This window comes from Schistocerca serialis, chromosome 7 (assembly GCF_023864345.2).
Source record: "Schistocerca serialis cubense isolate TAMUIC-IGC-003099 chromosome 7, iqSchSeri2.2, whole genome shotgun sequence".
NCBI lineage: Eukaryota > Metazoa > Arthropoda > Insecta > Orthoptera > Acrididae > Schistocerca > Schistocerca serialis.
Window position 1 is genome coordinate 181,605,392 of NC_064644.1, and position 144,179 is coordinate 181,749,570.

The following is a 144,179-nucleotide window of genomic DNA, read 5'->3' on the forward strand; positions in this document are numbered from 1 at the left end:
TAAGCTGCAACCCTCGTTCACCTTTGGTGTATCTAGAAGAGACACTAACCAACGCTCAGTACATGCAGAATTTCTGACATCCGTGCTTTTGCCGTACTTGTAACTGTAAGGCGATGTATTGAGCCAACAGGATAATGCTCGCCCGCACACTGCCCGTGAAACTAAACGCGCTCTGAAAGACGTGAAGCAATGTTCGTGGCCAGCAGGCTCTCTGGACTTGTCCCCAAACGAGCATGTGTGGTACATGATGGAACGAGAAGTAACTCGTACCTCTCGTCTACCAATAACTCCTACATAACTAAGTGAACAGGTCGAGCAGGCTTAGCATAACTTATCCCAGGATAGTATTCGCCGTGTGTGCGATTGACTGGATGCCAGAGTTAGCACCTACATTGCCGCTCATCGAGGCTACACCACGAACTAATACGGGTGTTTCAACATGGGTGGATACCTGGTACCTCAGAACGGCTTCTGCCATTATCGGCCGGCCGGGGAGACCGAGCGGTTCTAGGCGCTACAGTCTGGAACCGCGCGACCGCTATGGTCGCAGGTTCGAATCCTGCCTCGGGCATGGATGTGTGTGATGCCCTTAGGTTAGTTAGGTTTAAGTAGTTCTAAGTTCACTAAAATCAGTGAATCTCCCCACTGACGTCGGAGCCTTGCGAGACCGGCTGAAGAAAGTATTCGAAAGACGAGGTGAGAAATTTGATCTTGACGACATTTACCAAGAATCAGTACTAGCACACGGACGAATTGCGTTCGACTGGAGCAAGACTTGGCCAAATGACCGAATACATACGTACTTTCCTTAATGACAAAAATAAATATTGGACAACTTAATACTCATAACAGCCGACTTGGGATGCAGGAGCTCCGAAGGGAGGTGGAGGAGTGGAGACTAGATGAACTCTGTCTACAGGAGCCGTACTCCCAAACTGGGAAAATTGCATTTGCTGCCGCCACCTGGCAAATAGTCAGCAGAGAGGATGACCCGAGAGCGGCAATCATAATTACGAACAAACTTTTGAGGGTCACTACACTCTCGCAGTTCACAAATAGCCACTGTCACGTCGTGGAGCTGCAATCCCCTGTGGGAATTATCACTCTCATACACATGTATTTTCAATACGGAGATAACATAGAACAGCATCTAGATCATTTAACGAGAGTAACCACCGCGTTACAGGGAAGAAAGGTTGTGATAACAGCTGACATCAACGCTAAATGCCCCCTGTGGTACAGTGGCACAAGAGATGCAAAAGGTGAAAAAGTACAAGAGTTTATTATGGCATCGCAACTTGTGGTGGTCAACAGGCCTGGCAATCCTCCTACCTACGCTGCAGGAGGAGGACAAGGAACAAATATAGACGTTACTCTCGTAACACCAAACACAGCAAATATCATTCAGCACTAGAGGGTTATAGGAAACGCCACCACAAGCGACCACAATTTAATAACTTTCACCTTAGGCGAAAGAGAGTGCCGCTAGGCCATGGGGTGGGAGATACAATTAAATTACAAAAGAACTGACTGGGAACGCCTAGCAAGGGAGTGCGACATTCCTCCATTACCGGAAGGTGACACGCATCAGGACATAGACGTGGACGAAAGAGCGGAGGAACTGGTGAGTGCAGTAACCAGAGCGGTGAGGGCTGCTGTATCAACTAGGAGGAAGGCCATGGCGGCCTCTCCGTCACCATGGTCTGCCGAACTAGGAGAACTGCGTCAATCTGTCAGAAGGCTGAGGAGGCACTACCAGCGCAGTGTCGTCTGGCAGGAACGACAAAGGTGGCAGTTGCTATATATGAAGGCAAAGCAGAGGTTCCAAAAGGAACTGCGTGAGGTAAGGACGCGAAGTTGGGAAAACTACGTGCTAAACCAGCTAGTCTTGGACCCATGGGGGCTCCCCTATAAGCTGGTAAGAGAGAAAATCCATTCTTCTGTGGAGTTATCGACAGTCAGGCACGGGGACAGGATGACGGAGTCTTGGCAGGAGACTGCGAAGGTCCTCCTCCGGTCCCTACTGCCTGACGACAATGCGGATAAGGAGACTGAAAGGCAACAGGAACTGCGAAATGAAGACCAAGAAATATGCACAAATGAGACGGCTGTCTACCCCTTCTCTGAGGAGGAGGTTGCAGCCCATATAAGATCACTACAAAGAGGGAAAGCACCTGGGTCAGACGGCACTGTGGCGGAGGTGGTGCAGTTCCTGCCCCCCCCCCCCCCTCCGGCTGACTGCGCCACTTACTCATCTTTACAACGAATGCCTCAGGCAAAGGAAGTTTCCGATGAATTGGAAAACAGCAAACGTAGTCATAATAAAGAAAGGACATGATAAGGACCCTACAGAAGTGAAGTCATACAGGCCGATTTGCTTGTTAGATCTGTTCGGAAAGATACTGGAGAAATTCCAGAATGAGATTTTCACTCTGCAGCGGAGTGTGCGCTGATATGAAACTTCCTGGCAGATTAAAACTGTGTGCCGTAGCGAGACTCGAACTCGGGACCTTTGCCTTTCGCGGGCAAGCTGGCAGATTGGCAGCACACTGAGTGTTGTGCGGGATGAGCAGCAGGCAGTTCGGCTTCAGGCTGGGGAGATCGGCATCTGATGCAATCGCCCTGGCGGCCGAGGTCTGTGGCTCGACCCCGCACAAGTACGTGGTTGGCATCTTGGTGGATATCAGTGGCACCTTCGACAACCTATGGTGGCCTTCGGTCTTCTCCTGCTTGCGGGAGAAAGAGTGTCCAGGGCCGCTATACGGTTGCCTGAGGAGCTATTGTAAGGATCGGGAGGTCTGGCTATCATCCCCTAGCGAGGGAGTTGGAAAAACAATCACTAAAGGATGCCCCCAAGGACCCGCTTTAGGACCCCTCTTCCGGGACATCCACATGGAGCCATTACTAGACAGTTTACAACGAAGTGAAGAAGTGCTAGAGGTGATAGCCTACACGGATGACCTCCTCCTGTTGGTCGGAGCCGTAGCCGGGAAGACGTAGAACAGAAAATTGAGAGAGCCATAGAGAAACTCCAACAATGGTGCCACATGACTAAAATGACAATCTCACCCAGCAAATCCACATACCTGCTCTTAAAAGGACATCTAATCAGAAATCTCACTGTCAAAGTTAACGGCTCACCAGTTCTCCGGCAACGTGAGACACGCTACCTAGGAGACATCATTGATGAGAGGTGGAACTTCGGGAAACACATTGACACCGTAACCCAGAGAGCTCTCCAGATATTAAACAACCTCATCTCGATAGGTCACAAAAGATTCCATCTCCCACCACACTTTATCAAACTTTGCCATAATAGCATCCCAACTTCAGTAGTGGGTTTCAGCTCGTGAGTCTGGGCGCACAGGCTCATGAGGGTTGTGCCCGCCATGACAGTGAGAAGGGTCCAGAGAAGCATGATATTGAGATCCGTGGGGGCCTACAGAACATCTCCAAGGGGGGCCCTATTAGTCAAATGGGGCTCTGACCTCTGGACATCAAAATAAGGAAACAAGCGGCTTGGTACTGGGTAAAAAAGGGAAATTATGAGAAGATTGTAGACATCATGGGTGTAAGGGTGGGGGACAAAAGGGAAATAAGGAAAAGAGGGGAGGACCTTTGGCAGGAGTCTTGGGAGGTAGAAGAAACTGGACGTAGAACTCTCCAGTTCATACCAGATGTGAGGGAGTGCTTGGACATGAAATATTTTGAGCCTACACGAGGACTGATGCATTTTCTCACTGGCCATGGACCCTACCCGACATACTTATGTCGATTTGGGAAGAGGGCTACGCCAGCGTGTGACTGTGGCGTGTCAGAGCGTACTCTCGACCCTGTAGTTTACGAGTGCCCCCTCTTCAATGATGTTGCGACTACGCTTCGAGACAGAATTCCTAACCACGACACATATCAATTGCTTAGACGTGAGGACACTTTCCAAATGTTAAACACATTGGCCAACGAGGTATCACGGAAAGTTTTAACAGAATACTTGAGGGACATAAACTAAATAACAAAGACAGCCAACATTGATTGCGTCCAATGCCCTATTCCCATACCGCCTGTGCGTGGACTGGCCGACTTTCCATCATAGTTGGAATCTGCCAAGTGCAGGATTAGGGGGAGGGGGGGTCAATGCTACTGATAAGGACATGCACCGGAAATGACGTAGGATAAGTTAGTTTGTAGGACTTAGTTTTAGGAAAATTATGCTAGGGAACTGCAGCAAATCAACACCGAGACCTGCCCAGTGCCAGGGGCATAATCTTCGCGTTTAGCTCGATGAGTAAGGCTATGAAAAGTAGGTTTATATCTCTCACTGGCACACATGTGACGCTGCAAGCGACAGGAATTAGTTATAAGAAATAGATATAAGCCGTAGATATTAGAAATTAAATGCCCATTGTATGAAAAACTAACTGTAGCTCACTTGAAAATTGTAACTAGCTGCAATATAAGTATTAGTTGTATAATTATTATGACCCACTAATGAGATAAGGAAGTGGGATAATTTTGTATAATTATTATGGCTTTGTAAATAAAGATTTTTTTTAAAAAACCTCAGAAGTTAAGTCCCATAGTGCTCAGAGCCATTTGAACCATTTGCCATTATCGATAAATCTAATCATTTCATGTACTCCATATGAACAGTTGCAACAATAAATCTTTAGTGAATTGGAAACCTCTAGAAGGGTGTAGTAATTTTTTTCGGGAGTATGTCTAAGTTTCTTCTCCTGTTAAAATATTGTATTTGGCATAAGTCTGTGTATGAGCTTCAGTCAAACCGTGCGGAACTCACAAACAACAGGTCACTCTCACAGCTAAGCGCTCATCAAAAAGCAATCACTCTGTTTATATAAAATCGACGTACGACGAGGGAATTATCCGAGTGGGACAGAAATCGGTGTATGTGATGTGCATGTACAGAGAAACAATTGATTACAATTTCAGAAAATTTCAAGAGAGGTAGTTTCATAAATTGAGCAAGTCAATAAGGTGTTGGTCTTCCTCTCGTCCTTCTGGGCACTGGTATTTGGCTTGACATTCCCTGATAGACTTGTTGCATGTTCTGCTGGGGGATATTGTGCCAAATTCTTCCAACTGGTGTGTTAGATCGTCAAAATTACGAGAGGGATGGTAGCCCTGCCCAAAATGCTCAAAACGTTTTCAGTATCTTAAGAGACCTGGCGACCTTCCGTGTCAAGGTAGGGTCTGGCAAGCACGAAGAAAAGCAGTAGGAAATCTTGCCCTTCATGGAAAGACATCCGGGGCTTACCTTTTAGCAAGATAATGCCCACCTGCCTGCCCGCATACTCGTCGAACACAGAATAAAGCTGAGAAGACAGGCTGTGTTTTGTAGAGGAGCCAAACAGTAAATACTGTAGCTTTTCTGCAGGCATTATATGCTGCGGTGTCGTTTTAACGGGGCAAGAGTCTGCAAGTATTGCTATTTAACTGTCAAAAGCTAGCCAAAGATGCACAGTGACGACACATTGGAATCTATTTTCTCGGAGTCCAACTGCTATTTGGCGCAGTCACTGTCCTCTGTCCTATGTCGGATAGGTCTCTAGCTGTCCGCCCTCCCCGTGGTGCGTCCATGGGCCGGAGGTGCACCGATGCGCTACCAATTCTCTTTCAACTAAAAAAAAAAAAATGGCTTTGAGCACTATGGGACTTAACTTCTGAGGTCATCAGTCCCCTAGAACTTAGAACTAATTAAACCTAAATAACCTAAGGACATCACACACATCCATGCCCGAGGCAGGATTCGAACCTGTGACCGTAGCGGTCGCGCAGTTCCACACTGAAGCGCCTAGAGCCCCTCGGCCACATCGGCTGGCTCTCTTTCATTGCAGAGCCTTATTCGCGAACTCTCCTCTTTATGAAATTGTTTACTTTTGTTTTATACATGTCCAAATCGATATTTACTTTGTATTCTTTTGGTTAGTTTGCGTATCTTATTCTTACAATAGTTGTTCCATTATTTCTGAAGCTGAGTAATCTCAGCGAGCTTCTACCTATGCATGGCTCAATTACCATATGAATTAGCTGACTACGAAAAAAATCTTTTGTCGACAGCTACTTTGCATTTCCGTTAATTTCATTAAAAAGCTGTACCTATCACATTTACATTTCTGAACAATCTCCGTTCCTTAACCAATTTATCTGTCCATACTATTGTCCGTTTTTTCTCATGGTTATATTTTAATTGACCACTTGCCTGAAGTTTTTAAAATGCTTTTTGAGTTGGGAGGTGAATAAATAACACTCCTCTCCATTTCCGTTTCCGCATTAATTAAGTCAGTCTACTCTCATTTCCATGCTGAATCAGCCATCATAATGACCACTTTTCCATTTCCATTATGGTGTGATCATCATACCACGTCCTCATTTCACCTTAAAATCATAGCAAACACGATTTTGCTTGCCCCAATATGGTAACAGATTATTAAACTCTGTCAGCTGCAGAGAACATAATATAAGTTCGTAGCGTTATCCCCTAAGTTTAATAACGAAACAGTTACACATAACATACACTTTAGTCATGAGTAATATATTCTCCTTCGCTATTTACAATAGTCTGCCAACGCGTAGGTAACTTTTCGATCCCACAACTGTATAAATCATGTGGTTTTGAGGCAAAGAACTCGTCGAGCAATGTCTGGAGTGCATTTTCTTCTGGGGAAGTTCTAATATTTGTGAGACTGGTTCTGATCTATCATCCTACTACAGTTGCGCACGGACACTCTGTGAGTGTTGAACACACGGCCTGCAAGGTAGGAAAATACCATCTCACACACGCAGAGTTCACAAGGATGCAGCAGTATGGAAAGTGATGTAATCAGACAATGATTTCATTATCGGTTCCACTGCGCTCCCTGTAAAGGAAACGATATCGCAAACGGAAATTAGTGGATGAGTTCAGGATTTAACTACATATTTCAAAAAACGAAACTCTTTGATTTTCGTTATTAAGGTTTGGTTCAAATGGCTCTGAGCACTATGGGACTTAACATCTGAGGTTATCAGTCCCCTAGAACTTAGAACTACTTAAACCTAACTAACCTAAGGACATCACACACATCCATGCCCGAGGCAGGATTCGAACCTGCGACCGTAGCGGTCAGGCGGTTCCAGACAAGCGCCTAGAACCGCTCGGCCACAAGAGGTGGCTATTAAGGTTTATTTTTACTTGAAGTATGACTTCATGACGTAGCAATGTTAGCAAAATTACGCACAAAATGGTAAAATATTGCTAATGGGTTTTCACAAATGTGAAGCGAAAATCCTATCTATTATAAGGTTATTTAATGGTAAGATGGTTGATGAGCATGTCTGGGGGTCGATGAAAGTACAAACAAATTAAATATAATTGAGGCCAGAGATACCATTTAAGCTAACGTGCACAATGAAAAACCCAAAATTGGATCGAGGTCGCTAAAGAGCAATCACAATGAATTACACAATTACAACAATTCATAACTCTTCAGTGGCTGATCAATCCTTCTCGTTACATCGGACATCTCGCGTTTCTGCTTCAATTAGCCCCGACAATCGTGAATATGTTTAACTACAGGTCATCGTCGAATGTACAAAAAAAGGGATCGGAGACGACGGCAGTTCTGAGTGTCAATTGAATATCACTTGCTCGGATGGCACGAGCGTGCGTGTGTTTACCTTGCGTCGGCGGCGGCAGAGTCGGCTGTCGGCGCGAGCTGTGAGCCTGAGAATCTATTCTAAATCTCTCTCGACTGTTAAACACCAGTTGGATACATTACCTACGTCTTCGGTGAAGCCAAGACTCCTAATTATTCCCTAGCTAAGTTAGTTGGCATGGTACATGCTATTTGGCTGTAATAGCGTGTACGTTGTTGCCGTCAAACCGCTCACAAGCGTTGACTGTCCGTGCTTGGTGCTAGTTAAGACGAGCCCGTGAACAAGTGTTCACATAATGACTCTCGCAATTGCCTCAGCACAGCGTGAGTCGCCTTGCTCAAACACTCGATGATTTTGTGCAAGAGAAGAGCCCATTACTCTGTCTGCAATTTGCCTATATCACAGCTCGTGGCCACGCGTTTTCTTTATGGCCAATCAGAGCGTTTGTACTTGTTATAAGTCCACCCACTACAGTTTTTTTAGCCTATCACAGGCGTCGTTTCTTCTGTAGGGCAGAGTTTAACTTCTACTACGTAATACTGAGATAAAGAGCTTTTTCTTTCATGCAAGTCTTAACGCAGTGTAACATCATAGATTAAGGGTCGACCTGCGACAGCAATCGCACAACTTGCGTACGGGCCGCTAGACGCCGCCGCGAGCGCTAAGAGTGCATTGCTATCGCAGGCGGGCGTGTTGCGTACGGGCCGCGAGGTGCCGCCACGAGCGCAACCGTATATAAGTGCCGACGGAGTTCGGCCAGCTCTCATTTGGTTGGCATCTCATTTTTATCTATTTTATTATTTGCTTAGCTCTTATTCGTTTATGGCTGATGTTATTTTGCTCTCTTTCAGCCATTCCGATTGTTTTGATTTACTCCCAATTGAGAAGTGCTCATTTTGACAATCCACTTTTGCATATTTCTCATCTTGCTAATAATATGCTCCTTGGCTTTTTACAGTTGAATTGATTAACACAGTCTCATGTAGTGTTCGTTCATTTCAGCCTGTTCATATTTTGATGTTCTTTAAATACTGTAATAATTATCGGAAGCATTTCTTCCCTTAAACTTGTGTAAAGTATTCTCGATGTAGGATTTGTTCTGTGACACAGGTGTAAGATTTTGAAAATAATTTAAAAGGAATTTATTTTTCAGTTTGCACTACATCAGACGACAATTTTGTGATATGAGGGGGACTTTGAGGGGCGAACCCATGGAAATAGTCTTAAGTGATCCGCTTTAAAAATTAAAATTTGTGTGACACTGAAAGACGTGACACTGTAGGCACCGAAAATGTATATATATATATATATATATATATATATATATATATATAAAATTATAGGTCACAGCAGGTGGCTGCAACAAGGCACCAATGATTTGAGTTGGGTTTCTCTGGACTCTTTATCTGGGATCTCCTGCCATGTTGCAGTAGAAAGGCTTTCCGCAGGGTCGTCGTTAAAAGCTGGGACAAGGGCTGCTTTTACCGACGGGCTGCACAGTGGCTGTGGCGTCCTATTTTTGTACGTAGTCTCCATCACGTTCTATGGCCGTACGCCAACGTTGTGGAAGAGCATGTATTCCCTGCTGGTAAAAGCTCTAGTTCTGTAGGCGTAGCCATGTTTTCACTGCATGACTGACACTCTCCTCATCTTCAAAGTGTGTTCCCCGTAGAGAATCTTTAAGCGGCCCAAAGAGGTGGAAGTCGAGGGTGCCAGGTCTGGACTGTAGGCTGGCTGAGGCAGTGATGTCCAGTCTAACTTGGCGATATGTTTCCGGGTTCTCAGACTTGTGTGTGGGCGTGCATTATCGTGTTGGAGCAAGATTTCTGTTGGATTCTTGTTCGATCGAACACATCGGCAACGGTTCTTGAGTTTATTTACAATCTTCACGTATGCCTCTGAATTGATTATTGAACCTCTTGGCATCACATCCACGAGAATGACGCCATCACAGTGCCAGAAGACTGTCACCATGACTTTTCCAACAGAGGGGGTTGTCTTGAGTTCCTTCTTTTGTGGTGAATGAGGATAATGCCACTCCATGGACTGCCTTTCTACTTCCGGCGCAGAAAGGTGCACCCAGCTTTCGGCCTCCGTAACGATCCGTAACAGAAAGGCCTCTCCGTTGGTCTCAAAACACTCCAACAATTCAGATGAAATAGACTTTCTTTCGATGTCATGGTCAGCTGCGAGCACTCGTGGAATACATCGTGAGCACCTCTTTGAATACCCGAGAGTCTCGATCATTGCAGACGGACTTCCACTGCTGACCGACAACTTAGAGCCAATTGTCGAGTTGGAATCCGCACGATTCAGCGTGTCTGTAGCAGTGGCTGTGACAGGACGTCCCGAGCCTGGCCTATCATGGAGCTCTGTTTCTGCCATGGAGCTCAGTTTCTGCATTTCCTGAGGCTGAACTACCTTTACCCACCGCCCAAACGTACTCCTATCAGTTGCAGCATCGCCATACACTGCACACAAACGTTTGTGGATGTTCACCATGGATTCTTTATCTGCACACAAGAATTCAGTACCAGCACGCTGCTTGTAACATGAGTCGTATGTAGACGCCATTTTGAAGCTGTACTACGGCTCTGCCATCTGCCAGAACGGTTCTTAACTTTACCGGCGCACGGAACAAACGTCAAATGTGAAGCACCAACAAGGATGTTTGTCTATGTGTATTAATGGCCTTTTAAAAAAGTGTGGGGCATTACTTATTGAACGACCCTCGTTCATCTGCGACAGACTTACAGCACAGCGGTACCTCAGTGATGTTCTACGCTCTGTCACGTTGCCCTATGCGGTAAGCAGTCTTGGACCCACATTTCAGCAAGATAATGCCCGTTCGCACACGGCGAGGGTTCCTGTTGTTTGTCTTCATTCTTTCAAAACGCTACTTTGGCCAACAAGGTCGCCGGAGTTTTCCCCAATTGAGAACTCTTAGAGCATTGTTGGCAGGGCCCTCAAACCAACTAGGGATTTGGACAATCTAGCGTGCCAGTTGGACAGAATTTGGCACGATATCCCTCAGGCGGACGTCTAAAAACTCTATCAATACATGCCGAATAATTGCTTGCACAAGAACCAGAGGTGGACCAACATGTCACTGACGTGTAGCTTTCTCTTCTGAATAAATCAACCAATTGTTCTAAAATTGTAATCATCTGCTTGTCTGTACATGTACATCACATCTACTGATTTACGTCCCATTCACATAATTCGTTTCTGGTGCTTCGTTTCCTTGTCTTAGAGAGTATTCAGCCCCTTGTGAAAATCACTAATGTTACTGGATTCCCCGTTTTTGGCACCTATCGTCACTACAATTATTCTGTATTAGTCTCCACTCCACTTATGTACTATCCTTACCACGTCGGGGTGGCCGAGCGGCTCTAGGCGCTACAGTCTGGAATCCTGCCTCGGGCATGGATGTGTGTGATGTCCTTAGGTTAGTTAGGTTTACGTAGTTCTAAGTTCTAGGGTGCTGATGACCTCAGATGTTAAGTCACATAGTGCTCAGAGCCATTTTGGACTTTACCATGTCATACGCCTGGAGCGCTATTCAGTTGCTGAGTGGTCATAATGTTTGAGCCCCTCATTCATCAGTAATATATAAATGTCTGGTTAGATGCAAGAGTAGTGTTATACATACACAAAAGGCACTTTCAAATGGTTCAAATGGCTCTGAGCACTATGAGACTTAACATCTGAGGTCATCAGTCCCCAGAACTTAGAACTACTTAAACCTAACTAACCTAAGGACATCACACACTTCCATGCTCGAGGCAGGATTCGAACCTGCGACCGTAGCGGTCGTGCGGTTCCAGACTGACACGCATGGAAACACTCGGCCACACCGGCCGGCAAAGGCACTTTCATCTTATTGCGCCCTCGCACCTCTGAGAGTGGAAGTTTGGTGACATGGCCTTAGTAGATTCCCATTATTAAACGACCATTCTCCTGGCCTCACATCAGATCTTGATATTTTATGCCAGTAATTCTATTCCCTTTCTTAGGCTATCTCATATTCAATGGACATCGGGTAAATGCTCACTGATGCGTTTCATATGCGCAGCAGCCGTTGGAGCATGAAACGCCGTGTTGAACCTCGCAGCTTGTCGAGTCAGAGCTCAGACCAGGAGACAGTGCTGGGCCACTCCGCCATTCTGGTGCGGCTGCTGGGCCTCCGGTATCCACAAGGAGGCAGCCGTTGCATTGCCAGTACCATTGCTGCCGGTGTCTCGCTGGCATTCCCATGCGGGGAACTGACTTTGTCTGTCCTCAAGCTACTAATATCGTCCACAAGATCTCGAGGAACTAGTCATGTGTATATTCATCATAGTAATATAGAGCTAAATTTTTATTAAGATAAGCAGTTCCAGTCCTTTTTTAATTAGAAGATTTTTAAGATACTCTACTGGCCATTAAAATTGCTACACCAAGAAGAAATGCAGATGATAAACTGGTATTCATTGGACAAATATATTATACTAGAACTGACATGTGATTACATTTTCACACAATTTTGGTGCATAGATCCTGAGAAATCAATACCCGGAACAACCACCTCTGGCCGTAATAACGGCCTGGGCATTGAGTCAAACAGAGCTTGGATGGCGTGTACAGGTACAGCTGCCCATGCAGCTTCAACACGATACCACAGTTCATCAAGAGTAACGACTGGCGTATTGTGACGAGCCAGCTGCTCGGGCACCATTGACCAGACAGTTTCAGTTGGTGAGAGACCTGGAGAATGTGCTGGCCAGGTCTGCAGTCGAACATTTTCTGTATCCAGAAAGGCTCGTACAGGACCTGCAACATGCAGTCGTGCATTATCCTGCTGAAATGAAGGGTTTCGCAGGGATCGAATGAAGGGTACAGCCATGGGTCATAACACATCTGAAATGTAACGTCCACTGTTCAAAGTGCCGTCAATGCGAACAAGAGGTGACCGAGACGTGTAACCAATGGCACCCCATACCATTACGCCGGGTAATACTCCAGTATGGCGATGACGAATAAACGCATCCAATGTGCGTTCACCGCGATGTCGCCAAACACAGATGCTACCATCATGATGCTGTAAACAGAACCTGGATTCATCCGAAAAAATGACTTCTGCCATTCGTGCCCCCAGGTTCGTCGTTGAGTACACGTACACCATCGCAGGCGCTCCTGTATGTGATGCAGCGTCAAGGGTAACAACAACCATGGTCTCCGAGCTGATAGTCCATGCTGCTGCAAACGTCGTCGAACTGTTCGTGCATATGGTTGTTGTCTTGCAAACGTCCCCATCTGTTGACTCAGGGATCCAGACGTGACTGCACGATCCGTTACAGCCATGCGGATAAGATGCCTGTCATCTCGACTACTAGTGATACGAGGCCATTGGGATCCAGCACGGCGTTCCGTATTACCCTCCTGAACCCACCGATTCCATATTCTGGTAGCAGTCATTGGATCTCGACCAACGCGAGCAGCAATGTCGTGATACGATAAACAGCAATCGCGATAGGCTACAATCCGACCTTTATGAAAGTCGGAAAAGTGATGGTACGCATTTCTCCTCCTCACACGGGACATCACAACAACGTTTCACCAGGCACCGCCGGTCAACTGATGTTTGTGTATGACAAATCGGTTGGATACTTTCCTCATGTAAGCACGTTGTAGGGGTTGCCACCGGCGCCAACCTTGTATGAATGCTCTGAAAAGCTAATCATTTGCATATTACAGCATCTTCTTCCTGTCGGTTAAATTTGGCGTCTGTAGCACGTCATCGTCGTGGTGTAGCAATTTTAATGGCCAACAGTGTAGTTTCCCCATGAGGTTTTCTTGTGTACAGTGTTGAAGCGAAACAAGCGCTGTATCGTGGGTGAGATAAAGAGGCGAGCGAGTGTGCTGGAACTTACCCCAGTTCACTGCTAGTAGCGCCACGTCACCTTAACGCTTGTGTGTTTAGAGCACAAGTATTTCACCATGATTAAGTATAAAATTAAAAGTCTAAATTTCCGTTTAAAACTTTGTTAACATTTATTTTATTGTAACAACTTTATCAAGTCTTAATGTAATTAAACTAATAGTTTCGGTAAAAATGCAGTTATAAGAAAAAAATAAGCGTCGCTAAATAATAAAGCTAGAAAGCCAGAGTTCGGTCAGAATGTGCCTATGGAGGTCAGAAATAAGTGGAGCAAGTTTCAAAGTAAAAGAATGAAAATTACTACCGGGATCCACGTTTTTAAGAAAAATAAGTGGCGCTAGAAACGCAAAAATTTGTTTTATGTTTCAGTTCATTCTAAAAATGATAACTAAGAGAGTAATTTAATGACAACCAGATTTGTGACTAAAATATACCCATTTGTAGTAGATTAAGTACCTGTAATTTTAATGATAGAAAATTTTGGTTACAGCACATCATAAAACCTTTTGAATAATATAGCTATACTAACTTTTAGAACCATAATAGTAACAACATCTAATACAAGTTCTAGTAAAGCCTTCGTTCAGAGGTAATGATTTACCGTTAGTTCCACTATAAAAATTTTAGAAGGTAAAGTTTTTATTCAAGCGAGCTGAAACTTTTTCTGTGCTTTCAAACAACTTACCTAAATACATGTAAAAATGAAAAAGATTCTGAATTAATTCATAACTATGTTATTAAAGATTATGTGTCGGAGAAAGCGGTCGTTCTGAAGCTGCTGCTGTGTACATTGGCAGAAAACAAAAGACGTTCTCTCGGCCGTCCGCTGCGGAACATGCGTAAATACAGTCCAAGAGGTAAGAAAACTCAGCCACTGTAAGATCCACGTCTGTTAAACGTCGGATCGCGCTCTGCCTCGGATGACGTCAGAGACGAACTATGACAAAACGTATCTTCTCTGTAATAACGGATAGTGAACTCGCGAGGACTGTACACCGTCCGGGATCGCTTAGATATTCCCTGAAGTAACTGTTACTGTGCCGTCCGTGACAATTACAAATCCGCGTGGCAAGTGGTGATTATTATTTCCACTTTTGTGGCGATCATTTATTTTGAACATTTTTTTGAGTGTAAGTAGTCAGGGCGATAGACAATTGGTAGGAATGTACTGTAGAGGCCGCCTCTCAACTGATAATAGCGCTGTTTAAGATAAAAAGATTTACTAACAACTGAACATAGTGACTTTCAAATTGTTGTGCGTAATACACTTTGTTCAATATATGTTTGAACTAGAACTTTATACCTTCGTTTATAAGCATAATTCTGATCTCGCTAAGTAGAAAGAGAATAGAAACATTTCTTTCAATGGGCTGGACCAGAATGTGGTTGTGCAGACTGGAAACTAAGGCCAGTATGTTCTCCACCTCCTTCTGGCTGACCACAAAAATAAATACCAGGCTCGTGTGAGAAAGACGGCGAACGAAGACAACAAATTAACCACCACCATTATCACATTAACCCGCCGTCCCACAGTGTCTTCTCAGATACTGAGGGGGAACTTAATGATCACCATTAAAAAATAAAATTACATAATTATTTTTTTCTTTAATATGGGGCTCTTAGTCTGCCGCCAGACCACACTGTATGTTTTCCACAATCCTTACTTGTGCAAGGGTACAACATCGTTACTTGTTACTGCTGGCCACTTACCACTTACCAGCGTCCACACTGGTCTGCACAAAGAAGTTCCGTACGATGACCTCCATTGAAAGTCGCACATGTGCCATCAAGTTACTTACTCGTGGATGACGATTCAAAATGGCTCTGAGCACTATGGGACTAAACATCTGAGGTCATCAGTCCCCTAGAACTTAGAACTACTTAAACCTAACTAACCTAAGGACATCACACACATCCATGCCCGAGGCAGGATTCGAACCTGCGACCGTAGCGGTCGCTCGGTTCCAGACTGTAGTGCCTAGAACCGCTCGGCCATTTCGGCCGGCGGATGACGATTCAGAATCTTCTACGCACCCATCAAGTGTTTGATGCTGCTACCGAATATCGTTGTGGCCAGATGCAAAAAATAAATTGTTGCTAGACGAAACCTCCATTGTACTCCATTGTATCTTCTTCCTTGTTAATTCCAATGTTTTTCAAATTGAGGGTGACTCACCTGATTTAATTGTAGTTATAATTTTATCGAACGTGGCTACGCACTCTTCCCATCAAGTTACCAAGTGGAAGCAATCAAACTGTGATCTACGAAAAATATCACGTTCTGCAAAGGCTGCTCTCCAAGAATCAAAGGTCGGACGAATGCAGCAGATGAAATTTTTTAACCAAATGACATCCGCCTGAAGTGACAGCAGTATCCGTTATACAAGAACAAAGTGAATTTTTGGCTTCTTTCCTTCAACTCCATCTGGAAGTAATTATTTGTCATATCTTATCTATTAAGATAATAAGGGCCACTAAATTGTTTCAAAAGCTCTTCTAAGTTTTCTGGCTGATCTTGCTGAGGTAGCATGACATGGCTCATAACTAGGGAATGTAAAACTAGTCTAACGGAGCCGCCATTCTTTTTAATTAGCATTTTTATTGGATTGTAATATTCACTGCCCGATGTCTCACTTATATCATTCTCTATCATACACTTAATTTTCTTTTCTACAGCTTCTCTGGCTAGTAGTACTGAATACAATTTCATCTTGAATGTTTCTTTTGGACGTACCTTAATTTAAAATTGACGTCCTTCCATCAGTCCATGGTTTCCGATAATTCTTCTCTATTGGTTGTGGGAAAGTTACTCAAAACGACGATATTTTCCGAATTTTAGGTATAACCCTCAGATTGTCTTCTTTTCTCGTTGTGGACACATTATCTTTCCTATAAACTGGCGCTTATATCCCATCATCAATCTCCTAAATCCGCAGAAACTTTTTGTTCTTATTCTACTTTGATAAAGCTGATGAAATTTATTTCCAACATCTTCATTACAATGCTTAAACATCCTCTTCTGAAATCAATTGTACATTTTATTGGCGTCAGCCAATCATTACCCCAAAATTCAATCCGTTCTATCTCATGAGTGCTTGCAAACTAACAGCACGAGTTCCCCTGAGCAGCTGCTGTGATCATATGCATAATGTTTACCAGAGGTAAAGGTATCACTTGTGTTTCACAAAGTTTTTCACACAAATTCATGGATACGAGGTGCATTCAAGTTCTAAGGCCTCCGATTTTTTTTCTAATTAACTACTCACCCGAAATCGATGAAACTGGCGTTACTTCTCGACGTAATCGCCCTGCAGACGCACACATTTTTCACAATGCTGACGCCATGATTCCATGGCAGCGGCTAAGGCTTCTTTAGGAGTATGTTTTGACCACTGGAAAATCGCTGAGGCAATTGCAGTACGGCTGGTGAAAGTGCAGCCACGGAGAGTGTCTTTCATTGTTGGAAAAAGCCAAAAGTCACTAGGAGCCAGGTCAGGTGAGTAGGGAGCATGAGGAATGACTTCAAAGTTGTTATCAGGAAGAAACTGTTGTGTAACGTTAGCTCGATGTTCGGGTGCGTTGTCTTGGAGAAACAGCACATGCACAGCCCTTCCCGGACGTTTTTGTTGCAATGCAGGAAGGAATTTGTTCTTCAAAACATTTTCGTAGGATGCACCTGTTACCGTAGTGCCCTTTGGCACGCAATGGGTAAGGATTACGCCCTCGCTGTCCCAGAACATGGACACCACCATTTTTTCAGCACTGGCGGATACCCGAAATTTTTTAGGTGGCAGTGAATCTGTGTGCTTCCATTGAGCTGACTGGCGCTTTGTTTCTGGATTGAAAAATGGCATCCACGTCTCATCCATTGTCACAACCGACGAAAAGAAAGTCCCATTCATGCTGTCGTTGCGCGTCAACATTGCTTGGCAACATGCCACACGGGCAGCCATGTGGTCGTCAGTCAGCATTCGTGGCACCCACCTGGATGACACTTTTCGCATTTTCAGGTCGTCATGCAGGATTGTGTGCACAGAACCCACAGAAATGCCAACTCTGGGGGCGGTCTGTTCAACAGTCATTCGGCGATCCCCCAAAACAATTCTCTCTACTTTCTCGATCATGTCGTCAGACCGGCTTGTGTGAGCCCGAGGTTGTTTCGGTTTGTTGTCACAAGATGTTCTGCCTTCATTAAACTGTCGCACCCACGAATGCACTTTCGACACATCCATAACTCCATCACCACATGTATCCTTCAGCTGTCGATGAATTTCAATTGGTTTCACACCACGCAAATTCAGAAAACGAATGATTGCACCATGTTCAAGTAAGGAAAACGTCACCATTTTAAGTATTTAAAACAGTTCTCATTCTCGCCGCTGGCGGTAAAATTCCATCTGCCGTACGGTGCTGCCATCTCTGGGACGTATTGACAATGAACGTGGCCTCATTTTAAAACAATGTGCATGTTTTTATCTCTATCCAGTCCGGAGAAAAAAAATTGGAGGCCTTAGAACTTGAATCCACCTCGTATAATGGCTGCAATTTTCTGGCCATGTACACCAGTTTCAGTCACTGCAATTAGAGTTTCATTTGTAGTTTGTACTTCTTCCATTAGATATTCAGCCTTGATGTTTCCCGTATCATACTTCAACATTTGTATCTTTTCAGATAACCCACTATGTTGATTGCATGATCGAAACGGGTCTCACTCGAATCTGTATTTAGTTTATCAAGATAACTCGTAATAAATGCGAACATTTTAGTTTACGTTTCACCGCGACGTTATTGACATTAAATGAAACAACAAGTTTACTGTTATCAGTCAATGTTTATTTATCTCCACGACGCGTTTCAAAGTTTTAACACTCCATCACCAGGTAGATGCACCAGATGATGGAGGTTGAAACCTTTGAAATGCGTCGCGGAGGTAAATAAACAGTGACTAGTAACATAAACTTTTGTTTCATTTAATTTACACTTGTTTTGCCGTTAACTGATGCCTGTTTCTTGTGTTTATTTTCGAGGCGAAAGATCCTGAAATATGTCTTGCACTACCTGTTGGTGGCCACTTCACCGCGCTTTATTGTCTCTTGCCTTAGTGTTTCGCGTCATTAAGAATATTGTGCACTCTTTCAGCACATCTCGTGTACTGTAAATCTTTTCTAACGGTCAGGAAAGCATAAGAGCTCACTGAAATCATTTAACGTTTGCGAACCTTGCTGTCTTCATACTTCCCATGACAAATGTTTTATCAAAAAGTAATCAAATCACCGTCGCTGATGGGGTCATACGGATAGCTATTTCGGTCCCAAAAGTTTTGAAGCAAGTTGCACATTAGTCATTCGCGGCATTCGTAGTTATAAACTGATGATAATTTTTCGTTGATATTTCGCTGTTTTTCTCGTAACCAGTACCTATGATAGAACACATTTTCGAAGACTGCGATGTTCGTATATTGATCAACCATACGGTCTGCCCATGTTCCAGCACCTGCAGTCATGTGTCGAAAATAAAAATATCTGTTTTATGAATTCATGTAAGCATAGCTCTAAATTGTTTCATGAAATCTACTGGGAGTTACTGTATATGTGGGTCGAATTTCCTGAACTGTCTTAGACTGATCATGTTATCGGTGATCATGTTCGTGCAACGGCTCACGTTATGATTTTCTTGCATTTGCTTTTCTACTTCTCCTCAGTTTAATAACGGAATGTTTCTTTTGTTCACAGATATCTTATGCATGAGCTATTTCGTTATTCCTTTCTGTAGTGTCACTATAGTTTGTTTTATAATTTATGTGATCCTGAATTTTGGTAACATCCACATCTATCTCGCAAAAATGCATATTTATCTTACACTTGAACTCAGATGGTGATGCGTTGCGCTATTTGTTACATTCTTTTTTAAATTTATTGAACTGATATGTATGTCATTACGGATAGCTATCACTTTTTGGTCCAACATTTTATGAATTTAATGCTTGAAAAGTTTTATCTCTGCCTGCAGTTCTTGATGATTAGCATTTGACTTCTGTTCACATCTGATCTCAACTCCTGATTGCTACTGTATAGCTTTTGAGTACCTATCCTTATTTCTTGTACCAACTCGATTATCATATTTTCCTTTGATACTTTATGAATACAAATGTTGCCTGTTCCCGCGTCTCTTGATTCAGTGTTACGTTCAAATACGAATTTGCACATTCAATTTCTTCCATAGTTTGACTTCTGGCAACTAGTTATCATTTGTTAATGGCATTCCTGTTATTAGTATCCTGATCAAATCCGTGTCTGCCCCTCGAGATTTAGGTTTTCAGTAATTTCCCTAAACTTCGTGCAAACGACAGAATGAATCCTTTAAAAGGGCGTGCCAATTTCCTTTCTCTTCTTTCCCAGTCCTAGCTTGTGCTCCGTCTCTGATGGCCTCTTTGCCAACAGGACATAAAACGCTGACCTACCTTCCTTGCCTCTCCTCATTAATTACGTCACTGTTCTCGGTTTGTCTAACCATAGTAAATGAAACACGCACACTGCACATGCATTTTACACAGACGAAAAGAAATTAACAGCCTATAGCTTTTCCTGTTCAATGTTGCTTGAAAAATCAACATACATAGAGTGCCCAGTGGCAATACAGTGCTCCGTCACTGCAGATTTCTAGGTACGTACAGTCAGGTGAGGTCCACAGAACACTGCAGGTACACCCGTCTCTTAAAACCTAACAAATCTGCGGTGGCTGAGCACTGTACTGACACTGATGTACGATAATGTCGAAATTTTAGCATCTACTTTATCTTTCTGCGATTCAGTAGTAAAAGAAGCAATTGAAATTCGATTGGCGACGAATTTAATTAATGGAGATAGCGGTTTCAACTTGGAAAAATCATGTAATCCGGCAAATTCTGTAATTAAATCACAAAGATGTCGGTAGGGTACAGCTCTCAGTGACACATCGATATCACTGTGTGGATCGACTGTGCAGCCATAGATTTAATTCTCATGCACATGTTTCACCTCTTTGCCACCTATCAACATCTCTGGTGCCTGATGTATCTTTGGCCTCATACGCAGTGGTTCGGTCCTCTGGTTTAAAAGGACGGAGCAGGAGCTGGGGCGTTAGTCACCTCGGCTCACTCTGAAGATGCCTGGACGGTATTCAGCCGAAATATTAGAAGAAGAAGCTGAATTTATGCGGCTGCACGGCCGAAGATTTATGGAAAAGTATTTACGCCGCGAAAACATGAAGATCAAAATCTGTTAAACTAGAACGTTGGTGAGATTTTGTCAATTTCATAAAGAAATATTCACGTATACACGGTGAATCAAGTGCTGAAATTTCTTCAGCAGATTATCTGTGCAGTCGAGGACATTGCTCTTGAGATAACATTATATAAAAGTCTTGCAAGACCTTGTATTGAACAAACAGGTCGTTGAGCTGGGTACGTCTATTGCCTCATGTTGGAAGTGATGATCTGCATTATCAGCCTAAATCTAGAATGATCTGACGAATGCATCGAAGTCCTTTTTATTTGATAGCATCCATTTCGTCTGTCATATCTCTTACCAAATGATACTCCTCTCGAATTAAGACACTTAATGAAGTCAAATAATTGGTAATGTCGGCTATAAAAGATTTTGTCAACACTCTGCTTACCATAAACTCATGTTTTTCCCTAATGGCGGCCTTTAGTTCAGCCAGCATTCACTGTTTTTCATCAGAACACAAGTCCGTCATACTGTCTTTCTGGCTGGTGTCATAATAATGTTCCAATAAGCGTTTCCCCAGCTCACAATCGTGTGATGGCTTATGAAGCCATATGAAAAGTAAGATAATTCCCTTTCGGCATAGAACAAAATGGTTTCTCCTTTTTTCTTTTTATCGCCCCTCAGCCCCACCTGCGCTGTGCTCAGAACGCTAGGCAGGGGCGCAGGCAAAGCACTCAAGCTCGTGGAACGCTGTTTGGCCAGGGCTGCCAACATTGATACAGGCGCTCGAATTCCGCATCCAAGATTGTCCAGATGCAGTGTTGACACCATTCTACATGTGTAAGGTGTCTGCTCCTTTCGCCGCGCGCGGTAGCTGCGCAGTCTAGGGCGCCATGTCACGGTCCGTGCTGCTCCCGCCTTCGGACGTTCGAGGCCTCCCTCAGGCATGGGTGTGTGTGTTGTCCATAGCTTAAGTTAGATTAAGTAGTATGTAGGCTTAGGGACCGATGACCTCAGCAGTTTGGTGCCATAAGACCTTACCACAAATTTCCAATTTTCTGCTCCTTTACTTTCAAGTACCATACTGCTACCCGGTCTGGTCTGTTATTCCCTTATCTGTAGCGTTATAGGCTATCCTTCAACTAATGATCGAGTTTAAACTGGACTCATCGGCAGAGGTTGCAAATACCGCTGCAGTTGTAAGGTTCAAATCGTTCAAATGGCTATAAGCACTATGGGACTTAACATCTGAGGTCATTAGTCCACTAGAACTTAGAACTACTTAAGCCTAATTAACCTAAGGACATTATACACATCCATGCCCGAGGCAGGATTCGAATCTGCGACCATAGCAGCAGCGCGGTTCCGGCCTGAAGCGTCTAGAAGCGCTCGACCACAGCAGCCGGCTCAGTTGTAAGATTCTTATTATTTTTCAGTAGTTAAAACACGACCGGCTTCGGGCTCTTATATGCCCATCATCAGGTCTTATAACTTTGCTCTGTGACTCAGAGCGCAGCGGTGGACGGAGTACACGACGTGGCGTCCGTTCGCTGGTGATCCACCGCGTCCTGTGCTCGCTCTGGGTCACAGCGCAAAGTTATAAGACCTGGTGATGGGCATGTAAGAGCCCGAAGCCGGTCGTGTTTTAACTACTGAAAAATAAAAACAATCTTACAACTGAAGCGGTATTTGCAACCTCTGCTATAATGCTCAGTTGCGGATGTTCCATCGGCAGGATTGTCTGTGGATTGATTCCAGCTTGGATATCGTTATACTGACCGTTACCCATAGGTATGAGATATCGTCACTCGGATTTACTTGTATTTGTTTCCTTCTGGTTGGTTAAACAGGGAAATCATTCACAAAAGATTCTGTTTGATAACTGTGAAATATATTTGAAGTAAAAATAGTGATTATTTATTGTTTCAAGATAGATTACACTAAAATTATCACACACAACTTTCTCTTAAACGCCACAGATATTGCCCGAACTTTTATACTGAAACTTTATATTTAATTACGATAAATAAATGCGTTTCTTTCCGTTTTGCCAACGTCGTTAATCTTTTAGACACTTTTGTCTCCATGAGCATCAGGAAACTGCTAACTAGCACTATCCTCGAATACTATGGTGTACAAAATACTTCCACGCTCTACGAGCGACTGACAATGATGACCTTTGTATACCGACTGCAAACTACTCGCAGCTTAAAAGCTGCAGCAACGTATCTACACTCGTGTGCAGGGACGATTATTTATTGTTCCACTGGCATTGAGTCCGGTACGGTCTAGTCGTGACGTGAAATAAATACAAAATAAACACTATACTATTGTGCTATGTGAGTATGCAGGCTCCTCACAGTGCTTTCCTATAAAAGCCATTGTTTTCGTTTCCTGAACTGAAATTTATGCCTCATTTTCGTAAAACATTTTATTCAAGTCAAGAAAATTTACCTGCAGGACATCTTTTCTTGAAAGCACTGTAAATCAGTCAGCACAAAGAAGATCTAATGGAACATCGCTCAGGTGTATCCCAGTGTTAAATTTAAAACTTCATCTGCAATTAGCGTAATCGATGTAAATATTAAACAGAATAGGAGATAAATCATATTCACTGGTAATTCATCGCGAACGATGGGACAGAAGCTGGCTATGAAGTACTTGAATAATGATGGTTGAAATCAGCAGCTGTATTGTAATCCACCGTCGTGAATTCAAAACATGCTACCAGTCTCGACACATTTTTGGGTTTGAAACTACAGCATATTTTGAGTAAACAGCGTTGGATTACAACACAGCTGTTGGTTTCAACTAGCATTGTTCAAGTAAATCACATTAATTCTCATTCCTTTGCTCGTCGGGAGTGAGTTTGTCAGTTTTAGACCTAGATCTAACACAAATAATATGTTTTCGTCCATGCTCTGATTTCAGTTATCACATCTATTACCTACTATGACTTCATTATTTTTCATAGTCCTTCTTACCACGTTGTCAAAGGTTTTCTCGAAATTTAAGACATTTACTGTTTATCTTGGTTAGCTCCCGTTGTTTTTCAATATAAAGTAAAAATAGTAGTACACTTGTATCATCTGTGAAAAGTATAAAATTGTCATCTTTTAACAATACTACTGGAAAGTCATTGATGTATATCACAAGCAGACAAACCAAAATAGAAGCATGTGGTACACATGTAATCAGGAAATTCCTGTGAAATCCGAGAACAGAATCACGTAAATACTAGCCAAAGAATACCGCTCATTCTGAAAAGAGATATTGTTACCGTTGTAACTTAGTGTCTTGTAGTTACACACTACCCCATGTAAACTGTTTCCACTCACATTATTTTAGGACGTTTGCAGTTCAGATGATATCTTGTGTCAGTTATGACGAACATTTCTCGCTTATACCAACGAGTAGCTGATATCTTTGTTACTACTAAAATTCACAGGAGAAGCGCCGTCCACTATCGCTGGCGTTCGTACCCGTCGTGGAAGCGCCATCTGACTCTGCGGTGATCGTCGAGCCTCCAGCAGACATTCTGAGGAACGGCAGTTACAACCAGGTCCCCATAATTGTGGGCGTCACTTCCGCTGAAGGCACCGTCGTACCCACCTGTAAGTAACACGATCTGTGTTCATTCCCCTCGTCCACTTGGGTCATATGTGATTCGCATGCCACATTTGTAATACTTACAATACGAATCTATATCTATATAGTATACTGTGGGGGGAAAAGAGTTCAATTGTCCTTTCAGTATTCAGATTACGAGTTCTGCTAAGGTCACCATGTTTTGATTCAGGTCCAGACGGAATCCCAGTTCTGTTTCACAGAAAATGTTCTGCGGCATTGGCTCCTTACTTATCTTGCATTTATCGTTAATCTCTCTCCCAGAAGAATGTCCCGAGCGACTGGAAAAAAAACGCAGGTGACTCCTGTGTATAACAAAGGTAAAACAAAGGACTCGCATAATCACAGACCAGTATCCTTCGGTTTGCTGCAAAATTGGTGAACACATTGTGAGTTTGGATACAATAAAGCTCCTTGAGACGTAAAAAGCTCCTGTCCAAATTTCAGCACTGACTGAGAAAGCATAGCTCGTGCGAAACTCAGCTTGCCCTTTTCTCACAGCCTACAAATCAAGGATGGAGAGCAACAGGCAGATTCCATGTTCCCAGATTTCTGGAAAGCGTTTGACACGGTGCCCCACTGCAGACTGTTGACGGAGGCCAGAGCATACGGAACAGGTTCCGGGATTTGTGAGTGGCTCGAAGCCTTTTTAAGTAATACAACCCAGTACGTTGTCATCGACAGCGTGTGTTCATCAGATACAAGGTTATCGTCAAGAGCGTCCCAGGGCACTCTGACAGACAGGGTGAACAGCAAATTACGGCTGTTTACCGATGACATTGCAGTCTACAGGAAGGTGTCGCTGTTAAGTGACTGTAGAAGGATACCGTGACTTAGACAGAATTTCTAGTTGATGTGCTGAATGGCAGTTTGCTCTAAATATAGAAGAATGTAAGCTAATGCCGATGAGTAGGATCAACAATCCTATAAAGTCCTAGCACAGCATTACCAGTGTGCTGCTTAACAATCATATCGACTAAATATCTAGGCGTAACGTTGCAAAGCGATGTGAAATGGAATGAGCACATGATGTTAGTAGTAGGGAAGAATGCTCGGCTTCGTTTTGTGCGGAGAATTTTGGGAAAGGACAGTGCATTGCTGCGCTAGTGTCAGTCCTAGTCGACGGAAAGGAAAATTTTACCATTCAATGAAGGCCCGGTTGGGCGATGAAATCTGGGGCAGAGTGTGGTAACAGACGACAGCCAGCAGGCCAGGCAAGGTAAACATGACACTCGCAAGCGCGGAGCTGCGACAGTGGCATTGTACGCACGATTTGTTCTGAGTGGAGCAACAATGAGGCAGGAAACAGCATTGTTGCCTTAAGTTATTGCGATGTATGAGGCGGGGCACTAGGCCAGAGCCAGGAGGACGATTTGTAAGTGGGTGACTTGTGGGAATTTATACCTGCCATAGTTTCTGTCTCTCCCTGACACTATTTCAGAAGTGAGGGAAAAACCAGTATAAATAGACGGGCAGTTTTAGCTTGGGACGGAGTGTGCCAGGTCATTCACGCGTCGGCACGGACATGTGCTGGTCTACGATTATAGGGGCCAGTCTGTCAGCAATGTTATAAGTGTTTGGTATAAACTTGTACTTTCTTTCTATGTACTTGTTCGGTCTATATCCTGCGTCTGGGGACACAACACCGGGTTGGGACGGAACCACAGCCTGCAACTTGGAGATTGCACAGTCTGCCTGAAAGAGGGCAGTGACAGAGGTCTGCAGTGGATCCAGGAGGGGCTCGGTTCCACTCCAGTCTATGGGCCACGTTCGCTTCCCACCTGGCGTAACGGGGTCTGGGCGAGGCGTACGCTCCGCAGGAGGCGCAGCAGCACTGAGACAGCGCCAGAGACGACGGTGGGTGTTGCCATCCAGCAAACACCACTAGTAGCAAGTTGTGGCACAGCGTGCAGGAATGCGCGGGCTGAGGGATGGTCCTGTCCTGGGAGCAGCGACGGCCCAAGGACCACAGGTGACCAGTACATCCGCCTTTGTCCCATGGTCGGACAGAACAGGCCAAACAGAGTGGAAGGTGGTGAGGACCAGGGACTGTAGCGTTCTATGGAATCGCGGGCAGCTATGCGGCGCAAGACGCAACACATCGGCGGGGGGCGACGGGGGACAGCGCAGCCGACTTCGAGCTGAACAGCCTTGATGACGGCAGCAGCAGCGTCAGCATACCAGGAGTTGCTGAGCCAGCTGGACTCGCGGGACAGCGTTGCGGGTGGCACACCAACACTACGCTGCACCCTTCGGATACTGTAAATTAGCTGAATAAAGAAATGCTACTGAATACCGCTGTATCGCTCTGCACTACCCCCTGACGCTAACTTGCTCGGCCTCCTGACGAAATACGGCGTGGTGGGTCCCGGCTTCAGCTCTGCCATCTGGAGTCCTGGGTTCGACCCCGACCCCACAACAGCATTTATAATGGAGATGGCGTGTAGAACGCAGTGCGACTTAGCTTTGAGTACTGAGCGAGTGTTTTCGATCTCCAGCAAATCGGAATAAAGAAAATTATCGAAGCAAGATTTCTGACCAGTAGGCACGATCACCACTCGACAATCATGGAGATGCTTCAGACACGCAAATAGAAAACCCTGGAGGGAAGATGATACTCTTTCTCGAGGCACTACTGCGGAAATATAAAGTACCGCCATTTGAGGGCGGCTGCAGATCGATTCTACCTCCTCCAACGTACGTTTTGTTTAAGGACCACGAAGATAAGATGAGAAAAATTATGGGTGATAAGGAGGCTTATAGACAGTCGTTCTTCCCTCACTCTAATTGCGAGTGGAACAGGAAAGGTAACGACTAGTAACGGTATGTGGTACCCTCCACCCTGCACCATACAGTGGATTCAAGAGATTGTATGTAACTGTAGTACTCGGTTCACAATAAAGCTCGATTAATGCACACTTCTGAACAAAGCTTGACTCTGATCCATTTGGCTACTGGTCGTCGCAGCTTCTTCAGTTGCCAATATCGAAAGTGGAGCATGGAAAGTTCTAAAGTCATTAATGACCATCGTAGGGCAGATCATAACACTTTTCATTTATTATCTTGTTGGTGGTTGTTTTAGTTTTCTGTGCTGATCTTCGTGTAGTATTGACAAGGCAAGGAAAAAGAAGAACGGAAATAATCAGATGCCAGTACAGACCAGATGTCTACAGACTTGCAACAGAAACACCAGGCTAACGTGTGAAACCGACATTGATAGTTCCGGAATTTAAAGAAACATGTAAGTGCACGCCACAGGAATCAGAAACTCTTCGCTGCTTAGTCCTGTAGAAGCTGCTGGATGCACCTTTTATGGACTTGTAGTGCGCAGAATCCGTTTGCTATTCCAGAGCTGTTGGTTTGTTCTAGTGACCGAAGCAAAGATCGCGGACATGAAGGACAACTTCACAATGCTGATCGGCTCCCAGCTGCCACTGCCCACGGAGGAACAGCGGACTCGTGCGGCTGAACAGCTGGAGCAGTTCTACTTTCGGGACGAAGGCTTCTCCATGGACGACATGCAAGCTGTTATTGATGTAAGTTTAAAGCATTCGCCACTCTAGAATATCAGAAAAATCTTGCAAGGTCGTGCAGAGTTGGTGTCAGTCTGAAGCATTAGAGTCGATTTCGTGTGCCCACTTGGGAGAACCACGTCCTCAATGAAAGTTGACGTTTAAGTCTTCTAAGGAATAAATAATAATTAGAACTCAAGAAACAAGTGCAACCCTAGGACTATGAAACACATTTGCGGCGGTCGTTCATAACAAATATGTCTCTGAGCACTATTGGACTTAACATCTCAGATCATCAGTCCCCTAGAACTTAGAACTACTTAAACCTAACCAACCTAAGGACGTCACACACATCCATGCCCGAGGCAGGATTCGAACCTGCGACCGTAGCGGTCGCACGGTTCCAGACTGAAGCGCCTAGAACCACTCGGCCACACCTGCCGGCCGTTCATAACAGATTCAAAGTCCACTCCACTACCATAATTTCGCTGCCGTTAAGAATTTCGTTCAGTTATCACTCCGCTAAACTAACAGCACTGGCTAACTGAGTCAAGACGCGAAACGCGAAAGTTATTGACAGATAGGACGAACAACAAACCATGAACACGATATCTTATTTTGCATACGAATCTGTTGGTATTCAGCGGGAATATTATTGATCAGCAACTGAAATTGAAGTGCTGACACTTTCAAATCTAGCAACAACCTAACTCACACAACACAGTCAGACTAATATTAAGACCATTTTCCTGGCGAAAAACGACACTCGCTCGATGGAGTCTGCAGGAAGAGAGTCCCCATCCAAGAGACCAGCTTCCGCTCGTCCGTTGTGGAAGCGGCCTCGCTTTTTTCTTAAGGCAAAGGCATAGCGCCCCTAGGCTAGCCAATCGAGTAAAACAGAAAACCAGGAAAGCTATACCCGGCATGTTTTTTTTACTGAAAAAACACCAAGACGGGGAAGGCTCATGATTCACTACACACTATTTTAGTGGACATCTCTGGAGCTTAAACTGAGAAGAAAGGAGTTTAAAGCGGAAGGTCGGCCTGGCTACTTGTCGTTGTAGAGTGGCGGGGGGAAGAAACTTCTCTGACTAATGTACTCCGAACATTCGAAAATACACACCCATGCTTTCACATCATGGAGATAAAGAAATCAAGACTTGGTAATTGAAAAGGACGAAGCCGCTGAACTCAACAGAAAATAAAACAAAACGAATCATTGTATTCTTCTCCTAAACATCGGCAAGTGTTGAAAGTATGATAGTGAGAGCAATAAAACAGTGTTGCTAACAAGTCATGAAATCATAAAATTACGGAAAGGCCTTTTAAGTATAGTTATCTCCTTTGCTATAATAAGATATTACGAAGACTTTATGTTTCCTATATTTTTGTTATCACTGCTTTACTACTTCTTCTACTACGTCTTCTACCTGAACAGTTTCTACAGAAATTTTCCAACTCTCATTGCCTTTTCTACTTTAAGGATTTAATTTTATCTACTACCGAAGTCAGGATTTACAAACTACTCTGTAACTAATACTCAGATAATATAACTACAGATCGCAAACTATTTGCTTTACTACAACTGGTTTCGCTTCTCAGACGTGAGCACCGTCAGAGTACCCCGGACGCAGCGGGATTAGAAGTACCGCTCGGTACCACAAGCAAACACCAGTGGGTGTTTTATCTGAATACTGTTTACAATGATCGCTATGTCCTCGGTAGGCCATGGCTGCGTTTGCTACTATAAAACATAACGCTTGATGAGGGTGTCGAGATAATGCTGTGAGTTACTCAATCAATCTAAAAAAAATATCTTCACATAAAATAACACAAATAAAAACTATGATAGGTGTTTTTATGCTTGTATGTTAGTGAGATAGCGTGTGGTTGTGAGATATATGTAGCAAACGATAGTGGTAAAGTATACTGCAATAGATGCCTGCATGGTTTTCAGATCTTTAACAAACTGAGAAACATACACTTGCTGCAAAAAAATGCGATATGGCTAGTACGAAAACTCTTTTCGTCAGAACAGAGTAGTAAGATACAATGGCATGCCGGAAGCACCGTTCGTGACACGCAATAATCTTCACTTCTTTTACTGTAATAAAATTTTCAGTTAACTCAGTGGAAGAGCTTGAATTAACAATTATAAAAGGTTTTATTACTAACGCTGACACATAAATCTAGGAACCGGAAAATAAAGGCAGCTGAAGAACGACAATATTCTCAGCGAGCTCAGGTGTCAACGGATGACGACAAAACCAATCTCTACTCATATTTGCCGTATAAAAATAGAGAGAGGTACCACAGAAGTCAGACAAAGCATTATACTTCGTGTTATTAGTAAAGAAAACCTGCTATAAAGATTAGGACCAAATTTCTAGCACTGAATACGGCTACACTGTGTTATATAAGCCGAAAATGCGCTTATTTTTTGTCTTTCATGTTTACGTCAGTGCAAGCTGTCCACCGCTTTCCTAGCGAGTGTTATTCTGGAAGCTCTGCATTACATTCATCTGGGGTTGCTGTAAACGTTTGCTCGGAAAAGACGAGAAGAAGTCTTCAGTAGTCCGTCAATTACAAAGTCATCAGAGGTGTAAGGAAGAATTCTGAATAGACCTTTGAGGAAATCGACCGCATCCTTTTCAAAGGAATCATCCCGGCGTTCATTTTTAACCATTTTGGAAAATCATAGTAAACCTAAGCATGGATGACCGGATGGAGATTCGAGGCGCTCGTTCTCCTTCATGCTAATTCAGTAGCACTCCGAATAAGCGGTGTTTCCTTTTGTACGCTTGTTGCGAAACATGATCAGGACAGACGTCTCAAGTGCTACATTGTATGTGTTGAGGCAATTTTCTGCTGTCTCCCAAGTGTTTCTAAAGAGTAATTGTTTATCTGCAGTTCTTTTCAGACTTGTACTTCATACAATCAGCAGACTCCTTCGCTAGGACCGTAGCCAACTCCAACAGCCTACCTGTTCACTCCTATTTCTTCGAGTACTATGGAACTGCCTCTACGGATTATGGTATGTGTTTGTCTTGAGACGTTACTGTTGCATGTAAATATCTTTTGTTCCTGAGAAGCATAATGATTACATTTAGTGTGGTATTAATGATGTCCAAAGTATTACCGAAAATTTCGTAGTTCTAATAAAACCTTTATTGCAAGGTGTACTTTCTTGTGTGCAGTCTTAATTTTTCCACACGTGACAATAATCGTAATCCTGCATAACTTTAATTATTGGTTAATACTGCTAGCTGACTAAATCTACAGCATCTTCTTTTCAGTGTGACGTAGTATTCAGTATATAGTTGTCAGTTTTGTTTCTTCGAATTTCATAAAGCAATATAGCAGAGAACAGTTTAAAACCCCCGAAGCAACGTAGGGGCCTATATGACGCCGAAACAATTCAATATAAATAAAATAAAAGACAGTAAAGTACCACAATGCTGCTACAATTGTTGCTAGACGTGTTAAATAGCAATAGGCCTATTTCGGCTTTATAGCCATATTCAGGTTATCTGCAACCAAATACGCTTCCTTAAAATTTGTAACGTTACTACTAACAACAATTTACTGTGTGCTAGTACTTACTTCCATATTGCACTGTTGTGCTGTCGCTGTCTTATAATCTTACTGTTGCGTAGGTCTTTTCCAACTGCAGGTAAGTTTTTAAATATCTATCTTAATCTCTGTTAATTGCTGTTGTTCAGAGATGTAAGATAGGTCTTTTACCGTTTGTATATTCTAGTGTGGTTTATAGCTAATCCAGCGATGCTGTATGGTTACAATTTATTTATTCATTTATCATTATCTATGGCGTGGTATTATAATCTTTGTTATGTTTTTGTAGTGTGTATATATCTGTGTTATCCTTTTATTACGACCAATCCGAATCGAGCTGTACGATTTCAGTTAAGTTACCTAGAAAATTTTTGTGTTTTAGTTACGTTTGTTCGTTTAATATTTTATCCGGGTTTTTCTGTGAGTGTATATACATTTCGATTTCTTCCAAAACGTTCATTTTAAACACCATGAAAATCTGGGTCTAGTGCAGCAGGGGATACAACCCGTCGGCTTTGAACAATGACGTCATTCCTTAGTCATAGATCTTAATGTCTTCACTTCGAGGCATAGATAATAAAGCAGTTCTGTGTTCTAATAAGCTTTTGCTGTTATGTTTCAATTTCGTTTCTTTACTGATTGCTTAATAAAGTAGGATCAGTTTATTCTATCTCGTGAGATTTTTTTTTAAAAAAAGCCGAAAAAACACTATTGCTTAATAAAGTAGGATCAGTTTATTCTATCTCGTGAGATTTTTTTTTTAAGCCAAAAAACACTTATCAGCTACTGAAGGCAGCTACAACACTACGAAGAATCACTTCTCGGCTTTTGACAAGATATTGCTTAATAAAGTAGAATCAGTTTATTCTATATCGTGAGATTTTTTTTAAAAAAAGCCAAAAAAACACTATTGCTTAATAAAGTAGGATCAGTTTATTCTATCTCGTGAGATTTTTTTTTTAAGCCAAAAAACACTTATCAGCTACTGAAGGCAGCTACAACACTACGAAGAATCGCTTCTCGGCTTTTGACAAGATATTGCTTAATAAAATAGGATCAGTTTATTCTATCTCGTGAGATTTTTTTTAAAAAAAGCCAAAAAACACTATTGCTTAATAAAGTAGGATCAGTTTATTCTATCTCGTGAGATTTTTTTTTTTAAAGCCAAAAAACACTTATTAGGTACTGAAGGGAGCTACAACACTAAGAAGAATCGCTTCTCGGTTTTTGACAAGATATTGCTTAATAAAGTAGGATCAGTTTATTCTATCTCGTGAGATTTTTTTTTAAAAAGCCAAAAAACACTTATTAGGTACTGAAGGGAGCTGCTTAATAAAGTAGGATCAGTTTATTCTATCTCGTGAGATTTTTTTTTTTTAAGTAAAAAACACTTATTACGTACTGAAGGGAGCTGGAACATTAAGAACAATCGCTTCTCGGCTTTTGACAAGATATTGCTTAATAAAGTAGGATCAGTTTATTCTATCTCGTGAGATTTTTTTTTTAAGTCAAAAAACACTTATGCTTTTGACGAGATCAATGTTTATCTCTCTCGCATTCCTTTGTTTCTCAACATTCTCCTCAGCTCTTTCATCTCTGTAATAGATGCTCTCTGGCGACTTGTGACGTCATTGTTCAAAGCCGACGGGTTGTATCCCCTGCTGCACTAGTCCCGAAAATCTTATATATAACACAAAAGGGATTTAAAATGAACACTACAAAAACAGTTCTTTTTTGCTTTCGTTTCTAATAGAAAATTGGCAGAATGAATACTTGGGCAACACCAGGTTTGTCAGCTTGTAGTATATATATGGGCAGTGTTGTTTTTTTTATGTGCATGAAAGATTACAGCAAAAATTTTTACTACGAGTTGTAAGACAAAAGATTTGTTTCTTATTGCCAGATGTGATGAAATATACCTGGAGATTAAATTGTATTGTGGCCAGCAGTGGTGAAACTCCTCTTACAATGAAGTGTAATATTGAGATTGCGTTTTTATTAGTAAATGAAGAATTTATATTTGTACAGTAAAACCAACAGCAAGATCCACACCCTCACGGCCACACTCCCTACCGGCACACCAGTAAACTTTCATGTCAACTGACTCTGGCCACGGAAGCTTGCACTATTATATTCCCACCTGTGTTTGTTCTTCAAATGTTTTGCAGGTATGATGCATGCAGGGGAAACTCAGTATCTGTTTGCGAGCAACTCATCGGTACCAGACACGGACCCCAATTCCAACGATGGGAAGGTGGCACACCTGTTGACAACACTTTGGACCAACTTCCCCAAATACAGGTAAGGCATGACAATACTTATTTAATTTTGTCAAGCAATAGATTCCTAAATCAATAATCACTTGAAAAGTTTGTTAACTAGTGGTATTTAAAATATTATCAAGAACATACCATAAATTGTGTACCAATAACAGTATAATAATCATGACTAAGAATGCTTAGTCACTGGAAACGAAACGTTTATTGTAGTATGATGTGAAATGATAAGATAGTTAAGAAGACAGTCCACCAGCCAAGTTTTGAAGAAATGCCTTCACTAACAACTTTTATTGAACTGAAATCTTTGGTTGTCTCTGTTGATATCAGTTACGTGTATCAGACATTCTAGAGAGATGAGCTGACCTACAGACAGATAATTTTATTTGTCCTTGTGTCTCAGGGCCTAGTCGAAGCCTTTTTTTTCTAATTTGATTACTTGGAAGGCTTACATTTAAGGTATTTTGAAGGTAATTGGCCGGATTTGCGTTTGGCACGGGTGTTTGTATGGTGCGGAGTTTGTGTTGATGAGTGTCATGAAAAAGAAGGGAGAGATTGAAACGTCGTGTTGGCAAATAACTTAATCCTCTCGAATAGTACCAGGAGGGTCCCCGAAAGTAACACTTTCAGTGGAGCGATTATCCAAAGTAACAATTTCAGGGGGCGCATCACCATCAAGTCCTTCATGCCTTCTCTCCATTAGACACTCCAGTGAATTTTGGGACTTAACCCAGGACATCGATGTGGAATTTGGTGATGAAGAAACGTACGCCATAACCTTTTCACCCCAAACGGCAGAAAATGGCGATGGGAATCCCTTCCCCACATCCAGTGGCTTGCGGGGCAGAGCAATATAATCAAAAAGATTTCCAAGTGCGGTCCTCATGGCTCCATAAATGGTTCAAATGGCTCTCAGCACTATGGAACTTAACATCTGAGGTCATCAGTCCCCTCGACTTAGAACTACGTAAACCTAACTAACCTAAGTACATCACACACATCCACGTCCGAGGTGTGGTTCCGGACTAAAGTGCCTAGAACCGCTTTACCACAGAGGCCGGCTCCATAAGTGGTCCGTTGTATTGGGATCTTAGTATTTGTTGTCAAAATGTTTTGCAGGTATGATTCATGCAGGGGAAACTCAGTATCTGTTTGCAAGCAACTCATCGGGACCAGACACGAACCCCAATTCTAACGATAGGGAGGTGGCAGACCCATTGACAAAACTTCGGACCAATTTCCCCAAATCTGTTAGATGAGTAGACGCTACTGAACGTATTGTTGCAAGCTCAGATGACATTCTAGTAGCTGTGTCTGCAGACTGCAGGGCGAGACTTGAGGCAAAGACGAATGATGTGCTCTCTCAGATGCAACATTGCTGCAAGGGCAACAAACTGACTATTGATGTTCATAAGACCGCACACATCCTTCTGAAGAGAAAAGTTTCTCTTGCCAAAGAGAGGCTTGAAGGAATCCCTGTAATACGCAAAACTCTTTGTAGATATTTAAGCATTCTTCTAGACGATAATAGAGACTTTCTAGGAAATGTAAAATCTGTTACTCAGAAAGCAGCTAAAATCATGCATACGACTGCCCGTACTCGCACTGCTGACTATAAAATTACCGTCTCATGTGGTGTGGTCATATTGAGAAGCTATCCTCCACGTCGTTGCGTTGTGGGCTTCGCTGCCAGCTTTCTGGCGTATCGCCTTCCACAAGGTAGCCACGAAACAATACTCCGACGAATTCAGTGGAGCAAGTTTCTCTGGCTCACAGGTGTCTTTCGCTCTACACCGGCTGAGGGATTGCTGTTGATTCTTGGGATAGGTCTGATAGATATCGCGGTACATTACAGGGCACCGCTGTATTGGTTGGAGTGTGGACAATGTGATCGTGTATACGGGTCACATGACTCACCTTACTAATAAAGGATATTTACGAGCTCGGAAGTTACATGAACTGCAGTCTGACTGGAACACTAGGAGCACTGCAAGGCGGGTTTACAGCATATTCTCACGCCTGAGGAACTGGTCCAAACTGTACGACCTTGCTCCTACTCGAGTTATGTTGCAACTTTTAACAGGTCACGGTTCATATCCCAACAGTCGCGTAGAGTGAGATGTAGTAACACACAAATCTGTGAATGTTGACGGGATGGTTCCGCTGATTATATCGTCTTCAAATTTTTCCTTTTTTAGGTGGTGGTGGTGGTTGTTGGATGTTTAAGGAAGAGAGCGACTGCAGACTATTAGAATGCGATCTGAAATCAAATGTAAGTGACAGAAACTTGTGGACTACAGTTAATATGATTGCACATCGAATATCTAAAAGGTAACTGCTTAACTTTCAGTCTATAAAATCAAGTGGACACTCTGAATATCAAAAAACGTCGGCAAATTTAAAGAAGAGTTTGCTCCATTATAAATGACAGGCACATATACATTTAATTAAGAGAGACCTAAGTATATATATACGAAGAATGCTATAGCACATGAGTATATGGCAGCTCAAGGATTGCCGAGCGCACACATACCCGTCTGGGCGATGTAGAATAGTGTAGCAACAACAGCTTTAGAAGTACGTATAGTAGTTGTTAGACCGTAAACCTCCAGTTATTCAGAGGCTGCCAGCAAATTATTCACTGGGAACGCGAATTACTTCTTTTTACTGTTTGTTATTTTTCAATTGATTCTTTGTTTCAATATTCTGTTTTATTTCTACACTGATATTAGCAATGGTTGCTATTAAAACAACCTGTTACTATATGCATAATGTAAAACATTGTATATTACGTTGATTATTAAATATGTGCGACCTATTTAGAGTTTCGAGATATCAGGTCTAAAATTTCTGGAAATAAATTGAATTGATTCGAATCGGCCTCCTCTGAACAGTAAGTAGCAGGAATAAGATGCATTAGCGACCACGGCTTCTGAGGCACCACATACAAAACGTGCCTGGTAACAAGTTGTTCTGTGTTACCTTAGGAACCAAATTCTAAATTCGAGCAGTTCTCATTCACAACAGAGCCATGAGTATTGAAGTGCCGCTTCAGGGACGGTGACTTGCACCAGTCTGAATCAAGTATGTGGCCATCAGATTAAGGACGAGGGTCGGTGTGTCGGCCAGCCTGGAACTGCTTTTTAGATGGTTTCCCACACCCAACCAGGTGAATACCAGGCTGGTACCGAAACTTTCACACACTTTCACGTGAAAAACACTACGCGCAGACAGTTGGAAATATACATTCCGTCACGCGCGCGTGTGTGTGTGTGTGTGTGTGTGTGTGTGTGTGTGTGTGTGTGTGTGGAAGGGGGGCGGGGAGGGTGATGGGGCTGCGAAAGAAAGGGCATCCGGCCACCCCTTAAATGAGCAATATCAAAGAAATGCGTTAGTAACCAAGCCGATCCAACGCAGATGCGGGACAAAGGCACAAGAAAAGGAAGAAGGGCTCATTCTTTATCAAGCTATAGATAAATGTTCATATCTGATCTAAATGTATCATTAATGACATAAAAACTGATTGCCATGCAAACTCGGCATTGTAATTTAGAAGCACTCAGGTGTGGGTTGAAACTGCAGTGAACACAGTTCTGCCGACGTCTAGTATGAGTTTGTGCAAACAATGCGCTTCCTGGCAGGCTGGTGTAGTTTAGGTTAGGTCATCGGAGGCCCTGATAACGTGTGCAAGTTCCTGGGTCTTCATCATTTCAGTCTGGGTGACAGGCTATTGATAGCAGTGGATGAAGGAATTCAGGCCGCGGGGCACAATTCGTTGCGTTTGCAGCCAACACTGTTAAAACATGTACCTTAGAAATAACAGTGTTACAATCACATTTCTTTTACGAACAATAATTCGCATGACCGCTAGCTCCAAAGATGTGTTAACAAAGTTGGAAGAGGAATAATTAAAATCGATTGGCAATGGTACATAGTGGAGTAATCAAAAATCCTACAGACGAAAGATATAAAAATTAGAACTTATGTTTCATTATGGAGGCACATAGCAGGCAGGAAAATACAGTGCAGGCTGGATTTACAACACAAACTTCACAAAAAGTTATGGACATTGAACAGATTTCGGAAAAAATAACCCGATACGTTTTAAAAGTAAACAATAGAGATTTTATGGAAATCATTCAAGTCTTTTACCGAAATGTTCGTATTCTGCAAATATACTTACCGGGTTTGCTGTAAGATAACATCGTTTAAGTCGCACAACATTTCCTCGCAGCAGATGTTGAACATAATCAGATGGTTTCGTTGTTTACCGCTGCAATACACGATTTTCTTATAGTGATGTAGAAGACAGAGCAGTAAATCCTATTACGAATAAAAATGAGATTTTAATGAGAAATTAGGACAAAAAATAAGGCATCTTCCGGGGGAAATTTTGGGTATGTTACAAGTGAGGATGATATGTATTACAAAAATTTTCATGTTTCCCGTTAACACATTCTCCACCAGGAAACACGTAGTAAATGGCCATGATAAGAATCAAATGAAATTAAAATAAAACTGACTATATTTTAGGACACAATAAACAAAATGTATAGTATGTGATGACCCTGAGCCATTTTACAGTTTTAAATTATGTTAGCCACACGAGAACTGAAGCAAAAATAAATACAAAATCTGGTAATAATCGCTCATCAAACACCAAATCATAAATGTATACTATGATGATTTATATGAAAAGGGAGTTTTATTACATGAAGCGTCAAAGTAAATGTAGATATACATTGCTGAAAGAGGACATTATATAACAAAGATTCTTTTGCAGACAAGAAAGGTACTTCAGATATGAAGAAAATTAAAGAAACGAAAATCTCAAGTGGAACAAGCCAGCAATGAAAGAGGCGAGACTTTGCAGCAAATGATAAACGGAATTTTACAGAATGTTCTGGGTTAATCTAAATTATGCGCAAATACACTGGAGAGTATGCGAGAGAAAACAGTGTCAGTTTGCAAAAAAGAAACAACAGAAAATAGTGAAATGGTATGGAGAAAACAAGCAGGAAGCAATGCTGGATAAACGTCACATTCCATTGCTTAAGATGGGAGATGACGTAGTTAGCAACATCGTGTTTAAGAGATGAATCTGAAACAAGGGCAATAAGGAAAATAACGATGTGATGATGAGATGTTGATGTTGCAATAGAAATGCAGAAAGTGAAATAATACAAGAAGAACTTGCCGAATTGCTTACGGTATACAGTTCTAGAAAACTGGGAAAATTCTGTAATTATGGTACTTCGCGAGGCAAAAACTTTTGAACCTATCAACCATCTCTCCATAAAGGACGATGCGTTTGAGAAACGTTACAGGTTACATTTGTACACTGAAGGATGTATGAGTCAGTAAACCGCCTCCATTTAACATCAGGGAAGTGGAAAATTCAGAAACAGATAAGGAACCAGGTTAGGGAATAACAGAATTTTGTGACCCAAATTATTCTCATCAGTCCAAGTGGAAGTTTTCAGGTCTTTGAACTGCTGAATCGAAGAAAGAACCTGTGTTAATGAAACACACGTAAACCACCTTTGCTTAGGTGACAACATTATGGTGTTTGCTTTTCGTGCAAATAAAATTCAGCAACCAATGTGGAAACCTAGAAGTGCACCTCTGAGTGTTGACCTAAAAATCAATTACAGTAATATTAACTGTATCTATGGCCAACACATGGAAAAGAAAATACTTCAGATGAACAATGAATTTGTACAGTTGTTGCTGTATGTTTTTTACTTGGGGCAACAGAAGACGACTCAACGGATACAGAAAGAAATTATCGAAAGAGTTAATATGGTCTGGGGTGCACAAGGTAGACTAATCTATATTTTAAGACCTAATACTCTGATTTACTGTATCTGAAAAATGGAAAGCTTACAATCTGGATGTATTACAACCATTGATATCTGGCAACCAGACATCAACATTTAGCTGAAGGTTGCTCTACAAGGAATGAAGCTTTGCATTTTTTGATGGTTATAGCCGTTTTACCATATTAGACTACTCAGAACGTTAAAAATCAATAACTTCTTTTGCCAGTGATTTATCTCACAGTATTAGCTTATTTCAGCAGGTGGTCATTATCAGTTGCTTCATAAATAAAATTTGTACGTTTAAGAGTTGTGATTCAGTGAAACCTACATGTATACTCTGATAAATGATTTCATCATAGGAACTCCAGATACGGCCAGTGGACGCGTAGTGAGACTGCATTCGTTGATTTCTTTCAAACAATGTGGTACTGATACAAATTTATATGAAACAAAGAGAAACTCCGAATAAAAATGAAAATCTAAGTTTTATTTATCAATTGTGATGAAGATGAACAACGCCAAGACACATTATGAATACAATATTAGAGGCCAGTTGAATTAAAGACCACATGTTCACACATAAAAACTTTGAAAGGTATAAAAATAGCGTGCCAGTCTACTACAGCAGAAATAACTCTGATACCCGTGTTTGATTAACTGGAGTACCAATACAGCAATAAGATACCAACAACTTCCGTAGTATGAATGAATGATCAACGGCATACAGAGCTGCTCTCCGGCAAGGGTTTTTAACGAACGACTGTGAGGGCAGCATGTCTCATGGGATCATTCCAAACGTGCCCTACGGTATTATTGTTGGGAATCATGCTGATCGTTTCTGGCGCTGAAATGTTTGTTGTTGAATATATTCACCTACCAGACGAACGCTGTGCTGTCGATATTTTGTCGACTTACAGAAACTTTTTCTGTAGACAGTTTTGCACAGTTTGAGTCTTTTTAAATAACGGGATCGTAGAACCAGCAAGTGCTACTGTACTGAGTACTTATTTCCAGATAAATAATGTCAGGTAAGCAGAAATCTGCAAGTCATGGCTTAATACTACATCGCCTTTAAGGAAGGTTCTTTGGCGTCAAGATCTGTTCCATATGCGTTCTTCTATTGTGTTACACATAATCTAGCATCCCCCAAGTGCAGAAGTCTGTACAATAAACTGACCACGTTTGTGGTACGATTTCGTTTGGACAGTGCGATTAACACTGTAATAGGCTCTCGATTTTTCACTAGATGATCGCTGGAAAATGTATAATAGATGCATGTGTGTATCACAGATTCTGAAACTAGATAGAATCATGTATTTATCCTCTAGAAACCTTCCTTACACTTGCTACACTGTTAAACAATGACTAGTTTCCTGGAAATAAAATGTTTTCTACAGCGACCACAGGTGTTTCCGTGATGCTTGTCTTTTGTACAAGGATGCCATTTTCTTCGGCATGAACCAAATCAGCAACATACGTTCACTGCCTCCTTGACACATTCTTTTCACAGGTGTTTGACAAACTTCTCGCTACATAAAAACACGATAGCTTTGATAATGAAACAGACTCACCCAATAGGAGAACGTCTGTCATCGACCTTAGTGCAGTGCACATGATAAGAGCCATTTGAAAAATCTTTCTCCTGTGACGGGAAGAATGCGTTACATCGGCTCAATTGCATGCCACCTTCCAGAAGTCTTCAGCGTATAGTTCTCAATGACGCCAATATTTCAGCGTATTCGTAAGAGTTCATCGTGATTTGATGGTATCGCATTCTGGTCACCATAGACCACGACAAAAACTAACGGTCAAAGAATCTTGGTTATTCTCGCCTGAATCTCCTGGACGTTGAACCTAAAGTCAATAATTGTTGCCACGAACACCAGAAGGGCAAGCTGTTAAACATCTAGCGATTCTTAATCTCTGCAACTGATATTGGCCTTCAATTGCTGTTTGTGGCAAGAACATGACTCCGCGATACGAGTTGTCTTCTCATAATTCCATAGCCCCAGTGTACTCTCAGATAATCAGTTTCTGCCGCGTTCGTGGTAAGGATTATATTGTTAATCATGGCATTATGTCGTAACTTAAAAAATTTCGTTTCCATTTCGGCACACGTAAAAGTTAAGTGCATATGTCGAAGTTCAAGGACAGCATCGTCATTGTACGTTTTGCCTCCTACAGGTATGTACGATTTATCACATGGCTGTTTTTCGTATTCCAGTGATCCGGCGCCATCTGGAAGTCCAGTGGTGTGGGAAACGTTGACGGCGAATACTATCTGGATATGGAACTGGAGTTTAGAACACGTCAGGACGTCCTCAAGGAACGGATGGATTTCTGGAGAAATATATGAGCATCTTAAAGAGTTGAATGCTGTGATATTCTTTGTTATGTTCTGTATACCGCAAAATAAATTTTAATGCGTTTCGTTTGAAAAACAACATTTAATCACAATGTCAGTCTCAGTTTCATTTCTGACCTACAGTTACCCCCCCCCCCCCCAAAAAAAAAGGTTCAAATGACTCTGAGCACTATGGGACTTAACTTCTGAGGTCATCAGTCCCCTAGAACTTAAAGCTACTTAAACCTAACTAACCTAAGGACATCACACACTTCCATGCCCGAGGCAGGATTCGAACCTGCGACCGGAGCGGTCGCGTGGTTCCAGACTGTAGCGTCTAGAACCGCTCGGCCACTTCGGCCGGCTACAGTTTCTCATTCAAAGTTTTTAGATGTGGGCGGTTCCAGCAGTGATTTGTCGTTAGTAGTCCAGCATGACATAGTAAATATGTTTCCACGATAAATGAAGTGCCCAGTTTTTTTCATATTCCCAGTCCAACATCTGTGTTCCCTCATACAAAGATAACACACTAACAATTCAAGTATTTTTTATGAAAATTATTTTTCGTAAGTAATATAGTTTCCTTACAAAAATAGGAAGTTACACAGTTACTTGTCACCTGGATCTTCTCTAAGACTTTTGAAAAGGATGCACCTTCTAGTTACAGAGTAAGTAAAGGAGACAAGTTTCGAGAAATTTTGTAATACTCAAACAGAACAACACACTCAAACTGTCAAAAGTAATTGTTCTTTTTGTAATGTAAACCGTTCCTTATCAGCGTATAAATCATTTACGTGCCTTTTACAACGGGCTATCGTAATTGTATTACTTAGAGATGCAATCTCGGAACATCAGGTTTCCCAACTCTCTTATGTTACCCTTCTGGAGCTATCGCAGTGAATTAAAAAAATCGTGAAGTATGTGAAGAAAATGACTGAGTATACGCCATAAGATTTTCACAGATCTTTGATAAATTTGTTTCAGTAACCCAGTACTAGATAGGGCAATGACAGTGTGCAGAAGATATGTTTTGCCATTATTTAATTTATCATTCATAACATCTCTTTTATTAGGTCTACAACTTTGCTTCCGCCGTGTTGCAATAGACGGCAGTAGCGGCAACTGGGGTTCAGGTGGCTGGTCATAGGTGTAATACAATAACCTTAGGCATCTGTAAACATAATGCCATAAAAATATTAGTCGATTTCTGATTGCATCATAAGGTTATTCTCGATTAAGTACGTCAACCTACTTACCCATCTCTCGCCATTTGCGGGAAGTTTTAATTTTCTGCTTTAACATGAAGAAATCTGCGGCTATGGCTCTTAAAATGCTGGGTAAGATCAATGATGAGGGAACTATTAGTCGAAGAACGTGCAGAGAATGGTTTCAACGCCTTAAGAACGGTCATTTTGATGTCGAAGACCGGCATCGTGATGGAAGACAGAACGATTTCATAGCTACTGAAATAGACTAAGCCAGTCACAGGACATCACTATCTGAAGCAATTGATGCGTTCGAGCCCAGCACTGAAACACAAACGGCCACGGTACAGCCATAGACATGTAAAGGTAATTTTGCAGCAGGTAGTGCTCGACCCCATGTCGCAAAACCCGTCAAAATATACATGGAAACATTGAAATGAGAAGTCCTATCCCTCCCGCCGTGTTCTCCATACGTTGCTCTTTCTGACTACCACCTTTTACGATCAGTGGCATACAGTCTGGCTGACCAGCGCTTCCGATCATATGAACAAGTGCAAAATTGAATCGATTCATGGATCCCCACAAAAGACGCCCAGTTCTTCCGCTACGGGATTCGTATGCTATCCGAAAGATGGGATAATATCATCAACAGTTATCTGCTATATTAGCAAGTCCTTTGCCTCTCCATTTTCTGCGATCCATTGCTTCCTTCTTAAGGCTGCTGTATGTTGTACCGTCCATCATGTCATCCAGTATCTGGAATCTCTTCCTTCCTCGCTTCCTTTTCCCTTCTACATAACCTTCTAAAACTGTTTTTATCAGTCCGTCATTCTTCCTTACTATATGCCCAATCCAATTTCTTTTTCTTCTCTTTACTATATCTAGTAACTGTCTTTTCTCTCCCACTCTTCTCAGTACCTCTTCATTTTTTACTCTGTCCGTCCAACTTATTCTTTCCATCTTCCGCCATGTCCAGATCTCAAAAGCCTCCAGCCTTTCTCTGTCTTTTTTCCTCATAGTCCATGTTTCAGTGCCATATAGAAGAACACTCCATACAAGACATTTTATGAGTGTTTCTGAGTTCTCCGTCCAGACCGCTGCAGAAGATTCTCCTTTTCCTATAAAACGCCTCTTTTGCCATTGCTATCCTTGTTTTAATTTCTGTGGTGCACTTCCAGTCGGTGTCTATCCTGCTTCCAAGATACTTAAAATTTTGCACCTGTTCTAGTGTTTCTCCATTCAGCGCAATTTTTATTTCCTTATTTCCTCCTATTGCCAATACTTTTGTTTTATTTGTGTTAATTTTCATTCCATATTTTTTTCCGTTAGTTGCAATGGTGTCCACCAAATCCTGTAATTCTTTTTCCCCTGTGGCTAGAAGGACCATGTCATCAGCAAATCTCAAGCACCCTACTCTTCTTCCTCCAATTTCTGCTCCTTTGTCATCTAATGAGCATTGGTCAATCATATTTTCCAAGTACAGGTTGAAAAGAGTAGGTGATAAACAGCATCCTTGTCTTACTCCTTTCCCTAGTCTGACCCAATTTCTACTTTCTCCTCTCACTTTAACTGAAACTTTTTGATTACGGTATAATGAGTTTATAAGTCTTCTGGTTTTCCAGTCCTCTCTCTTTTCCCTCATAACAGTCACCAGCTTGTCCCAAACCACATTGTCAAATGCCTTTTCTAAATCGATGAAGCACATATATAGGTCTCTTCCTTTTTCAATAAACCTTTCTCCCAAGATTCGTAGGAGTCCTATTGCATCTCTGGTGCCCGTATTCCGTCTAAAGCCAAACTGCTCCTCGCCGAGATTCTCCTCTATTACTTTTTCAAGTCTTTTATTAATTATTTTTAACATCACTTTGGCTGCATGTGAAATGAGGCTGATTGTCCTGTGCTCGCTGCATTTCTTGGTTCCTCGTTTTTTTGGTAATGGAATCATTACTGTTGTCAAAAAGTCCTCAGGCCATTCACCACTGTCATTTTATTACATAACCTCAATATTTCTCCTATTCCATTGTGGTTCAAGCATTTTAGTAAATCTCCCGGTATTGTATCTGTACCTACTGCTTTGCCATTTTTCATTGCAGCAATGGCAGACTTCTTCCATTATGATGGTCGGTCCTTTCTCTTCATCACTTACACTATTGTGTGATTCAAGTTCCAGAGTTTCTGGTTTGCTGTTTGTATCATATAGCTCTTTTATATATTCTTCCCATCTCTGGAGGACGTCGTCACAATCTTTGTTCACTAGCTCTTCGTCTTTACTCAAAATTTCCATAGTAGCACTTCCTGCTCTGTTTTGTTCCATTGTCATAGTCTTTACTCTGTTGTATAGTAAGTCGTATCTTCCCTTCCTGTCCAGTTCTTCAATTTCATCACATTCCTCTTTTTAGACATTTTTTCCTAGCCTGCTCTGTTTCTCTTCGCAGTTCGTTATTTAACCTTCGATATATCTTTCTTGCATCTTCAGTGTTCTTGTTTTTCAATTTTCTTCTCTCCTCCATCTTGGAAACCATTTCTTGTGTGACCCATGGTTTTTTTTTTACCTTTTCCCTTTTACATATCCTATATTACGCTGTCCTGCTTTAATGATTCCTTCTTTCAGCATATTCCAGTACTCGTTGGCATTATCTGGTGCTTCTTTGTCTCGTAATGTGTTTAGAAAGTCCTGAGACAGCATTTCTGTAATTTGTTCTTTGTTGGACCTTATCTTATCTAAATCCCACTTCTTCACCATTGTCGCCTTTTTCAGTTTTTTCATTCTTATTTCTATTTCTGCCATAAATAATGTAACGTCCCTTAGCAAAAGACATATTTTGTAGTAAAGAGAAAATATTGTGCATCGTATTCTGTTATTGTATGGAATTATGTATTTTTTTATTATTATTATTTATTTTAGATAATATCTGTGTCGGCGAGTACTGAAACCGCACAGACGATAAATATCATACACAGATGAAAAACATCATTAGTATAAATAATACAGCATGAACATTAATTTCTTTGTCTTCCTCTTGGAGTTACGGGAGTAAGATAGCCTGTGTCGCAGTTGTACATGCTAACGTAGTCTTCTTTTGTTATGGTTAATCGATGTACGCCATTACGTACTCATTTTTAAAAAGGGTGTGTATTGTAGATAAGTTAACATATTTGAATGTTTTGAATAGAGTTATTTAATGAAACCTTGCATTATTATTTGTAGTAGCTTGCTTAAATTATTATCCCATCCTTTTAAGACATTTTCAGTTATTTAAATATTATCCGTGGTGCAGAGCTGCGCTACGAACGAACAAGCCGCTGCCGCGGCGCATTCAAACTGTATTAAAAGAAATCGATCATACCGCAAAGAAGCGGGAAGGTAATAGTGAAATAAAATCATCTCTTTCAGCTTCCGGACTTGCAGAGCAGAGCAGCAGATTTTATGATGTGTTTTGCAGGTTGACGCGGGCTGCTGATAATATATTGCTAACAGTACAAAAGAGAATTTACCTTCGTAACAAAATAGGAATTTGTGTGTGCTTAGTTCTGGTCTGGCAAACCTTATAGTGAAAACGTATTTTTCTCCGACAATAGTCTCATGTTCTTGTGCTAGTCGTGGTAATTATTGGTGTTTTACGCTTAACAAAAATCCACTGCAAAATGTTGAACAATCTTTGCGAACTGTAACATCAGTATTTCATAACAAAATAATTTTCATTTTCAATAACTATAAAGTAGGGAAGATATGTTGATTTTTTATAGTGAGTTACAGTAACCAAAAATGTTCCTTTAATAGAAAGCCAGATACAGAACAATAAGAACCCAATATATTTTGTTTTGTTGAAAATTAATGATTATAAAGAAATTCTTGGCACAGCATTACTAAAAGGTATTTCGCGGCTCTTTTCGTATATGCGTTATTATGCGAGCAATAACAAAAACAAAACCAAAAATAAATAGAAAAGAGTATATATATATATATACATACACTCCTGGAAATAGAAAAAAGAACACATTGACACCGGTGTGTCAGACCCACCATACTTGCTCCGGACACTGCGAGAGGGCTGTACAAGCAATGATCACACGCACGGCACAGCGGACACCAGGAACCGCGGTGTTGGCCGTCGAATGGCGCTAGCTGCGCAGCATTTGTGCACCGCCGCCGTCAGTGTCAGCCAGTTTGCCGTGGCATACGGAGCTCCATCGCAGTCTTTAACACTGATAGCATGCCGCGACAGCGTGGACGTGAACCGTATGTGCAGTTGACGGACTTTGAGCGAGGGCGTATAGTGGGCATGCGGGAGGCCGGGTGGACGTACCCCCGAATTGCTCAACACGTGGGGCGTGAGGTCTCCACAGTACATCGATGTTGTCGCCAGTGGTCGGCGGAAGGTGCACGTGCCCGTCGACCTGGGACCGGACCGCAGCGACGCACGGATGCACGCCAAGACCGTAGGATCCTACGCAGTGCCGTAGGGGACCGCACCGCCACTTCCCAGCAAATTAGGGACACTGTTGCTCCTGGGGTATCGGCGAGGGCCATTCGCAACCGTCTCCATGAAGCTGGGCTACGGTCCCGCACACCGTTAGGCCGTCTTCCGCTCACGCCCCAACATCGTGCAGCCCGCCTCCAGTGGTGTCGCGACAGGCGTGAATGGAGGGACGAATGGAGACGTGTCGTCTTCAGCGATGAGAGTCGCTTCTGCCTAGGTGCCAAGGATGGTCGTATGCGTGTTTGGCGCCGTGCAGGTGAGCGCCACAATCAGGACTGCATACGACCGAGGCACACAGGGCCAACACCCGGCATCATGGTGTGGGGAGCGATCTCCTACACTGGCCGTACACCGCTGGTGATCGTCGGGGGGACAATGAATAGTGCACGGTACATCCAAACCGTCATCGAACCCATCGTTCTACCATTCCTAGACCGGCAAGGGAACTTGCTGTTCCAACAGGACAATGCACGTCCGCATGTATCCCGTGCCACCCAACGTGCTCTAGAAGGTGTAAGTCAACTACCCTGGCCAGCAAGATCTCCGGATCAGTCCCCCATTGAGCATGTTTGGGACTGGATGAAGCGTCGTCTCACGCGGTCTGCACGTCCAGCACGAACGCTGGTCCAACTGAGGCGCCAGGTGGAAATGGCATGGCAAGCCGTTCCACAGGACTACATCCAGCATCTCTACGATCGTCTCCATGGGAGAATAGCAGCCTGAATTGCTGCGAAAGGTGGATATACACTGTACTAGTGCCGACATTGTGCATGCTCTGTTGCCTGTGTCTATGTGCCTGTGGTTCTGTCAGTGTGATCATGTGATGTATCTGACCCCAGGAATGTGTCAATAAAGTTTCCCCTTCCTGGGACAATGAATTCATGGTGTTCTTATTTCAATTTCCAGGAGTGTATAATTTACGAGTTACGCGAAAGTAAGTTGTGGTCACTATTAATATCTGCATCTGGTAATGTGTGCACCTTCTTGATTCCATTCCTGTATCTTTCTTCTACCAGTATAAAATCGATTTGGTTTCTGTATTTATCCCCTGGTTATTTCCAAGTGTAAAGCCTCCTCTTATGGTTCTTGAACCATGTGTTTGCCGCTATCAGCTGCCTTTCCCTGCAGAAGTCAATCAACCATTCACCTCTGTCATTTCTCTTTCCAAGACCATGACTGCCTACTATGTTTCCCTCTTTCCCTTCTCCCACAATGGCGTTCCAGTCTCCCATTACTATTTTGCAGCATTTTTTATTTTCGTCCATTATTCTCTCTATTACATTGTACGTTTCCTCTATAATTTGGTCATCATGTTCTGAAGTTGGCATGTACACCTGGACAATCAGTAAATCTTTTTGTGCTCCTTTCAGCCTTACACCAATAACCCGGTCATTTGCATAGTCTACATATTCCACACATTTAGCCAATTCCTTTGTCATAATCATTCCTACTCCATTAATTCCTTTTACTTCTCCTCCTGAGTAGTAGAATACATATTCATCTGACTGCAACTCTCCATGTCCATTCCATCTTACCTCAGCAACTCCTACGAGGTCCATATGATTCTTTTCCATCTCTCTTTTAAAGTTTTCTAGTTTCCCTGCTTGTAGCAGAGTTCTGACATTCCAGGAACCAATTCTCGTTTTGATTTCTTGCCTCCTTTCAAATTGTCCGTGCCCCCCCCCCCCCCCCCCCCGGAGATCCGAATGGGGGACTATTCTACCTCCGGACACTGATTTAACATGAGAGGAAGCCATTTTTTGTGCATAAAATGGAGACTGCATTATGCAGGGAAGATAATCTGCGGTGGTATTCCGTTGCCTTCCGCAGTTCTGGAGGCCGCCCCTAACATGGGATACAGACGTCTTTTGCAGCCGCCCGCTCCGGGTCAGACGCTGCATGAGAAGTATAGGTTGGAAAATGAAAGACCCCTAGCCCTCGAAACCTAATAGCGTCAGGGTCGGAAAAGAACAAGAGCTGGCCGAGGGTGGCCAGATAGGAAAGATAAAAGTGAGGAGCCTGGCATAAGTAAGTGGAAGCAATGCCAGGACTCAGCTCGGGGCCCCGTGGTCGCCAGCCACGTATCACTAGGTGTGACTCCCTGAGGTTATATTTTGATCCAGCTCCGCAAGGCAGCGGAATGTCAACCGTCGTCTTGCGGAGCTGGAAAACAGCTTGTTGCACGGCAACGCACAGGGATAATGTAGCGCAAGGGATAATGTAGCGGCCAATAATTTTTTTGTACTTTTTTCACAATAAAGCCCCGAACTTCGAGAAAAAACGGCGGAAGCAAAGTTCTAGACCTAGTATTATTTATTTTGCTACAGTAAAATTTCAGTATATTACTTTTTAAGACATCTTATTTATGTCAAATGTTTTCATAAAAGTGCTGAAAATGTCAGGTATTTCGTAATGATTCCATGTTTGTTTTTTCGTCTGTAAAATACAGAGTGGTATTTTTTGTTCCATCAACTTTCGCGATGAAGAGTGACTGCTTCTTTTTATCGCCCAAGTGTCATTTGTTTAGTGGAGAAACAACGCCATGTTATTATGAATTTTTATTTCTAGACATTGCAAGTGAAACCAAATTCAGAAGCTGATCACTGCAGAAATGGTTATCATGTATGCAACGTGTTTTAAAAAAGCGGACCCGTATCCCCACAGAGGCGACTACTGATCAGAAGCACAAAACACGTAGTTTGGAAAGAAAATACTTGTTGAGATATGGACCATTTTATATTTTGTGTCGAGAACGGTCAGTCCTCGGTATTGTTGGCAGTCTTCCTGCTGACATTCACTGCTCATTATTTCACGCATATGTTTGCCTCTCTACTTAGTCATAAGATGCTAGCAATACTTTGAGCACTTCTAGCATTACAGCAAGATTAGCAAATTCAGAAAACTGTAACCAGTCCCTTTTTTGAAATAGTTATTTCTTCCATGAAGCGGTTTTCGAATTTTTTCAGGCTCATCTTCAGATGGTGTAGCCCTACAGGAGATTACATAGCTATTTCAAAGCGTAGTGCTGGGTGCTGGCTTGCAATATATGGGCGGCTTCCATTGTGGTGGACAGTTTGCAGCACATCACTCTCTTTTACAGAATATGTATGCGTATACGCTGTAATATCGAAACTTCGGTAGAATCCAGCATGTGCAGTACAACTGGCATTGTTACAACAAATATAACTCATTTTGCAATAGGTGTATTGATTCTCTTGTAATTAAATCTTAAACTCGAATCTCCGTAACAAAATATATCCGATAATTGACACTCAGCACCAGAGCATTACTGTCACGAAAGACAGGACGGGAGGAAAGAAAAATGCGCCGTGAAATTCAGTTTATGTCAACTGCGACGCTGCGTGGCAGGAAAAGTGAATGCAGTGACTACGAACATGCTTGGAAAAGTATGCAACGAAGTTGACTGTCATCTATATGTGTGCCTGGAGTTACTTTGAGAACATATTATACATCTATGAAACGTAACTGAAAACTGTAGTCCACTGGAAAACGAAAACTTTACATTCAAAGTCGTCAGCTAAAATTGCATAGGATATAGTCTTGGAAATCAGATGAATCTTTAAGAAACACATCGTATCTCTTTGATATGTGAAATGAAACCATAGCTTCTATTTTCAGTGCCATGTTTATCAGGTATATTCTCTGATGAAACTGACTACATAGTGGAAATGTACGTATTATATTCAAGTTGTATAAATTAGCTTTATTGAGCTAACCCATTCTTTCTTTTTTCGTAACGTACTTGTCAAGTATCAGAGCTCGATAGCTTTAATTTGTAAACTCCCACACTTGTTCCTTCGACCGGTACGCGTGCAAATATCGCTAGCCGATAACGGAACATACTTTACGGTACTGTAGCAAACATTCGTTATGTCATATCGTCTCTAAATTGTCGTACGTATATGGAAGTAGAGATTCGATCTCCAGTCTAGGTACACAGATACATGATGGAGAACATTAGTTTTATTGTTTGTTTGAATAAATTATGAAGTGAAATAGTGTTTGACATTCTGTGGCTGGTTGTAGGCCATTAGAAACCAACATAAATGTAAGCTTTTTAAAACTGTAAATTAGCAACTTCCTACTCCAAAAGCCCAATGAGGTAATAAATAGTTTCAGTGTATAAGACAACTTACTAAAATACTGTACTGTGCTGCTACCTGTTTCGACCATATGTCTCATCTGGCAGACTTAAATTTTTAAAAGTTTGCCAGATGATGACGTACGATCAAAACAAGTAGCAGCACAATAAATATTTTAGCAGGCTGTCGCCTTATATATACACATCAAAAAAATTTTGCATCACCCCAGTTCCCAAAACTCTTGAAGACAGGCGTTGACTGTGGATACTGTCTCACAGACACAGTCCCTTTGACCGTTCAGAGATGTCACTAAACCCCCGCCCAAAGAAGTAAACAACCATGCTTGTGCATTGCCTATTACACGGAGGGGGTCCGACAACCGATCAGTTCCAGTCATTCCACCAGGAAGGAGGTACACGGTTCGTGTTGTCTGTAGTTGAATCATGCCTAGACGGTCATTACTTTGTGCCAGGAAGGGCTCTCAGCAAGGGAAGTGTCCAGGCTTCTCGGAGTGAAGTAAAGCGATGTTGTTCGGACGTGGAGGAGATACAGAGAGACAGGAACTGTCGATGACATGCCTCGCTCAGGCCGCCCAAGGGTTACTATTGCAGTGGAAGACCGTTACCTACGGATTCTGGCTCGGAGGAACCCTGACAGCAACGCCACCATGTTGAATAATGTTTTTCGTGCAGCCACAGGACGTCGTGTTACGACTCAAACTGTGCACAATAGGCTGCATGATAAGCAACTTCACTCCCGACGTCCATAGCGAGGGCCATCTTAACAACCACGACACCATACAGCGCGGCCCATCAACACGCCGAATGGACCGCTCAGGATCGTCATCACGTTCTCTTCACCGATGAGTGTCGCACACGCCTTCAACCAGACAATCGTCGGAGACGTGTTTGGAGGCAACCCGGTCAGGCTGAACGCCTTAGACACTGTCCAGCGAGTGCAGAAAGTTCGAGGTTCCCTGCTGTTTTGGGGTGGCGTTATGTGGGGCCGACGTACGCCGCTGCTGGTCATCGAAGGCGCCGTAACGGCTGTACAATACGATAATGCCGTCCTACGACCGATAGTGCAACCACATCGGCTGCCCATTGGCGAGGCGTTCGTCTTCATGGACGACAATTCGCGCCCCCATCGTTCACATCTTGTGAATGACTTCCGTCAGGATAACGATATCGCTTGACTAGAGTGGCCAGCATGTTTCCAGACATGAATCCTATCGACCATGCCTGGAACAGAATGAAAAGGGCTGTTTATGGACGACGTGATCCACCAACCATTGATGAACTTGCGGATAGTAAGCCACGAAGAATATAGACATGCATCAATGCAAGAGGACGTGCTACTGGATATTAGAGGTACCGGTGTGTACAGCAATCTGCACCACCACCTCTGAAGCTCTCACTGTATGGTGGTACAACATGCAGTGTGTGGTTTTCATGAGTAATAAAAAGGGTGGAATTAATGTTGATGTTGATCTCTATTCTAATTTTCTTTACAAGCTCCGAAACTCTTGGAACCGTGGTGATGCAAACCTTTTTTGTGTGTATATAAAAATGTCTTTGATCAGAACCCAAAAAAGAGTTTAACCATTTTTATGTCTGTGAAAAAAATGCAACCGTTTTAATGGTTCAGTCGGACACTTCACGAAAGAAAAGAGATGCAAGTTCATGAAATTAAATTAATTTTTGGCAATGCGATGAAACGATCAGCGAAACATTTCAGAATGGGACATAAAAATCTCTAGATCGGCCTTTTCAATTGAAATACGGGTATCTAGGCAGTGGTTGAGGAAAGAACATTCATTATTTTTTATATGCAAAAAACCATGTTCAAATTCATACACAAGCTCCGACTAAGGTAAGACACCTATAGTTATTACACTTCGCAGTTTCCCTACGGAAGATTTTCAGGAGTTTTAGGGAGATTGGAAATTATTGTGATAGCCTTCAGTATAGAGTGGCGTTTTCGATATCATCTATTAAGGAATCTGGCCAGAAACAATATACAGAAAAACTTCTTAACATTTTCAATGTAACGTCAGCCATATACATGGGAAAGAAATGTGTAGGATGGCTGTACATTATGACTCACATTTGTGTGTGTGAGTACCAAGTTTATGTCTGTTCAGTTAAAAAAAGCGTCCTCAGATACTGATGGTCAGCTACACACAATAGACGATGTGATAGTTCAAAAGTCCAGGGTAAACTAGAAACACAGAACACTCAATGTCGTCACAATAAACAGCTTCAGAAGAGACCCTCTGAACATCAGCCGAAATGAAGTATACAAACGAGAAGACGTAAAATCTAAATACAATTCGTTCAGAATAAGTTTCTCTTTATCTCCGACAGACATTTCCCATTTAAAATTGCAAATATGGTGTCAATAAAGCATTGAAGAAACCCTGGATACGTGAAAATATCAACGTGTCACGTAACACAAAATACAGCCACGTAAAATTGTGAGGATAAGCACATGAATGCAAATTCTTTCGTACTACAGAAGTTGTTATTTGTTCAGGAGATATGACATATTAAGTTGGAAAGAAATACATTGCAACACTGCGATCCAACAGCTTTATTATTTCTACACGAAATAAAAATCGTTTGACACAAAAAGATTTCGTTTCTCTGGTGATCAAATGGCAGGGACAAGTGCTTTGAGTAGCCTTTGGACTAGCGACCATATGTATACCCAGCAGACGGATCGTCTTCGTGTCACTAAACGACAGTGCAGAGTCAAATTACGAATATTATACATTTACTCCTGCTAGCCAAATGGAACATATCGGTGCTTCTTTTTGCATTTGATATGGGCCATAGTGAGCCTTAAGCAGCTTATGTGGACACCATTAGTTCATGAGTGGTTCCTTCTAAAACCCCTAAATAAGGGTTTTTATCATTTTTTCGTACCAAAACAGTGGCTTTGATTCGAAGATGGCTATGCACAGCAAATGGATGGCATTTTGACGTTATATTCCCAATATTTCGATATGTAGCAACCATGAAAATTTTATTGATATCTGCATCCGTTCCCGAGACACAGAGGCGCAAAGTTACTATGCATGTACAAGCAAAATACGGTGTGAGGCGAAATCCAAATAATAAATATCAACAGCAAATCGCTTATCCGTTTACGAGAAACACACAAAACATATGGTTCTTGAGTACCAAAACCGAGCCGCAGATTCCAAGACAGCTACGCACAGTGTAGTTTTTGCTACATATTCCTAAGCTCCCAATGTCAAACGCCCTTGAAAATTTTCTTGATATCTTTATCCGGTCCCGAGACACTGAGGTTCGAAGTTACCGTACCTGTAGACGTAAAGTGCAACGTAAATTCCGGTGTGAGGCGAAAACGTAGATTTGAAGTGACTGAGCACGGAGAAATATGCTGTAAAGTCTCTCTGTTATCATTAGAATGGCTCTGGCAACAGCATGTTGTAGTACTGAAGCACATGTAAAATTTTTGTGCACCTAAATTTCAAATTCACGTAAGTAAACTAGCAAAATTTTACTGATCCATATAATTCTTTTCGTATGAGTGACATGCCCTGCTGTAGCAGGGAAAAGAAGGAAACCAGAGGAAAAATGCTTCTGTTGGAGCGCAGATATGGGGAATATGCTCATGTTTAAAAGACTGACTGAAAATTTGGGGTACCAGCGGCCTCAATCTGCCTTCCTTAGCATCTATAAAAAAATTTCCGAAAATCTGCATACTTGCGCTTTTTTATGCTGAGGGCGAAGAAAACAGTGGAAGTTGTTCGGTATCAGTGATTTACAGCGAAAAAATGGGTTTGAGCGAGTTACAGTTAGAGGAGCAGTTGTAGATTAAGAAAATTGACGAACAAGTTCGCATGCCAAAATGTTTGGGAAATTTTTAGAGGTGCTGAGGAAAGTAGAGTGAGTCAGTGTTTTAAGTAAGAGTATATTCGCCTTTTTCATGCTTCGATAGGAGCATTTTTCCGCTGGTAAATTATAATCCAAATTCTCCTGATTTAGGCTGATGCATTTATCTGCAGAAAATGATCTTTCTCTATTGCAAGAAGTGACAAATAGATATTTAAATGAGTAAATTTTGGAAAGTGTAAGATTGAATAACTCCAGATCCTTTGCACTGTCGTTACTAATAACTGCTCTGGCTTGTCTTCGAACACAACAGTATCAGATCTGCTTATTCCAACAACCCAGTCGTTACTAATCTCGGTGCCACAAAAAAATTCGCGTTCGTTGATTCTGATCACTTCCTAAGCTCAAATCGAAAGAAGAAGAGGGTGAAAAACCTTGGAAGTTGAAGCGAGATTAGAGCGTGACTCTTACTTAGTTGACTGCCAAAATACAGCACTACGAAGTAAGGAGACAATATCCCCTCTTGTTAAAAGCTCCGACATCATTGTTGAAGATAATGGTTTATCGTTCATTATGGAAATTCCATATTTTATGGAGCAAAATTGAGAAAATGCACTATTACATAAAATAGTGTAATGTTATACACTAAAGGCAGGGAAAGGTGATTAATATACAGGATATACAGGATTAAAGTGTAAAATATATCATATTAAGTAAAAAAAATATGCGGTATGCATGAATTTATTTCCTGTAAGGTCAAAATACGCGAACATGCACGAGAAATCCCTGAGGCTTGAAAAGACATGGATCAAATGATACTGATTTGTTTAACATGTCAAACTTTATCCGACCCGCACGGATAGATGCACCCATCAGCATTGCACTTCCAGGATTCCCGGAGGTGATAGTGAACCATATATTAGAAGATTGAGCTGTTATTTGATAGTAAGGAGGCAATACATTATATTAGAATTATAATTCGTTTGGCAATAGTGTAAAGTTATCACATTGCCAAATAAATAAATATTTAATTGTGCATTTGGGTATTTCTTACATACTACTAAAACTATATGTTATACTTTTTTTTTAAGCAAAGCTTTTCTGGTTTAATTTTGGAGACCAGATACTACGAGGGCTGCTCGGATATTAAGGTCCAATCGGTCGCGAAATGAAAACTACAGTGAAAATCAATTTTTTTTTAATTTGCAACAGTTAGCCACACCTTCCAGCTGCCTCTCTAAATAGTCGCTGCTTCGACTTAGACATTTGTCGTGGCGTTGTACAAACCTTCCAGTACACTCGTCAGAGAAAGCAGCCGCCTGCGCTTTCTGCCAATTCTCTACGCTGGTCTGCCTTTCGTTGCTAGCCCCAAAATGTCATCTTCGTAGCCAGCGGTTCGTGTGAGCAGATATGATCAGCGGAGGGAGCCAATTAAGGGCTGTATTGTGGGTGACCAAACACTCCCATTGAAATCGCTGCAGGAGCGTCTTCATTGCCCCTGCAGAATGGGGCTGAAAATTGTCTTGAAGGAAGAAACGCATGACACTTATGTTATGTGAGCTGCATAGCTTCAGGCGAAATCTCTCACCAGATCCACTTAATTGGCGGGAGGCACTGTTGTTTTAGGCGTTTCTACGTGATCACTTTGCGCTCTGAACTGAAAAGAGCGACGTGAAGCGACCGACAGGCACACTAAAGACACTGCCCAACACATCTGTGCAATGTTCCATCGGATTTTCACAGTGGTTCCCATTTCGCGCCTAATCGGAACTTACTTTGCGACAACGCCTCGTATTTGAGTGAAGGACTCCCAAAAGCAACTTATATACATAAAATTAAAATAAACAAATGTATTTCCAGAGCAAATGAAAAATAGGTGCCCTTTTTAGGTCCTCTTTAAAGAAACGGACCCCCCCCCCCCCCCCATCTTTTTGACAACATCCTGGCAACGCTCTTGCATGACATCCTGAAAGCCATGGATCAAGGCAGTCTGGTGTCTGGTACATGCAGTATTTCTGCCGTCGGTCGGCACATGGTGGATACTGAGCTGTTTTTGTGCAAGGTACATGTGGAAAATTGTTAGTGCCATATCTATAAACACAAAAACCGAAACAACAGGCAGAGTAGAAAGGCAGCTGCAACATCCAATTTTCTGTCGATGTCAAATATTTATTACAAAAATTGGAAGTGGGTGACACCCCGAAAGGGGTATTACCATAATTAAAAATATATGAAACAGGCTGGTTCTTATATTTCTTAAATTAATATGATCTACAGCTACAGAGCTCAACAACAAGGAAAGTGGATAAATTATCATTAACGAAAGACGCTAAACATAAGCAAAAGTGTGTGTATTACGAGGGGGTACCCGAAAATAACCGGAATAACATTGCCGTGGACGGAGCTAGTGTAGTGCGCATTTCTGCGCTAGGCGTGCATAGCGGAGCTCATTACCAGTTCAGTGCATGCTGTGTTGTCGACCTGGCATGTACTGTTCATCTAGAGTGATTGTTTTTGCTAGCGCTGTTTGTTCACGTTTCGTTTTTTTATGATGGCAAGTTTAAGTGAACAACGTGCAGCTGCGAAATTTTGTTTTCTACTCGGTAAAAATGCTGCTGAAACCGTTTTAATGTTGAAAACATCTTACCAAAATAATCCTACGGGAAAGACTCAAGTGTAAGAGTGGATTGACTATTTAAAAATGGCGATCTGTCGATTGATGATAAACCTCGTTTTGGCCGTTCGTCAACTGCCCGAATCAACGAAATTACTGAAAAAATTCGAGAGCTTGTTCTCACAGACCGACGACAGACAATTGATCAACTTTCAGAGATTAGTGGGTTATCTTCGAGCTTTGTTCAGAAAATTTAAACGGGAGATTTGGGAATGAAAAGGCTTGGTGCCAAGTTTTGACTGACAATCAAAAGCAACGTCGAGTTGAAACATTTCGTACTTTGAAACAACAGCTTGAAACTGATCCAGATTTTCTGTCAAAGGTCATTACTGATCATGACTCATGGTGCTATGGTTACGATCCAGAAATAATACAGCAGTCAAGCCAATGGAAGATGGTGACGTCTCCCCATCCAAAAAAATGTCGTTAAGTCACATCAAACATCAAAACAATGTTGATTTGCTTTTTTGAGGCCAAGGGCGTAGTTCAGAGTTTTTTCCCCAAGGTCAGACCATCAATCAGACCTTTTATTTGGAAGTTTTAAGAAGATTGCGCAATAGTGTACGTCAAAAAGGCCGGATCTGTGGCAGACAGAAGACTAGTTCTTCCACCACGACAAAGCACCTGCACACACAGCCATCTCTGTTAGTTTTTGGCTAAAAATGGCATGGTTCGGCAGCTCCACGCACCTTACTCGCCTGACCTGGCTCCGAGCGACTTTTTCTTATTTCCACGCATGAAATGGGGCGTGAGAGAACACCGATTTGACAACATTGAAGGTCAAGAAAATAACGAGGAGGATTTGTCAGCCATTTCTAAAGGTGACTACAAAAAATGTTTCGGGCGGTGGAAGCACCGGTGGGACAAATGTATTAGTTGTAATGGAGAGTATTTTGAAGGGAATAGGTAGGTGGGTTGGGTTGTTTGGGGAAAGAGCCCAAACAGCTAGGTCATCGTTCTCATTGTATAAGGGAAGGACTGGGAAGGAAGTCGGCCGTGCCCTTTCAAAGGAACCATCCCGGCATTTGCCTGGAGCGACTTAGGGAAGTCACGGAAAGCCTAAATCAGGATGGCAGGACGCGGGATTGAACCGTCGTCCTCCCGAATGCGAGTCCAGTGTGAACAGGCAGTCTTTTAAGCAATTTGAAAATATACAGCTCTTAAAAAATTATACCCCCTTGTACATCTCAGCACTGCAATCAATGAAAATATGAGGAGAAAAAAGAACAGAGTGAAATATGAATATGGCTATTGCTGTTTTTGTCTGGCTGGCTGCAGCTGAAGGCTTCTTCCAAAAAATGGGTTGTCTTACACTTGCTGACATCCACAATAATTACAAACACATTCCGTGGTTCACAAATGAAGCATCCTAGATGGACGACATAGCCATTTTCCTAAGTCAATGTGTACTTTTATCACACTGAAAAACTGTCATGATGACCTCTCCATTGACAAAAGATTCCGGATTAGTCCTCCTAGGGCTGCTGAGGAGACATGAGCATCAGAAAAAGATGCAATAACGAAAGAAAGGGTAACATTCCACGACTCTGAGCGTGGGATGTCAGAAGTTTGAACGTGGCAGGGAAGCTACAAAGTCTATAAAGGGAAATGCTGAGCTTCGAATGGAAACAAAGCAAGGATTTCTGTTCCGACGAATATAAGGTAATATCAATAGCAGCAGAATATGTTATAACGAGAGGACGTTTCGTTGTAAGTGGAACGGTAGGGCACTGAGTGAGTTACTGTGAACTGTTCAATGGTAGGGTTGTTCTCATCAGAATTAATAGTAAACCGCCGCCGACAACAATAGTCCAGAGTACATACCAACTTCAAGACCAGAAAAGATAAAGAATTTATATCAGGATATTAAATGGGTAATATAATACGTAAAGAGTGATGAAAATATAATCAACGGGGATTGAAATGCAGTTGTAAGGGAAATAGTACAGAAAGGGTTACGGCAGCAGGACAATCGACTTCTGCAATAAATTTCAGCTAGTAATAACAAATACTCTGTTCCGGAAGTATAAAACGAAATGGTATACGTGGAAAAGCTCTGGAGACACGAGAAGATTCCAGTTTAATTACATCACGGTTAAACAGAGTTTCCAAAATCAGATAATTAATTGTAAGGCGTATCCAGCGGCAGATACAGACTCTCATTGCAAGTTATGAAGTGTAGACTGTAATTCAAGACAGTCATATGGAATTATTAATGTGATAGGACATGGGATACCGAAATACTGACGAGGGAAATTCCCCATCGCAGCCCCCGCCCCTCCAGATTTAGTGGTAAACTGGCCCAGAGGTAGCCTGTCAAAAGCTGAACACGTATGAAGTATGAAAACAGAAGGAGGTGTACTGAACTATGAAAAAAAAGCAAAATACAAGATACAAAGAGTTAACGGTCCAAGCTTAAAATGTGCAACATCGAGAAACTACCGAGTGATCAAAAAGTCCGTATAAATTTGAAAACTTAATAAACCACGGAATAATGTATATATAGGGGTAAAAATTGACACACATGCTTGGAATGACATGGGCTTTTATTAGAACCTAAAAAAAACAAAGTTCGCTAAATGTCCGACAGATGGCGCTGGACAGCAAAACGTCAGTGACTGCACATGACAATCGTGTATAAAAGGAGCTGTAATGAGAGACGGAATCAGATGCGCCAGCAGTCGCAGCATGTTGACGTTACCTGAAAAGGCGCTTTCAGTGAAGCTGTATTATCAGAATGGGGAATGTGCTAGTTCAGCGTTACGATCCTATCGCCATAGGAAGGGGATTCGAACGGGTAAAGGTCCATTGACAAATGCAGCTGTGGCGAGAATGATTTCCAAGTTCGAAGCCACAGGTTGTCTAGACGATAGACCCCGTAGTGGCCGACCGAGCACAAGGGGTAATGCTGCTGAGACAGTTCAGGAAGAAATGGAGACTGTAGCGGGTTCGTCTACGCACGGGAAAGTCAGCGCTCGTGCAGTCGCACGTCGCATCGGCATTCCATATACTACTGTTTGGTTGGCACTTAGGCGTATCCTCCGATGCTATCCGTACAAAATCCATCGGCATCATGAACTGTTACCTGGCGATTTAGTGAAGCGGAGGGCATTTGCGGTGTGGCCGTTTCCAAAGATGACGATAGGTTCAGTAACGTGTTGTGGACCGACGAAGCTCATTTCACGCTCCGAGGGTCTGTCAACGCCCACAACTGCAGAATTTGGGCTACCGAAAATCCTAGAACTGTCGTGGAAACTCCATTGCACGACGAGAAAGTCACGGTATGGGTTGGATTACCACATCTACCGTTATCGGGCCTTTTTTCTTCGAGGAAATGCGTGATTCTGGTTTTGTAACTGCCACCGTGACGGGCGATAGGTACGTCGGTATGTTACAGAATCGCATCATCCCCAGCCCGGCTGATAAACACCTGCTGGAAAGAACGATGTTTATGCAGGATGGCGCTCCAACCCATATTGCTAGACGCGTGAAAGATCTCTTGCGCGCGTCGTTTGGTGATGACCGTGTACTCAGCCGCCACTTTCGTCATGCTTGGCCTCCCAGGTCCCCAGACCTCAGTCCGTGCGATTATTGGCTTTGGGGTTACCTGAAGTCGCAAGTGTATCGTGATCGACCGACATCTCTAGAGATGCTGAAAGACAACATCTGACGCCAGTGCCTCACCATAACTCCGGACATGCTTTACAGTGCTGTTCACAACATTATTCCTCGACTACAGCTATTGTTGAGGAATGATGGTGGACATATTGAGCATTTCCTGTAGAGAACATCATCTCTGCTTTGTCTTACTTTGTTATGCTTATTATTACTATTCTCATCAGATGAAGCGCCATCTATCGGACATTTTTTGAACTTCTGTATTTTTTTTTTTTTTTTTTTTTTTTTTGTTCTAATAAAACCCCATGTCATTCCAAGCATGTGTGTCAATTTGTACCGCTCTATCTACATTATTCCGTGATTTATTCAGTTTTCAAACTAATACTGACTTTTTGATTGACGGCGCCGTAGTTGTGTGGTCACGGTGTTGGCCTACAAAGCAGAAAATCGATGTTCAAATTTTCCTCGTGCCCCAATTTTGTTTCGCAAAATTATGAAGTTTTCGTCACTGACGTATCTGTTCTGTTTCTGTAATCTTGGTTTACATTGGTTATAGAATATGAGTAATGTGGTAAGCATATATTACCGTCGCAAGTAAATGTGATGAATAGTGAGAGCAGGCGAGATGCCGCGTAGACCTCTCACGGAAATGAACACAACAAACAAGCGCGTGTCAACTATGTTACAGCCGGCCGAAGTGGCCGTGCGGTTAAAGGCGCTGCATTCTGGATCCGCAAGACCGCTACGTCGCAGGTTCGAATCCTGCCTCGGGCATGAATGTTTGTGATGCCCTTAGGTTAGTTAGGTTTAACTAGTTCTAAGTTCTAGGGGACTAATGACCTCAGCAGTTGAGTCCCATAGTGCTCAGAGCCATTTGAACCAACTATGTTACAACAAACTGAATGCAGGAGTCAAAACGTGTGGTGCTTGTGTAGAGTAAATAGAAGGTGCATACGTCTGGAGGTCCCTTCGTCATACATCGCAGTTGCAAACTGACATTACACCACGACACAGAAACTGATTGCAGTATAGCGCAGTATAGCAAACAGACACGCCAATGACCGGGAAGACAATTCATAATTTTCTGATAAAAAAATATGGGGTACGAGGAAGATTTGATCACGGAACTGCCTCTTCACAAACTAATACTGTGAAAGCAAAACCACGACGCCGTGGCTCTGCGAATTCGCTCGATGCTGCACATCTTGTGTTTGGACCGTTCACTGTTTCTATTTTGCTTCTTATTTCACAGTCCAGTACACATTCTTCCTATTCGCGCTGACCACTCAGTTACCAGGGGCGGACATGAAAGCAATGAGAAGTAGAAGAAACAAGATTAACATGGACAAAGCAAGGAGCACACAAAGAGCACACAGGCACACACCAAAAGGGCATTCCTGGCCAAGAGAAGTCTATGGGTATCAGCCATTTACCTTTTTTAGAGGAAAAAATTCTGAGAATCTTCATGTGGAGCACAGCATTATATGGTGAATCAAGGGCTGAGGGAAAGCCCTAACAGAAGATCATCGAAGTGTTTTAGATGTGGTGGTAAAGAAGAAGGCTGACAATTAGATGGACAGATAAGGTAAGGAATGAGGAGGTTCTCAGCAGAATCGGCGCAAAGAGGAACGTATGGAAAGCACTGACAAGAAGAATGGTCAGGAAATTTAAGACACATGGAATAACTTTCAGGCTACCAGTGGGAGCTGTTGCGGATAAAAAATATAGAGGAAGACAGAGATTGGAATACATCTAACAAATATTTGAGGACGTAGAGTGCAAGTGCTACTTTGAGGTGAAGAAATTGAAACAGGACAAGAGTTGGTGGTGGCCCATTAACGCAGTTAGAAGACTGATGATAAAAACAAAAATCTCCTGTGGCATTGATAGTCTTTAGCAATCATTCACTGAAACGGGGAAAAGGGCAATGGAAGCATGATCTTAAAAACCGGGTGATGAAAAGAGAAAAACCAGAAGGATTGACACAAACATAACAGGGCAGTGAAACTGCCTAGGTGATGGCAGTGAAGGTGCTGACATAGAAAAGATGAAGAAGAATGTGATGATGATGATGATGAATTGATGATCGAACTGCTGGTGGTGATGACGCTGTAGCTGCAGCCTCTAAAAGAAAGAAATGTTAATTACTTATTTAATATGCTGATTGAATATGTCTGAGCTTGTAGATACATTATTAATAAACTATTTCTGAAAACAAGACGGTCAGTGCTATTGCATAGCACTCAGAGTGCTACTTCAAACACTAAAATCACTTTAATACTAATGGTTCAAATGGCTCTGAGCACTATGCGACTTAACTTCTGAGGTCATCAGTCGCCTATAACTTAGAACTAATTAAACCTAACTAACCTAAGGACATCACACACATCCATGCCCGAGGCAGGATTCGAACCTGCGACCGTAGTGGTCGCTTGGCTCCAGACTGTAGCGCCTAGAAGCGCTCGGCCACTCCGGCCGGCAATACTAATGGTTCAAACGGGTCTAAGCACTATGAGACTTAACATCTGAAGTCAACAGTCCCCTAGAACTTAGTACTACTTAAACCTAACTAACCTAAGGACATCACACACATCCATGCCCGAGGCAGGATTCGAACCTGCGACCGTAGAAGTCGCGCGGTTCCAGACTGAAGCGCCTAGAACCGCTCGACCACAGGGGCCGGCATTTTTAATACTAATTGTATAAAAATTGTTATTTGTTGGATAACTATGATGCAGAAAGGTATTGTATAATCTACTGTCTACAGGACCTCCACAACCGTTGCCAAAGTTTTTCGTGATGACTAAATCTGCTACAGTTGTTCTTGGCAAATCCTGTATGTGGGTAAAATCGTAAACACAACCCCAACTTCAGGCGCTACGAAGAACAGGGAAAATTAAGAGCGAATCTTCAGGAAATTCACATCATACAGATGTGAAAATCGGGCTACACCTTGGCTGCGTACGAGAAAGTTGTACCAGTCATGTAAAAAATCTAGCGAGTTTATCAAGTGGTATGCGAGATTCCGTGAGGATGAGGTATAAACTAGTTCTCTGAGTCAACCAGTACCACATACAGTGAACGGGGCCTGACCGAAAAAAAGTAACAATGAAACAACAAATAAACACACATTGCCGGGCAAATGTAACCTATAAATCCACTGCTAACGACTTTTCATGTGGGATGGACTTCATTAAAATGAAGGCATACTGTATGTTTGAAACCCTTGTTCGATGTAAGAGACGTCCTGATGGCCCTAATCAGATCAGATTAAATAAATAAATATTGACTATACTAGGAAAGAGATGATATTTGTCCTCGAACTGGATATGAGATACTTGAAACTAAGGTATTTCCCGGTTTATCTTATCCTAAATCAGATGAAAGATAATTCCTCTGAGACATGTAGGTATATATCGACAGCACGAATGTCTTCTTCCAAACGTAAACATGTTTTCCATCACGCTGCTGCTGATTGCTGCCGCTTTCTCCGCGAGGGTAACGGCTGTTCCGCGCCGTTCCACGGTTCAGGAGGTACGTTAATCGACAACGAATCAAGTAAAGTTAACCCTTGAAGTCAGCAGTTCCCGTTTTCTCGCTTAATCTGCTAGCAGGTTGACAGATGAATTCAGATTTTTATTTGAGTTGCTCTAGGGCTGACACAGAGCAAACATTTATTACGTTTAAAACGTACATAACGCTTTAACATAAAGTTTCAGTGTGGTGTACTTGGAAGCAATCTCCGAAACGAACTCCTTAGCCGTAGTCTCTTCCCATAACTTTTCAACAATTAAGTTACGAATACGCTCTGAAAGATTTAGTAGCCTTCTAAATTGTTTCACTTGCTAAATTACACTTTTTTTCTTTCTACGTGCACATTCGTAGTTCCTGATTTCCTCATACATTTCGTGACAAAAATCACAATCAACACACGTCCCTACACTTAACATTAGCTGACGCAGTAATACTGCCTGTCGCCAATAGATGGCAGAGCAACACAGTTTTGCTTACGAAATCGCATTTAACAATACATCAATGTGTTATCATGAGTGCAGGATTAAAATATAATGTCCAGTTACACGTTTTTTAAATCATCAGTCTTTTAATTGTTTTGATGCAGCCCTGATTCACTAGCATACAACGCTGTTCTTCAGATGTACGTTCTCAAACATTTCTTCCTCAGATTAATGCCTGTGTTTGAAACTGACAGACTTATCTCGGCAAGGAATGCCCTTTCTGCCAGTGCTAGTCTGCTTTTTATAACCTCCCTGCTTTTCCGTCATACGCTATTTAGCTTCCAAGGTAGCAGAATTCCTTAACTTCCTCTACATTGTAATCACCAATTTTTACGTTAAGTTTCTCGCTACTCTCATTTTTGTTACTTCTCATTATTTTCGCCTTTCTTCGGTTTACTCTCACACTATGTTCTCACTGGATTTTTTTCCATTCAACAAGTCCTATAATTCTTCTTCACCTTTACTGAGGATAGGAATGTCATCACTGAATTTTATCACTGATATCCTTTCATGCTGAGTTTTTATCCCACTCTCGAACTTTCCTATTATTTCTTTCATTGCTTCTTCGCTGTATAGATTGAGCAGTAGGGCCGAAATATTGCGTCCGCGTCTTACACGCTTCTTAATCCGAGCACTTTACTCTTGCTTTCTGAGTCTTAGTGTTACCTCTTGACCGTTGTACATACTCGTAATGAATATTATCTGTCTTTCCCAATGCTTACTCCTATTTTTCTTAGGATTTCAAACATCTTGCACCATCTTACATTGCTGAATGCTTTTTCCCGGTCGACAAATCCTATGAATGTGTCCTGGTGTATCTTTAGTCCTGCTTGCATTACCAAGTGCAACGTCAGGACTGCTACTCTGGTGCCTTTATCTTTCCTAAATCCAAAACGATGGTCATCTAGCACATCCTCAACTTTTTCCTCCATCCTTCTGAATATTATTTTTGTCAGCAATTTCGATGTACGAGCTCATACTCTGATTGTGATATGGTTGTCGCACTTATCAGCTCTTGACTTCTTTGGAATTGTGCACGTAAGTTTCTCCATAAGTCTGGCGGTATGTTGGCAGTATCATAGATTCTTCAGACCAACTTAAATAGTTTGCGCTTTCCTCAATAAACTCAGAGATTTCGATTGGATCTTATACGAGGTGCAACAATAAAGTAATGAGACTGATTTTCTTTGCAAGATGTGGCAATCCTGCAGGCTTGTGTAGATACAATATCTTTGACCTTGGTCTACAAGCTGCTTCTAGTCCAAACAGCACATCGATGCAACTGGTCAGTCGTGAGTTGTGCTGTAATAGGTTAACATGTGTTGTGTCTCTCATGACAGAAATGGAAACGCATAATATTGTGCAATGGTATGCCATTTCTTTTTGCATTAAATTGGATGAAAACGCGACGACAACTTACGGTAAGCCTTTGGAGAGGAGGTTATGTCAAGAGCCCAAGTTTTTCGTTGGCATAAAATGTTTAGTGAAGGCAGAACAAATGTTGAAGATGAAGACCGCAGTGGACGACCATCAACCTCTCGGACGGATGTCAACTTGAAGATGAAGACCGCTGTGGACGACCATCAACCTCTCGGACGGATGTCAACTTGGACAACTTGTTCATAAAGAGTGGGTGCCTCCTGGACCAACAGTTCCAATATTACTACAAAGACATTTTGGAAAGACTTCGTAAGAGAGTTCTTCATGTCTGTGACAACATTGCTGAAATTGGATTCTACATTACGATAATGCGCCTTCCCATACTGCTCGGTCATTACAGCAATTTTTAACCTCAAAATAAATTTCAGTACTACCACAGCCACGTTATTCACCAGATATCGCTCCGTGCGACGTTTTTCTATTTCCAAGAGTCAAAACGGTGGCCAAGGGACACCATTTTCAATCAACACAAGATGTCCAAAAAGTTGTGACGAGGGTCTTGGAGGATATTAAAGAAGATGAGTTTCAGAAATGTTACCATCAATGGCAGTATCGCTGTAAAAAGTGTGTGCAATCAGAAGGGAACTACTTTGAAGGAGACAACACTAAACTTGACTAAAACGGTAAGCAACATTTTTTTTCACATCAGTCTCATTACTTTATTGTCGCACCTCGTACATCCCTTCTGCCTTATTTAATCTCAAGTCTCCGAGTGCTCTTTTAAATTCTACTCTAATACTCTATCCCCTATCTCATTTCTATCACCGAGCGAGGTGGCGCAGTGGCTAGCACACTGGACTCGCATTCGGGAGGACGACGGTTCAATCCCGCGTCCGGCCATCCTGATTTAGGTTTTCTATGATTTCCCTAAATCGCTCCAGGCAAATGCCGGGATGGTTCCTTTGAAAGGGCACGGCCAGCTTCCTTCCCTAATCCGTTGAGACCGATGACCTCGCTGTCTGGTCTCCTCCCCCAAACAATCCAATCCAATCCAATAATTTCTATCGACCTCAATTTCTTCTATCACATGAGCAGAGAATTCCTCGTCCTCATAGACGCCTTCAATACAAAAAAATGGTTCAAATGGCTCTGAGCACTAAGGGACTCAACTTCTGGGGTCATTAGTCCCCTAGAACTGAGAACTAGTTAAACCTAACGAACCTAAGGACATCACATACATTCATGCCCGAGGCAGGATTCGAACCTGCGACCGTAGCGGTCTCGCGGTTCCAGACTGCAGCGTCTAGAACCGCATGGCCACTTCGGCCGGCCCTTCAATACAATTTCCAACTCTGCACTCCCTGCTCGTCAGTTACGATTGCACTCTGAATGTTGTCGCTCTTCCTTTTAATCTCACAGAAAATTGAACTGACTTTGTGCAAAATCAGTCCTTGTGGCAGTAATTTGTTTTCGATTTCTTCACATTTCGCCTTCAGCCATTACGTCCTGGCTTCTCTGCACTTTCTGTTTATATCATTCTCAAGTGATTTATATTGTTGTATTTCTCTTTCCCTAAATATTTTTGTACTTTCTCCTTTAGTCGACCAATCAAAGTATTTCTTTTGATCTCTGTGGTTTCTTCATTGTTACCTTCCCAATGACTATGTTTTCCTCTCCAACATCTGTGATTGCTCTTTTTACAATCGCTCACTCCTTTTCAACAGTAGTGCCTGCCGTGGTATTCCTTATTGCAGTATCCTGATCTCTAATATATTTGAACAGCATCTTATCATTCCTCATTATTTCGATATCCCATGTCCTTTCACAATGATAGCTCCATAAGACTCTCATGCACAGCAGTCTACTCTTCATCACTACCAGCTTATGAGTCTATATCTGCTACTGCATAGGTCTTACAATCCAATATCGGATTTCGGAAACTGTTTGACCATGATGTAATTAAGATGAAATCTTCCCTGTCTACAGGCGTTTTCCAAGTATAGCCCCTCATGTAGTGATTCCTGAAGAATGTATTTGCTCTTGTTAGCTTAAATTTATTGATAACTCAATTAGTCTTTCTCCTCCCTTGTTCCTACTCCCGAGGACAAATTCTCCTGTAAAGCTTTCTTTGCTACTTCTCTTACAACTGCTTTCCAATCCCCCGTGATTATTGTCCTGAATTACCTTCTCAATAGCCTGAAATAAATTCTCTATCTCTTCTGCTTGTAACGTCGGCATGTATACATGGACTATTCTTATCAGCGTCAGTTGGCTGTCGATTCTGATGAGAACAATCCTATCACTGAACTGTTCAAAGTAACTCACTCAGTACTCTACCTTTCCCTTCATAGCGAATCGTTCTCAAGTTTTAAGATTTTCAGTTGCTGTTGATATTACCCCATGCTCTATTACCCCATGCTCGTCGAAATAGGTACATATGTCTTCTTTTCATTTCACTTCACTGACTCCAGCTACATCTAGAATGAGCCTTAGGTATTCCAACTTCACCTTTAGACGCTTCGATATGTAGAAAATTTTCCTTTCCTTTGTTAGTTCATCTTTTTGTCATGGTCACATCCATTTTGGTAGTGCTCATCCAGAGATCCGAATGGAGGACCAATACGAAACCTTTAGCCTTAGATATATCTTCATGACACTTTCAATTACAGGTCAATTGATGGATACACCTTATTTGTATTTAAGGCATTCATCCCACAGCCTTCCGCATCTTCATCCCGTCGGTGATTGCTGATTCATCCGCCTTTCAGAGGCAATTTTCCATCCCAAGGGTAAAAAAGTGCTCTGAACCTCTGCCCCGTCCTCGTCCCTCTTGGAAAGACTGTCGGCAAAAAGAGGATGACTTCTATTAGATATCAAATTTATAAAAGACAAAGCAGTACCTCAGATACTTTCTTCACTTTTCGAGTCCATAGAGCAATAATTCTTAATTTTGCGATGTTCCACAACATAAGTCTAAGCTGTAGCTCAGCCTCGTCTAGATTTCAGCAGGAGGGAAAATTTTCTGGAGTCTAGATTTTTCCAGAATCGCCTTCGTCATTGTATTCCCATTTCACTGTAGTGTCCTATAGTTGTCAGCCTACTGATTGTTCCCTAATTTCCGTATTGTAAATGGTCTTCACTTAGCACTTTTTTTCCTTTTGTATCAAATTTTTTATGTTCTGGGGTAGATTACATCCAAAGTTGTATATGTGTGGCCTCCAGGGGTGTGATTCTGTTGATGAAGCTGTTCCTCGATGTGAGACGTGGAGGGGTGGTGGGATGTTTGGGTATCGTAATGCCTTTGGTGAGACGTTTGCTTCTTCCTGTCATATTCTCCTCTGTCAATTCTGGAGGAGCGGTACCAGTAGGAAGGTTGACTGATTGCTGAGGTATGGTATGTCTGAAACAGACTGTCATAGTTCTAAGAGTTTCATTCAGTGTGTCACTGAAGAACTATGAGCGTGCTTGCCACAGACTGCTGGTGCGCATTCACTGGCACTGTTGGTATAAGATGTGGACTGGCTCCTAAGTAGTAGCGCAGATGTCAAGAAGGCTTTAATGAACGGTCCTCTGAGTCTCCCGTAGTGGTTTACACCAACTAAATAAACTTCTTAAATCATATTAGCACAACTGGGATGCGACGTCTGCTCTTCTCTTTAAGCCGCTTCCGGGGTTCATGGGAGTGCACGGCCCGTGGATTGAGGGTGTAGACCAGGTGACAGCTCTATTTTGGAACTGACATTAACGATTTTTTTCGCTAAAACAACAAACACATCACAAAGCTGACTTATGACCTTTGTTGTATACTCTTAAATTGAAGTAAGTATTTTATTAAGTAATAAGTTTGCGCACAAAGGACACTACACGAGTGAGAAGGCGGTTGGTGGTAGCTCTGAACGCCACAATTTTCAACCTAGCACAAAATTTTTAAAAACTGCTTTGAAACTGTTGATACCTTATAACCAGGTACTTAGGTGTTTCTTTAAAAAAAATGGTTTTTAACCAAGTGGCAGCACTCTGAAATAAAAGTCAGTTTACTAATTTCCAAGATTCTGGAAGGCATTACGTCAGCAACTGTGGTTTAGGGGAACCATCCAAGTTGCAATATTAATTTTATTTATTACTTGATGACTATCTTCAAGCCCAAGCTCATTGTCAAATCATCCACTAAGCCATGCAGTAACATGTATTATAACAACCACATGTCTACTCATTCCAGTTAACCACGTCTTGTCAATTAATGCAGGACTGAAATTCATTCACCTAACTATGCCATGCACTAGTTAACAAAATGTGTTTACGTGCAATTAATAGGCATTGGCTGTCGTAATGGATGTTACTGCATAGCTTAGTCGATGAGCTTATTCTCGAAATTAGTCGTCAAGTAGTAAGGAAAATTAATATTGCAACTTGGATCATTCTCCGCAATTTATTGCATGATTTGATGAAAGTCAATGTTTTCGACATTAAAGTAGTTATAAGAACGTGCACAAAAAATCGAAATTAAAATATATCGCAAAAATCCTACGTACTACAGTATAGAAAACACCGACTCACAGGTTACAAAAAGTTATAATGCAAGTGAATGTATATTTAATGAGGTACAACTCTAACTAACTTGAAAAGGTTCTTTCGAAAAAACAAACGTTTAAATTTCAACGTGTATTTTTTAATGTTGAAACTAAACAACCGTTTAATCAGCAGTGGCAGCACCGTTCACTTAGCCTCATTCTCGCCGATGTCGGAAGACTCATTTTGACTAAATTATGTCGATTAAATGGCTTCCGCTTACCTATGGAAGTGTTTTTTGCACGACTGGGATTGCTTTTATAACCTGTTCTATTCGTGTAAATACGTCTCTTTGTCATTTTCTAGCACTCACGTTTTACTTCGTACAAAAGAACAAGCGAAATGACAGACGTGAGACAGGCACGTGTTTTCAGATTGTTCACACAAGCAGAGCCAAAAATAAAAAACCACCATAACAACACACACACACACAGCACAAAAAAATTATATTACACCAAAACACACCCACCCACCCACACACACACACACACACACACACACACACACATACACAAACGCACACACAAATGCATACACTGAAACGTCCCCTTAGAAAAATTATACATGACTGTGCTTAAACTGACACACAATATTTTTGGCGCAATGCAATCTTTCAGTAATCCCTACAAAAGAATGGCCCTGACTAACATTAACCTACGCGTTTCACAAATCACTTACCTCTCAAAAATCTTCGTTACTCGAACTGCTGCAATACAGCGAGCGCCACTACTGTCAGCTAAAAAAAAGATTCAAACTACTGAAGGCACTAACTACTGATAGACGTAGTTAGCAAATGAAAGATTTTGACAGAGAACAAACAATGTATTTACCTCAATAGTGTTCAAAAATGATAATATATATACAGCAGTTCATGACATCCATTCTTACAAATGTACTGTCTCTGATGGACACACGTCCAGATCATCCGCTCTCAAAACTCCGCCATTTCTCTCCCCACATCCACCACTGCTGGCGGCTCACCTCCAACTGCGCAACGCTACGTGCTGTTAACAGCCAACTGCCCAACACTACAATAGCGACTATTGCAACAACGCCGACCAGCCTCAGACTGCACACAGCACAGTCAGCGATTTTCATACAGAGCACTACGTGGCGTTACCTAAACAGCCTACTTACAACACAAACAGATCACAGATACTTCAATAATTACACTCGAAAGTTTTGGCAATAACATTCGATCCTTGGCAAAAACATTTGACAGTCGGCAACAGAAACCAAAACATTCCATTGAAACAAGCATTCAGTTCATAGTGCTGTGGAATGTGGGAAAAAACGCAAATTGGCATTCATAAGAAGAAGAACAACACCAAAAATGCAACAGGAGCGTAATATGTAAGAAATTGTCCACGCAACCCGTAAGTACACTTAAAAACATTACTGCTTAATAGGAAACACCAACCACCAGAACTGTTTATAAATTATAGGCACAGTGACAAAAACGTAAATTAAATAGCTAACATATGTACATATTCCAGGCCACTGATGATGCCTTGCAGAAAATAAAGGCGAAACGCGTATGGCACTAAAATTGTGTTTTATTCAGTTGCTGTCAGACGGTCCATAAATAAAAATTATCAATAAATGAATCGTGTTACGAAGAGAAATCTCGTTGAAAATACTATTTTACTTGATACTAATGTCATCTGTGATACTAGCCGACGGTTCTAGGCGCTCAGTCAGGAACCGCGCGACTGCTACGGTCGCAGGTTCGAATCCTGCCTCGGGCATGGATGTGTGTGATGTCCTTAGGTTAGTTAGGTTTAAGTAGTTCTAAGTTCTAGGGGACTTATGACCACAGATGTTGAGTCCCATAGTGCTCAGAGCCATTTGAACCTTTTTTTTTTTTTTTTTTTTTTTTTTTTTTTTTTTTTTTTTTTTTTTTTTTTTTGATACTAGCCGAAACTAACAGGACCCCTCTTCCGTCGTTAACTATTATAGTATTACATCGGTTACGTTCGAGCTCTAGCGTGCACCAGACACCCATGCAGAAAACCGCGGTTTTAACATATTTTTAGCATTTACGACGCATTTGGTATGAATTAATCTTAAATATAGACTCTCTAACGAACATTTGGTATGAATTAATCTTAAATATAGACTCTCTAACGAACATTTTAAGCCAATAAAAATTTCTGCCCCGGTCTACACCCTTCACGACGAGGTTCGGTGCTCTGGCCACCCTGGATGTAGTTTTTAGGCGGTTTCCTGCATCCGGCTAGGTGAATACCGCGCTGATACGACTGCTTCAGTTACACTGTTCGCAAACACTACGGTAAACGTTCTCATGCTTTAACCTTGCTAACACCAGGCACATACAGTTGGGTTATACAAATTCCGGCCCGAAGGGGTAAAGGATGACAACAGGAAGGACACTCAGCCACACTCTATCACTCACATTGCCAAATATACATTAACACGCCGACCCAGTCGAGATACGGGGTAAAGGCGAGGGAAGAAAAGACTTCTGATGGCTTGATGGTTGTCAGTCTGACCTCGGGGGAGAGATGTTTCATTGCATTTATTCCTAAAGTTTGTTTGATAGGTTTTGCACGCGCGTTCGACGCGTCACCAGTCATCGTAATGTTGAGCAGAGAACTTGTTACAGGGAGACGACGTGATCGTGACTGTAGAGAACGGCGACCTGAGGGGCGTGGTGGCCACGTCACTGAACGGCGCTCTCTACAACCAGTTCCTGGGCATACCGTTCGCCACGCCGCCTGTGGGAGATCTCCGATTCCGCGTGAGTACTAGATGTGGAAGTTCTGAATACATAGGCAACTCTGTATAAACGACGGGCGTTCAATCAGCAACGCAACACATTTTCATCTGAAAGCAGATTGGTTTTATTCAGGATCCCAATCAACATATTATTCCCCACTCTTCTGGATACAAATCCCTATTATCCATCACAATTTTCGTTCGTTGCGACTGCCCTACCCCACCTTACAGGGGGGGAGAACCTGTATGCCTGCATGGTACCACTCCACTAGTAGAAGTCAAAGACCTCCCAGCATCATTAACTTCCCCATAATCCAAGTACTCCTCTCTGCGGAGTACGTCCTTCATTGGTCCAAACAGATGCAAGTCGAAAGGTGCGAGATCCGGACTGAAGGGTAGAAGAAGAACATCAGTTCAATGAAGTTTCGTGAGCTGCTCTCGGGTGCGCAGAATTGTATGAGATATTGCGTTGTCATGAAAAGGAGAAGTTCGTTTGCATTTTTGTGGCGACGGACACGCTGAAAGCCGTTTCTTCGCTGCAAGAGTCACAACTGTGTGCACTGACCACACCGACTCAAAGGAAGGCCTCGGTGTTTGTTCGTGACGTCACGTCAGCTAGGCACGGCGAACGCCAGGTCTGTTCCAGGCATACTCATGATGGTGGTGTCTCCCTACCTGACACAGGAAAATGTGAAACTACTGGCGGTAGTTGACCAACCCACATTGTTCTGAGAGATTTCTGCTATCAATTAACTGTGCAATTCATTACACTTCTTAACAAATAGTGTACTCATGAACTTAAGTTTCCACCTGTTTTAAGGATTGACATACAAAAACAACTTCATGGCCTAGCAGCAACAGAATTCGTGCTTCTTTACCTTATTTGTAAATCTGAGGAAGTTACGTTTGTACTGGGTTGCTTTTACAAGAAACTGTGAACATATTGGTGCTCTTCTTTAGGTATCTTGGTTGATTATGGGGTGAGGAGCACTGAATGTTAATGAAATATCTTGCGATTGTACACGTTGGGGGAGGGGGTGGGGGACAGAAGAAGAGGCAAAAGAGAGATACTTGTTTTATCAAATAAAATTTTTTAATCTTATAAAGTTTCTCCTTTCAGTTGCAAGAGGCTAATATTTATCTTTTCTAATGTGCATGTTTAAAAAAGTTTAAGCTCAGCAGTATTTTCGATGTATGAAGCTATTTTGTTTCCTGTTTAGAATTGCTGTCGTTGAAAACGGCTGTAATCTAATGACTGGCAACAGTTGGACATTTACACATGTAAATTAGTTCACATTTCCAGTGACGATGTCAATCGAAAATAAATAAAAGAAACGAGGTCATTGTAAGGGGGTTGGAGTAAGTTTCGATAACAAAATGGATCAAGTAAATACAATTACTTGAATGTAAAATTTCCGAAGCTTGCAATGGGGCAAAGCGTCTTCTCATATTGATCTACGTTTGTTTCGACAGGATTCAGTAATACAAAACTATGATCTTCATTTGTATCTTTACGATAGTAAGAAAAATCTTTCATCTAAATAAAACTGCAGAATCCAAAACAATACCAAACATTTTGTCCAAAAATAAGAGATTTTTTAGTGATAAGCACGCCCAGGCGTTTCTGCCTGCAACAGACCTGGCGTTCGCCGTGCCTAGCTGACATGACGTCACCAACAAGCGCCGAGGCCTTCCTTTGAGGCAGTGTTGGCACTGGCCGGCACGCGGGACATATCTGACTGGTTTTCGCGACCTTCTTGCAGCGATGAGAGACTCCTCGCCCACTGTTCACTCCCAGATCAACGTAAACATGCAGCGAGCGCCTATGAATATCTGCAGTGCTGTGATTTTCCGCCGAAAGGAACTCAGTAACAGCATTCTGTTTGCAACACATTTCCGTTACAGACGCCATTTCGAAGGCTAGCTATAGCACCGCCACCTGTCGGAACTACATGAAACTATAGGAACTGAAGCGGGAATATTCCACGACATTCCACAACAAATTCTGAATTTTTACAACCGAAACTGGTCGAGAAAAAAATATGTTTCATCGCTTATTGAACGCCCCATGTAATCTTACTTGTTTTCTCGTTTTCGGAGCAGACCAGTTCTCATGGATTTTAGACACAGTGTCAGCACGTTGATCATTTTATTTAACTGATTATACAACCTGCTACAGTTTATGTGAGCTACATGAAGGCTCGTACCGTTTTACGATGACCCTTATCTAGGGTCGACAAACAACAACAAAGGACTACAGGGAAGAACAGAGCTATGTGTTAGTATTATTTTAAATTACCTTATAATCTAACACCATTAGTGCAAAATCAGTACCTTTCTCCTTACCACCAACCATTTCAGTAAACTGAGGTTCTAACTGTATACACAGAATTGGTGAAGTTTAAGTGGCTTATAATCTAATACCATTAGTGCAAAATAAGTACCTATCTCCTTACTACCAGCCATTTCAGTAAACTGAGGTTCTAACTGTATACACAGAATTGGTAAAGTACAAGTGGCTTATGTACAGACAGGAGTACCTCAGGGATGTAACTTGTCACCAGTGTAGTTCATCCTGTATATTGAGAAAGCATTTCAGAAATGTATAGAATGTATAATATAATGAGTATATATACTTCACCTATGTTTTAGGGGTTCTGAGTAGTTATATCCGTGGGTAGCTCAGCGTGCAACCCTTTGTAATAAAACCTGAGTAAAGGATTCAACGATCAGCTTGAACGTATGTCATATGACGTCCTCTCAGACCTAACTCAACAAACAATACCGAACAAAATGAAAAGAAAGAAACAGGGATAGCGTCTTTGATTAATAATCGGGTTCAAAACCCGGGGGGGGGGGGGGGGGGGGGGGGAAGGAGCTGACATAGGTTCAAGGGTTCAAGACACTCTCTTGTCCTTGGGGTGGGAAACTGTCCCTACAGGTGAAATAATCAGTAATGATCAACGGTGTTAGGGTGCAGGAGGCCATGGAAAAAATTGCAATAAAGACACATAACGTGTACCCAGAGAACATGTGGCCTGTAATTGAAAAAGTGTCAAGATGATACCTCCATTGGCAAAAGACTCCGGAATAGTCCCCCATTAGGATTTCCGGGAGAGGATTGCCAAGGGGAAGGTGATCATGAGAAAAATATGGAATAAACAACGAAAGGATAACGTCCTACGAGTCGGGCGTGGAATGCCAGAGGCTTGAACATGGTAGGGAAGCTAGAAAATCTGAAAACGGAAATGCAGAGGCTCAATCTAAATATAGTAGGGGTCCGTGAAGTGAAATGGAAAGAAGACAGGGATTTCCGGTCTGATGAGTACAGGGTAGTATCAACGGCAGCAGAAAATGGTATAACGGGATTAGGATCCGTTGTGAATAGAAAGGTGGGACAGAGTGTATTACTGTGAACTGCTCAGCGATAGGGTTGTTCTTATCAGAAACGACAGCAAACCAACACCGAGAACAATATTTCAGGGCATAAATGCCTACGCCTAAATCTAAAGATGAAGAGATAGAGAAATTATACGAGGATACTGAGAGGATAATACTGTTGTGGACTGGCAAGACAGCCAATCCACAACGACGGGTAGCCGAAAGGCACGCGTTTAAGCTCACGCAGGCTGGCGTGAGGTCTGGAACAGTTAAAAGGATTTGAGTCTAGCAAATAAAGTACGTAGCTGCTGGAATACTTAACTTTAATCCATAATTGGTGAACATCGGTCTGACGGTACATGCATCACAAGATAAATAGCAAATGATAATGGCGCCTTGCTAGGTCGTAGCAAATGACGTAGCTGAAGGCTATGCTAACTATCGTCTCGGCAAATGAGAGCGTAATTGGTCAGTGAACCATCGCTAGCAAAGTCGGCTGTACAACTGGGGCGAGTGCTAGGAAGACTCTCTAGACCTGCCTGTGGCGGCGCTCGGTCTGCAATCACTGATAGTGGCGACACGCGGGTCCGACGTATACTACCGGACCGCGGCCGATTTAAAGGCTACCACCTAGCAAGTGTGGTGTCTGGCGGTGACACCACAAATACAATACGTAAAGGGAGATGAAAATCTAATAGTCATGGGGAATTGGAATGCAGTTGTAGGGGAAGGAGTAGAAGGAACGGATACAAGAGAATATGGGCTTGGAACAAGGAACGGTAGAGGAGAAAGACTAATTAGGTTCTGTAATAAATTTCAACTATTCATAGCGAATACACTATTCAAGAACAACAAAACGAGGAGATATACTGGGTAAGGCCGTGTAATACGCGAAGGTTTTGTTAGATAAATAACATTATGGTCAGGCAGAGGTTCCGAAATCAGATATTGGTTTGTAAAGCGTACCCAGGAACAGATACAGACTCAGATTACAATATAGTAGTGATGAAGACTGGACTGAAGATTAAGAGATTAGTCAAGAAGAATCAGTACACAAAGACGTAGGAATTGGAAGCACTAAGGAATAACGAGATACGTTTAAGTTCCCTAATGTTATTGTTACAGCAATAACTAACAGTTCAGTAGGCACAATAGTTGAGAAGAAATGAACATCTCTAAAAAGGGCAATCACAGAAGTTGCAACGAAAAACGTAGGTACAACGGAGGTAACTGCGAAGAGACCATGGGTAACAGAAGAAATACTTCAGTTGATCGATAAAAGAAGGAAGTACAAAAACGTTCAGGGAAATTTTGGAATACAGAAATACAAACGCTGAGGAATGAAATAAATAGGAAGAGCAGGGAAGCTAAGACGAAATGGCTGCATGAAAAACGTGAAGAAATCGAAAAAGAAAGTCGGAAGGATTGACTCGGCATATAGGAAAGTCAAAACAACCTTCGGTGAAATTAAAAGCAAGGTTGGTAACATTAAGAGTGCAACGGGAATTCCACTGTTAAATGCAGAGGAGAGAGCGGATAGATAGAAAGAGTACATTGAAGGCCACTATGAGGGGAAATCTTGTCTGATGTGTTAGAAGAAGAAACAGGAGTCGATTTAGAAGAGATAGGGGATCCAGTATTAGAATCAGAATTCAAAAGACTTTTGGAGAACTTAAGATCAAGTCAGGCAGAAGGGATGGATAACATTCCATCAGAATTTCTAAAATCATTGGGGGAAGTGACAGCAAAACTACCATCCACGTTGGTGTGTAGAATGTATGAGTCTGGCGACATATCATCTGACTTTCGGAAAAATATCATCCACATAATCATGAAGACTGTAAGGGCTGACAAGTGCGAGAATTATCACACAATCACCTTAACATCTCACGCATCCTAGTTGCTTATAAGAATAATATAAAAAAGAATGGAAAAGAAAATTGTGTTAGATGACGATCAGTTTGGCTTTTGGAAAAATAAAGGCACCAGAAAGACAATTCTGACGTTGCGGTTCATTATGGAAGCAAAACTAAAGTGAAGTCAAGATTCACTGAAAGTATTTGTCGACCTAGAAAAAGAGTAAAATGGTGCAAGATGTTCGAAATTCAGAGAAAAATCGGAGTAAGCTACCAGGAGAGACGGGTAATATGCAATATGAACAAGAGCTGAGAGGGAATAATAGGACTGAACGACCAAGAACGAAGCGCTCGGATAAAAGAGGGTGTACGACAAGGATGTAGTCTTTCGCCCCTGCTGTACATCGAAGAAGCAATTATGGAAATAAAAGAAAGGTTGAGTAGTGGAATTGAAATTAAGGGTGAAAGGATATTAATGATACGATTCGCTGATGACATTGCTATCCTGAGTGAAAGTGAAGAGGAATTGAGGATCTCCTGAATGGAATGAACAGTCTGATGAGTACAGAATATGGAATGAGAGTAAATCGAGGAAAGACGAAAGTAATGGGAAGTAGCAGAAATGAGAACAGCGAGAAACTTAACATCAGGATGATGGTCACGAAGCAGATGATTATAAGATTATAGGGAATTCTGCTACCTCGGCAGCAAAATAACCAATGACCCACAAAGCAAGAAGGACGTCAAAAGCAGACAAGGACGTGCAAAAAGGGTATTCCTGGCCAAGAGAAGTCTACTAGTATCAAACATAGGCCTTAATTTGAGGAAGAAATTTCTGAGAATCTGCGTCTGGAGCACAGCATTGTATGGAGTGAAACATGGACTGTGGGGAAAAGCGGAACAGAAGTGGATCGAACCGTCTAAGATGTGGTGCTACAGATGAGTGTTGAAAATTAGGTGGACTGATAAGGTGAGGAATGAGGAGGTTCTGCACAAATTCGGAAAACACTGATAAGGAGAAGGGACAGAATGATAGGACATGTATTAAGACATCGGGGAATGACATCCGTGGAACTAGAGGAAGCTGTAGCGGGCAAAAACTGTAGAGAAAGACAGAGATTGGAACACATCCAGCAAATAATTAAGGACTTAGGTTGCAAGTGCTATTCTGAGATGAAGAGGTTGGCAGAAGAGAGAAGGAAAAAAATTACATGAAATTATGCTTTAAGCCCTGATTATATTACAGTTATCACAAAATAAGTAAAACAGCATTACAATGGAAAGAATTTATATAAACACCCTGCAAAAAGAACATAATTTTCAACATATTACCATACATGTCAACATAGCTCTTTGTCTTTGTTATGGCCCTAATTCAGCGAGGAAGAGAGTTCGCAAGTTGCTTCAACTATCTCACTGACATTCATTGTTAATCAGACCCTCTTGAGCCAACAAATAGCGAGAAGGTCGGTTACTACGTTCTACCCCCTGTTCCAAGTAGCTCTCTACATTTCTGTGGGATTTATGCCGTCGTCACACGGGACGAGGCAGCTAACGCTGACGTGCGCGCAGACGGATACCCGTCACGGGACCCAGGGCGCCGTCGGCAAAGGCCAGGAGCTGATTAACTCTTAGCGCACTCAAGCCGGACATGTCGGACTTACGTGGCTCGCAAACGATATAATTTGTTGACGCAAATGGATGCGCATGGAATTCATACGTTAGCCCTTCTAAAAGGCACATTTGTAAATAATAGGTTTCAGATATCAGTCGTCCTTTTGAAATTTTACTGGAAGATCTAGATTTCAGCTAGAAACTAGCCATTTTCAATGCATTATCGTTTTTGATCAATGTGAATATTAGTATTCAATGAACTGTGGATGAAGGCCGACCAACAGGCATTACATGCATTGATCAAAAATGATAGTGCATTGAGAATGGCTAGTTTCTAGCTGAAATCTAGATCTGCCAATAAGATTTCAAAAGGACGACTGATAGCTGAAATCTATTATTTACAAGTCAATATAACAGTCGCTGCGTGCAACAGCCTCCTGAATGGAAGGTCACCTGATAAAATGCACATTTCCTTTTTTGACGATATGCTAATCATGTTGTTATGTCTGTGGCGTACAGAAGTAAAAACTTCGATAAACGCGGACGTGTAATAAGACAAAAGGAAAGATACACGTCTACTCCAGGAGGGACATCAGCTTACAAATGTTCACCTAATGGGACGAACTCCCTCATGATAGAGAGCGCACTTATAACATCAAATACTACAGAAATTATCTCTACAGATTTCGTGGGAAACTCCATAAGATTTTAGAAAATGCGAAGGTAGAAAAAAAATTGGATGTATCAGGACGCGAACCATCTTCCATTCCAACCTCGTAATGCCTCAACCAGCTATGCTTTACTTTTTTCTTTATAAGTAAAAAGAAAACTGCCATCTTAGTATGGCGAGCAAAATCTGTTCTTCACGTAAATGAATGTAAATAGAAATCGTCTATTTTAAAATGTCTTCTTGTGCAACTAAAATTGGCTCCTTCCCAAATAAAGGAAAAGATACGAATAATATTGATATTAACTTAAGGATTCTTTTGTACCTTGTACTGAAACTTTTTTTTCCTATCTCAGCGTACTGCCTGTATCAAATTTCTTCTTCTTGAATGTTTGAGTTTGCAGTTTTTTCCACATCCTATCTTAATTTGAGTAGTATGTCAGTTTCCAGATGTTGGTGTTCTGAGTGTGGTGTCTCCTTGTTCTGAGAACGACAAGCTGCGATTTTTTCATGTGCTTGTGATATGTTATTTAGTACTAGGTACTGACTCAAAAGAAATTGATTCGCTTCTGCATCATAATTTTCAACATGTCACCATATGTGTCAACATAATCGCTTTTTCCACTTATCTTTGCATGTTCATATTCCATACAAGCACAGTACTCTTCAAGTATTGGTGATATAAGCAGCGGTGTAATCCAACCGGCGGCATTGTGGTTCCTGCAGGGTTATCTTTTTTTCTGGCCTTGTTAACTGATGTGGACGTTGTGCGGATCCTGTGCCGTGATCAGCATGTGAATTAAGGTGTCCACGTGACAGCATGTGGCGCATACTGGTGTTGGTTCAGGTGGATGACGTGGAACATCTCATTGGTGATAACTTTGTCGTTACTGATTAGATACCATGTAGATCGGACGCGTGGTGGTAATACACAATTATGGTTACTTCTCCAGATGGTGTTCCATTTGGCTTGCTGCTATTTTTGAATGTGACTGTTTTCTCTGTCATCTGCTGTGAGAAAGGTATAAATTCTCGTGTTGGTCTAAGGTGGACGGATGTTGTCAACTTTTGTGTATAGATAACTAAACTCATTGTAGTAGAGTCTAATACGGCGAAAGGTTATTGATAACATAATTTCGTTTATTGGTAGCATTATACTGCATGGCCTCCATTATGACGTTAAGTTATTAATTAAGCTCGGTGTGTCATTGGTGATAGTTTTACGCATGCGGATGTTCAGTAATGTCCGACATTTATGTCTGGTACTACTGAGACCACGTACTCCTCGTGATGTTGGTAACATCAGCGTTCCATAGCTGTAGATAGTCTAATTGTGTGCACTCTTTACAGGAGATCCAAGTCCCTGTCAGGATAAATTCATGTTGTGGCTGTGATCTAGTGCAACATGTCTGTCCTGTTTTTTGTCGCCACCACATCTGGTACCGCGCACCAGTAAACTCCGTGCTGTGTTCTCGTTGCACGTCAATCGAGATGGGTAGCATCACCAATGCCTCCTCCTATATGGAGCATCGTCGGCTTTCTCTTGTTTAGCTGCGCACCGACGAAGGTGTTAAAGACGTTTAAGTTCCCCACTACCGTTAGATTTGCTATGGATTTAACTGCAAAGCAAACGTAGTCAGCATAAGCAAAGGAAGGCACTTTCTCCGTTCCGATGTTGATTGCAAGTGATCACTGGTTGACGCGTAGAACGCCATTGCTAGGGGACAACCTTGCCTATTAGATATCGTAAATACACACACAAAAAACAATTTCGCATCACCTTGGTTCCGAGAATTCCGTAACCTGGTTCAAAATGGCTCTGAGCACTATGGGACTCAACTGCTGTGGTCATAAGTCCCCTAGAACTTAGAACTACTTAAACCTAACTAACCTAAGGACAGCACACAACACCCAGCCATCACGAGGCAGAGAAAATCCCTGACCCCGCCGGGAAGCGGACCCCGGGAACCCGGGCGTGTCCGTAACCTGTATAGAAAATTGGAACAGAGAGCAAATTGGAATAGAGATGAACATAAACATCATTTCCGCCGTTTTTATTGCTCATGAAAACCACACATTGCGTGTTGTACAGCCATACAGCGAGGCCTTCAGGGGTGATGGTCCAGATTGCTGTACAAACCGGTACCTCTAATACCGAGTAGCACGTCCTCATGCATTGATGCATGCCTGTATTAGTTGTGGCATACTATCAACAAGCTCATCAAGGCACTATTGGTCCGGATTGTCCCACTCCTCAGCGGCAATCCCTCAGATCCCTCAGAGTGGTTGATGGGTCACGTCGTCCATGAACAGCCCTTTTCAATCTATCCCAGGCATGTTCGCTAGGGCTCATGTCTGTATGACATGCTGGCTACTCAAGTCGAGCGATGTCGTTATCCTGAAGCAAGTAATTCACAAGATGCCCACGATGGGGGAGCGAATTGTAGTCCATGCAGACGAATGCCTCGCCATTATGCTGCTGGTATGGTTGCTCTTTCGGTCGGAGGTTGGCATTCATGTATCGTACAGCCCGTTACAGCGTCTTCCATGACTAACAGCGGTGTACATTGGCCCCACATAATGCCACCGCAAAACAGCAGGGATCATCCACCTTGCTGCACTCGCTGGACAGTGTGTCTAAGGCATTCAGCCTGACGGGGTTGCCTCCAAACACGTCTCCGACGATTGTCTGATTGAAGGCATATGCTACACTCATCAGTGAAGAGAGAGTGATGCCAGTCTTGAGCACACCATTCGGCATGTTGTTGGGCCCATCTGTAACGCGCCGTGTGGTGTCGTGGTTGCTAAGATGGACCTCGTCATGGACGTCGGGAATGAAGTTGCGCATCATGCAGCCTATTGTGCACCTTTTGAGTCGTAACACGACGTCCTGTGCCTGCACGAAAAGCATTATTCAACACGGTGGCGTCACTGTCAGTGTTCCTCCGAGCCATAATCCTTTGGTAGCGGTCATCCACTGCAGCAGTAGTTCTTGAGTGGCCTGAGCGAGGCATGCCATCGACAGTTCCTGTCTCTCTGTATCTCCTCCATGTCCGAACAACATCGCTTTGGTTCACTACGAGACGCCGGGACACTTGTCTTGTTGAGAGACCTTCCTCGCTCAAAGTAACAATGCGGACGCGATCGAACCGCGGTATTGACCGTTTAGGCATGGTTGAACTACAGACAACACGAGCCGTATACGTCCTTCCTGGTGGAATGACTGGAACTGATCGGCTGTCGGGCCAGGCACTGCTCATGTATGGTGGTTTACGTCTTTGTGCGGGTTAAGTGACATCTCTGAACAGTCAAAGGGACTGTGTCTGTGTACAATACCCACAGTCAACGTCTATCTTCAGGAGTTCTGGGAACCGGGATGATGCAAAACTTTGTTTGATGTGTGTGTTGTTTTGTCAGCCAGGTGGCCAATAATCAAGATATTTGATGTATTGAAACGAATTGCTGCAGTAGTTTGACGAAACGTTAGCCGAAACTGAGAGCTGCTCGGAAAGTAAGGACCGATCGGTCGCGAAATGGAAACCGTAGTGATAATCAAAAATGTCTTATTTGCAACAGTTTGCTATACCTTCCATCTACTTCTTTACATAGGCGCCCCTCCGAATTAGACATTTATCGTAGTATTGTACCAACTTTCCAACGCCCTATCATAAAAAACAGCTGCCTGTGGTTTCTCTACGCTGGTCTGCAGTTCGTGGTCTGCACCAAAACGTCTTCATAGCCAGCGGTTCACGTGAGCAGAGAGCCAAGTCCGGAATGCATGGTGGTTGATCAAACACGTTCCACCTAAAACTCTGCAGGGGTGTCCTCATTGCCGCTGTAGTGTGCGGCCAAGAATTTTCATGAAGAAAGAAATGCTTCAGAGTTACGTTATGTGGGGTTGCATGAAATCAGGAGAAATCTCTCGGCAGGACCCATACTTAGTGCGAGACTCTGTTGGTCTAGGCATCTTTACGTGTTCACTGTGTGCTCAGAACTAAAAAGAGATTCATGAAACGATCGACAGGCTTGCTAGAGACACTGCTCAACACATCTGTGCAAAGCATCATCGGATTTTCACTGTCATTTCCATTTCGAGACCGATTGGAGCTTACTTCCCGAACAGCCCTCGTAAGCATTGATGAATTCTCTTGGCACAACTACTTGAAGATACTAACCTATCTACACTCATACTCATAAATTAAGGATAATTGCAGAATGTGGTGTCACACAAGGTGGCACTACACAAAACCGGCGCTAATGCATAGGCACATAGGGAACACGCACGACACAGATCTGTAAGTCCGTGGTATTGGTGATAAGTTGAGAAAACAGTCCCGAAACACATGTGCTACAAAACGCCACTGTTTCTTGCTCATGTGCCCCGACTTCAATATAGGATACGATCACCATGCACACGTACACAGGCCACACAACGGGTTGGCATACTCTGGATCAGGTGGTCGAGCAGCTGCTGGGATATAGCCTCCCATTCTTGCACCAGTGCCTGTCGGAGCTCATGAAGTGTCATAGGGGTTTGAAGACGTGCAGCGATATGTCGACCGAGAGTATCCCAGACGTGCCCGATGGGGTTTAGGTCTGGAAAAAAATCTGGCCACTCCATTCGCCATTCAAGGTATTCCTCCACGATGGCAGCTCGGTGGGGCCGTGCGTTATCATCCATCAGGAGTTAGGTGGGACCCACTGCACCCCAGAAAAGACAGACATACTGGTGCACAATGACGTCCCGATTCACATGATTTGTTACAGTTCCTCTGTCAAAGACATGCAGGGGTATACGTGCACAAATCATAATCCAACCCCACACCATCAAACCACGACCTCCACACGTCTATCTTTCAAGGACATTAAGGGGTTGGTATCTGGTTCCTAGTTCACGCCAGATGAAAACCCGGCGAGAATCAATGTTGAGACTATACCTGGACTCGTTCGTGAACATATCCTGGGACCACTGTTCCAATGACCATGTACTGTGTTCTTGACACCAGGCTTTAAGGGCTCTCCTGTTACCAGGGGTCAGTTGAATGCCCTTGCGGGTCTCTGGGCGGATAAACCATGTCTGTTCAGTCGTCTGTAGACTGTGTGTCTGGAGGCAACTGTAAGGTCCCGAGCAAGGCTACTTGCAGTACTCCATGGCCGTCTGCGGGCACTGATGGTGGGATATCGGTCTTCTTGTGGTGTTGTATACTGTGGACGTCCCGTACTGTAGCGCCTGGAAGCGTTTCCTGTCTGCTGGAATCGTTGCCATAATCTTGAGATCACACAGAGGGCCCGTGCTACGATCAGCTGTTTTTGACCAGCCTCCAGTCGCCCTAGTATTCTACCCCTCATAACGTCATCAGTATGTGTTCTTTGAGCCATTTCAACACACTGTACCACTAGCACGTCTGAAAACGTCTGCACACTTACTCGCTGCACCGTACTCTGACATGTACCAACACACCTTTGCGTATGTGGACTGCAGCCAGCACCACTGTGCGACGACTACGGGTCAAATGCACCGCATGGTCATACTCCGAGGTGATTTAAACCTGCAGTCCGCCCACCAGAGTGTTGTTTCAGCCTGTATCAGCATTATCCTCAATTTATGAGCATGAGTGTAGAAACATACTACTCCTAGTAGTTATAATTGTTAGTCTGCAGATGAAGTACATACCGATATAACGTTGTTCAGTACACTGTCCTCAGTCATCAACAAAAAAATCTGCTCTCGTATTCCTAAAACCCTGTATATAGCGCTCAAAAGCGACAAGTGTCCTTTATAGAGGTGTGTAAAATTTTGCAAATTAAGGTGAGGTGTTTGATTTGATCTGAGGACCTGGAGATCTCAATATCTCCAGAATAAAGCACTGAGTAAATAAATAAATAAAGTTTGTACCTATCGATGCCTGAAGAAGGAGTTGTGCGACATAAAAGAATGCTGGAGGGCATCTTTCTACATCTGAAAGATGATGTTTATTCAGATCTCTTGCCAGTCTCGTAAGAGTTGCGCTAGTAGCGCCACTATGACGATGCGGATCAGGTTTGCTTCAAATACACGCACCAACGGTCGTGGGTATACGAGGTGCATTCAAGTTCTAAGGCCTCTGATTTTTTTTCTCCGGACTGGAAAGAGATAGAAACATGCGCATTGTTTTAAAATGAGCCCGCGTTCATTGTCAATACGTCCCAGAGATGGCAGCACCGTACCGCAGATGGAATTTTACCGCCAGTGGCGAGAATGAGAACTGTTTTAAATACTTAAAATAGCGACGTTTTCCTTACTTGAACAGCGTGCAATCATTCGTTTTCTGAATTTGCGTGGTGTGAAACCTACTGAAATTCATCGACAGTTGAAGGAGACATGTGGTGATGGAGTTATGGATGTGTCGAAAGTGCGTTCGTGGGTGCGACAGTATAATGAAGGCAGAACATCGTGTGACAACAAACCGAAACAACCTCGGGCTCGGAGAAGCCGGTCTGACGACATGATCGAGAAAGTGGAGAGAATTGTTTTGGGGGATCGCCGAATGACTGTTGAACAGATCGCCTCCAGAGTTGGCATTTCTGTGGGTTCTGTGCACACAATCCTGCATGACGACCTGAAAATGCGAAAAGTGTCATCCAGGTGGGTGCCACGAATGCTGACTGACGACCACATGGCTGCCCGTGTGGCATGTTGCCAAGCAATGTTGACGCGCAACGACAGCATGAATGGGACTTTCTTTTCGTCGGTCGTGAGAATGGATGAGACGTGGATGCCATTTTTCAATCCAGAAACAAAGCGCCAGTCAGCTCAATGGAAGCACACAGATTCATCGCCACCAAAAAAATTTCGGGTAACCGCCAGTGCTGAAAAAATGATGGTGTCCATGTTCTGGGACAGCGAGGGCGTAATCCTTACCCATTGCGTTCCAAAGGGCACTACGGTAACAGGTGCATCCTACGAAAATGTTCTGAAGAACAAATTCCTTCCTGCGCTGCAACAAAAACGTCCGGGAAGGGCTGCGCGTGTGCTGTTTCACCAAGACAACGCACCCGCACATCGAGCTAACGTTACACAACAGTTTCTTCGTGATAACAACTTTGAAGTGATTCCTCATGCTCTCTACTCACCTGACCTGGCTCCTAGTGACTTTTGGTTTTTTCCAACAATGAAAGACACTCTCCGTGGCCGCACATTCATCAGCCGTGCTGCTATTGCCTCAGCGATTTTCCAGTGGTCAAAACAGACTCCTAATGAAGCCTTCGCCGCTGCCATGGAATCATGGCGTCAGCGTTGTGAAAAATGTGTACATCTGCAGGGCGATTATGTCGAGAAGTAACGCCAGTTTCATCAATTTCGGGTGAGTAGTTAATTAGAAAAAAAATCGGAGGCTTTAGAACTTGAATGCACCTCGTAAGTTACCTTTGAGCCTGGACGTGATGAGTAGATGTTAGTCAAGAACACCATTAAGGTGACAAACATCTCATTCAGTTTGAATTAGGCCGTATAACAGGGCTACGAGAAGGATGTTTCTTCTGAGATATTGCTGAAAGACGTGGCAGAAATGTAGCTACTGTACAAGACTGCTGGGAGCGGTAGTCACGAGAATGTAAGGGTACAGGAAGACTGGGCTCCGGACGCTCACGTGGCACTGCCGGGAGGGAAGATCATCGTGTTCAGCGTATGGCTCTGGAGCATCGTTCAGCATCTGCAACAACAATTTGAGCAGAATTTGGCATCACAGTGACACAACGAACGGTGACTAATCGGTTACTTCAAGGACAACTCCGAGGTAGATGCCATCTAGCATGCATTCCACTGACCGGAAACCACTACCACTTGCGATTTCAGTGCTGTCAAGTTAGAGCTCATTGGAGGGCAGGGCGGAGGTCTTTTTGGTTTTCAGATGAAAGCTGGTTCTGCTTCAGTGCCAGTGACAGTCGTGTTTGGTTAGAAGGAGGCCAGCTGATGGCCTGAAACCAACCTCTCTGCGTGCTACACGCACGACCTACAGCTGGATTTTGTTTTTAAGAAGTGGAGCCCCTCCACGCCCACACCGGCATCATGGCCAACTCAAAAGGTCTACTGCCATCTGTGCATAAGGGTTAGTGTTCACTAAAGTGAGGTGTCGCAGGATGTGGGTACTGCGATGTTTGCGTACGTCTGGTTAAGGTTAACCATTAATACGTGCTCATCTGGAGACAGATTGGGTCGAAAGTCGAACGAAGGGAAGCGGTTTGAAGGTCAGAGGGAAAAAAGTGTCAGGGCAAGCGCCAAGGGAAAAAACCTCTACGATAGTTAGGTCGGGTAATAAGAGCAGTAGCGGATGTCTTGCGGACTGCGATAAGCCATGCAAGGATGAGTTAAGTTAGATGCGGGTACCATGCAATCGGATACCATCTCATGCAAAGTGTTAGTCATAAGAGATCAGTCCGTGACGGTATTGCAGCACTGTGTGCTACAGTTTGAGCTGTGAGAGCCCAAAGCCCTGTTGCCAGTGGTGACTTCGCGCGGGGGAGGGTCCAGGTCGTCCATCGGTGTCTGGTGGGCGTGCATCGAAGCCAAGCGCGGCGGCTGAGTCTTTCCCGTGTGGCGGACGACGTAGCCCATGCCCTTGAGCGTCCTGATCGCCCCGGTAGCCCACTCGTCAGAGCAGAGCTGCTCGGAGCCGACAGGCTTCGGCGTTGTTGCGGCGCGTTCCGTCTTCTTCGGTGTCCAGTGTGTCCGCCGCGGTGTGTCCTTCCGCCGGCTGCTCCGTCAGGGGAGCGGCGGCTGGCGTCTTCTCTTCGCCTGCGGCGTCCGCACAGGTGTCGTGCGCCATCTGCGAGCGCAATTGCCGCAGTTGGCTGCATGCCTCCTCCGTCTCTGCAGTCAGGGTGGCCTTAAAGGCTGCCCTATCCGCGTCCATGGCTGCTTTGGAGTTATGGTCTGGATTGCGATATTGTTTGACAACAGGAACATTCTCGTGGTTGTTCCAAGCGACCTGAGTGCAAATTTGTAGTCATTCTGGTGCTTCGACCTGTTGTGACACCATTCATGAACAGCAGTCTGCGGCGTGTTTTCCAACGCTCGCCCAGCTACCGCTTGTATAGCCCAACAAGCTCTACAGAGTGCCGACACGTTATCTTGGCCTGCCCGACCACCGGATCTGCCTCCAATCGAGCACATATGAGACATCATCGGATGACAACTCCAGCGTTGTCCATCACAAACAGCATTAACCGTTCCTGTATTGACCGACCAAGTGCAACAAGCTTGGAACCCCAACCCACAAACTGACCTTCGGCACCTATACAACACAACGCAAGCGCCCTTGCATGCTCGCATTCAACATTTTAGCATTTACATCGGTTATTAATGTACCAGCATTTCACATTTGCTATGGCTTATTTCACACTTGCATTAAGCTGCGATTTGCAATGTTAATCACTTAAAAATGTTACCTAGACAAAAGTGTTCCCGTAATTTAATTAGTCTACATTAATTACTTTTTGCTGCTGCGATTTTTGCCCTTCAGTGCAGAGTAACGTTGTTTAAGTTGAAAGGGTACAGTACTGCCCGACGTAGAAAAGATGTGCAACAACATACTTTGTTGTTCTTGTCAGAACAGCGTTTTTTGTAGAATAACACAATTTTATTTAATACACCGAAGCCACTTACCAACGTAGGAAAGAAGGGCAATTTGTATGTTTAATTATTCAGATGTGCACTTCCTTGAAATAGATCCCTGAATCCAGTTTGGTAATGTTTGTGAATTGAATGAATGGCTGGTCGTCTGCTGCACAGATAGTGAAGGTAGATACTGTAATCATCTTTGAGACGGTTCTCTGGTCACCTTTGGCCGAACCAAAGAGTGAAGTAGACCAGAGCACCAGAGGGCCTGGAATGTGGCTGACCAATACGGTGGCAAGGCCCTTCCTCACTTCTGCGGAAGCGCGGGATGACCGCATGAACGGCCATGTTTCAGCACTCTGTCGCTGGTTCCTGAGGTGTGAAGACGTGATCTATGTGTGCTCCAGAAAAACGAAGGTAAATAAAAATGGTATGCAAGTAGAATATTAAGGTGTAGGTGAACTAATAATTTCTCTTTTCAGAAACTTTTGGTGGGAGGCTGATGTAAATTGTTTTGAGAAAGATAGGCAGATAAAAATTCATGGAGAACATAGGATTCTTCGGAAGTGACAAGGAAACGACGTGTTGTAATGATAAGACGAAATACTAGCGTGTGGTAGTATTAAGATGAAATACTTGCGTGTCTAAATCTACGTTGAAAATAATTAAGATTTCCGTGTGCAGAACTTGAATTAGAGACAAGCACTTCCACATGGTGAGTACAGTGTGAGTATCAACCTGACTATGAGACAATAAAAAGAATTAGAAGTGCTTGTGCTAGCATTCAGTTGAGGATCCATGTGCGAAATAAATAAGATACCAAAACTTCCATTATGAGATACATTCGTGTGATGCCAGTTTGATATTCAGATACTCTGAGAGTGAAGTGAGGTGAGTCAGCCATCTATCCGGCAACACCATGAGGGTTGAATTGCACAGGGAGATGTGCACAAATCCTCCAGAGTTTTTGGTAGGAAAATTATTACGTGGGTCAGTGACGTGTGAATCTGAGATGACTATTGTTTGGTGTGGGAAAGCCGAACGAGTATAAAACCAAACATTTTGTTTGTAGAGATGAGTTTTATACTGTTAGTGTGATTTATTATGTGTATTTAATCTGTGTGTTTTGCATGAGACAGTAGCGAATTTAGTGGGTCAAGCATGATTTTCCCTAGTACAGCACGAAAGTTAGTAAATTCGTTATGTTGCTAATGAATGAGAGTATGAGAGTGTGGGAGAGAATGAAGTAGCAAAAGATTCCTTACCAATCCAGAAAGTGCACAGTAGAAATAGACAGAAACATTACGAGACCATAGTATGATGCCCATTGGGTGGAGAATCACTTGTTTTACTATTGTGTTTAAGTGTAATGCAAGATATTTTGCAACATTAGCATGAAAGAATTTATTGCAATAAAAGTGGAGATATATCAGACAAATAGTGGTCTTGTTTATTGAGTTGTGGGTAGCCATTTTGTTGAATTATTTCACCATAACCTCCATTTTCTTGCGGGGATGTCCAAGTTTTGGATAAAATATGTACCACAGGAAGGAAACATGGCCTTGCCAGAGTGGAGTGAGGCCATCAGAAATGTGCACTAGCTATTAGTCAGATGCGTTATCCATTCCGTTGCATTAAAAAGTAAGGACGAGAATAAATTATAGCTTAACTGATAGGCACTACGGCTCATATTTCAAGCATAGTTTCAGTGGGTACGATAATCATGAAAATATTTCTGATGCACTCGCTTGGCAACCCACTCATCTAGTGGGCCTGACTATTAGATGCCACGGAATGGGGTAGGAACCTCCCAAAGTGTATTAATGTTTAAATGTGTGGATCAATATGTCGTACTGTGACGCGTGCATGTATTGGTGGCAGTAGCGATTGGTCTTGACCATGTGCTGACGTGCGCAGGACCCGCAGCCGGCTCCCTCGTGGTCCGGGGTTCGAGACGCGCTTACCCTCGCGCGAGGCTGCCCCCAGACCGACTACGACGGCTCCGAAGACTGCCTCTACCTCAACGTGTATGTGCCGGCTACGGGGAGTGCTCCTTTCCCCGTCATGGTCTACATTCACGGTGGCGGCTTCTCAGTGGGTTTTTCCTTCAATGGTACTCCACACTATTTCGTGGAGAAGGGCGCTGTGTTGGTCACAACCGCCTATCGTCTCGGCGCCCTTGGTAAATAAATCGTTTTATTTGCTTCAGGACAGGCGTTAGCTACGAATATTTTCGAGAAATCCAGAAGATTCTGGTCTTAAGGGAAATCGATTAGGGCGATTAAACCAACACAGAATCGTGCGACGCCGAAATGAGCACAGCAAGAGACAAATCGAAATCTTACGATCGACACTTAAAAAATGTGTTTATGATGGTATATCATCCTGTGCTTTCGCTGTTTGGCAATATTAGCAAATTTCGAAACCACTGGAATGAAACAGAAATTAATATATTTTCAGGAGGGAGTGCCCAACAGCTTTTATACATTTGAAAAATGTCGTATTATCGTCTTGAGCTGCTGGTAAAATACTTTATTTATACAACCAGTTCCAATCGTCTGACCATCATCAAGTTCATAGGATTATCCACAGCATCATGTTAGAAGAAATATAAACTCGTTATTGCCAGTTCATAAAAACATAGACAATACACTGTCATCCTATCGCAATATAAATTACGTCGTTGATCTTTAAGAACTGTGCTGTGGAGTGTACACACTCACGTTAAAACTGCAATCCTGTTATGAACGTGTGCTCTCCGCAGCACAGTTTTTATAGATTTTCGACATAATTTCTATTAATATATGTTGACAGTCTATTGTTAATGGATTTATCACCACCGCTGCCACCAATCATCTGCCAAGTCTTCAGCAATATCACATGATACTGCGAGTACTTTTATGAACTTGATGACGGTCAGACGACTGAAAAGGTTGATTAAATAATTTAACCAGTAGCTTAAGGCTGTAATGTGACATTTTTCGGATAGTTAATACGCTCAAAAGCTTGGCTTACATACTTTCTCCCAAAAAAGAACTCAGTTCATGTGCTGTAACCACGACATAGAAAAATTGTCCACAATTGATTCGAGGGAGTTTCGTACTTAATATTCCTATGCGAGTTCCTTGAATCTACTGTGGAATAAATAAAAATGGAACAGAGAATTTCTCTATAGAAATTCAAGCACACAATACAAAAAACACTCTCTACAACATAATTATCAAATCATAAGGCCTGTATGCCTGCAAAAATCTTATATTCATATATATGGGGCGAGCAAGATACACTATTGGCCATTAAAATTGCTACACCAAGAAGAAATGCAGATGATAAACGGGTATACATTGGACAAATATATTATACTAGAACTGACATGTGATTACATTTTCACGCAATTTGGATGCATAGATCCTGAGAAATCAGTACCCAGAACAACCACCTCTGGCCGTAATAACGGCCTTGATACGCCTGGGCATTGAGCCAAACAGAGCTTGGATGGCGTGTACAGGTACAGCTGCCCATGCAACTTCAACACGATACCACAGTTCATCAAGAGTAATGACCGGCGTATTGTGACGAGCCAGTTGCTCGACCACCATTGACCAGACGTTTTCAATTGGTGAGAGATCTGGAGAATGTGCTGGCCAGGGCAGCAGTCGAACATTTTCTGTATCCAGAAAGGCCCGTACAGGACCTGCAACATGCGGTCGTGCATTATCCTGTTGAAATGTAGGGTTTCGCAGGGATCGAATAAAGGGTAGAGCCACGGGTCGTAACACGTCTGAAATGTAACGTCCACTGTTCAAAGTGCCGTCAATGCGAACAACAGGTGACTGAGACCTGTAACCAATGGCACCCCATACCATCACGCCGAGTGATACGCCAGTATGGCGATGACGAATACGCGCTTCTAATGTGCGTTCATCGCGATGTCGCCAAACACAGATGCGACTATCATGATGCTGTAAAGAGAACCGGGATTCATCCGAAAAAATGACGTTTTGCCATTCGTGCACCCAGGTTCGTCGTTGAGTACACCATCGCAGGCGCTCCTGTCTGAGATGCAGCGTCAAGGGTAACCGCAGCCATGGTCTCCGAGCTGATAGTCCATGCTGCTGCAAACGTCGTCGAACTGTTCGTGCAGATGGTTGTTGTCTTGCAAAGGTCCGCATCTGTTGGCTCAGGGATCAAGATGTGGCTGCACGAGCCATTACAGTCATGCGGATAAGATGCCTGTCATCTCGACTGCTAGTGATACAAGGCCGTTGGGATCCAGCACGGCGTTGCGTATTACCCTCCTCAACCCACCGATTCCATATTCTGCTAACAGTCACTGGATCTCGACCAACGCGAGCAGCAATGTCGCGATACGATAAACGGCAATAGCGATAGGCTACAATCCGACCTTTATCAAAGTCGGAAACGTGATGGTACGCATTTCTCCTCCTCACACGGGGCATCACAACAACGTTTCACCAGGCAACACCGGTCAATTGCTGTTTGTGTATGAGAAATCGGTTGAAAACTTTCCTCGTGTCGGCACGTTGTAGGTGTCGCCACGGGCGCCAACCTTGCGTGAATGCTCTGAAAATCTAATCATTTGCATATCACAGCATCTTTTTCCTGTCGGTTAAATTTCGCGTCTGTAGCACGTCATCTTCGTGGTGTAGAAATTTTAATGGCCAGTAGTGTGATTCCGTTAGAGCGTTGTTCCGATGCGGGTATATAAAAACCGACGTGTAGGTATTTGTGTCTTTTCGATGTGCGTGCGGTAAATGCAAGTATGTGAACTATGACGACGTTATTACCAAATGCATTCAAACGGGAGCAATGTGCTGTTATTTTTCTTAGCTGCCGAAAGGCAAACGCCGGTAGACATCCAAGGGAGGAAGAAGAATTTGTATAGGGGAGATGTCTCCCGAAAGCCACCGTAGTGGAATGGTGAGCCAAGTTTCGTGCTGGTCACGATTCGACACAAGGTCTGGAAGGGAATCAGAAGTTCCGCCAAGCCAAGTGGGAGACACTGGAGCACCCGCCCCAGAGTCCCGATCTCTACCATTGCGAATAACACGCATCGAGTCCCTAAACGAAGGCCTCGTAGAGTCGACGACTCCTGTCGGACAGGTATGCGCAGGAGGCACTTACGGACCTCTCCACTCAGCTGGACACGGTATTTTACCAAACGGATATCTTCAACCTGGTGCATCGGTGGGATGATTGCCTCGAAAGACTGTATACCAATTAGGTTCCTTTCGGAGTATGGTGATGCATTAGCTCCATACTTAACAATCATATACAACCTTTCGCTAGACGAAATATCCGTACCCAAAGACCGAAAAGTTGCACAGGTCACACCGATATTCAAGAAAGGTAGTCGGAGTAATCCACTAAATTACAGGCCCATATCGTTAACGTCGACATGCAGTAGGGTTTTAGAACATATATTGTGTTCGAACATTATGAATTACCTCGAAGGAAACGGTCTATTGACACACAGCCAACATGGGTTTAGAAAACGTCGTTCCTGTGAAACACAACTATCTCCCTATTCACCCGAAGTGTTGAGTGCTATTGACAAGGGATTTCAGATCGATTCCGTATTTCTGGAGTTCCGGAAGGCTTTTGACACTGTACCACACAAGCGGCTCGTAGTGAAATTGCTTGCTTATGGAATATCGTCTCAGTTATGTGACTGGATTTGTGATTTCCTGCCAGAGAGGTCACAGTTCGTAGTAATTGACGGAAAGTCATCAAGTAAAACAGAAGTGATTTCTGGCGTTCCCCAAGGTAGTGTTATAGGCCCTTTGCTGTTCCTTATCTATATAAACGATTTTGGAGACAATCTGAGCAGCCGCCTTCGGTTGTTTGCAGTTAACCCTGTCGTATATCGACTAATAAAGTCATCAGAAGATCAAAACAAACTGCAGAACGCTTTAGAAAAGATATCTGAATGGTGCGAAAAGTGGCAGTTGACCCTAAATAACAAAAAGTGTGAGGTGATCCACGTGAGTGCTAAAAGGAACTCGTTAAACTTCGGTTACACGATAAATCAGTCTAACCTAAAAGCCGAAAATTCAACTAAATACCTAGATATTACAATTACGAACAACTTAAATTGGAACACATAGAAAATGTTGTGGGGAAGGCTAACCAAAGGCTGCGTTTTATTGGCAGAACACTTAGAAAATATAACAGATCTACTAAGGAGACTGCCTACACTACGCTTGTCCGTCCTCTTTTAGAATACTGCTGCGCGATGTGGGATCCTTACCAGATAGGACTGACGGAGTACATCGAAAAAACTTCAAAGAAAGGCAGTATGTTTTTTATTATCGCGAAATATGGGAGAGAGTGTCACAAAAATGATACAGGAGCTGGACTGGAAATCATTAAAAGAAAGGCGTTTTTCGTTGCAACGATTTTGTTGACACCGACCAATGTAGGGAGGAACGGTCACCACGATAAAATAAGGGAAATCAGAGCTCGTACGGGAAGATATAGGTGTTCATTCCGTCCGCGCGCTGTACGAGATTGGAATAATAGAGAATTGTGAAGGTGGTTCGATGAACCCTCTGCCAGGCACCTTAGTGTGATTTGTGGAGTACCCATGTAGATGTAGATGCAGACGTAGAATCCTCACGGCAATTTTGCGTGATCGGCATACCGATTGTGGACTGTACTGACTTCGAACGGAAAGGTGTTGATCTCCCGTTGTAGGAGGTGATATGTGAGATATGCTGGGTGAGAACAGATGGATTCAAACCAAACTCAAATGAAACAACAGAAAAATTATTCGACATCGCCGCATGGATTCGAAAAAGAACATTAAAGTCTTAGGGGAGCATCCACAAACTCCCAGCAAACTCCCACGAAATTTTAAGATACTCGTACAAGCAGCAACTCCGTATTCAACACGTTAAAAACGATCTACATAGAGTTCAGATAAATTCATCGGACGTTTTATACAGAAATAGTACATATAAGGCCGGCCGGGCTGGCCGAGCAGGTTCTAGGCGCTACAGTCTGGAACCGCGCGACCGCTACGGTCGCAGGTTCGAATCCTGCCTCGAGCATGGATGTGTGTGATGTCCTTAGGTTAGTTCGGTTTAAGTAGTTCTAAGTTATGGGGGACTGATGACCTCAGAAGTTCAGTACCATAGTTCTCAGAGCCAATACATATAAGATTTTGACAGATGGGAAGTGCAGTCAGACTGAGACAGAGAAGAAAACAGGTGCAAAACTGAGTTAAGAAAGTAATAGAACTCACAGAAAAAATTAGAGCTGCATGAAAACTCAGAACATCGCATTATCAAGACGTGAGTGATCATCATGGTCCAGTCGCACATTGTATACACCGATGTACATTTTTACCACCTGCATAATAGCATGTTGGTCAACTCTTGGAACGCAATGATTCTGCATGGCATGGAATTAAAAACTCCTCGGTAGGTCTCTGGGTGTGTCTCGTTTTTGGAAGTGTCTGGCAGCAGAGTTCTACGCACAGGGCAGGGAATTCCCGTAAAATAGGGTCAGTTGTTTGTGTGGCGGAGCTGGTGACCTATGGCGTCCTAAATGCGTTCTGTTGTTTTGTGATCAGGTGACTTTAGTGGACAAGACACGACCGTGAATTAACTATCACGTTCCTCAAACCACAGTGGCATGATTTTGGCCTGGTGACACGAACAGCTATCCTGCTAGAAGGGGCCATCCTTGTCAGGGAAGACATGAAGTATGAAGGGCTGCAGGTAGTACACAATAATGTTCACGTAGACCACAGCTGCCATGGTGCCTTCGATTATTACCACACTTTCCATGCAGGCCTAGATGAATGTTCCTCATACTATAAAACGAGGGTGAGTCAAATGTAAACCTTAAACTTGTAATAACAAATAGAAATTTCGCGCCGTTATCCTGTAAGTTGGTAAGCGTGCTACAAACAGCGTGCAGAGTGGCATGTAGGTGGCAGCATAGTGCAGATGCACACATACCGCCCGAGTATCAGTATAAAGATGGTCGCCCCACTTTCGACTTGCACCAGGGAAGAACAGCGTTCTGTTATTCGGTTTTTGGGTAGTAAAGGTGTGAAACCTATTGAAATTCATCGACGAATAAAGGTTCAGTGCAATGATGCACGTTTGTCACAGCAGCAAGTGTACGAATGGAGTAGGAAGTTCACAAATGGTGTGACTTCAGTGGAAGATGCTCCTCGTCCAGGCCAGCCACAACGAGTTGTGACTCCACAGAACATTGCAGCAGTTGAAGCCATAGTGAAGGAAAACCGCCGAGTGACACTGAATAACATTGCAGCATGTTTACAGATTAGTCACGGGTCAGCACACCACATTGTGCATGATGTGCTCCGGTTTCACAAAGTGTCTGCAAGATGGGTGCCATGGCAGCTGACTCCTGAAATGAGAGAATGACGTGTTGATGCTTGTGAAGAACTTCTTAGGCGCTTTGAACGAGAAGGTGATGGCTTCCTTGCAAGAATCGTTACTGGGGACGAAACCTGGGTTCACTTCCACCAACCGGAAACGAAGAGAGCGAGCAAGGAATGGCGCCATTCCTCATCACCAAAACCAAAGAAGTTTCGAACAGAACCATCAGCAGGCAAGGTTATGCTGATTCTCTTTTGGGACGAAAAAGGCGTCATTTCGGAGCATTACATGCCTAGAGGGACCACTGTCACCAGTGCATCATATACAGATCTCCTAAAAATCATCTGCGGCCTACAATCAAATCAAAGTGACGTGGATTACTGTCAGCAGGTGTCCTTTTGCAACATGACAATGCAAGGCCCCACACTGCCCGTGCAACAGTTGCAACAATCACAGACCTGCATTTTGAGTGTCTTCCTCATCCACCATACTCACCGGACCTTGCCCCAAGTGATTTCCATATGTTTGGACCACTCAAAGACGCAATGGGAGGAAAAAAGTTGTTTTCTGATGAAGAGGAACGACACGCGGTGCATGAGTGGTTCCGCGGACTACCAAAAATTTTTTTCCTAAAGGAATTTATGCACTTTGTAAGCGCTGGAGGACTTGCATTGAGCGTGGGGGAGATTATGTTGAAAAGTGATACAGCTTTGTATCACTTCTGCACAATAAATAAAATTTAAAAATATGTTTAAAGTTTTCATTTGACTCGCCCTCGTACTACTCTCACCAGCCTGCATCCGTAGCGCGGTGTACGTTTCCAGCTGCTGTTCGCCTGGAAAATGGCTATCCAGACACGACTACCGACCTTCTGCAACAAGAAACGTGGTTTATCCGATCAGTTGACATATTTATATTCATCCACGGTCCAGTCTCGTTGATCCTGTGCCCACTGCACAGTGTCGTTGGGTCATCACGGAAACACGTAATGGTGTCTGGCGAAAGAGGCGTGTATGGCGTGAAACGTCTCAGAGCAAACATCCTGCAACAATCATTAAAAGGGTCCAGGAAGGAGGCCGGAGCGTTACGGTCTGGGAAATGTGACTCGACACTGTATATAAAAAAACATTTTAGGGAAGACTTCGTAATAACACTGCCTAAATTAGGGTCTCTGATCATAAACTTCTTGTGGGGATTCCTGAGGAATTATCCGAAATCGGAAAGAAAATTACCCTCCAATTAATTGCTTGCAGCAGAATTGTACTCTGTAGCCTGATCTACAACAAAAATAGTTCAAATGGCTCTGAGCACTATGGGACTTAACATCTGAGGTCGTCAGTCACCTAGAACTTAGAACTACTTAAACCTAACCTAAGGACATCACACACATCCATGCCCGAGGCAGGATTCGAACCTGTGACCTTAGCGGTCGCGCTGTTCCAGACGGAAGCCCCTAGAACCGCTCGGCCCACTTGTAAGGGGAGGGGATGGCTCAACCCCAAAGTTCTCTGATGCCGTGGATGTCCAATATCTCGTCGCCTACTCGTACTTTCAACATACGCACGTCAACGACCGCGATATATCACTGGATTTTGCAATTTGCGGCCAGCATCATCTGTAGAATGATTCCCCATTCGTGTCTGCTTTGTTTATATACTTCCTTATCGCCTCGCACATCTACAAGCACATCAGAACTCATTCGGTTTCACTGTGACCAGCAGTCATAATGTTTTGGCTCGTGAGAAGAAGTGTACAACTGGACGGTAATTTTCTGTCCGAATTCGGATAATTCCTCTGGAATCGCCGCGAAAAATTGAAGTTTATAATCGGAGTTCCTAATTTAGGCGGTCTTATTACGAAGTCCTTCCTGAAAGATTTTTTATACACACCGTCCAGTCATAGTCCCCAGACCGTAACGCTCCATCCAGCCTCCCGGACGCATTCGACAATTGTTGAAGGATGTTTGTTTTCAGACGTTTCATGTCACAGACGCCAACGGCCATCTGTCCGATGGTACACAAAACGTGAAACTTCTGAAAAGGATGTCCATTTGCGGCATTGGCGTGCAAGTTCCAGCCTTCATCACCGATCACCTGTAGTTAGTTTTGAGCACAAATTCAGGCACCAGCTGCGGTGAACCCATACTCAGCAACGCTCGCTGAATCGTCGTTGAGGGGACACTGTAGGTAACCCCTTGGTTCATCTGGGCGGTCAGTTGCTCAACAGTTGCACGTCTGTTCGCCTGTACACATCTCCGCAGCCGTCGTTTACTCCATTCATCTATGGCTCGTGATGCGCCACAGTTGCTTTGGCTCCAGTTTTGGATAGACCATTTTGCCATGCACGGTATGCTTTAACCACGGCAGTTTACAGACTTCACTGTTTCCAAAATGCTTCCAACTATTGTTCCGAAAGCCAGTGATCATGTCCTTTTGGATGTCAGATAAATCGCTCCGTTTCTGTGTAACGACAACGACTGCACTGTCCTCCGTGTCCCCTCCCCCAAAACCGCGACACGCTTCATTTACTCTCCACTGCTAGTGCTGCCACCTGCCGCCTTTGAGTGATTGTTTTCACGTTGACGTCGAACGTAGACGAACAACGAGAGAGAATAAAAGATTTGAAATGCGGTGGTACAGACGAATGCTGAAAATTCAATAGGTACATTGAGTTGGTTCTACGGATTTCAGAGATATTAATGAACATGCGATATGCAGATGCATCAAGGCACTGGTAAAGGAATTGTGCATGTAAAAAAATGTACCGACCAAAGCTTGAACACAATAAAGAGGTTCAAGTGGATGTAGGGTACTGCACATACATATGTGCTGAAACCTACAGTAACGAGTAAACATTCTTTCACTTACAGTATTTGTTAGTCATCAAAAAGTGTAAGGAACTGACAAAGTTCAGGAGATCAGTGTCTATCACAGGATCCAGTTAGAGTCACTTGATAATAACGTAAGAAAGTACAGAGAGCACCACACGACCCAGACATCGGTAGAACATCTATCCGGTGAAAATGTTTCCGAGCCTATCATCCGCAGTCGAACGCTGCTGGCGAACTCCTGTAGGAGTAGAGCATGACGAGGCAAGGCATTGGTCAAGTCTAGCAAAGGAGACTGACAGTGTCCAGTGGTGGTCGTAGAAGGAAGACGGTGGCATAGCACAGCTGACGTGGACCTTCTTGAAATGGCTGCAGGAAGAGCATTTATTTCCATCTGCCCTGCTGGCAGTTACATCGCCAGTTTTGTAGTTCCCCAGGCGTGTGAATTGCATGCCTGGCGGTTATGTTCTGCAGTTACTTCCGCTTCTGACGGGGCCGCTGAACTACGAAAGCTACGGTTTCTGTCATCGATACATCTTCGTCCATCGACGAAGAAAAATGTAAGAATATGAAAGACTTGCACGAGATATGCTGCACCGTAGTGTCTTGAGACTGATCACTATAATGGGATGTTAATATTTGATAAGGGTGAAAGTAACGCTGTTACTGCTTTTTCTTTTAATTGTCTTTATTTTTTTTCTTGATTTCTACTAATTGTGATATACTTGCGACGGGTGGACTCTTTTCCATACTAGAGCCCAGTACATGGTATGTGCTGAACAACAGCAAGATTTGAGCTTCAGACACTTAAGACAGAAAAATAAATGCAATTTTTTCATTCGTTTAGAATCCAATAATCATGCCCAGTCGCCAACATCTCTCTCTACCAAAAAACGATATCCGCAGCTCGCTTTGTCCAGACATCTTGCCTAAAGAAAATGTTACAATGGTTTCCACAGCCGAGTCAGATCCACATTACGTCAGTCGGCTGATGAAGGTATTATCTAGCATTGAAGAATATATGCAGATTATCAGAGGTTCTCTAAGAAAAGGGATTTATCTCAATGTGACGTGCACATCTTAGCAGTACCTGACATTTATGTTGTGGAGATCAATTTTCACTGTTTTCACACCCTACATACCATAATGAAATAACGAAACAATAATCAAGTCTTGCACCCTTCTTCTTAGGAGTTTCAAACGTGGTGCCAGCCTCATGGCGAGAAGGAGCTGCTAAGAGCTAACCGAGTCACCTTCCGCGACGCGACGTTTCGGCCCTCTATGATTAGTGCTAGATGCTGGAATCGTACCTATATAAGCAGAAACCACACTAGCCCCGGCAGTTAGTGATTTTTACTCCTGACGACGATGCGTAGACAGTCTTGGTACGCTCGAGTATTTTATCGCAAACGATGTCTCTTGAAAACTGAGAAGATCTTATTCAAGTATATTGCCGTGAAAGACTCTGGCATAAATCTTCCCTCCACAGTAAGGACGTAACGCGAAATATGAGATTTTTCAAAAAAACTGCACAGAAGAAAATCACAACTCTGAGGTCACAGTAAAATGACACTGGCGTTTATAGAATTGTTTCCATGTTGACATGAAAGACAGTTTCGTAAGTTCGAGTCTGCTGTCATCTTAATAAACTGCTCTAGGCATGGTCCAAAACAATCTGGATTCATTTATTATGATAGTGAGTGTGCAGTTTTTTCCAGTATTTGACACGTTTTAGATCTCTAATAAATTTTCAATCCCACAGTCATATTTGTCTATCGTGATGTCCTTGCATGACCTTTTGGCAAATGGAACATACGGCTGGTGATGTGCTGACGAAGTATTCCATTATGTGAAGTGGTTCACTGTCTTCAATGTAAAACAGAAAATACATTTAAAAGTTTCATGTTTTGAATGAAACAAAAACCATATGCATTACATTCTAAAGATTAAAATGTCAGGGTATGACACTGTGTCGTCCTATCCAACAACTTTAACCTGCACCTATAGGAAATTGATAATATGACTCTGAGTACAGCATACAAAGAAACCATTAAGAGTCATCCAGCAGATGTAGCTAACTAGACTCCTCTGGCTAGTGTTCTGTTGTTTCTGTGCTGGATTTTTTGTTTTTGTTTTTCAGAGCAAAAAATTCAGAAACTAGATGATAAGGAACTTGTATATTGGATAAACAAGGTAGATGACGTCTAGTAGTTCATATTTGAGAGATTTATGTGTTGCTGGCATGTGGTAGGTTTCATGAGCCTGCAGAACGATGACATCCCAGGCAATGCGGGCCTCAAGGACCAGGTGCTGGCACTGCAGTGGGTGCAGAACAACATCGCCGCCTTCGGTGGGGATCCTAGCAAGGTCGCCATATTTGGTGAGAGTGCTGGCGGAGCCTCCACATCACATCTCTTCCTTTCGCCAGCGACCAGAGGTGAGAAGCACCCTTTAAGTTATAAAGGGTATAAACAAAATGGATTCATTCAAGAACTATAAGACTTATAAACGAGATACAGAAAGTAAATATATCACCTCATAAGACGGAATTAAAATTTTTCGTCACTTCCCTACTCCACTTGTGTTTGCCTTTGAGTTACCAAACTAGTGTCATAACCTTCTTCATCAGACTGTCGGCGTTTATGTGAAATCCTTGACTGGGAAGTTTAGTCTCCTTGTCATTATTGTTTATAGACATTGTTATGCACTCTGTCATTCTCTTTAGAGTTCCATCCATTTTTCTCAATTCTTTTTATAAATTTTTAAAGTTTTCTATTAAAAATATTGTAAATTAATCTGTGTTTCAGATGTTAATTGAACCCTGGATCGTACAGAAATCTGGTATCTTGGCTCTACATCAGTATTCAGCAAGAGACAAATAGTATTTTCCCCTTGACACAGTATTTGGTGTTGTTCATCTTCCATTTAGAGACTCCAGGTTGATTTCAGTGCACAGCAGCAGCCCAACACCAGTAAATCAACTATAAGGATCACTACTCTTTGACAGTTTGGTACAGGTGAGAGCTGGTAGCAAAAGTTAGTGTATGCGACTGACTTTGTTTTCTGCTACTGTATTATGAAGCTCGTTTATGATGGACCTTGATTCGATACCGTCTGGATCTGTATCCTCCACCAATCTCAAAACATGCAGCATAAACGTAGTACAATTGTTACCAACGAATACAATAAAGACAGTACACACAATACATAATCCTGTCGTATCAGTAGACAGAATCACTGAATAGGCAAATCAGCGGGAAACGTGTAGTGTTGACTCTAGTATTGGAATTTCGTTAACTAGCGAAGCACATGACGACTTAATTATTATTAGTTTTTAATCTTAATAATAAGATTTGAGTGTAGCTAATTGAGCTAACTATTATGATTACTGTCTTATGCGTTCTCTCTGGATGCGAAAGGTGCATTCCTCACAAGGTATAACAATATGTTATAGTAAAGGTCACTTCTTTAGTTAAGTCATGCTACTCTTGGAATCTCTTTAATAGTTTATAGATGGAAGGAAGTTCACACGTTGTTCAAGAGTGGTGCTGTCAATGGCTAATGGATCGTAGCTGTCGTACTGTATATTAAAGTTAATTTGAAAACTTCGCCAGACAGGGCTAATTCAGAAGCACAAGTTCGTTCCACAAGTCCAGTGATTCATTCGATCCACAAACCTCCGCTAGCACGATTGTAACCAGAATCATTAATGTGGACAGTAACACGTCGAAATTCCCTTTTACACATGTGAGTTATATTCTCATAGTTCGGTAAAACTTATCCCTACTACTGATTATTACATTAATACTGAATCTCATCCAAAACTCGGACAATAAGTTTACAAAAATTACAAAATTGCTCCAACGGCGTCTCTAAACAATACAAATCATCTATCCAGACCCCTCTCCAAGCAGAATTAGCAGAAAGAAATTTCTATCTACGTTAATATTCCAGGAGTAAAGCCTCGTCGCAGTCCACAGTGTTCCAATTTTTGTTTTCTGAGAACTTCTATAACTCCTAATTAAAAAGATGAAATGCATTATCATTAACCCCAGATTGTATTTGTGCAACTTCAGTATCTCAATATATCTCTGTAACATATCCGTGGATAACAATTGCATGACTGAGTAGTATAAATCAATGAATGTAATTTACAAAATTTATTTTTTTCTTACCGTCTTGCTTCATGTTTCTATTCAGTGGCATCCTCATCTGCTTATACAATACGTCAAGAGCGGCGTTTTTTAAGTACCTGTTTTCATTTCTTTAAATGTGACTGTATTTTCTCACTTTGTCTCAACACTACGTACGTCGCAACGTACTTACTTAGAAGCTGACACTCTGATGAGAGATGACGAGGGATTTGAGGTCATCCAACTCTGACAAGCGAGCGGATGCGTACAGGAGTGAGATAGCAGTTGGGTCAGGCTGAGATTTTTCAGGTCTCTGTGATTTGAGACAGTACAAAATGAGTCCCATGTCAGGCTAAGGAGATAGAGATGGAAACGATAAGAATATGAGAATCTGGGTTAGCCTACTGGTCTGCCCTTAATGCTTCTTCATGTGTTTGCCATGAACATGGAGAAGAGCACAGACACAGTTTTATAAATTCAGTAAGTGTAGTACATAGATAATGCGGCCAATCAGTAAATAAGAACAATAGCCACACCGTCCTATAACTCTCTCAGGATTCGGGCATACAGAGTAGCAACGAATGGTAGTACAGACCACAGGTCATGGAACAGCCAGATCCGGTTTTCTTAATCGAAACCTTAGGGTCAGTTGCACACTTCACCATGGAAGTGACAAACAGAAGCATGTACATGAAGACAAATATACGGATTAGATCAGTGACCATAGTCCAAAGGTACGTACACGCAAGCTTTACATGTCCTTGTTACTGTGCAAGCTTACTTGAATGTAATGCTCAATCACACAGTATCTGCCGCAGGCCGTTGTTAATACGAGGCTGCTGGATGCAACTCTTTTCCGTCTGGAACTCTGATGTTTGAGGGCTTCTATATACGGTCTTTGGGCCTTTTTGCTTGTACGTGTTACATGTCTGCATCGCCTTGCCTTCAATTCGCAATCAGCGAGAGTGAAATCATCAGTTCCTCAATGCATATGACCTCCTACTGAACTGACGAAAGCGGCTTGCACTGTATGTCTCCACTAAGTTACACGATCTACTGCAATAATCATGGTTAGGTAATTCTTCTTTTCTTCTGGCAGCCTTTAATGAGTCGGCCATTATAGTTTGGTTTCTGTATATTCTTAGCGTGACGCCAATAAGCAACAGGTAATTTGAACGGAGTCTAGTTATTTGCACATTATTGCGTTTTACTCAGTCTCCAAATATATAAGTGATTGTATTTATACGAATAATTGTATTTACAAACCTAAGTCAAATCCTGTCCCACCAAAACAACCGAAACACCAATTCAAAATTGCTTTGAAAAAACGTAGAACGATCATTGGATACTGACTAATAGGATGCGCACACAGAGGCATTAGTCGTGAGGTATCAGACTCTGTTTTAAGTGTGTTAGTCAACAGTCTTATTGGTTATTACTGTTTCTTATCAAGTTTTTGTTCGAGAATCTCCGATCTTAAAACCTATTGCTCGTGAAACACAGGTAGCTGTCCTGAAATAATAGCATGATACAAAATTTAATCTTCTTACGAATATTACATACAATCAATGCAGGACAGTAGGGGATAAATTTCATTTGTGATTACTACATGTGATTATTATATGTGAGTCATCCATTTTCGTTGGAACTTCTCGACAGGGCTCTTCAGCCAAGTGATCATGCAGAGTGGAGTAGCGACGACCCCCTGGGCGCTGGCTAACAATCCTCGCGAGAAGGCATACCGCATGGCAGAGGCGCTCGGTTTCCAGGCGCAGGGGGGCAACCACACTGACGACGACGACGTACGGTTGGCTGCCTTTTTTCGCGCTGCCAACTACTCAGACCTCATTAACGACACCTCAATCGCACTCTCGGATCTCGTAAGTGAACCATGTACGTTAATGAACAAATTACGCTCGAACCATATATTCAAAGCATATTGTTGTCTTCAGTCCAAAGATTGGTTCCATGCAGCTCTCCACGCCAGTCCATCCTGTGCAAGCCCGTGCAACTCCATATAGCTACTGTGAACTGTATCCATTCCAACATTGTACTGTACTCAAGCCTTGGCCTTCTTCTACTGATTTAGCCCTCCTCCCCCCCCCCCCCCTGCTCCCTTCGATTACCAAGTTCACAATTCCTTAATACCTCAGGACATATCCTGTCAATCGATCCCCTTTTTGAGTCAAGTTGCGCCATAAATTTCGTGCTTTCCCAATTCGATTCAGTACATCTTCGTTCTGTATTCAATCTACCAAACAAATTTTCAACATTTTCAACTACTTTTCAAAAGCATGTTTCTGTTATCAAGATTACATGCAGTCCATACACACTGCCGGAAAATATTGGTACACCCGGAAAAACGACGTCGATTTTGATCCTATGACAGTATATGCCAGCTGGTGGATGGTATTAAGAAAAATCACTCCGTCTTCAGGCCACGAGTGGCCTACCGGGACCATCCGACCGCCGTGTCATCCGCAGTGGAGGATGCGGATAGGAGGGGCGTGGGGTCAGCACATCTCTCCCGGTCGTTCTGATGGTATTCTTGACCGAAGCCGCTACTATTCGGTCGAGTACCTCCTCAATTGGCATCACGAGGCTGAGTGCACCCCGAAGGTGGATGGTATACGTACTGATAATGGTTTCAACGTCGTTTGCCAACAGATAATAACAGGGCGCCATCTGTGTCTACCCTTTAAAAGGGGATTCTCGCAGGTAGAGGGCTCAGTGTGTTGCAAAAGTGTGAAGCAAGCAGGCAACCATATCACGGAGGTGCACTCGTGCTTCCTATAGCCAAATGAACGAGTTTGCAAAGGGTAAAATCGTGGCCGACCGAGTGGCAGAATATCCTTTCGTTGAACTGCCACACAAGTTGGACGTGCTGCATCAACTGTGCAACGACGCTGGTGTCAGTGGTCACTTGTACATTCTCTCGCCCGTAGGCGAGATTCTGGACTTCCAAGCAGCGCCGATTGTCGTATTGTAAGGGCACCAGTGGCAGACTGTCCAGCTACCACAGCGCAGCGCTTGTGAGCCCAGACGTGTCAACACTAACGGTTGCGAATCGGTTATTAGGAGTGAGACTGCGGACATGCATACCTATAGCCCGTCTTCCATTCACGCCACAGCATCGACGTGCCGTCAGAAGATAAACTTGGAAGATGGAATGGCGTGCCGTGGTCTTCAGCGATAGAAGAAGATACTGCCTGCACACAGTTGATAGTCCTCTGCGCGTGCGTCGTAGACCTAGTAAGCGCTGTGTCGTAGAATTCATTGCCCATTACACACCGGTCCCATCCCAGGCCTTGTCAGATAAGCCACAACTCTCGTTCAGCTTTGGTGTTTGTTGGGGGTGGGGATGCTAACCAGCGCTCGGTAAGTGCGGGATGTTGTTAGACCCGTTTTCTCGCCTTTCTTGCAACAAGAAGGTAATATGTTGTCCCAACAGGAAATGTTCACCCACACACTGGCCGTGAAATTCAACGTGCTCTGCAAGACGTGCAGCAACTTCCGTGGCGAGCACGATCTCCAGACTTGTCTCCAACCGACATGATGGGACGAGAAGTGAGTCGTGCGACTCGGCAACCAACAGCACTCACAGGACTACGTGCACAGGTCGAGCAGGCGTGGCAAAATGCATCCGAGGAGAGTAATCGTCATCTGTACGATCGATTGGATGCCAGAGTCAATACCTATGGGACTGATGACCTCAGATGTTAAGACCCATTGTGCTCAGAGCCATTTGAACCATTTGGTCACTGATGTACACCACAAGCAACAACGAAACAAAATAGAAGCAAGTGGTCCAGACCTCTTGATCTAATCAGGAAAATCCTTTGAAATCGGAGAGCAGAATCATGGAAATACTATCCAAAGAATACTAGTCATTCTGAAACGAGATATTGTTACAGCTGTAACCTAGTTTCTTGTAGTTACACACTACCCTAGGTAGACTGTTTCCATACACATTATTTTAGGAAGTTTGTACTTCAGGTGATATCTCGTGTCAGTTATGACGAACGTATCTCGTTTATACCAACGAGTAGATGATGACTTTGGTACCACTAAAATTTACAGGAAAACCGCTGTCCACTATCGCTGGCGTTCGTACCCGCCGTGGAACCGCCATCGGACTCGGCAGTCATCGTCGAGCCTCCAGCAGACATTCTCAGGACCGGCAGTTACAACCAGGTGCCCATAATTGTGGGCGTCACTTCCGCAGAAGGCACCGTCGTACCCACCTGTAAGTAACATGATCTGTGCACATTCCCTGCTATGCTTCGTCTACTTGAATCTAATGTGATTCACATGCCACTTTTGTAATAGTTACATATATACACTATACTGTGGTGAGCAGGGAGGGGGTGGTTCTCTTGTCTTCTTCGTTATTCTGATTACGAGTTCTGCGAAGGTCACCATGTTTTGATTCAGGTCCTGATGGAACCCCAATTCAATTTCACAGAAAATATTCTGCGGCGTTGGCCCCTTACTTAGCTTGCCTTTATCGTTAATCTCTCGCCCACAAAAACTCCCGAGCGACGGCAAAAAAGGTAGGTAAATAACAAAGGTAAAACAACGCACTCGCATAATCACGGGCTAATGTCCTTTGATTTGCTGCAGAATTCTTGAACGCTTTGTGAGCTAGAATACAATAAATGTCCTTGAAACATAAAAGCTCCTGTCCACAAATGAGCACTGATTCAGAAAGCACCGCTCGTGCGAAATGCAGCTTGCCACTTCCTACAAACCGAGGATGGAGAGCAACAGGCAGATTCCATGTTCCCAGATTTCCGGAAAGCGTTTGACACGGTGCCTCACTGTAGACACTGACGAAGGTCCGAGCATATGGAATAGGTTCCTAGATACGTGAGTGGCTCGAAGCCTCTTTAAGTAATACGAGGGTAATCCCAAAAGTAAGGTCTCCTATTTTTTTTATAAGTACATAGACCTGCGAATATCTACAGTGGTTTACATCAGTTTACAACTTGAACATGTAGCTATTTTTCGACGTAATCACCATTTCTGTCGATGCATTTTTGTAGACGCTGTGGCAATTTTTGTATGCCCATGTCATACCAGCTCGCCACCATGCTATTCAGAAAGTTATGAGCGTCTTCTTTCACCTCGTTTTCGGAGCTGAATCGCTTTATGGCCAAATGTTCCTTTAACCTAAGGAACTGGTAATAGTCACTGGGCGCCAAGTCGGGACTGTAGGGTGGGTGAGTGATTTTGTTCCACTGAAACTGTTGCAGGAGAGCAACGGTTTGCCGGGCGATGTGTGGGGGAGCGCTGTCATGGAGAATGTGTACGCCCTTGCTCAACATTCCTCTTCTCCGGTTCTGAATTGACCGTTTGAGTTTTTTTAGAGTCTCACAGTACCTGTCAGCGTCAATTGTGGTCCCAGTGGGCATAAAGACCGATCTCAAAAATCGATTGTCATGACTTTACCGGCAGAGTGTGTTTATTTGAATTTCCGCGGCCTTGGCGAAGAAGGATGCCGCCACTGGCGTGATTGTTGCTTGGTCTCAGGTGTAAAATGGTATGCCCAGGTTTCGTCACCCGTGACAATTGAGTCCAGAATGTTGTCCTGTTCGGCTGCAAAGCGATGAAGAAATGCGCGGGAAGCATGTTGTTGCCGCATGTGGTCCTCAGTCAGCATGCGTGGTACCCATTTTGCGCACACTTTCCGGTAGTTCAATGTTTTCGTTGAAATTCTGTCAGCGGTGCTTCGGGAAACCTCAGGAACCAAAGTGCAGAGATCATCCAGGGTGATCCGCCGATCTTGAAGCATGCTTTGCTCAACCTTCAACACTGTCTCCTCATAAATTGACGGTCTCCCGCTCCTTTGTTCGTCGTGAATTTCTATCCGACCAGCTGCAAACTCTCTCCACCACTTACGAACATTTTTGACATCCATGCACGACTCACCATACACGTTCGTCAATTGGCGATGGATATCAATTGGCGCAGTGCCCTTTGCGTTCAAAAACCGAAGAAATGCGAGCAATTCGCACTTGACGGTAACATCCAACGGGAGCACCTGTCTCAACGGCTGCCAAGCCAACACTGAGCGCCTCGGTGCTGCGTGCGCATGTTTACGCACAGCGTGTGAAGCACTCTTCATAACAGTGTGACCAATTGACACACAAACAGAGTTCTGTACTTATAAAAAAATAGGAGACCTTACTTTTGGAATTACCCTAATACAACTCACTGCGTTGTCCTCGACGGCGTGTGTTCGTCAGTGCCCCACGGATGTGTAACAGGACTGCTCTTAATCTCTACATACATAATGATCTGACGGACAGGGTGAGCAGCAATTTACAGTTGTTTGCTGATGGCACGGCAGTCTACAGGAAGGGTTTGTTGTTGAGTGACTGTAGGAGCATAAGCTGACTTACACAGGATTTCCAGTTGCTGTGACGAATGGCAATTTACCCTAAATACAAAGAAATATAAGCTAATACCGATGAGTACGAAAAACAATCCTATTATGTTCTAACACAGCATTAGCAGTGTGCTGTTTAACAATCATATCGACTATATATCTAGGTGTAACGTTGCAAAGCGATCCGGAATTAAATGAGCACATGATGTTGGTAGTAGGGAGGACGAATGCTCGACTTCGTTTTATTGAGAGAATTTTGAGAAAGTGTAGCGCATCTATAAAGGAAACGGCGCGTAGAATGCTAGTGCAACCCATCCTTGACTACTGAGCGAGTTTTTGAGATCTCCACAAGGTCGGATTAAAGGAAGATATCGAAGTAATTCAGAGGAGTGCTGTCAGATCTCTGACAGGCAGGTTCGATCAGCACTCGAGAATCATGGAGGTGCTTCGGAAACAACGCTCTTTTCGCGAGGGACTACTGCGAAAATAAGGGAACCAGCATTTGAGGCCGACTTCAGATCGATTCTACCACTATCAACGTGCGTTTCGTGTAAGGACCACGAAGATAAGACGAGAGAAATTAGGGGTCAAAAGGAGGCTTATAGACTGCCGTTATTCCCTCGCTCTATTTGCGAGTGGAACAGGAACGGAAATGACTAGTAATGGTACGTGGTACCCTCCGCCCTGCACCGCACAGTGGCTTGAGGAGTAGGTATCTAACTGTAGTTGATAAAGCAGTCGGTTCACAATAAAGTTCGATTACTGCACACTCCTGAATAATGCTAAACTCTGAGCCATGTGGATATTGGTCGTCACAGCTGCTTCAGTTGCCAATATCGAGAGTGGAGCACGGAAAGTTCTAAAGCCTTTAATGACCTTCGTAGGGCAGATCATAATACTTTTCATTTATTATCTTGTTGATGTTTGTTTACGTTGTCTGTGATGAATCTTCGTGTAGTATTGACATGGCAAGGAAAAAGATGAACGAAAATAATTAGATGCCAGTACAGACTATATCTCAACAAACTCCCAATAGACCACCAGGCTAACGTGTCAATCTGACATTGATAGTTCGGGAATTTAAAGAAACATGTAAGTGCACGCCACAGGAGTCAGAAACTCTTCATCCCTAGTCCTGTAGAAGCTGCTGGACGCACATTTTATGGACTTGTAGCGCGCAGAATCCGGTTGTTACTGCAGAGCTGTTTGTTTGTTCTAGTGACCGAAGCAAAGATCGCGGACTTGAAGGAGAACTTCACGATGCTGATCGGCTCCCAGCTGCCGCTGCCCACGGAGGAACAGCGGACTCGTGCTGCGGAGCAGCTGCAGCAATTCTACTTTGGGGACGAGGGCTTCTCCACGGACGACATGCAAGCCGTTATTGATGTAAGTATTTGTCATTCACCACTCTACTGTAGCAGAGAAATCTTCTAAGGTAGTGCTGATATGACGTCAGTCTCAGAGTCGATTTGAGAGGCAAACTTGGTTTGCCCACTTGGAAGAACCACATCCACAACAACAAGTTGAGGTTCTAGGCTTCTGAAAACAAAAGAAATGTTTCAAAAGAGTTGCGTGCGTATCTCTACGTGAGGACCAACTTATTTGGAATGGTTTGGATTCTAACATGAGAGGTACTCATTAAATCGATAATCATTAAATGGGGTTTATTGATAGTGTCGTAGAAAATACAAAATAAAAAGCTTGTGCTTACTTAATTCTGCTATCTTGTATGTAATATAATAATACGAGCAATACATGACGGAGCCTCATCATTCTGATAGGCTCTGAGCACTATGGGACTTAACATCTGAGGTCATCAGTCCCCTAGAACTTAGAACTACTTAAACCTAACTAACCTAAGGACATCACACACATCCATGCCCGAGGCAGGATTCGAACCTGCGACCGTAGCGGTCGCGCGGTTCCAGACTGTAGCGCCTAGAACCGCTCGGCCACCACAGCCGGCTCATCATTCTGACTCTCCGTAGGGAAATCACGACAAAAATTACTGTGTAACTCACAACTTTTAAAACGTTTCAAGAGTTCTTATTACAGAATGAGTGAAACATTATCTGAGTTAGTATTTTAAAAATGGGTAACCATCATTTGTCATTACAATGACAATAATCCATCGAAGTTTGTTGGTCCCGTGTTATTTGTAGACAATAACCATCAAACTCATCGCTACATCCAACACAAACGATTGTAAACAGGAATGACCTTTCTTGCATAATATTTAATCTCGTGTATCACCACAGAAAATGGATTTGAGATCGATTGCCGCGACAGTCCTGACAATAGTAACAAGGTTTCTGGCTTCTCTCTATTCTCATTTAAGTAGAAACGTCCAGTATCGTACGTAAAAGGGTCGTACTGAATCGTGGTAGGGTAAGAGATTAATCCGTAATATATTTGATCTTCATGATAAAAGCACACAATGGAAACGCACGTGATTACGTACGATGACGAACCATTCTATTGCGATTCAATACACATTTCGGATTTTAGTGCATTTCTCAAATGCTTCTGCAGTGGGGGAGTCTTTCAAGGGGTGACTCAAACTGAAGATTAATTCCCGTAGAAATCAGTTGTTTGTTACACAAAATTTCAGTTCAAAATAAAGAACGACCTTATCAGAGATAAATCTTAGATTACTGTGGTCTTCTATAGACATGAAAAGACATTGATTAACTTAATTACATTGATCAGCAAGAGCACTTCTCGATAATAGGTGGGATGTAATTTACACTGGAGAGAAGAAAGCTGCAAGATGAACATGCCCTTTAAGAATTTAATTATTCCGCTAATACCTGTTCAAGGAAAGCATCACCCTGTATGTGTGGGTTCATTCTATTCAGGATAACTGGTGTCACACGATTATTTCAGAGGCTAAGAATGGATAATGGAAACAGACCACTCACGTCAGCAAAGTTAGTTAACTCAAGTAAAATTCATTAGAAGAGCTTTATATTATTGATATGGATATTCAGTATGCTCTTAGAATCGAGTTCTCTCTGGTAAAAGGAATTATTAACCGTAAAACACCGCTTTGTCCCCACGTGTTCTCCAGCACCACACAAAGGATGGACATGATCCTACTAAACGTTTGCTTCTAGAAAGATAACAACCAGATGGCTTATGAATCATAATGGTAAAGCTCGTTTACAGCGACTGAAAGAAGAAATAATAATTAGAACTCAAGATTACTAAGGATCGTATGTTGTGACTTGGCAAGACAGCCAAGCCACTATGAGGTAGCCGAAAGGCACGCGTTTAAGCTCACGCAGACTGGCGTGAGGTCTGGAACAAGGTAAAGTAATTATACTATCAAGAAAAGTACGTAGCTGCTGGAATACTTAACTTTAATCCATAATTGGTGAACATCTGTCTGACTGTACATGCATCACAAGATAAATGGCAAATGATAATGCCGCCTTGCTAGGTCGTAGCAAATGACGTAGCTGAAGGCTATGCTAACTATCGTCTCGGCTAATGAGAGCGTATTTTGTCAGTGAGTCATTGCTAGCAAAGTCGGCTGTACAACTGGGGCGAGTGCTAGGAAGTCTCTCTACACCTGCCGTGTGGCGGCGCTCGGTCTGCAATCACTGATAGTGGCGACACGGGGGTCCGACGTATACTACCGGACCGCGGCCGATTTAAAGGCTACCACCTAGCAAGTGTGGTGTCTGGCGGTGACACCACATCGTACATGGGGCACTCATTCATAAAAGATACAAAGTCCGCTCCACTACTAGAATTTCGTTGCCGTTAAGCATTTCGTTCAATCATTACTCCGCTAAACTAAGAGCACTGGCTAACTGAGGCAAGACATGGAAGATATCGACAGATAGGACAAAGAACAAAATATGAACACAAGGCCTTAATTTGAACACGAATCTATTGGTGTTCAGTATTCAGCGGGAATACTATTTACCAGAAACTGAAAATGAAAGCGCTGATACTTTCAACTAAGAACACCTTCACTCACACAACTCAATCCGTCTTATACAAAGACCATTTTCCAAACGAATCGCCACACTCACACGTCGAAGTCTGCAGGAAGAGAGTCCGCAAAAAAAAAAAAATCTAGGTTCCTCTCGTCCGTTGAAAAAGCGGCCTCCCTTTTTCCTCAAGGGCCCTAGGCTAGTCAATCGAGTAAAATAGAAAACCGAGAGAGCTCACAATCCGCGGTGTTTTTTTCTTCTTTTTTACTGGTAAAACGGAAAGACGAGTAACGCTCAGGATTCGCTTCACGTTATTTTATTGGAGCTCAACTGAGACGAAAGGAACATAAGGTTGGTGTGGACACTATTGTGAGAAGGAAACTTCTCTGATGTACTCGGCACACACACCCATGCTTCCACATCATGCAGATAAAGAAATCAGGACCTGGAAATGGAAAAGGAAGAGGCTGCTCATCTCAACAGAAAATAAAACAAAACGAATCATTGCACACTTGTCCTAAGCATCGTCGTGTATTGAAGATATGATAGTGAGAGCAATAAAACAGCGCCACTAAAAGGCCATGAAACCATAAAACTACGGAAAGTCATTGAAGTATAATTATCTCCTTACCAGGGCTTTAACATCACTAACATATTACGGCGAGTTTATATTTCCTACATTCTTGTCCTCACTGCTTTACTGCCTCCTCTACCTGAATAGATTTTCAGCAGTGTTCCACCTCTCATCACCTTTTCTCCCTTAAAAATTTGATTTTATCTACTGCGGAAGTCAGGATTTTCATACTACTGTCTAACATTAAGATAAAACAGCCACTGATCGCAAACTGTTTCATTTGCCATAACTGGTTTCGATTCTCTGCCGCGAGCACCGTCAGATTACCCTGCACACAACGGGATTAAAAGTACGGATCGGTAACACAGTCAAACACCAGTGGCTGTTTATCTGAATACTATTTACAACGGTCACTACGTCCTCGGTAGGCCATGCCTGCGTTTGCTACTATAATAATTAAAGACTTCTGAGAGCGTCGAAATAATGCAGTGGGTTCAATCCAAAAGATTACCTTCATATTAAAGACTAAAATTAAAAATTTTTGGTATATGCTTTTGTGCCTGTATGTTAGTGGGATAGTTTGTGGTCGTGGGATATATGTTGTAAACAGCAGTGATAGATGTATATTGCGATAGATGCCTGCAGAGTTGTCAAATCATGAACAAAGTGAGAAATGACGCACTTGCTACAAAAAAAATGCGATAAGGCTAGTACGAATACTCTTTTCGTCAAAACAGAATAGTAAGTTAAAATGGCATGGTGAAAGCACGATACGTCCCACCTTACAATCTTCATTTATTTTACTGTAATAAAATTTTCATTTCACTTACTGGAAGAGCGTGAATTTATAACTATCAAGGGTTTTATTAACAACGCTGGCGCACAAATCTAGGAACCAGAAAGTGAGGGCAGCTGAAGAACGACAACATTCACAGCGAGCTCAGATGGCGACGGACGACCACAGAATCAATTTCGACTCATAATTGCCATCTGAAAATAGTGAGAGGTACCGCGAAAGACAGACAAAGCATTATGTTTCCTATTCCTAGTAAAGAAAACATACTATAAAGACTGCTAGGATAGACTGTGTTTCATATGCCGAAAATGCGCTTATTTTTTTGTCTTTCATGTTTACGTCAGAGTATGTTGTCCATCGCTTTCCCAGTGAGTGATTCTGGAAGCTCTGCGTTTCATTCATCTGGGGTTGTTGTAACCGTCTCGTTGGAAGATACGAAGATAAGTCTTTTGCGGTCCGTCAGGAGGTGGACATATGGAAGAATTCTGTAGAGATCTGTGAGGAGATCGATCGCGCTCTTTTCAAAGGAATCATACCGGCATTCATCTTCAACCATTTTGGAATACCACGGAAAACATAAGCATGGAGGACCGGATGGAAATTTGAGGCGCTCCTTCTCCCTAATGCCAATTAAGTGGCTTAAGCACTCCGAATAAGCTGTGTTTCCCCTATACTGGTATTGTAAGACGGTTCAAATGGCAAACATTTTATACGCTTGTTGCGAAACGCCGCGCGTGATCAGCCGAGCGGTCTCAGGCGCTGCAGTCATGGACTGTGCGGCTGGTCCCTGCGGAGGCTCGAGTACTCCCTCGGGCATGGGTGTGTGTGTTTGTCCATAGGATAATTTAGGTTAAGTAGTGTGTAAGCTTAAGGACTGCCGACCTTAGCAGTTAAGTCCCATAAGATTTCACACACATTTGAACATTTTTTTGTTGTGAAACACTATCAGGACAGATGTCTCTAGTGCTACTTTGTATGTGTTGATGCAATTAACTGCTGTCTCCCAAGTATTTCTACAACGTAACTGTTTATTTGCAGCTGTTTTCAGACTTGTACTTCATACAATCAGCGGACTCCTTCGCTAGGACCGTGGCCAACTCCAACAGCCTACCTGTTCACTTCTATTTCTTCGAGTACAATGGAACTGGCTCTACAGACTATGGTATGTGTTTGTCGTGAGACGTTACTGTTGCATGTAAATATATTATGTTCCTGAGAAGCATAATGATTACATTTAGTGTGGTATTAATGACGGGCCGGCCGGTGTGGCCGTGCGGTTCTAGGCGCTTCAGTCTGGAACCGCGTGACCGCTACGGTCAGAGGTTCGAATCCTGCCACGGGCATGGATGTGTGTGCTGTCCTTAGGTTAGTTAGGTATAAGTAGTTCTAAGTTCTAGGGGACTGATGACCACAGATGTTAAGTCCCATAGTGCTCAGAGCCAATTGAACCATTTTTTTATTAATGACGTAAAAAGTATTACCGAAAATTTCGTAGTTCTGATAAACAATTTATTGCAAGGAGTACCGCCTTGTGTGCAGTATTACTCTTACAACGTGTCACATAATCCTAATCCAGAATAGCTTTAATTACTGGGTAATACTGCTAGTTGTCTAAATCTATAGCATTTTCCTTTCAGTGTGACGTATTACTCAGTACATAGTTGTCAGTTTTGTTACTTCGAATTTCATAAAGCAATATAGCAGAGACTGAACCTAAATAACTGTCAGCCAATTGCTTTAGCCTATGCTACTCACGCGCATATAAAGGATGAGCCTTTCTATCGTTTCAGAACCTCCGAAGCAACGAATATGACCCTGAAACAATCCAACATAAATAAAATAAAAGGCGGTAATGTTCCAGAATGCTACTATAAATGTTGCTCGACGTGTTAGATTAACAATGGGTCTATTTCGGCAAAATCGTCATCTTCAGGTTATCTGCAACTAAATACGCTTTGTTAAAATTGTAACATCATAACTAATAACAACTTTATTTTACTTTAATTATTGAGTAATAGTGCTAGTTGTCTAAATCTATAGCATTTTCTTTTCAGTTTGATGTATTACTCAGTTCATAGTTGTCAGTTTTGTTTCTTGGAATTTCATAAAGCAATATAGCAGAGACTGAACCTAAACAACTGTCAGCCAGTTACTTTAGCCTATGCTACACACACGCATATAAAGGATGAGCCTTTCTATATATCGTAACATTATATTTAATAACAACTTTATTTTACTGTATGCTAGTACCTACTTCTACACTCCTGGAAATTGAAATAAGAACACCGTGAATTCATTGTCCCAGGAAGGGGAAACTTTATTGACACATTCCTGGGGTCAGATACATCACATGATCACACTGACAGAACCACAGGCACATAGACACAGGCAACAGAGCATGCACAATGTCGGCACTAGTACAGTGCATATCCACCTTTCGCAGCAATGCAGGCTGCTATTCTCCCATGGAGACGATCGTAGAGATGCTGGATGTAGTCCTGTGGAACGGCTTGCCATGCCATTTCCACCTGGCGCCTCAGTTGGACCAGCGTTCGTGCTGGACGTGCAGACCGCGTGAGACGACGCTTCATCCAGTCCCAAACTTGCTCAATGGGGGACAGATCCGGAGATCTTGCTGGCCAGGGTAGTTGACTTACACCTTCTAGAGCACGTTGGGTGGCACGGGATACATGCGGACGTGCATTGTCCTGTTGGAACAGCAAGTTCCCTTGCCGGTCTAGGAATGGTAGAACGATGGGTTCGATGACGGTTTGGATGTACCGTGCACTATTCAGTGTCCCCTCGACGATCACCAGTGGTGTACGGCCAGTGTAGGAGATCGCTCCCCACACCATGATGCCGGGTGTTGGCCCTGTGTGCCTCGGTCGTATGCAGTCCTGATTGTGGCGCTCACCTGCACGGCGCCAAACACGCATACCACCATCATTGGCACCAAGGCAGAAGCGACTCTCATCGCTGAAGACGACACGTCTCCATTCGTCCCTCCATTCACGCCTGTCGCGACACCACTGGAGGCGGGCTGCACGATGTTGGGGCGTGAGCGGAAGACGGCCTAACGGTGTGCGGGACCGTAGCCCAGCTTCATGGAGACGGTTGCGAATGGTCCTCGCCGATACCCCAGGAGCAACAGTGTCCCTAATTTGCTGGGAAGTGGCGGTGCGGTCCCCTACGGCACTGCGTAGGATCCTACGGTCTTGGGGTACATCCGTGCGTCGCTGCGGTCCGGTCCCAGGTCGACGGGCACGTGCACCTTCCGCCGACCACTGGCGACAACATCGATGTACTGTGGAGACCTCACGCCCCACGTGTTGAGCAATTCGGCGGTACGTCCACCCGGCCTCCCGCATGCCCACTATACGCCCTCGCTCAAAGTCCATCAACTGCAGATACGGTTCACGTCCACGCTGTCGCGGCATGCTACCAGTGTTAAAGACTGCGATGGAGCTCCGTATGCCACGGCAAACTGGCTGACACTGACGGCGGCGGTGCACAAATGCTGCGCAGCTAGCGCCATTCGACGGCCAACACCGCGGTTCCTGGTGTGTCCGCTGTGCCGTGCGTGTGATCATTGCTTGTACAGCCCTCTCGCAGTGTCCGGAGCAAGTATGGTGGGTCTGACACACCGGTGTCAATGTGTTCTTTTTTCCATTTCCAGGAGTGTATTATTGTGGTTTACAACTAATCCAGCGATGCTGTATGATTACGATTTGTTTATTCATTTGTTAATTATCTATGGAGTAGTATTATAATCTTTGTTACGTTTTTGTAGTGTGTATATTTCTCTGTTTTTGTTTTATTACAACTAGCCCGAATCGAGCTGTAAGATTTCAGTAAAGTGATTTAGAAACTATTTATGTTTTAGGTCCGTTTGTTTGTTTAATATTTTATCAGTGTCTGTATGTGAGTGTATAAAGATTTCGATTCCTTCCAAAACAGAATGAAAATCTTACATATAACACAAAAGGGAATTAAAATCAACACTATTAACACAGTTCATCTTTTGCTTTCTTTTCTAATAGAAAATTGGCAAAATGAATACTTGGGCAGTACTGTGTTTGTTAACTAGTAGTATATATATGGTTGAGTCTTGGTTTTTTTATAATGTGCATGAAAGATTACAGAAAAATATTTTTACTGTCACTTGTAAGACGGAACATTTGTTTTCTTAGTGCCAGTGTTGATTAAACATACCTGGATGTTGAACCGTGTTGTGGCCAGCTGTAGTGAAATTCCTCTTACAATGAAGTGTGATGTTCATTAGTAAACGAAGAATTGATATTTGGTTCGGTAAAAGCACAAGCATGCTCCACACTGTCATGCACACGCTCCCTACCGCAACACCAGAAAACTTTCATGTCAACTGGCTCTGGCCACGGAAAGCTGCCTATTATATTCCCACCTATGTTTGTTGTACGAATGTTTGCAGGTATGAAGCATGCAGGGGAAACTCCGTATCTCTTTCCGAGCAACTCGTCGGGACCAGACACGGACTCCAATTCCAACGATGGGCAGGTGGCAGACCTGTTGACAACTCTGTGGACCAATTTCCCCAAATACAGGTAAGGCATGACAAGAAGAATTCTACTTATTTAATTTTGTCGAGCAATGGATTCCTAAATCAATAATGACTTGAAAAGTTTGTTAACTAGTGGTATTTAAATACACTACTGGCCATTAAAGTTGCTGCACCACGAAGATGACGTGCTACACACGCGAAATTTAACCGACAGGAAGAAGTGCTGTGATATGCAAATGATTAGCTTTTCAGAGCATTCACACAAGGTTGGCGCCAGTGGCGACACCTACAACGTGCTGGCATCAGGAAAGTTTCCAACCGATTTCTCATACACAAACAGCAGTTGACCGGCTTTGCTTGGTAAAATGTTGTTTTGATGCCTCGTGTAAGGAGGAGAAATGCGTACCATCACGTTTCCTACTTTGATAAAGGTCGGATTGTAGCCTATCGCGATTGTCGTTTATCGTATCGCGGCATTGCTGCTCGCGTTGGTCGAGATCCAATGACTGTTAGCAGAATATGGAATCGGTGGGTTCAGGAGGGTAATACGAACGCCGTGCTGGATCCCAACGGCCTCGTATCACTAGCAGTCGAGATGACAGCCATCTTATCCGCATGGCTGTAACGGATCGTACAGCCACGTCTCGATCCCTGAGTCAACAGATGGAGATGTTTGCAAGACAACAACCATCTGCACGAACAGTTCGACGACGTTTGCAGCAGCATGGTCTATCAGCTCGGAGACCATGGCTGCGATTACCCTCGACGCTGCATCACAACCAGGAGCGCATGCGATGGTGTACTCAACGACGAACCAGGGTGCACGAATGGCAAAACGTCATTTTTCGGATGAATCCATGTTCTGTTTACCGCATCGTGATGGTCGCATCCGTGTTTGGCGACATCGCGGTGAACACACATTGGAAGCGTGTATTCGTCATCGCCATACTGGCGTATCACCCGGCGTGTTGGTATGGGGTGCCAAGGTTACACGTCTCGGTCACCTCTTGCTCGCATTGACGGCACTTTGAACAGTAGACGTTACATTTCAGATGCGTTGCGACTCGTGGCTCTACCCATCATTAGATCCCTGTGAAACACTACATTTCAGCAGGATAATGCACGACCACATGTTGCAGGTCCTGTACGGGCCTTTCTGGATACAGAAAATGTTCGACTGCAGACCTGGTCAGCAGATCTCTCACCAACTGAAAACGTCTGGTCATTGGTGGCCGAGCAACTGGCTTGTCACAATACGCCAGTCACCACTCTTGATGATCTGTGGTATCGTGTTGAAGCTGCATGGGCAACTGTACCTGTACACGCCATCCAAGCTCCGTTTGACTCAATCTGAATTTAACGACGGATGGGAAGTGTCACTGTCGCCCGTGCCAGCGTACCTATTCGGAACTGCAGGGGCACCCGCTGCCAGCGAAAACCCTGTGGGAGCCCCATTAGAAAGTCAATCGTTGCCACCTAGTATTACTAGTGGCACGATTCCGCGATTTCGGTCTTGCGCAACATCCTCAAGGCCGCGTGCGGGCCAGGACGTGCCTGACCGGCTTGGACATGTGCCAGATGGTGACGCAACTCCTATGCGCCGCCGTGGGTATAAAAAGAGAAGCGATTCGTTTCTTATCACAGTGGATACTTCTTCTGTTGGTGGAAAACAACACTTTGTTGTTATAGGTACTTTGATTTTAGGCAAAGTCGTAATAGGCCGTTGTGGTACAATTATTAGAACCTCAATAAATTAACCTCACAAGTCATACCTCAGACGCACAGCCGAAGGCCATTATAGAAAATGGCCTCACAGTTAGTGAGGTCTCCTGATCAGGGTAGAAATAAGTATAGGCTTGTATACAAGTTATCAAAAGAGAAGTTGCATTGGCATTGTAAATGTTCATATGAATTTTGTTTTCGTTATTACGGCCAGAGGTGGTTGTTCTGGGTACTGATTTCTCAGGATCTATGCACCCAAATTACATGAAAATGTAATCACATGTCAGTTCTAATATAATATATTTGCCCAATTAATATCATCTGCATTTCTTCTTGGTGTAGAAATATTAATGGTCAGTAGTGTATTATCCCGAATATATCATAAATTGTATACCAGTAACCGCATAATAATCAATAATAATGATGCTTAGTCACTGGAAACGGAACGTATTTGTAGTAACAAGTGAAATGATCAGATAGTTTAGAAGACATTCTGGCAGCCATGTTTTGAACAAATGCCTTCACTAACAACTTTTATTGATTTGAAATCTTTGGTTCTCTCTGTTGATCTCAGTTATGTGTATGACATATTCTAGAGAGATGAGCTGACATACAAACAGGTAATTTTATTTACCCTTGTATCTCAGGGCCTAGTCCAAGCCTGTGTTTTTCCTAATTTGACTACTTGGAAAGACTACATGTAAGGCATTTTGAAGGTAATGTTCCCGATTTGCGTTTGGTATGAGTGTGTGTATGGTATGGTTGGTTCAAATGGCGCTAAGCACTATGGGGCTTAACATCCGAGATCATCAGTCCCCTAAACTTAGAACTACTTAAACCTAACTAACCTAAGGACATCACACACATTGATGCCGGAGGCAGGATTCGAATCTGTGACCGTAGCAGCACGGTGGTTCCGGACTGAAGCGCCTAGAACCGCTCGGCCACAGCGGTCGGCTGTACGGTATGGAGTTTACGTTGTTGATTGTCGTGAAAAAGAAGGGAGAGATTGAAAAGTCATGTCGGCACATAACTCAATCGTCTCGGACACCACCACGAGGGTCGCCGAAAGTAACACTTTCATTGGAGGGGTTATCGAAAGCAGATCACCATCAAGTATCTCATGCCTCAATACTCCAGTGAATTTTGGAACTTAACCCAGAACATCGACGTAAAATTTGGTGATGAAGACACGTACACCATAACTTTTCACCCAATCCGGCAGAAAATGACGATGGGAATCCCTTCACCCGTGACTGTAACGTCTATATAAGAGATTTGTAGATTATTGTAGCGGACGTCACATCCAGTGACTTGCGGGGCAGAGCACTATAAACAAAAAGATTTCCATGGGCTGTCCACAAGACTTCATAAGTGGTCCGTTGTTTTGGGATCTTAGTATTGAACCCTACTATATCTGTCAGACGAGCAGACGCCACTGAACGTGTTGTTGTACACGCAGATGACATTCTAGTAGTTGTGTCTGCAGACTCCAGGCGAGACTTGAGGCAATGACGAATGATGTGCCTCGCTCAGCTGCTGCATTGGTGCAAGGACAACAAACGGAAGGGAAGACTTTCTCTCCCCAGAAATCCTTTTTTGAGGCTTCATGGAAACCCTGCAAAACGCAGCAGTATTTGTAGGTATTTAAGTATTCTTCTAGACGAGAAAAGAAACTTCCTAGGAAATATAAAGCTGGTACTCAGAAATCGGCTAATATTATGAATACGACTGCCCGTACTGACACTGCTGATTATAAACTGCCGTTGCTTGTGGTGCGATTATATCACGAAGCTATCTTCTACATCGTTGCGGGCTTCCCTGTCAGAGTCTGGAGGCATCGCCTTCGACAAGGAAGCTGCGAAACAATACTGCCCCTAGTTCACTGGAGCGTGCTTCTGAGGCTCACCGGCTTCTTGCGCACTGTACTGGTGGAGGCCTTTTTGGTGATTCACGGGATACGTCCGATGGATGTCGTTGTACGTTACAGGGCAGTGCTGCATTGGTTGGGGCGTGGGCAATGTGATCGAGCGTACGAGGTCACATCACTCATATTACTGATAAAAGACGTTTACAAGCCTGCAAGTTAGATGAATGGCAGTCTGACTGGAACACTAGAAGCACTGCATGTTGCCAATCATCGAGAACAGCTCCAAACTGTGCAACACTTCTCTTACTCGAGATGTGGTGCACCTATTGACAGGTCACGATTCATATCCCAAACATTTGCATCGTGTGGCATGTAGTAACACACCAATCAGTGAATGTGGACAGGATGTCCGCTAATCATAAGTTTTTCAAATTTCCCCTTTTTCAGGAAGAGAGATATTGCAGACTATTAGACTAATTGACCGAAACTTGTGAACCACAGTTACTATCCAAGATGAAATTTTCACTCTGCAGTGGAGTGTGCGCTAATGTGAAACTTCCTGGCAGATTAAAACTATGTGCCGGACCGAGACTCGAACTCAGGATCATTGTCTTTCGCGGTCTAGTGCTCTACCATCTAAGCCATGTCTCCGCAGTATCCTTCTTTCCAGGAGGGCTAGTTTTAAAAGGTCTGCAGGAGGGCTTCTGTGAAGTTTGGAAGGTAGGAGACGAAGTACTGGCGGAATTAAAGCTGTGAGAAGGGTCGTGAGCCGTCCCTGAGTAGCTCAGATGGCACAGCACATGCCCATGAATGGCAAAGCATTCCGCTTCAAGCGAAAATTTGACTGTGGAAACATCCCCAGGCTGTGGCTAAGCCATGTCCCCGCAATATCCTTTCTTCCAGGAGTTTTAGTTCTTCAAGGTCTGCAGTAGAGCTTCTGTGAAGTTTGGAAGGTAGGAGACGAGATACGGTTAGAATTGAAACTGTGAGGCCGGCTGAATAATGGTGTGGAAAAGAATAAGAGTTCATATCTGGTCTAAACATATCATTAATGACATAAAAACTGATTGCGATGCGAATTCGGCACTGTGTTAAAGGGGTTTGTAATTTAGAAGCACGCACGTCTGGGTTGAAACTGCAATGAGCACAGTTCTGCCGACGTCTAGCGTATTTCCCTTTAATACATTCTTCCACAAGGAAACGAGTAGTAAATGTCCATAATAAGAATCAAATGGAATTAAAATAAAAGTGACTATATTGTAGCAAACAACAAAGAAATTGTATAGTATGTGATGACCCTAAACAATTTTACAGTTTTAAATGATCTTACTCACATAAGAACTGGAGCAAAAATAAATAAAAATCTTGTAACGAACACTTATCAAGCAGCAAATCAGAAATGTATACTATGATAATTTATAAAACAAGGGAATTTTACTACACGAAGCTTCAAAGTAAATGTAGGTATACATAGCTGAAAGAGGATATTATTTAACAAAGATTCTTATGCAAACAAGAAAGATATTTCAGATATGAAGAAAGTTAAAGAAACGAAAATCTCAAGTGGAACAAGGCAGCAGTGAAACAGGCAACATTTCCAACAAATGATAGAAGGAATGTTAGAGAATGTGTTGGTTTAATCTAAATTATGCGTAAATAGATTCGAGAGTATGTGAGAAAACAACGTCAATTTGCATAAAAGAAACAATTGAAAATAGTGAAATGGTATGGAGAAAACAAGTAGAAACTAGTGCTGGCTAAACGTCACATTCCATTTCTTAAGATGACGTAGCTAGCAACATTGTGTTGTTTAAGAAATGAATCTGAAACAAGAGCAATAACGATGTGTTGATTAGATGCTGGTGCTGCAATAGAAATGCAGAAAGTTAAATAATACGCGAAGAACTTGTTGAATTACTTAAGGAATACAGTTCTAGAAAACTGGGAAAATGGCGTAATTATGGTACTTCGCGAGGCAAAAACTTTTCTATCTATCCACTATCTCTCCATAAAGGACAATGCCCTTGAGAAACATTTGTACACTGAAGAATGTATGCGTCAGTAAAATGCTTCCATTTAACATCGGCATGGCAGTGGAAAACTCAGAAATAGATGAGGAACCAGGATAGGGAATAACATAATTTTATCACCCAAATCATTCTTATCAGTCCAAGTGGAAATTTTCAGGTCTTTGAACTGCGGAAACTGTGCTACTGAAACATACGTATACCACCTTTGCTTAGGTGACATTTTGATGTTTGCTTTTAGTGCAAATAAAATTCCACAACTAATGTGAAACGCTAGAAGGGCATCTTCGAGTGTTGACCAAAAAATCCATTACTGTAATACTAAAATTATCTATGACCAAAACATGGAAATAAAATACTTCAGATGAACAATGAAGTTGTACTACTGTTGCTGTACGTGTTTTATTTGGGGCAGCTGTAGACAACGACTCGATGGATGCAGAAAGAAATTATCGAAAGAGTTGGTATGGCCTCGTGTGCACACAGTAGAATAATCTATATTTTCGAAACTAATATTCTGATTTACTGTATCTGAAAAATGGAAAGCTTACAATCTGGATGTATTTTAAGCATTAAGATTTGGCAATCAGACGTCGACATTTAACTGGAGGCTGTTCTACAAGCAATGAAGCTTTGCATTTTTATGGTTATAGCCTTTTCACCATATTGGACTACTCAGAACGTTAAAAATCAATGACTCTTTTTACCAATATTTTATCCTACACTATTAGTTGATTTCAGTACGTGGTCATTATCAGTTGCTTCATAAATTAAAAGTGTGAACTTGAGAGCGTTGTGATTGAGTGAAACCTACTATACTCTGAATAGTGGAATGATTTCATCATAGGAACTCCAGATACGTCCAGTGGATGCATGGTGAGACTGTATTTGTTGATGTCTTTCAAACAATGTGGTACCGGTACAGCTTTATATGAAAAAAGGAACAAATCGGAATAATAGTGACAAATCTAAGATTTTTTTGTCGATTGTGATATAGATGGACTACGTCAAGACACATTATGAATCCAGTATCAGAGCCCAGTTCAGTCAAAGACCACGTGTTCATACATAAAAGCTTTAAAAAGTATAAAAAACCATACCAGTCTACTACAACACAAGTAGTTCTAATATGATGTGTGATTAACGGGAGTACCAACACAGCAATGATGCTACCAGCAACTTCCGTAAGATGTGAATGAGCAACGTCATATAAAACTGCTCTCCGGCAAGGGCGTTTGGAGAACGAATGTGAGAACAACATGTCTCATGGGATCATTCCAGACGTGCCCTATGACATTAATGTAGGGGATCATGCTGATAATTTCTAGCGCTGAAGTGTTTGATGCTGAATATATTCACCTGCTAGACGAACGCTGTGCTGTCGAAGTTCTGTCGACATACAGAAACGTTTTCTGTAGACAGTTTTGCACAGATTGAATCTATTTAAAGAAGGGCATCGTGGAACCACCAAGTTCTACTGTACTGAGTACGTATTTCCAGATAACTAATCTCTGGTAAGCAGAAACCTGCAAGTCATGGCTTAATACTACATCGCCTGTAAGGGAGGTTCTTAGGTGTCGAAGTCTGTTCCATATACGTGCTTCTATTGTATTACATGCAATCCAGCAGCCACCAAGTGCAAAAGTCTGTACAATAAACTTACCAAGTTTATCGTACGATTTCGTATAGACAGTACACTTAACACTGTAATAGGCTCTCGATTTTGCACAAGATGACCGCTGGAAAATGTATAACAGACACATGTGTATATGACAGATTCTGAAAGTAAAAAGAGTCATGTATTTGCCCCCTAGAAACCTTCCTTATACTTGCTACACTGTCAAACCATGACTAGTTCCCTGGAAATAAAATGTTATCTACAGCGACTTGAGATGTTTCCGTGATGCCTGTCTTTTGTACAGGGATGCCATCTTCTACATCCTCAGCATGAACCAAATCAGCAACATACGTTCACTGCGTGGTCGACACATTCTTTTCACAGATGTTTGACAAACTTCTCACTAGATAAAAACACGTTAGCTTTGCTAACGAAACAGACTCACCCAGTAGAATAACGTTTGTCATCGACCTTAGTCCAGTGTACATGTTAAGAGCCATTTGAAAAACCTTTCTGTTGTGACTGGATGAAAGTGGTACGGCTAAATTGCATGCCGCCTTCCCGAAGTCTTCTGCGAATAGTTGTCAATAACACTATTATTTGAATGTATTCGTAAGAGCTCATCGTGATTTGATGGTATCGCATTCTTAGTACCATAGATAATAGCAAAAAATAGCGGTCCTTCCCTGAATCCTCTGAACGTTGAATCCATGGTCAGGAATTATTGCCACGAACACCAGAAGGGCAAGCTATTAAACACCTAGCGATTCTTACTCTACACAGCAGATATTGAACTTCCATTGCTGCTTGTGGCAAGAATACGACTTCACAATGCGAGGTGTCTTCCTTTAATCCCACAGCATCCAATGTACTCTCAGATAATCAGATTCTGCCTCTTTCGTGGTAAGAATGATACTGTTATGATACTGTTAATCATTGCATTATGCCGTACCGTAAAAAATTTCGTTTCCGTTCCGACACACTTAAGAATTAAGTGCATATGTCGAAGTTCAAGGAGAGCAGCGTCATTGTACGTTTTACCTCCCACAGGTATGTACAATTTATCACACGGCTGTTTTTCGTATTCCAGTGATCCGGCGCCATCCGGAAGTCCAGTGGTGTGGGAAACGTTGACGGCGAATGCTTCCAACTATCTGGATATGCAACTGGAGTTTACAACACGTCAGGACGTCCTCAAGGAACGGATGGATTTCTGGAGAGATATACTAGCTTCTTAAAGAGTTGAATGCTGTGATATTCTTTATTATGTTCTGCTCACTGCAAAATACATTTTAATGCGTTTAGTTTGAAAACAACATTTAATCACAATGCCAGTCTGAGTTTCATTTCAGGTTCTGACCCACAGTTTCTTATTTAAAGTTTTTAGATGTGGATGTCCCAGCGGTGATTTGTCGTTTGTAGTCCAGCATGATATAGTAAGTATGTTTCCATGCTAAATGAAGTGCCCAGTTTTTTTCATATTCCCAGCCCTACATCTGCGTTCTCTCATACAAAGATCACACACTAACTATTCAAGTATTTTTTATGAAAATTATTTGTAGTAATTAATATTGTTTCCTTGCAAAAAGTATGAAGTTACACAGTTACTTGTCACCTGAATCTACTCGAAGACTTCAGAGTAGGATGCACCCTTAAGTTCCAGAGCAAGTGATTGAGACAAATTTCGAGAAATTTTGGAACACTCAAACAGAGCGAAGCGTGTAAAAAACACGTCCTGTAAAAACGCGTGTTCGGAAAGAAAATAGTTGTTGAGATATGTACCATTTTAAATTTTGTGTGGAGAACGGTCAGTCCTCAGTATTGTAGGCCGTTTTCTTGTTGACATTCACTGCTCATTGTTTCACGCTTGTTTGTCTCTTTAGTAAGTCGTGAGACACCAACAGTATTTTCAGCACTCCTGGCATTACAACAAGATTAGCAAATACAGAAAACTGCAACCAGTCCATTTTCTGAAGCAGTTATTTCTTCCCTGAAGCTGTTTTCGAATTTTTTTCAGGCTCATCGTCAGACGATGTACAGGAGGTTACATAGCTATTTCAAAGTATAATGCTGGGTGCTGGCTTGCAACTGTATGGGTGACCTTTGTTTTTAATATCCATCTGTCTACATCCATTGCGATGGACAGTTGGCATCACATCACTCTCTTTTACAGGATATGTATGCGTATACGCTGTAATATCGAAACTTTGGCAGAATCCAGCATGTGCAGTACAACTGTCACTTGTTACAACAAGTATAAGTCATTTTGCAACAGGCGTATTCATTCGTTTTTAATTAAAGCTTAAACTCGAATCTCCGTAACAAAATATCCGATAACTGACAGCACCAGAGCATTACTGTCACGACAGACAGGACGGGAGGGGGGAAAAAGTCCCGTGAAATTCAGTTTATGTCAACTGCGACGCTGTGTGACAGCAAACGTGAATGCAGTAACTAGGTACATGCTTGGAAAAGTATGCAACCAAGTTTACTGTCATCTACATATGTGCCTTAAGTCACTTTGATGAGACATTAAACTTCTGTGAAATATAAATGAAAACTGAACTCCATTGAAAAATAAAAACTTTATATTCTAACTGGATAGGATATTGCATAGGATATAGTCTTAGAAATCAGATAAATCTTGAAGAAACACCTTGAATGTCTTTGATATGTGCAATGAAAGAATAGCTTCGATTTTCAGTGCCACGTTTACCAGGTATATTCTCTGATGAAACTTTGACAACTAGTGGAATTGTACATATCACATTCAATTTGTATAAATTGGCTTTATTCAGCTAGCCCATGTCTTCTCTTTCCGTAACAAGCTTCTAAAGTATCAGAGCTCGATAGCTTTAATTTGTAAACTCCCACACTTGTTCCTTCATTTTGTACGCATGCAAATATCGCTAGCGAGCAAACACTCATTATGTCATATCGTCTCTAAATTCTCGTACCTACATAGACATGGAAGTTCGATCTCCAGTCTAGGTACACCAGATATATGGTGCGGAAAGAAGTCAGTTTTATTGTTTGTTTAAATTAATTAGGAAATTGAATACTGTTAACATTCTATGGCTGGTGTAGGCTATTAAAAACTATAAATTAGCCTCTTACTACTCCAAAAGCACAATGGGGTTATAAACAGCTTTCAAAGACACTTATATGTATAAGACGACAACTTGCTAAAATATGTATTGTAGTGCTATCTGTTTCGACCATACGTCTCTTCTGGCAGACTTAAATTTCTAAAGTCTGCAAGATGATTACTTACGATCAAAACAGGTAGTAGCACGATAAATACTTTAGCAGGCTGACGCCGTATACATAAAAATCTCTTTGATCAGAACCTAAAGAAAATTTTATCCATTTTTATGTCTGTGAAAAAAAAGTAACCGTCTTAATGAGCCAGTCAGACACTTCACGAAAGATGCAAGCACAAGACCTTGTGTTAATTTTTGGTAATCAATGAAATAATCAGCGAAACATTTCAGAATGGAACATAAAAATGTCTAAATCGGCTATTTGTATAACAATATCTTGGCTGAAGAAAGATCATTCATTACTTTTTATGTACAAAATAACCATATTCAAATTTATACACACGATCCGATTGAGAAAGGACACTAGCTAGCAACACACCTACAGTTATCACACTTCGCACACTCCCTACGGAATATTTTCAGGAGTTTTAGAGAGATTAGAAGTTAATGTGATAGTGTTCAACATAGAGTGGCGTTTTAGTTGCCAACTTTAAGGAGTTTGGAAAGAAATAACATACAGGAAAACTTCTTAATATTTTCCGTGTAACGTCAGCAATATACCTGGGAAAGAAGTGTGCAGGGTGGATGAACCTTTTTGTCACATTTTTATTTGTACTAAGTTTACGTTTGTTCAATTTAAAAAGCAGTCTCAGATACTGATGGTCAGCTACACACAATAGACGATGTGATAGTTCAAAAGTGCAGTCTAAAATAGAAACACAAAACATTCAATGATGTCACAATAAACAGCTTCAGAAGAGACCTTCAGAATATCAGCCGAAATGAAGTATACAAAAGAAGCGACGGAAAGTCTAAATGCAGTTCATTCCGAATAAGTTTCTCTTTATCTCCGACAGAGGTTTCCCATTTAAAATTGCAAATATGGTATCAATAAAGTGTCGAAAAAACCTCGTATATCCGAAGACATCAACGTGTACGTAACAGTAAAATACAGTCATACAAAACAGTGAGAATAATCACAGGAAAGCAAATTCTTTCGTTTTATGGAAGTTGTTATTTGTTGAGGAGATTTGACATATTAAGCTGGAAAGAAATACACTGTAATACTGCGATCAACAAAATACTGGGACACCTGATGCATTTTTTCTTTCTAAACGAAAAAAAAATCGTTTTACACCAAAAGATTTCGCTTCTCTCGTGATCAAATGAAGGTAACGAGCGTTGTAAGGTAAACGAGCGGCGTAAGATGACTAACCACGTACTGAAAGTTCATACTTCTAACATGTAAGGAGCATACTCAATCGGGTGCCCCTAACGTGTCACACGGCGAGACACTAAAAACTTGCACAGTGAAACCACTATCGTCAGTGTCCGTAAAACAACTGCCATATACATTTTATGTGCTCACTGCTTGATGCGTTATTAATATTCAAGACTTTCAAATAAACTCTTGTAGAAAAACTGGATTGTGCTTAGCTGGTTGGGAGGATTCACACATGTAATGATTTTGCGCTCAAAAATGTGTCTGAAATCTTATGGGACTTAACTGATAAGGTCATCAGTCCCTAAGCTTACAAGCTACTTAACCTAAATTATCCTGAGGACAAACACACACACACCCATGCCCGAGGGATGACCCGAACCTCCGCCGGGACCAGCTGCACAGTCCATGACTGCAGCGCCCGAGACCGTTTGGCTAATCCCGCACGGCAATGATTTTGTGGTCCTGTTGTTTATTAATTCCTTCAAAGGCTGTAAGCCTATTGCAAAATAAGAAAATTACCGCTCTGTACATCATAAACGAATCCTGTTAACAGTAGTGTTTGCGCGATACGATTTAGTTTAGTCGGCTATAGGAAGTTATCACGGCTTACGCAGACACCATGCACTCTTGTGGTTCCTCACTTTTTCAGTGATTCGTTGAAGCTGAAGATTCAGTGTGAAATAGTTGTCAAATCTGTGGCATGAAATAAATATTTACGTAATATTCGCATCCGTAGAGTGCCTTGAATAAGTAATCAGTAAACCGCAGTCGTTACCCCTTCGGTTCTATATGTCTTCGTTGGCCATGTCATTTTCAGTTTCTCTGTAAGCCTATAAACAAATGGGTGAGAGGAGAGGTCGTTAGGCAAGACACAAGTCACCTAAAGGGACCTCTGTTGTTGATTGATCTTTCTCATGCCAACATTGATTTTCACAGTATATCCTTTCTTCACCTTATAACGTAGTCTGCGATACCCTGTTAGTTCCGTGTTACTAATTGCAGTTTATGGTACGGATCATCACGAGCAACCTCCAAAACGTATCAGTAAATTTGTGTTAGAGGCAATGCAGACTTTTCTTCTCAGGACTCCTACAACTCGTATTTGTGAACGAGGCCCAATGCTTCAAATTAATTGCACTATTTTATAAGTCGTTTCTTGATGTAAGTACTAATGTCGTTTGGTGTCAATAGTTTCTTCTTTTTGTCTTATGCTGTTTTAGTATAAGGAGTTCTGTACGGAAACTGACTGTGAGTTACCAACGAAAATATCACATTTGTTTATATATTTTCATGTTACATATTTCTGAAAATCTGTTATATTTGCAACCTATAGCCTTCTCAAAATTTAATTTTATTCAGCTATAATTGTTAATTTGTCTGCAAATTTAAGAACCTACATGTTTATCCTGTCTAAAACTGCTATTTCATCACACGTTTCTTCACATTTATTTCTTATAACTTCATCGTAGGTGTTGAATTGTAAGGAGGAAAGCTGCACCTAGGCTAAACACAGGCCTTTTAACCTAGTTTCTGCAGTAGGTGTGTTATTTTCCTGTCTCTATGAGCCAATGTAAAGCAGTTCAGAATCTATTCCGTTTTAGACCACACAGTCGAAAGTAATTCCTTCGTCAATAGATTCCACAAAACTTTGGAATATTTTGTCTAATATAATTATAGCTTGCCTAGTTCCCTACACTGTTGTAAATCTACATTGATTTTCAGTCAAGTTTTGAAGTTGAGTATATGGTACAGCGAGGATGGTAAATCCTCTGAAACGTGCACGACAGCAAAATATTAGCACAAAACTAAACTCTCAATTTACTACTAAAGGAAGCTAATACAAAAACAATAAAATCCCATACTACAGTAATTTAATTTTTATTCACAATATGTTCTTAGCAAGCCACATTATCGGAAACAGTTTTAGAGAATAATGTAACGTTTGGAAAATCTATCATTCGCATCTCCCATTGTGAAGAAGATAAGAGTCATCAGTTGGTGATCTTTCGGACGAACTCGTTGAGTGCAGGAAACTATCAGGTCTTCCTTTTACATAGGAATGTTCTCGTGCCAGAAGTTCATGCGCCCCTGGTCTGTGTTCTGCCTCAGCTCGTAGTCCGCCGTGATGTGCAAGTAGTTTGTCGACGACACACTGAAAGGCTCCCACACGACGCTGTCGTTAGCGTAGTTTGGATCTCTGAAACATTACACTAGTCTCACTATCATAAACTGATTAGCACATAGCTTCGTTCAACAAAACTCAATTCTGAGAGGAAAAGAGTTGCAGAAATGTAATCAGAAATAATATCTTTCAGGTGAAGTGTGTATACTACGAAATTGTACTTCTCCATTCATATATCGTTCTTTTTTCCATTCATTACATGCATAACATGTATAGAGAAGTAAACCTGTGTCTGTGACACGAACTGTAAATTAAATTTTGACGACGTAGTCTACAGAGAGCAGCGACCTGATTTTATACAAGGGTTGACTGAAAAGTAATGCCTCCACATTCGTAGCTCTTCAACAGTTGGCAGCATTGGTATGCGGCAGGTACTGGCTTGTTCCGTAGCCTCTTCTCTACAGCTCCAGTTGGTGGGAAGACTTAGCATTGAACGACTGTGTTGTTACAGTGTAAAGTATGGAACCTTGAGCAGACGGTCGGTTAGTGCGATTTAAGCAACGTGCAGTCATTGAATTCTTGACAGCAGGAGGTGTCACCCCAAAGGAGATTCGTCAGAGAATGAAAGCAGTTTATGTTAGTTGTGTTTATGTGAATACTGTGCGTCCTTCAAAGATGTTGAGGCGGGAATATATGACCTGCGTGACGAACAAAGAGTTGGACGGCCTGTGACAGCAACCACCGAGTTTCACAAGCAAAATGTTGACAGATTGATTCAGGACGTTTGTCGTATCACTCATAAATTGCAAGCACAATCGGCATTTCACAAGAACGTGTGGTTTAGTTATTGCTTTGCTTGGCTATCGAAAGATCTGTGCACGATGGGTACCCCAGATGCTGACTCCTGAAATGAAAGCGCACAGACTCGAAATTTGCCAGGAACTTCTCTTGCGTTACGATAATGAAGGTGACGTCTTTCTCCATTCAGTTGTGACAGGAGACGAAACATCATTATGCTTCTGATGAAGACATTACCAGCAGCTATGTCATCCGGTCGTGAAAGCCTTCATTCTATGAACGCATGAAGATGTTTTTACTATACAGACATAAAGCTCTATAAAGAAAAGACTAGAAAATTTCAAGTAACTGCGAAACAGTTTTCGTAAAGTATAAATGACATTTCAAACTGCTAGCAGTAGTAGACACGCTACGCTAGTTGTGGAGCAACTTTTAACTGTTAGAAGCTTGCCGCTACATTTGCACTCGTTAATCTGTGAATAACCACATCCCTTCTCAAATACTTTAAGTGCACTATTTGGAAACCGATTTCCTCTCAAAATTCAGAATATATGGCGTGAATATTAAACTAGAATTAAATAGATAGATTTCGGTAACTACGTGGGTAATCCCAAAAGTAAGGTCTCCTATTTTTTGTAAGTACATAGACCTGCTTATTTCTACAATGGTTTACATCAGATTACAGCTTTAACATTTAGCTATTTTTCGACATAATCACCATTTTTGTCGATGCATTTTTGTAGAAGCTGTGGCAGTTTTTGTATGCTCAAGTCATACCAGCTAGCCGCCATGCTGTTCAGAAAGTTATGAACCTTTTTCTTCACCTCGTCGTCGGAGCTGAATCACTTTCCGGCCAAGGGTTCTTTTAACCTAGGGAACAGGTGATAGTCACTGGGCGCCAAATCAGGAATATAGTGTGAATGGGTGATTATGTTCCACTAAAACTGTTGCAGGAGAGCAACAGTTTGCCGAGCGATGTGTGGGCGAGCGTTGTCATTGAGAATGTGTACGCCCTTGCTCAACATTCCTCTTCTCCGGTTCTGAATTGACCGTTTGAGTTTTCCCAGAGTCTCACAGTACCTTTCAGCGTTCATTGTGGTCTCAGCGATTCAGCTCCGACGACGATATGAAAGGAGGGGTTCATAACATTCTGAGCAGCATGGCGGCTAGCTGGTACGACACGAGCATACAAAAACTGCCACAGCGTCTACAAAAATGCATCGACAGAAATGATGATTGTGTCGAAAAATAGCTAAATGTTAATGCTGTAAACTGATGTAATCCATTGTAGAAATAAACAGGTCTATGTACTTACAAAAAATAGGAGACCTTACTTTCGGGATTACCCTCGTATTACGAAAGTCGACAGTGTTTGAACTTGCATTTGTTCAACAGGGTTCATCAAAGCAACACTCATCTTTCAGCTACATACTAGTGGACATGGTTTTATGGGTTTGGTTTTTTTCACGTCTTTGGTGTAAACATACCCATATTTGATGAAACTGCTCCAGCTGTTCACCATTCTTTGGGTAAGGTCGCCTTCTACCGTCCCTGGTTCCCATTCTACAGCACTGTCGTTTCTGTGGAAGATGAACGCTAATTCTGCTGCGTGTGGACTACCTACAAAAGAAATTTGAAGCATTGACATTTCTATATATCTTACCAAGCAATTGAATCTTAGTACTTTAAATTTTGTTTTAATTTACATGAAATGACATTGTAATTGCTCATCGTTGGATCCATTTAAGAAGAGTATCTAGCATTTACAACCATCTATAACACGGCAATGGAAGGTGGTACCAAGAAAAACTGCTGACTAGTTCATCACAATAATGAGAATGATTCCTGTTACACACACTCACACTCTCTCTCTCTCTCTCTCTCTCTCTCTCTCTCTCACACACACACACACACACACACACACACACATACACACACACACTCACACAAGCACTCATGCACAGAAAGTCAGTATATCCACTCTCAAAAAAATGTGTATCATGTCTCACAAAATTTGTACTAAAATGAGAGCTAAAATAACAGTTCAGACACACAAGGCTTCATTATACCATACATTGAAACGCCAAAGATACTGATACAGGCATGCGTATTCAAATACAAGGACATGTAAACAGGCAGAAGATGGCACTGCAGTCGGCAACGCCTATATGAGACAAGTGTCTGGAGCAGTTGTTAGATCGGTTACTGCTGCTACAGTGACAGGTTAACAACATTTAAGTGAGTTTGAACGTTATAGTAGGCGCACCAGTGGTAGGACACAGCATGTCCTAGGTGGCGATGAAGTGGGGATTTTCCCGTACACCATTTCATGAGTGTACCTTGAATATCAGGAATCCGGTAAAACGTCAAATCTCCGACATTGCAACAACGATACCAGTGACGACTGAAGAGATTCGTTCAACGTTGCAGAAGTGCAACCCTTCCACAAATTGCTGCAGATTTCAATGGTGGGCCATCAGCAAGTGTCAGTGTGCGAATCATTCAACGAAACATGATCGATATGGGCATTCATAGCCAAAGGCCCACTCGTGTACCCTTGGTGACTGACGACATAAAGCTTTACGCCTGGTCTGGGCCCGTCAACACCGACAGTGGCCTTTTGATGACTGGAAACTTGTTGCCTGGACGGACGAGTGTCGTTTCAAATTGTAGTGAGCGGATGGACGTCATGAATCCATGGACCCTGCACGTCAGCAGGGGACTGTTAAGGCTGGTGCAGGCTCTGCTGTCGTGTGGGATGTGTGCACTTGGAGTGATATAGGACCCCTAATACGTCTAGATACGACTCTGACAGGTGACACATACGTACGCATCGTGTCTGATCACCTGCGTCCATTCATGTCCATTGTGCATTCCAACGGACTTTGGCAATTCCAGCAGGACAATGCGACACCCCATAAATCCAGATTTGCTACACAGTGGCTCCAGGAACACTCTTCTGAGTTTAAACACTTATGCTGGCCACCAGACTCCCCAGACATGAACATTATTGATCATGTCTGAGATGCCCTGCAACCTGCAGTTCAGAAAAAGTCTCTACTGCTTCGTACCCAGATTTATGGACAGCCCTGCTCAATTCATGGTGTCATTTCCCTACAGCTCTACTTCAAACATTATTCGAGTCCATGCCACGTCGCGTTGTGGCACTTTTGCGTGCTCGCGGGGGCCATATACGATATTAGGCAGATGTACCGGGTTCTTTGGCTCTTTAGTGTAACTGTACCGCGGAAAAGTGGCTGATTCTAGGTGGTAACAATAGATCCCATGGTGATTATTCACCGACACGTCTTTGTCTTGGAATATCATTCATTGGGGTAGAGTTGTCTTCAGTGATGAGTCGCGCTGAGAAATGAGCGCCGATGACCAGCGAAGAGATGTCTGGAGACGCCCAGTACAACAGTGGGATACCAACCTGGCTACTGCCATCTAAGCGGTCTAATGGCCGGGAGTGATGGTCTGAGGTGTCATTTATTTCCATAGCAGGACCACCTTGGTTATTATCAACAGCACCCTTACAACACATTGGTACGTATATTCCAACAACCTCATTTTGTTGCACTTCAGGCCAAACCATTCTGGGATTGCATTTCACCAAAATAATGTCCGCCCGCAAACGGCAAGAGATTGTAGTGCTTGTCGTTGTGCTTGGAAAACCCTACCTTGGACAGCATATTCACCTAATCTCTACCCAACTGCGAATATTTGGATAATTATGGTCAGGGCCCTCCAACGATCTCGGAATTTTGACGATCTAACTCGCCAATTGGGCAAAATTTGGCGCAGTATTTCTCAGGAAAACGCCCAACAACTCTGTCAGTCCATTTAAAACCTCATAGCTGCTTGCATAAGGGCCAGAGGTGAACCAACACATTATTGACTTCCTTAATTTGTGAAGCTCTTTCTGGTAGATAAATGATACAATATTTCTGAAATTGTAATCATTTGTTTCTCTGTACACGTACATCACAACTATCGATTTCTGGCCCATTCGGATAAGTCCTTCGTGGTACAACATTTCTTTTTTTTTTTTTTTTTTTTGTCTTCGAATATATCTCAGAAGAAGTGTTTGGAACTCTATATGCCTGTTACCGTGTCCATGATTGGACTTTTACGAGCAACCACGCTGAAAGAGGCGTGAAGTGACTCATAATATGAAAGGTGTTGCACTCTAAAGTGGTTGTGGTTGTTGTAGTAGTCTTCAGTCCAGAAACTGGTTTGATGCAGCTCTCCATGCTACTCTATCCTGTGCAAGCTTCTTCATCTCCCAGTACCTACTGCAACCTACATCCTTCTGAATCTGCTTAGTGTATTCGTCTCTTCGTCTCCCTCTACGATTTTTACATTCAACACTGCCCTCCAGTACTAAATTGGTGATCCCTTGATGTCTCCTACCAACCGATCCCTCCTTCTAGTCAAGTTATGCCACAAATTTCTCTTCTCCCCAATTCAATTCAATACCTCCTCATTAGTTATGTGATCTACCCATTTAATCTTCAGCATTCTTCTGTAGTACCACATTTCAAAAGCTTCTTTTCTCTTCTTGTCCAAACTATTTATCGTCCACGTTTCACTTCCATACATGGCTACACTCCATACAAATACTTTCAGAAACGACTTCCTGATTAGTAAATCTATACTTGATGTTAACAAATTTCTCTTCTTGAAAAACGCTTTCCTTGCCATTGCTAGTCTACATTTTATATCGTTTCTACTTCGACCATCATCAGTTATTTTTCTCCCAAAATAGCAAAACTCATTTACTACTTTAAGCGTCTCGTTTCCTAATCTAATACCCTCAGCATTACCCGATTTAATTCGACAACATTCCATTATTCCCGGTTTTCTTTTGTTGATGTTCATCTTTTTTCTTCCTTTCAAGACACTATCCAAGGTGCTCTTCCAAGTCCTTTGCTGTCTCTGACAGAATTACAATGTCATCGGCGAACCTCGAAGTTTTTATTTCTTCTGCATGGATTTTAATACCTACTCCGAATTATTCATTTGTTTCCTTTACTGCTTGCTCAATATACAGATTGAATAACATCGGGGATAGTCTACAACCCTGTCTCTCTCCCTTCATAATCACTGCTTCCTTTTCATGCCCCTCGACTCTTATAACCGCCATCTGGTTTCTGCACAAATTGTAAATAGCCTTTTTCTCCCTCTATTTTACCCCTGCCACCTTCAGAATTTTAAAGAGAGTACTCCAGTTAACATTGTCAATGACTTTCTCTAAGTCTACAAATGCCAGAAAAGTAGGTTTGCCTTTCCCTAATCTATCTTCTAAAATAAGTCGTAGGGTCAGTATTGCCTCACGTGTTCCATCATTTCTACGGAATCCAAACTGATCTTCCCCGAGGTCAGCTTCTACCAGTTTTTCCATTCGTCTGTAAAGAATTCGTGTTTGTATTTTGCAGGCGTCGCTTATTAAACAGATAGTTCGATAATATTCAGATCTGTCAACCCCTGCTTCCTTCGGGATTGGAATTATTATATTCTTTTTGAAGTCTGAGGGCATTTCGCCTGTCTCATACATCTTGCTCACCAGATGGTAGAGTTTTGTCAGGACTAGCTCTCCCAAGGCTATCAGTAGTTGTAATGGAATGCTGTCTATTCCCGAGGCCTTTTTTCGACTTACGTCTTTCAGTGCTCCGTCAAACTCTTCACGCAGTATCGTATCTCCCATATCATCTTCATCTACATCCTCTTCCATTTCCATAATATTGTCTTCAAGTACATAACCCTTGTATAGATCCTCCATATACTCCTTCCCCCCTTCTGCTTTCCCTTCTTTGCTTAGAACTGGGTTTCCATCTGGGCTCTTGATATTCATACAAGTGGTTTCCTTTTCTCCAAAGGTTTCTTTTATTTTCATGTAGGCACGTAGTGAGATATGACTCTACATCCTTTCATTTGTCCTCTTGCCATCCCTGTTTAGCCATTTTACACTTCCTGTCGATCTCATTTTTGGGACGTTTGTACTCCTTTTTGCCTGCTTCATTTACTGCATTTTTGTATTTTCTCCTTCCATCAATTAAATTCAATACATCTTCTGTTACCCAAGGATTTCTACTAGCACTCGTCTTTTTACTTACTTGAGCCTCTGCTGCCTTCACTATTTCATCCCTCAAAGCTGAGCATTCTTCTTCTACTGTATTTCTTTCCCCCATTCTTGTCAATTGTTCCCTTCTGCTCTCCCTGAAACTGTCTACAACCTCTGGTTCTGTCAGTTTA

At 42.6% G+C, this 144,179-nt stretch overlaps 2 protein-coding genes across 2 annotated transcripts in view; one reads left to right on the forward strand and one right to left on the reverse strand.

Annotated features, from left to right (window-relative positions):
* Positions 1 to 2,565: 2,565 nt before the first annotated feature.
* On the forward strand, positions 2,566 to 114,862 carry LOC126412957 (juvenile hormone esterase-like). Its single transcript, XM_050082849.1, has 9 exons — positions 2,566 to 2,664; positions 24,233 to 24,398; positions 27,781 to 27,947; positions 74,474 to 74,608; positions 93,617 to 93,881; positions 105,156 to 105,341; positions 108,697 to 108,917; positions 111,118 to 111,283; positions 114,648 to 114,862. The coding sequence occupies exons 1-9, from the start codon at positions 2,566 to 2,568 to the stop codon at positions 114,860 to 114,862; spliced, it is 1,620 nt and encodes a 539-aa protein (XP_049938806.1).
* A 21,996-nt stretch (positions 114,863 to 136,858) lies between these two features.
* LOC126412533 (venom carboxylesterase-6-like) overlaps positions 136,859 to 144,179 on the reverse strand; it is a 472,566-nt gene continuing 465,245 nt past the window's right edge. The window contains exons 9-10 of the mRNA XM_050082175.1: positions 139,412 to 139,544; positions 136,859 to 137,201 (exon numbers count right to left, since the gene is read on the reverse strand). Of these exons, the coding sequence (XP_049938132.1) occupies positions 137,054 to 137,201; positions 139,412 to 139,544 (281 nt within the window). The 3' untranslated portion in view covers positions 136,859 to 137,053. The remainder of the gene's footprint in view (positions 137,202 to 139,411; positions 139,545 to 144,179) is intronic.

What these genes read in the sequence shown, in the direction of transcription:
- LOC126412957 (XM_050082849.1), top strand. Translation starts at nt 2,566, where the DNA reads ATGAGCAGCAGGCAGTTCGGCTTCAGGCTGGGGAGATCGGCATCTGAT. An exon ending in TGGGAGATCTCCGATTCCGC is followed by an intron (nt 74,609 to 93,616) that starts GTGAGTACTAGA and finishes TGACGTGCGCAG; the next exon opens with GACCCGCAGCCGGCTCCCTC. An exon ending in CTATCGTCTCGGCGCCCTTG is followed by an intron (nt 93,882 to 105,155) that starts GTAAATAAATCG and finishes GGCATGTGGTAG; the next exon opens with GTTTCATGAGCCTGCAGAAC.